Source organism: Xyrauchen texanus, chromosome 39, assembly GCF_025860055.1.
Source record: "Xyrauchen texanus isolate HMW12.3.18 chromosome 39, RBS_HiC_50CHRs, whole genome shotgun sequence".
NCBI classification, from domain to species: domain Eukaryota; kingdom Metazoa; phylum Chordata; class Actinopteri; order Cypriniformes; family Catostomidae; genus Xyrauchen; species Xyrauchen texanus.
In genome coordinates, this window is record NC_068314.1 from 4,597,786 (window position 1) to 4,719,681 (window position 121,896).

The following is a 121,896-nucleotide window of genomic DNA, read 5'->3' on the forward strand; positions in this document are numbered from 1 at the left end:
AAGTGTGTGGTCTGCCAACAAGCTAACCACCATCCATCCATCTATCTATCTATATATCTGTTCATCCATCATTCCATCCATCCATCCATCTATCTATCCCTACCAATGCCTAACAACCACAAATATGCCAGAAATAATCTGGGATACCCTTGCAATGCCTAGCAACCTGCAGAACACCCTAGAAATACCTGACAAAAGCTACAACAGCCTAGAAATGTATAGAAATCAGCCAGAACACCCTAGCAACCAGCCAAAACACACAAGCAATGATTGTATTAAGCCAAAACTGACATGTGGATGAGACATATGGTGTTCCCAAAATTGGCCCTCAAAGTGACTAAAAATAACAGATTTCCATTGATGGATTGTTCAAATGAGCCATCTGAATGTTTGTGAATTTAAACTCCAGCTTTCATAAAATCCAAAGTAAACAAACCAACACAAGTCAATCAATCAATCAATCAATCAATCAATCAATCAATCAATCAATCAATCAATCAATCAATCAATCAGTCTGACTGTCTGACTGTCTAAACTTTCAGAAATGGATTTTTCAAGCCAACATCAAAGTTTGTCTTGACAAACTATTCCTATCAAGTTATAATATCATTATAGACAAACTTAAGTTTGGTGAGAATCATTGTGTTTCAGTGGTTGAACTGCAGGAGGCAGTATTACAAAATGTCAAATTTAAAACACATCACAATGAATTCAATGGATATCAATTTTAAAATGGCATTTTATGTTAAAAAATATCTCAACAAGGTTTGCTAAGATACCAAAGTCTACATTTAAAAGTGAGAGTTTTCAATGTGAACTCAAAATCAAATTCTTCAAAGAACAAATTTGACATTCATTTGACAGCTCTTGCTGCATGCAGCTCTTTCTGTATGTCAGCAGTTGTCTCCTATACTGTTTTCTATATTTATTATTTTAGGAGAAACATCCAAGAAAAACTTTATACTTAAATGAAAACATAACTGGGAACTCCATTAAGTCAACGTCTTAACACTTGAAAGGGAATCAAAACATCATTTCAGTGCATGTTGTAAATCTATTTACACCCCATATAAAGTGAAATAAAGTTAAAAAAGAAGAGCTCAGAGCATCTCTCCTTCAATAAGCCAGCGCTTTAAGCTTGGCTCCACCTTTTCCAGCCTCCACTTCATATACAAAGGAGAGAGATGAGCGCTACACTCTCTGGTTAAAGCCCTTTCCTCCTCAAATAACCTAAAGTGACAACAGCGGCTGTAACACGGCCAAGTGCGTGGTGGCACTCGCTAATGTATAATGCATTTAGCCTCCTGATTGGCCCTGATTGTGTGCATTATGGGGTGAATCAAACAGGCGACAGAACCTATTTTACATACTGGGAGTTAAAAAACAAGTATTTTATATGACATCTCTCTCTCTCTCTCTCTCTCTCTCTCTCTCTCTCTCTCTCTCTTGGTCTAAATACAAAAGGAGATGTTAAAGAGAAATGTTAGCCTCAGTCACCTTTCAAAAGTATTTGTGTATGGTAAAGTAAAAGTGAATGATAACTGAAGCTGTCATTACATCTAATATCTTCTTGTGTGTTCCACAGAAGAAAGGAAGTCATACGGAACAACATGGGGGTGAGTAAATGATGAAAGAATTTAAAATTTTGGATGGACTCTCCCTTTAAGTGTCCAAATTCTTTTTGGGGCTACTGTACATTTATTTGGTCAAATGAGATGCCACATTTCCATCATTCAAATACAATGCACCAAAAAAAATTATCTTTTACTCAAAAATGCACAAAAAGGGTTTCTCACGGTACCACCCTCGGCACTGTTGTCTCTTATTAAATTATCACTACTCAAGGCCAGCAGGTATCTTCCAGGACCGGGCAAATATAGGGCCTGTTTGGTCTTAGTCGTTTTTATTAGAATGGATCGAGACTTAAGCTCCATAACGGTGCCATAGCCATTCTCCCAGACAGAGGCCCCATCTCCGCGCCTATATCAAAACACTGGCCCCATTGAAACCAACAGCAAAAGCCCTCTTCCCCTTTCTCTTTCTCTGCTGCCCCCTCTTTTTATCCCAGAAAGGGAATCCTATATATTGGAATGCAGTCATTTCCTTTATTAAGTGCTTTGGCTGTTTTTATGATTGCTAAACTAATTAGATTTTTACAATACAATGTGAGTGGTGCTTGGCCTTGCAAAACACACTGCTACGATGCAAGGTTGTGGAGGGTGGCTGCAAAAGTTTCAGAGAGCTTTTTTTCTAGTTGCTAGGACATTTAGGTTGGCTGCAAGAAGGTTTCACCCTGATGAAAGTCAAAAGAGCCCATCGACAAGTCCTTATGATATTCTAATCTCTCGTTATGGCTCGGATCCTTCCTTCAATGCAAGTTTATGGGATAGTTTTGGGATTGTTTTATAGTTGTAACACACCTCTTCTCAACAAGCTGCACAATTTGTGGTTTAGTTACATCCTGAAGTTTATGACTTTTTGGCAATTTATCAGCACTGGACTGCGACCGGTCAGCCATGACTCTGGTAGCTGAAGACCGCCGTGTGCTTGTGCTTGCCGTAATGTCGTGCATTTTACCCGTGAATGGCTCTGTGAGAGCTGCAGGTCATAGCACTCCAGTAGGGACCTCTAGATTGGACATTTGATCTTTTTACTTGCACTCATTCTGTTAAGACTGTCTAGTGGATCACACCCCTGCTAATCAATATCATGCCATCACTCTGCACTGTACTGTTGACTTGGGCTCTGTTGTTGTCTGTAGTGTGTATATTGTGTTTGTTGTTTTATTGATAATTTGCTCGTTTTATTTACATGTAATTTTATGTTTGAGCATTGGCTGAAAGCACTATATAAAGCAAACTTGTTATTATTATTGTCATTATTAGTGGTTGTAACTCTTCAATAGCAACATCAATTGCATGATGTAGATTGTCATGCGCTGTCAACATGGCAGCGCCCATGAGGGGGTGACCCGTTCAATGTAAAATTAAACAGCTTTTATTGGGTTTTATTGGGTGTCTTTATCTCATGTAAGTGTACATCATTTTCAACATATTTATAAGGAATGCTAGTCATGTCTTTATGTGCAAAACGTTTTTAATTACCAAAAGTTACTGAGCGCACCTTTAATAGTGATGCTTTCTGTAAGAAACACCACAAATAATCATTGCTGCACTGTGTGTGTAACAGGTCACTAGTCTCTTACACACACTAGAATGTGCGATAACATGCCTATGATTCAGACCAGGGAGCTCAATGGGAAACGGGCGGCATTCCAGAAAGATCAGAGTGGCCGCTTACTTCTTCTTACATCACTGTGCCATTCCCGCCACACTCACACTGACAATATTAGCTGCCCCTCAATGACGTAATTTCCTGCCCCAACTGGGACTGTATGGTAACATAAATAAAAAATACATTTTAAGAGACATTTTCTATAAACAATATATGTTGGTTATTTTTAATCATATAAAACAAAATAGCATGTTTTCAATTCCCATCAGAAACTTGAACTGAATCAATCAGTTGAATTAAATTCTATTTAAATTCTGGTTCAATGTACTAAAGCTACAGGTCACTAACATAACTAGATAGACCTAAAAATGAATTTCATGAAAGATTTCCCTGCTGTGGTCCTACCTAAAGCAAAACTTTCCAATTGTATTGGCAGTGGTTCTTAGGCCAGAAAGAGACTTAGGGGTTTATGGGAAAACACAATGTCTTGGCATTGGGCATACACATAAAGACTGAAAGATCCAGCTGTTAGACTTAAAGCGTCATGAGAAAAGCTTGTTCTTTCTGCTTTTCATGTCAATGTAATTTTACAGATTCCAAATGTAAAGCCCCATAAATTACTAATTTAAAACATCAGTTCCTGTTTCTTCAATACAACTGGGATAAAGTTTGAGTGACAGAATCACTGTGTAAAGTCTCCTCTCCTTTCAAAACAAATATTTATATGCCAAATTTGGAGTCACTTTACTTTGAGATGGTAACCTTAAAACATTCACATCTCAACCGTGTTATGCAGCTCAAATAAACTAGTTGCCTCTTGATAGAACACAATTACCATCCAAAACAGACAAGCCGCCTACCTCTCCTGAAGATAGTAAACTTCACAATTTCCTTACTGTTCCACGGCATGAAAATAACTCCCTAACAGCCATATGTTTTCATTCTGCCTGCGGAGGACTCGAAAATGAGACTTTATGTTTCATACACAGCGCATCTTGGTGGCTTCAATAATCCCGCAAATGAAATCGATTATCTCCCTCCCTCTCACCAATTCACATCCCAGCTGGGTTTCCCATATGTGGCCATAATGAGGAACGGCAAAGTCAATCCCTTATATCGGCATACCTGCTAAAGCTCTGCCTAAGCACAACGTTCAATCCTTCTGTAATTACTCATAATGCAAACAGACGCACTGTGTAAGCTGGATATTTTTTTGAATAGCACTGTGTATTCCATCTGTATTTCCATAAATATTGACGCATGAATTGAATGCAGTTCATTATATGGTTCTCAAAAGTTTGCTGTGCAAAGAAAATAAAAAAAGTAGTGAATCCAAACAGTGTACAAAGTGAACAAATAAAATCATTATTGGCCAACTAAAATGCAAGTAATGATTTTTCCAGACAGCCATCAACATTGCAAATTGTTAATGGTGTTGTGTTGCTCTCTAAATTGGAGGAACTGATTTTATTCACAATTATCTATGAGTTCTGGTGTGATTTTCCCAGAAATGACTTGTTTCATGTGTATTCTGCCAACTGTGAACAACTGTGTAATTGTTTGGCAGCTCCGGCCAACCAAATTAGATTACACTATAGAATCTCTTCAGGTTTGAACTAGAGGAACAGATCCACATGAAAGCTTCATCCTACTGTCCAATGTGTTTGTTTAGGTGCATTCCAAACTCCACACTATTCTATGTCATTTTATAGTTTAAGTAGTGCCATTAGTATGTTTACACTGAAAATGCAACAAAAAGTATACAAGTACGAAGTGTGGAATGTTGGACACTTCAAGCACTCAGTGCTTGCGACTTGCCTGGTACATAGCGGAAGGGGCGTGGTTACCTGGCCGCCGTGCTGGCCTGAAAAAACAATTGTAAATAATGACGAATGAAGCAAATAGCGAAACTTCAGGGAAGACAGCACTTAATAAATGTAAGTTAAATGTTTTACCATCGCACATCACGCTGTGTGAATATGTATACTTATTTTGAGATACAAGTGTTGGACTAAGGTTGGCTAACACTCTAAAGCTACCCCCAGCACACTGCATGCTTCCTTCAGCTGTTAAACGGCAAATGCTTCCATGTAGTAAAACAAAAACGTTAAGTGTTCCATTTGGGACGATACTACAACACATACACTGCATGGCTGATTGCATAGTGTATAGTGCGACATTTGGGACACAGCTTGTGTCTAAATCAGGTGGAAGTGATTAAAAACTCTATTTTTCCCGATGTATTGTTTTATTTATTTAATCAGGGACAATACACATTAAGAAAAATTATATCGATGTAAAATGTGCCAGATTTAGCCAAGATGGCCAATTTTCATTTGTAGTCCCTGGGCAGGTTGATGTTAAAAAGAAAGAAATAAAGTAAGAATGAGAGAGAGAGAGAGAGAGAGAGAGAGAGAGAGAGAGAGAGAGAGAGAGAGAGAGAGAGAGAGACAATCACAGATAACATCAAAACAATTTCAAAATGAAAATAATTTTAATTAATAAAAAATAAAAAAAATCACACTAAATACCTATGATTTGATTTGACATTTTTTTGTTGTTTTGAGAAACCACCATGACTTGTTTGTTCTTTTAATTCTATTGGAAGTCTATTCCAAGTCATGGGTTCCACTAAAAGCAAAGGATAATTGACTAAACATACCATTTCTCTATGGTATGTTACAATCACCCCTTGTACTAGCTCTTGTGTATCTTCATGTTATTTTATAAATATACTCTTTGAATATGGGTGGAGCAAAACCATTCAAAATCATAAAAAACAACACTAAATTAGTTAATTTTATCAGATGTTCCCAGCTCAAAAAAGAATACTTAATTAAAATACCACAGTGATGGAACTTATATGACTTTTTGCCTAATACCTTAAGAGCTTGCTTATAGACAGTTTCAACAGGCCTAAGAATGGACTTACATGTTTGTGTCCAAGTAGTCATGCAGTATGTAATGTGTGGAAGAACACTGCTGCATCTTTAGTGAAACTGTTTCTAATGTATCTAAAATGGGCTAGATTAATCACAAATTTCTTCACACGTTTTTTAAAAGAAAGCTGAGAATCAATTATTATTCCTAAATATTTTAATTATTTGACTATATAAAGCTTCTGTCCCTGGACATATACTTCTGGTTTTAATGTCAGAATTGGCTCTTTTTGTAAAAAATATAGCTGTTCTCTTGATATTCAGATGCAAACAAGATTTGTTAAGCCATTTTTTATATGTGGACCATTGCAGAAGACAATTTCTGTGCAGCCTCTTGCTTATTTCTGCCTATATATAAATACTAGCATCATCAGCATACATCTGACTGGTAACATCCAAAGGACAAACGTTTGGAAGAACGTCATTAAAGGTGCAATATGTATATTTTTACTGTACTAAATCATAAAATAACCATAGGTCATTTGATAATTAGGAAACATGCTATGTTGAAATACTGGCTTCTCCAATAATAATGCTACGGCCAGTTTATTCTACTTTGAAGCTTCCATTGCAGGCTAGAATTTCTGTTTATGTTTTGGCCTGTGATATCCCGCCCACTGCCCACTCACCAATAGTATTTCGACACCGTCGGGTTGCCAGATTTGAACAAGTTTGCAGGCAAACAACACAGCGTGCTGCAGCCATGGAAGCTAACAAACAAACTGAGATAACAGATTCCACGTGACATAAAAAGCCTCGCCATCCATCTAAAAACCACCATGACCAGAGGCATAGTAAAACAAGGATAAATACTGGGGATGCCTTTGGAAGATGGAGACAGCTTAAAGCCCAGAAATCCTTTAAAATGGATGCTAAGTTGGCAAATTTGCATGTCAACATTCTGGCAACCCATATGAGTTTCTAATATTTTGAATTTGGACTGAAGTACCCATTTCAAATGCTTGTTGTTAATCTTACATATAGCACCTTTAACATACAAACTAAACATCAATGATCCTAAAATAGACCCTTGTGGAACTCCAACATTGTAAATCTAAATATTCAGATGTTGTGTTGCACACTCTTACACACTCTTTCCTGTTCTCTAGGTAAGATTTAAACCACTTGATGGCATGGTAAAATATCATGATTTACAGTGTCGAATGCTTTTTTTAAATAAATATAGCACCAACTTCACCCCACTGTCCATCTTTACTTTGAAGTTTTCTAACAATAAACCGTTTGCTGTTTTAGTAAAGTAGTTTTTCTGAAACCAAACTGCATGGGATGAAGAGAAACCGGACTATTATTAAGATACTAATAGTCTTTGGTCTAATTGTTCTAAACTTTAGACATGACTGGAAGAATGCTTATTGGTCTATAATTACTATGGCTGCATGATTTCCAGATTTATAAATCAGTGTGATTACTCCATATTTCCACACAGTAGGAAAAAATCCATGTATTATTAATAGGTTAATGACCTGGGTTAAACTTCAATCTAATTGATTCTTTATGTTTTTTATTAATTTTTTTTATTTTTTTATCCTCTTTTCTTCCAATTTGAAATGCCCTATTCCCACTACTTAGCAGGTCCTCGTGGTGGCACGGATTACTCACTTCAATTCGGGTGGCGTAGGACAAATCTCAGTTGCCTCCACTTCTGAGACAGTCAATCCGTGCATTTTATCACGTGGCTCGCTGTGCATGACACCGCGGAGACTGACAGCATGAGCAGGCTCATGCTACGCTCTGTGAACCACGCACAACTTACCATGTGCCCAATTGAGAGTGAGAACCACTAATCGCGACCACAAGGAGGTTACCCCAGGTGACTCTACCCTTCCTAGCAACCGGGCCAATTTGGTTGACCTGGCTGAGTTACTCAGCACACCTTGGATTCGAACTCGTGACTCCAGGGGTGGTAGTCAGTGTCTTTACTCGCTGAGCTACCTAGGCACCTCTTTATGGGTTTTTCCATGTTTATCTCTGGCCTTAGAATCCTAAAGAGAGCTAATAATCTTGTCAACTTTTGCCTCAGACAAATCCCTAAGAGTGAATATGGGGAAAGCGTTATTCTCTAATTAAGTTGCACTTGGATCTCATCACTGAAGTTACTTGTGATGTGAGATAAATGCTTGCAAGAATAGCTGGAGGAATAGTATCTGTGGCATCACAATAGTTCATGTTTGCCATTGAGAACTGTAGAAAATCCAACTTTACACTCCTGTTCTGCAATACACTAGCAAAGCACACACAAGATTACTGACAGCGAGTCCATACCACAGCGCCGCCAACTCCTACTGTCACCGGTCCAGGGTTGAGATGTTCGTCTCCCACAAAAACAGAGTAAGAAAGATATATCCAGACAACGTACAGCAAACCTTAGACTGCTTATCATTCTGTTTTTGCCAATTTATGTACCGGGTGGTTTATCAGATTTTGTTTACATGATTTATGCCATTCAACGCTACATAGTTTATACCGTATAAGTTTAAAGTTGATGAACAGGAGGCAACATGGTAGCACCTGCCTAGTTATACACCGCCATGTTGTGAATAAGCTTCAGATCTTCTGTATTTCTTATTATGTGAATATTATCCAAAAATTTATTTTCTGTGTTAATTCATGTGTTCATTTTCAGTAAAAATTAAATCATTTAAATCAGGAACATTTCTAGGTATAAGCCGTAAAAGCGGCCCCTTAGGGCCCATTAGCCACCAGGGGTTTTTTCTTAATTTTTTTAAATATGCTAAAAGCTGTGATTAAGAAGGCCTCAATGTGGGATTACACTTTGGGCCACATATTCTCAGAAACGGCCTGTATTTCAAAGTAATTTTGTCATTTCATTTATCACATAATTAGTGGTGCTTGTTAAGTCTCATAAGTTTAGTTAGATTTTTAAACAAACCCCTAACCCTAAGTACTAAACTAGCGATACGTATTAACCTAGAACACCCTAGCAACCACATAGCAATCACCCAAAACACTGGTTGAACTTAAAAGCAAAATGGTAAATTGTCTGCACTTACATAGCACTTTTTTAACCTTAGAGGGTTAAAAGCCCTTTAAACTGTTTCCCAATCACCCATTCACACACATTCATACACCGATGGCCACAGAGCTGCCATTCAAGGCGGTAACCTGCCATTGGGAGCAACTTGGGGTTCAGTGTCTTGCCCAAGGACAATTCGGCATGTGGGGTCATGTGGGCCGGGAATCGAACTGCCAACCCTGCGATTGGCAGCCGACCCGCTCTACCGCCTGAGCCAAAAGCAGCATGTTAAAACCACTCAGAACACCTCAGCATCCACATTGCAACACCCTGCCAACCAGTCACAAAGCAAATTTAGCAAATTTTCCTCAAAAAACTCTAGTTTGTTAAATTGTTAAAGCCATTTGTTAAATTAATTTGCCATTGGTTTGTAATTGGCTGTAAATTGCTTGATTGTTATTTGATTTTATTAAAAAGTAACAGAACATAATGGCAAAATTGAAAACGACATTATGTGTAATTTTAATCATCCTTGACGCATTGGTGGTGTGTGTTTGAGTTTGTGTGTGTAAACGTGTAACCTGTCAGTCATTAAGATCAGGGGTCTCAGGTGTTTTTTTGTATCTCTGATGGGGCCTCTGGGATCACCTTCACCAGTCTGTTCTGCCACTGAAAATGACTTGCTAAATGGCCATTGCTGAATCCCGCTTTCAGAGGGAAAATCAATTAATCGAACCCCTGTACATTTGACAGAGCATTTTAAACATGATGGGGTGAATTAAATACTGTCATTAAAGACTGTTCTTTATGCATTTCCCAAAATTGACCCCCATATTAATGGGCTACTAATAACAGATAAGTCCGCAGGAACTACGGGTGCTAAGGATAGGGTATGGATGCAGTAGGAAAGGGGTTCCATGTTATTTTGCCATTTCATCTGTATTTGCAGATTTTAAAGAGGCCTGAGATGAAAGATATGCTATTCACATGTGCACACAAAACATCCACATATTTCTTCATTTAGCCAAACACCTATATAGCTATTAATTTAACTCAACACATATACGGGTCAATGACAAATAAGTTTGTCTGAGATAAAAAAAAAAGAAAAAATATATGAAAATAAAATGTAAAATACATTTTAAGAGGGCCTGAGTATTGATGCTGGCTACCACCCCTGGAGTCGCGAGTTCAAATCCAGGGTGTGCTGAGTAAACCCAGCCAGGTCTCATAAGCAACCAAATTGGCCCAGTTGGTAGGGAGGGTAGAGTCACATGGGGTAACCTCCTTGTGGTCGCTATAATGTGGTTCTCGTACTTGGTGGGGCACGTGGTGAGTTGTGCGTGGATGTCGTGGAGAAGAGTGTGAGCCTTCACAGGAGCTACATCTCCACGGTAATGCGCTCAACATGTATTGTGATTTTTATTCAAGAATATGAACTATGAAAAATATTTATGGCATCCTCGCTATGCAACATTTATTACATGTGACTAAAACTTGTGCACAGTACTATATGTGTATTACACACGCACACGCACGCATACACACGCACACGCACACGCACACACACAAACACAGAGTATGTGTATAATACTAATATATGTCAGTGCACACAAATTAATAATTATTTCAAATATGTTAATAAATACATTTCAACGCAAATATAAATATTTAGAGAGACACAACAGATTAATTACATAAACTGAAGGCGCTTACCTTTTATCAGACTTTCCACATTGGAGTGGACACATTGTTTAAAATGGAGGACATTGCGGTTTCTATAGTGATCGACACTTGCGCACAAGCTACCTGTAACAGAACCACAGACTCGAAGATAGTGTTGAACCCGGAGGTGTAGTTTATTGAAGGGAAAAGGGGAGTTGGAGAAACGGAGAGCACACTGTAGTGCAATGGAGTGGAGATGAAGGGAGTTTGATGAAGGGGCGATGAAGTTAGGAGCTTGGACACACCTGAGTGTTGGAGAGGAGAACTTCGTAGTACGTAGCTGGGATGAAGGAGCGTGGAGCTCGGAATGATGATCTCGGGAACGAGATGCTGGAGCACTGGAGTAAGGAGCTTGGGAACACGCCGAAGCATTAGAGAGGTGAATCTCGTAGCACCTTGATGGAGCGAAGGAGCGAGGAGCGTTAGATGAAAGCCATGAAACGTCTTGGAGAAGGAGCAGGTAAGTGAGTCTATGTTCACGTGTGAGATCAGACAAGGAGTGAATGGAGAGTGGAGCTTATATGTGTGAGGCGAAATGATGAGGGAACAGGTTTCAGGTGCGGGTGATTAATACTCTGGAGAGAGGGAACGTGGAGTGAAAGTGCTGGGAGTGTCAGGCTGAACTGTTACATTACCCCCCATCCAGGGGCTGCTCCGGGGGGGTGTGCAGTCCGGCGTCTAGGGCGCCCACGACCACGAGGAGCAGGACGATCTGGGTGGGTATTGTGGAAGTGAGAAAGGAGGGTGGGATCCAAGATGTCATCACGAGGAAATGGAGAAGAATGATCCCTGGAGGAAGATCGGGGCCTGGGAGGCAGCCACAGGACAGGGACTGGATCAGGGGGTCTGGGAGGCGGCCTCAGGACAGGGACTGGATCAGGGGGCCTGGGAGCTGGCCATAGGGCAAGGACAGGTTCAGGAGGCCTGGGAGCCGGCCACAGGGTAGGGTCTGGGTCTGGAAGCCTGGGAGTCGGTCTCAGGGCCACAGCCATGGGGAACTCTGAGGGCGGAGCCGGAGTAGGCGGAGCCATGGAAGTTTCTGGTGGTGGAGCCAAGGAGAGCGGAGCCGTGGAAGACTCAGGTGGCAGGGCCATGGATGGTTCAGGAGGCAGAGCCGTAGAAGGCTCCGGAGGTGACGTCGAGGGAGGCGAAGCCGTGGGAGGCTATGGAGGTGGTGCCGTGGAAGGCGGAGTGGTGGAAGGCTCAAGAGGCAGAGCCGAGGGAGGCCCTGGAGGTGGAGACCTGGAAGGCTCTGGGGTAGATGCCATGGAAGGCTCGAGGGGCGGAGCCGAAGGAGACTCAGGAGACGGAGCCCTGGACGGCTCTGGGGTTGAAGTCATGGAAGGCTCGGGGGGCGGAGCCGAGGGAGACTCAGGAGGCGGAGCCCTGGACGGCTCTGGGGTTGAAGTCATGGAAGGCTCGAGGGAGACTCAGGAGGTGGAGCCGAGGGAGGCGGAACCATGGAAAGCTCTGGAGGCTCAGGAGGCGAAGCCGTGGGAGGCTCAGGAGGCAGAGCTGAGGGATGCAGAACCATGGAAAGCTCTAGAGGCTCAGGGGGCGGAGCCGTGGGAGGCTCAGGAGGCAGAGCTGAGGAAGGCTCGGGAGGTGGAGCCGAGGAAGGTGGTGCCGTAGGAGGCTCTAGAGGCGACGCCATGGAAGGCTCTGGAGGCGGAGCCCTGGACAGCTCTGGGGTTGAAGTCATGGAAGGCTCGAGGGGCGCTGGCCCTTGGACGGTCATGGCTACTGGCGCTGGCTCTTGGACACCATGGCCACTGGCGCTGGCTCAGGGACGGTCGCGGCGACAGGCACTGGCTCACTGACGGCCGAGGCTACAGGCACTGGCTCACTGACCTCTGAGGCGACAGGCTCTGGCTGGTTGACCGTGGTATGCGCTGGCTTGGGTTCGCTGGGCACTGAGGGCAGAGCCACGGGGGGTTTTGGGCACGGGGCTGAGGCCGGCGGAGGCTGGAGAGCAGAGGCCTTTCCCTTTCTCCTCTTCTTCCGGGCTGATGCGACTGGCGATGCTGGAGCACTGTTCCTGGTCGCCGTGGCTTCAGACTCGCTGCCCGTGGCTGGCAAGGGCTCCAGGGGCATCGGACTGGGGGGGTAAAGGGTACCAAGTACCCAGGGCCCGAGGCAGGGGGGGCCCCTTAGAAGTCAGTTTTCTATACATACATATTTGGTACGGGGGCCCAGCAAGATGGTTTGTACCCAGGGCCCAAAATTTGGTGCTACGCCCCTGAAGGGCTCAGGCTCGCTGACCGTGGCAGGCGTTGGCTCTGGCTCGCTGACCGTGGCCGCTGCTGGATGCAGCAGTGAATCGGCCACTGGGAACAGGATAGGGTTAGCCCCCCCCCAAATTTATTTAGGCGTGGAGTTACCTTGGGGATAGGGGCCGTGGAACTCTTGGCGACCGGGGCCGTGGGAGGCTTGGAGGCCGTGGCCGTGGGAGGCTTGCCAATGTCCACTGTGGGAGGAGATTCCAAGTCCTCATCCTCCACACCCACAGTAAAAGGTGAGCCGCTGAGTTCTAGGGCCACCTCCACGAAGTTGCAGAGCGTCCAGTGAGGACCCGCCGGAGGCATCTGCTCCTTCAGTGCACTATTCAGACCAGCTCTGAAGAAATATACTAGAGAGTTGTCCTCATAGTGCACCAAATTCGCTAGATGGAGGAACTCACGCACGTGATCCTCGACTGGATGATCTCCTTGTTCGAGGAGGAGGATTTGCACAGCTGGTAAATCCATAGTTATGGGTCGGTCCATCTGTAGCAACCACTGGAGTAGGGAAAAACACGGGGTTAGAAAACCACTGCAGTACTCCGCCACTCCAGAGTAGGGCGCTGGGTTGGCAACTGGAGTCGCGGAATAACCAGGAGAAGGAATTGCGGAAGCGCTGGTGGTTAATGGAGGTGCGGAGGTATCGGATCCTGCCGGGTTCAAGATTGATGTGTGGTCTGATCTTCTGTAACAGAACCACAGACTCGAAGATAGTGTTGAACCCGGAGGTGTAGTTTATTGAAGGGAAAAGGGGAGTTGGAGAAACGGAGAGCACACTGTAGTGCAATGGAGTGGAGATGAAGGGAGTTTGATGAAGGGGCGATGAAGTTAGGAGCTTGGACACACCTGAGTGTTGGAGAGGAGAACTTCGTAGTAAGTAGCTGGGATGAAGGAGCGTGGAGCTCGGAATGATGATCTCGGGAACGAGATGCTGGAGCACTGGAGTAAGGAGCTTGGGAACACGCCGAAGCATTAGAGAGGTGAATCTCGTAGAACCTTAATGGAGCGAAGGAGCGAGGAGCGTTAGATGAAAGCCATGAAACGTCTTGGAGAAGGAGCAGGTAAGTGAGTCTATGTTCACGTGTGAGATCAGACAAGGAGTGAATGGAGAGTGGAGCTTATATGTGTGAGGCGAAATGATGAAGGAACAGGTTTCAGGTGCGGGTGATTAATACTCTGGAGAGAGGGAACGTGGAGTGAAAGTGCTGGGAGTGTCAGGCTGAACTGTTACACTACCGCAAAATAGAGAGGAATACCACTGCCTGGACCGCTATTTTTCCACTGAGAAAGCTGACAGCATCTCTGCTTGGGATTGGCAACATGTGAACACACGCTCCTCTCTCTCTCTCTCTCTCTCTCTCTCTCTCATGCGCATGCGTCGGCATTTGCTGAGTGAGTGGAGTGTGAATTGGAGTGTGACTGTGGAGTCCTTCCTATTTCAAAGGTCTGTTTACTTAAGTGTTGTTTCTCTCACGGTTTTATTTTGTATTTTTTTACTGGGTATGGTCACAAAGCACTGAAAATATTGTGGTGAGAACAGGGAGGTTGTGTCAGCCAGTTTTTTTTAAAACTGGCTGCCATGGCAAGTGTGATGTTGAGTTATGAGCAACTCACCTGGCAGCATGGAATAAAAGTGCTGGTTGGAGTCGAGTGCTCAGTTGAAGGATGTGTGTTAGCGGTAGGAGAGGTGATTGGTCACAGTAGCATTCGTTCAGCATCTCGAATGAACGGTGCTGTGGTGTTATTCTTGAACAAAGTTGAAAAAGTGAATGCTATATTTGAAAATGGGATTATCCTCAATGATAGTTTGATTAAGGTTTTCCCACTTGTTAATCCAGCGAGAAAGGTTTTGCTTTATAACGTGCCCCCATTTATTAGTGATGAAGCGTGATGGACAGTAAATGGGCTGCAAATCCCCGTTGTTGAAGCACGTTGTGTCTTTCAGAAGACAAGTACATATGATTTTGAGGAGTGATATTGATGCACTGAACATTGCTTTTAAATTCAAAGTTGATAGCATTGATTATGTAATATTTGCAACAACTGAGAGCATAAAATGCTTTGGATGTGGGAAAGTGGGGCACTTGGTACGCGCTTGACCTGATAAAAATACTTAAAATGGTACAGAAGATGAAAGTGTGTCTCAAAGTCATAATGAAGGTCAGAGTGTGGAAAAAGAAAGTGAAGTTGGTGAGGTTTCGGAATTGAGTGTGGACAAAGATGAACCAGGAAGAAGTAGAGTAAAGAATAGTGAGAAACGAATTAAAAAAAATTATGAGACATTGGATATTGAGTTTGATGAGTTGGGGGGTGAAATACTTAAAGAGGATGAAGCAGTATTTAAAGTACAATCAGTGAAAAGGAAGTCAAATCTTTTTGAGATGGCAACTACATCAAAGAAAAAGGCACAAGATGAGACTGCTACTAAAAGTAAGTTCCCCTTCTGTCGCTCTCTCCACGTTGTGTCAGAGAAGCGACACTAGGGGTCTCTCTTTTGAACGCCGATATTCACCTCTGGACTATGAAAAAAGGCCAATGAGAGTTGGCAACCAGTATTTGCATGTCCCGCCCCCGGACATACGGGTATTTAAGCGGCGCAAATACGGGAGTTCATTCAGAAAATTTCTTCGGAGCCGATGGTCGTGTCTGCAACTGCTGCGTGTACACACCGAGTTCCTGTTATCCCTCTGCTGCATGCTGTTGGATTCTACGGTGCACAACAGCGGCTTTCTCCTGTTTGCACAGCTGTGCATTCCTGCCCCTGGGCGCATCGACAGTGCAGATTTAAAAACTCTCACGAGTTTTTTCCCTAAAAGAGTGATTTTATTTAAGAGAGTAATTTCAAAACACAGCGGCGTTGAACGTCCTTTTAAGGACGCGTCTTTATAAAGATGCCCTTCCGCCCCTGTGTTGTTTCTGGATGCGGTAGAGTGCTCTCCGCTTCCGACGGCCACAGGCGCTGTCTCGTGTGTCTGGGTAGCGATCACACCGAGGCTGTGTTTGTGGATGGTTCATGTTCTCACTGCGAGAACATGACCATGACAACGTTGCGGTCACGGCTTGCTTACAACCGTGAGCAAGCCACTCCAGCCGCCCCCCGTGTCGCTCCTTCTTCCCACGGGATTGAGGACGATGCGGCTGGCAATGGAGGCGATTTGGGGATGGCAGCGGGTGCAGCTCCGCCGGGTACGCCCCCTCGGACCACCCGCACCCCGACACGCTCGTTGATTCCCGTCCGTGCTCGAGGCAGTGGTGACTCGCCTCACAGCCAGTCTGCCGACCCTCTTGCGATGGAAGCAGATGAGCTCGCCGCGGCATCGGAGGGCATGTTATCTGATGCTGAGGACTCCCCTGGGCTGCCGCTTTCGGGCCTGCACGCCCAGGCTGAGGCTGACGCACAGATGACTGACATGCTTTCCTGGGCAGCCAACAGCGTGGGCTTGGATTGGAACCCTCCATCCTCCCCACAACCATCACGGCTGGACGACTGGTTCCTGGGGTCTGGGCGCCGCTCACAGCCTCGCCCCGGTCCCGTTTTTCCGGAAGTGCATGACGAGCTGACGTCTTCGTGGAGAGCACCCCTCTCCACTCGTCACATCGCCACAGGCTCGTCCGCCCTCGCCACCCTCGACGGCGGAGCGCGCCATGGGTACGAGCCGATTCCCCAGGTGGATAGGGCGGTTGCGATCCATCTATGCCCCTGTACCCCTACCACCTGGTGAGGTCGCCCCGTACTCCCTTCGCCTTCGTGGGCGTACATTTTTCCGCAGTACACGGCCAACATGCCCACTCCCTGCGTGAAGAAATCGCCTCCCTTCTATTAAAGGACGCGATAGACCCTGTCCCTCCAACCGAAACGAAGAAGGGTTTCTACAGCCCTTACTTCGTTGTACCCAAGAAAGGCGGCGGCTTACGACCGATCTTGGACCTGCGAGTTTTCAATCGGACCTTGTCCAAACTCCTGTTCAAAATGCTCACCCAGAAACAAATTCTATCTGGCGTCTAGATTCTTCTAGATTGGTTCGCAGTGGTAGACCTGAAGGACACGTACTTCCACGTCTCAATTCGCCCTCGACATCGCCCCTTCCTAAGGTTCGCGTTCACCGGCCAGGCGTATCAGTACAAAGTCCTCCCATTCGGCCTGTCTCTGTCCCCTCGCGTCTTCACGAAAGTCGCAGAGGCATCTCTTGCCCCACTCCGAGAAGCCAGCATACGCATACTCAATTACCTCGACGACTGGCTCATACTGGCCCACTCCCGAGAGTTACTATGCGCACACAGAGACCAGGTGCTCAGCCACCTCAGCCGTTTGGGGTTTCAGGTCAACTGGGAAAAGAGCAAGCTCTCTCCAACGAGCGTGCTCAGTCAGTGCTGAAATGCCTCGCTTCCTTCAAGCCAGGCGCCATGGTCTCGCTAAAACGTTTCCAACAGCTCCTGGGGCATATGGCATCCTCCGCGCAGCTGGGGTTGATGCATATGAGACCACTTCAGCACTGGCTCCGGACTCGAGTCCCGAGACGAGCATGGCGCCGCGGCACGCACAACATAAAAGTTATCTCTGCCTGCCGCCAAACCTTCAAACCCTGGACAGACCTCTGCTTTCTAAGGGCAGGAGTACCCTTGCAGCAGGTGTCCCGACGTGTTCTGATCACAACCGACGCCTCCAAATTAGGTTGGGGCGCCGTATGCAACGGGCGCGCAGCTGCAGGCCGGTGGAACCAAGGCCCGCTGCGCTGGCACATCAACTGCCTAGAGCTGTTGGCTGTTTTTCTGGCCCTGCAGAAGTTTCTCCCGTTAATTCGGAACAAACATGTCCTAGTCAGGACAGACAGCACCACAGTCGTAGCCTACATAAACCGCCAAGGCGGAGTACGCTCCCTCCACATGTCACAGCTCGCCCGTCGTCTCCTCCTTTGGAATCAGCAGCGACTCAAGTCACTGCGCGCCACTCACATCCCCGGCAACCTCAATGTGATAGCGGACGCGCTGTCAAGACAAAGCTTGCCTGGCGGAGAGTGGAGGCTCCACCCCCAGTCGGTCCAGCTGATTTGGGACCGGTTCGGCAAGGCTCAGGTAGACCTGTTTGCCTCCCAAGAAACCTCCCACTGCCCGCTCTGGTATGCCCAGACAGAGGCTCCCATCGGGGCAGACGCGTTGGCACACAGCTGGCCTGCGTGGCTGCGCAAGTACGCATTCCCCCCAGTGAGCCTTCTTGCACAGGTGCTATGCAAGTTCAGGGAGGACGAAGAGCAAGTCATTCTGGTAGCCCCTTACTGGCCTACCCGGACTTGGTTTTCGGACCTCACGTTCCTCACGACAGCCCCTCCCTGGCGAATTCCCCTGAGGAAGGACCTTCTTTCTCAGGGACGGGGCACGCTCTGGCACCCGCACCCAGACCTCTGGAACCTCCACGTCTGGCCCTTGGACGGGATGTGGAAGATCTAGCCAGCCTACCACCGACCGTCATAGATACAATCAATCAAGCCAGAGCCCCCTCTACCAGGCATCTCTACGCTCTAAAGTGGCGTCTGTTCGAGGACTGGTGTTCTTCCCGAGCCGAAGATCCGCAGAAGTGCGCAGTTAGGTCAGTGCTCGTGTTTCTTCAGGAGAGGCTGGAGAGGAGGCTGTCCCCCTCCACCCTCAAGGTGTATGTTGCCGCTATCGCGGCCCACCACGACACGGTAGATGGCAAGTCTCTTGGTAAGCATGACTTAATCGTCAGGTTCCTAAAAGGTGCCCGGAGGATAACTCCCTCCCGGCCTAACCTGTTCCCCTCCTGGGATCTCTCGGTCGTCCTTATGGGATTCAAGAGACCCCCCTTCGAGCCGCTTGACTCAGCTGGACTCAGGGCCCTCTCTCTCAAGTCTGCCCTGCTGATCGCGCTCACTTCCATCAAGAGGGTCGGGGACCTGCATGCGTTCTCTGTTAGCGACGCTTGCCTGGAGTTCGGACCGGATACTTTCGTGATCCTAAGACCGCGACCGGGCTATGTGCCCAAGGTTCCTACCACGCCCTTCAGGGATCAGGTGGTGAACCTGCAAACGCTGCCCCGGGAGGAGGCAGACCCAGCCCTTTCACTGCTGTGTCCAGTACGTGCTTTACGTATTTATCTGGACCGCACACAGAGCACCAGACGCTCTGAGCTGCTCTTCGAAGCAGAATGTGAATTTTGTAAATGTAATTTTTTATTTGATGGTGTTTATATTTGATGTTGTGTAGTTAATAAAGGAGTTAAATCTCAAATATCTCTCTCTCTCTCTCTCTCTCTCTCTCTCTCTCTCTCACACACACACACGCAAACACACACACATCAATCCTTGTTGATCCAATAACTTGTTAGAAACAGCACAAGCCGTCATACTATTTCTGAAGTGACATTTTTGAATTACTAACGGAGGCTTGGACGCATCATTTGTTTAGAACCAGCAATGGTAGATTCTGATCCGTTGCGTAAGAAAGTAGATCCATGCACAAATGCGATTTTATGACCGTACACAGTTTTTACAAATATTTTTAAATGTACTTGTTCATTGAACTGTTGTCAGCAATATTACACTCGCAATCCTGCTATATAGCCCTAAATCAGCACTACTGTAATTACCTACGTCCGAATCACAACAGAACACATATATATATATATGTATACAGTACTGTGCAAAAGCACAGAAGTTGTTTCACAAAAGCATTTGTCTTAAGATGGTTATTTATATTTTCAGCTTTAGTGTGTCAATAGGAAATATAAATGTTAGACTCCCAAACATTACTTTTGCAAATAGAAAAGATTAGAATTGAAGAACAGGGAGCCCACAAAACCCCCACTGAACATCGTGTCAGTCTGAGATTACATGAAGAGACAGAAGCAATTGAGACTAAATAGATAGAAGAACTGTGGTGAATTCTTCAAGCTTGGTACATCCTATCTGCCAACAACCAAGAAAAACTGTGTCCAGGTGTACCAGGAGAATTGGGGCTGTTTTGAAGGGAAAGGTGGCCACACCAAATATTGATTTATCTTTTTTATGTTTACTGGACTTTGTATGACATTAATTGATAAATGAAAACTATTTGTCATTATTTTTGAAGACATCCTCACTGTGCAACATTTTTCACAAGTGCCTAAATCTTTTGCACAGTGCTGCATATATACGTACCCTGTATATATAATATTTCTATTTACAGTTAGTGGAATAAATTATTCATTTAGACCAGAACAAAATGTGAATTTTCATAAATAATATCAAAATATCTAACATAAGTGTTATGAGGGTCTATAGTGTTCTTCTTTGTTTTATGTTTTTCTTGTCATATGACAACACAATGGCTACCTGCTGTAGGTTCACCACCTGACTTTGATTTGATGGACAAATGTTATTTTTTTTCAAACATTAGTAATATTTAAAACTAAATTATGTAATTGCTTATTTTTTAAGAAATAATAAAAAAAGATTATTCCAATTCCAAACAACATTAATTTTTCCAAGAATTTCATCTTTTAATTCAAATGAATTTTAAGCACACAAAAAAAATATTGAAAGGAATTTAAACTTTCATGATATTAGAGGTGTATTCAAGTTTTGTTTGATTATTTAGTACTAACTGACATGATAAAGTGTCATTGAAAAGATCTGAGCTTTGGCCAGATCAAGCACTCACTTTCTAAATGACATATTGATCAAGATATTGACAAATGCCTCTGTTCACCTAGATAGAGAGATGAACAAAATATTTCAGCACATAAAAGAGAATAAATAGTGAGAAAAATATTAAAGAGGGGGCAAAATTGGCCTAAACCATCAATGTCTTTCTCCATTAGTGATAATATTTCACCCACAATGCAAACGCTCATATGTTACATCATTATTTGTGGGTGAGGCCCCCAAGATTTGCAATAGAATCCCCCACCACCTCCAAAAAAAAGAAGCATTTTCCTGCACCGATGGTGACAGGGTGAAGATCCCCTGTCCAATGCACCCAGCGTCCTCCCAGCCAGCTGACAGCGAGGACGTGACAGCCCTAATAGGAGGTTGATTACCAGGAGGCATCTATTAATTTTCTCCTAATCACAACAAAGAGACAGGCAGCACTTAACAGCTGTAAAATGGCAGGCGCTGTTCGGAAATGAAGCCCGGGGAAAGGCCGTGGACAGGGGGTTAGCGCCAGAGCCATTATTACCTGCTGCTATTGTGCTGATCGTCAGGCGGGCTTAGCTACCGGTAACTCAATAGGCCACATCAGCCATCCACTTTAGCTGCAGGCTCTCAGTAAGTGGGAATCCACACTGGTGAACGGTGGGAAAAAACTAACATAAAGGGGATTGGTTCGCACGGCAAGTGGTTGGAAAGATTGTGATCCAGGTGAGAAGCTGACAGTAACAGGTTTAAGCTCAATTGCTTTATTTGTTGAGGAGGAGGGATTGTCGCTCTGACCCGATGGTGAGCGATTGAATTCCTATCAGTCGTGCTGAGAACAAAGCATCCAGATGACCTTTTGCTTGGCAACTGAAATGAGGAAAAATACTGTTAACAAGAACATGACAAATTAAGCCTCCTCTAAACATGCTACTCCTACTCCGAGTTTCAGAGAAGGACAGGACTAGGTTGCAGTCCCACAACTTTGCCAAAAGAAAAAAGAAAAAAAAAACAGCTTAAGCCAGATTGAACCAGCTTAACGTTCACCATAATGTAAGTGCCACAATGTACTTCCTTGCTGACATGGGGAGAAGTTTTAAAGTATGCTGCTTTTATCATACAATAAAAGACTAGTATCTATCAAGATTTACTGCAATCATTTACTATAAGATGATTTCATATTTTTGTGATACATTTTTTTTATTGATTCATCTATTAAAGTAAACAATGAAAAACAAAACATATACAAACAGAATCAATATTTAACTCTCTCAATTGCCCCCCACAATATTCTTGGATCTTAACACATCCCCAAAAGACATGGGTTGTGTCTCCATCTTCTGATTGACATTGCCAGCAGGTGGGTGTGTCTATTCAATCTAGAGGGGGTCCAATAGACTCTTATGTCAAATCTTGAATTGCATAAGGCGAACCCTTGCATCTCTAGATTTAGACTTGATGTTTTTAAGAAAACCTAGCCCACTCTCTCTCCTCCAATACCAAGTTTAGATCTTTCTCTCATAATCTCTTAAGAGAAGTTCCATCCCCCAGATGCTGAATTAGCAGGGAGTAATACACTGATGCCTCATGTCCTTTTCCAAAAGCAGTAATCACCACTCCCAGAGTATCTGCTGCTTTAGGGGGGTGTAAACTACTCCCAAAAACAATACAGAGCAGGTGGTGCAGCTGTAAATACTTATAGAACTGAGATCTGGGAATCCCAAAACGTTTAACCAAATTTTTAAAGGATCTCAACACTGCACTCTCATATAGGTTTACTGAGTGTAGTAACTCCCTCACAATCCACTCTGACCAGCAAAAAGGGGACTTGATACATAATTTGAGGTTCAGCCATATGCTTGAGTTCAGTGTTCGAATGTTCAGTGAGCCGGCTGTTACATAAGTGCAGCAGATGACCTAATTCTTCCAATGTCCTGTAAAAAATATTCCACAAAACAAACGCCATCCAATGGGAGGCACAAGTACAAAGAATGAGCAGATTCATCCACAACTGTCCCAAAGGAGTTTTATTCCACAAAACAGACTCCAGCCGCTAGGTGGAACCATCACAAGAAGAAACAAAAAAAGCCCAGTTTCCTTGAACAGTCGAGTGAATGTTCAGCAAGTGAAGCTCACTCAGGAGCAACATGAAAAAACCTAAATAATAATTACTCATTCCAATGATTTTATGAAAGACATCGCTTGTTGTGGGTGTGTAAATACTTTGCAGCTATTCTTAGCATCTATTCTCAATTTGGACGGGAACATCAGTGCAAAAGTGACCTTCTGTTGATGTAAGAATTTCTTGCAATTCTTGAATCGATCACATTTCTCTCTTGTCGAATTCGCAAAGTCTGGGAACAAGAAAATGCTGTGGTTCTTCCAAGAAAGCCTTCATTTACTCCTTGCCTCGTGCAACATGAGATCTTTATCGGAAGAAATTTGGCCAGAATTGATCAGGGCCTGTCTCCCTCAGCCAATCACCTAGCCGGAACCATGTGAGCTCGCTCAATTTCCAGCTTATGGCCTGTTATGTCGATCAGACTCGGGTAGAGCTCATCCAGGAATTTCATCACATCTCGGCCTTCCTCGTTCTCAGGAATTCCAACAATACAGACGTTGTTTCTGCAAATATGATTCTCAAGATCTTCCAGTTGTTCCATGACGCACTGCAAATCGGCTAATCCACTAGCCGATTAGCAGCTAATTCCCTCTCTGATGACTCAAGATAATCGTTCCGTTTCTCAACGTCTGACAATCTTGTAAACAATTTCGCCTCCATTGCCACAATCAATCGACATATTACAGCAAGATCCTCCAAGATCCCAATTACCTTCGTCAGTATCACAGACATCGCTGTACTGTCCAAACTGAGTCTCTGGTCTGCGGGCTTGTCAGGTGTATCAGCTTGAGCACATAAGTATCTTTTAATATCTCCAGAGCCCGAGGATTTTTAATTCTTTGACACATTGTCTTCATAGAACAGTTATGAAACAGAGTGTATCGAATCCCACTGGTTTAGGACACAAAAATAATTAAATACTAGCAAAGTGCGCAGAGCTCGCCGTTTATGCGTCTGAACCTCACGTGGCATCACGCGACCCACATAACACCGTTTTAATCCTGCAACTTGGACTTATATTCTATCTTGATAACAACATCCACAGAGAAAGAATATTTGTGGTAATTTACAGTGGCAGCATCACAGTGTCGATGATTTCATATTTTAACAGAACAGATTCTTGCTAAATGTGTTTACACATAATTGTTCACAAATTGTTATAAAATACCACAACTACCACTTAATTTGGAGTCGAACACAATGAATGACTTGGGATGAACTGTTGTTGAACGGAAAAGTACTGAGTGAGAATTCTTAAAAAATGTGTTTCATGGGGAAAATAACCTGATAATGAGTAAATAATGAGAGAAATATTTCATAAAAATATTTCATATTTATAAATGGAAAACCCTGCTTTGTTACAGCCACAAACTGGTTCATCTGGTTATTGTTGCATATTGGGCAGCTATATCAATGTATGGATGGCCAATCAAAACCAACATGAAAGTCCTCAAAACATACCTAAAACTGGTAACCAGCAATATCATGGTTTGATTCAACAGTTGATCTAAGCTCGTCACAATTTAACAAGTTTAGCTGGTCTAGACTGTTTTACTCAGCAGGGAAGCACATGAAATTACAGTTTTATTTGTTGTTGAGGAGCATCAAGCCAAGTTTGAATATATTACCATGCTTTACCGTTTGTGTGCCAATGTCGTGGCATAGACCAGCCCCTCCCTAAATGACTTTCACACAATTAAAGATTGCAGGACAGTAGAGGAGACACCGTTAAGCGCCTGACTAGAGAGGCTAATGGGTTTTAACAGGGGCTTTGGGAGTCCCCTTGTGCTGCTATTGTTGAAGTCATGAAGTCTATGATCTTTCAATTTAAAAAATACACTAAACCAACACAAGGCGGATTTCCCATTCTCCTAATTATCTTCCTATTGTGCACTTGGCCAAGGAGGGGCACTGATGCCGTAAGCTGGAAAAAAAAGCCAGCAAGCTACTGTGCGAGGTGGGAGAAGATTTGGCAACTTGGCAGCGGCTATGAGCTACAGCAGTTACCTTTTATTACAGGCATAATTAGAAACTCACCGTGCTAGCATCGTGAAAAGAGGCTTTTGAAGTCATGTGCTCGCAGAGTGTCGGGTGGAACCAACTGGAGGCCCAGAAAGTGTTCAATTAACGAAGGGAGGCAGAACTCTAAGCTGGGATAATATGACAAACAAGCCAGAACATTCCGTTTGGCATCATATGAATTAATCAGTCAAACAACGGTGGACATGTTGGGCTTACAGATGTTTGATTCAATCCTGGGGACTGACGAGGCCTCATGATTAAATTAGGGAGCTTATAGAAGCCCTAACCAGGGGTTTTGAAATTGTTCAATACAGACTGACAGGCAGATACAAACCTGAGGGTCTCAGAACCCACTCATCACTGTGCTAATTAACTAATTACTAGTACAGCTGCATCTAGTTGACCACACACAGAACGATAAATGTTGAGGTGTTAGATATGTGCTTGAAGGTGCAGTGTACTGTTTTGACTTAAAAAATATACAAATATAGAAGTAGTTTGAGAGTGGGCAGTCGCTGCAGAGCTCTTTTGCCATGCTTTGTTCGGCGCAACTCTTTCTCTTCCACTATTAACTCTGTAATGCTGTGTGTCTCGTATTTGATACATGATTTTCTAAAGGCTTTACGTTGTGTGCACTGTACTAAAAGTCTAATGCTTCCTGGTGAAAGTTACTGTGCTCTTCTAAATTTAGAAGACATTTGCTGCATTTGAAAATGTAGGCAGCTGATAAGTTTAAGCTTGTAAGTTGCCTTATAAGTTTATGGCTTAAACCCTCTTCAACTCTGGGACCCACCGGTGGGTCCAAAAGGGGGCGCTTTATCGCGAAAAACGTTTTCGCTTAAAATGCTCAAGTCGTCATATACCTCATAGTATCATAAGTTTGAAAGCTTAGAATCTGAAATTTCAGAGATAACCATCATTTCTGCATTCATGTTACTTAAAATGACAAAACAAGGCTTCAAACATCCGTGTCACGAATAAGCGCCATCTAGAGACACATTTATTGGCAATTACTCGACATTGTGTGTAAATGTTGAGCTTTTAAATTTAAGTGAAAAAAATTGCTGGCGGCAGCCAAAAAATGCTTCAAAGTCGAAGAGGTTAACTGATAAGAGTTTTTGAATGAATGGAACTCTAAAGGAAATTGGTCTCAGAACAGTTTGAAAAGCAATTATTTTCATCCTACCTCCGTAAACAGCCTCCAAACAGCCTTTTTCAGTTTTCATACACAACCCTTGTATATCATTTCCAAAATGGCTACCTTTTTATTGCAATGCTCACATATTTTTGCTGTGAAATGTTTGCTGATTTTGATCAAGTAAAAGTAACAATGTTTGTATTGTTACTGGTATTTAAAAATGAGTATTTACTTAATTGAAGCAACTTGTACTTGTTGTAAAAAAAATTAAATAGAAAAATCCTGTACATAGAATATGATTCAACAGGATTTTGAGGTATTTCTCTCAATTATCATTGCATTCCACTCATGCCCACCACAATAATAATAAAAGGCACAAAAGAGTTTAAAAAAAAAACATTTAATTTTTACAAGATATATTTAAAATGGGACCTGATATTTAAATGTATTTTATATACTGTATATACAGCCTGCTCTGTTATTTTGATGATCATACTGTTTTACATGTCATCTTACCATTGCCTCCTGTGTGTCTCTTTTTTTAAATGTCAAGATAGTATTTGGTGCTTTTTAAAATATTATAATATACATGTTTTTTTTTTTTTTATTTGATTCATATTGTATTTGATGTGCTGAAGTGTAATGCATTTCTATAGACCAAGGATGGGACACTTTCATGGCCAAACTCCTAAACATTTGGTATCTCTGAAAGGCCCATGGACTCCTCTTAAGATGCTCCAAGGTTTACTACTGTGGCATATTGTACTACTGGGCTAAGAGAAACTTAAATAACAAAATTCCTATACAAAAATAAATGTACTTTTGTTCTTGTTTTGATTTCATGCCTTTTATGTTTAGTTCCTGGTTTATAGTCATGTGTTCATGTCCTGTGATTTCCTGTTCCCTCATGTGATCCTGTCATGTGTTCCCTGTTCATGTGTCTTGTTTTAATTGGTTCGTTGTTTGATTATCTTGTTATTAGTTTGGTCTTGTGATTGGTTGCCATTGTATTTTGCTAATTATTGTTGGTGTAACGTTGTGTCATTGTTCTTTCAAGTCACGTCTAGTTGTTTATATCTGTTTTGTTTTCACGTTGGATTTACGGTTTTTGGATTTCACGTTTGTAAATACACCGCACTTGGGTTCTTCACATCATCTCATCTTCATCTGACTGTCATTGCCATTGTTACAGATGTATCAAATATGATGCAAAAAAAAAAAAAAAAATAATAATAATATAGGGCCTATACGTATATATATACACTGGCGGCCAAAATTTTGGAATATTGTACAGATTTTGCTGTTTGGGTACTTTAATTGAGCAATGTGGCATTCAACTGATCACATAGTATAGTCAGGACATTACTGATGTAAAAAAAAAAACAGCACCATCACTATTTGAAAAAAGTCATTTTTATCAAATCTAGACTGGCCCCATTTCCAGCAGCCATCACTCCGATAACTTATCCTTGAGTAATCATGCTAAAAAGCTAATTGGGTACTAGAAAATCACTTGCTATTACATCAAACACTACTGAAAGCTGTTTGGTTCATTAAATGAAGCTGAGCACTGTCTTTGTGTTTGTTTTTGAGTTGCCACAGTATACAATAGATTGGCATGTCTTAAGGTCAATATTAGGTCAAAATGGCAAAAAAAGAAACAGATTTCTCTAGAAACTCATCAGACAATCATTGTTTTGATGAATGAAAGATATACAATGCTTGAAATTGCCAAAATAACTGACAATTTCATAAAAAGGTGTACACTACAGTCTTCAAAGACAAAGGACAACTGACTCTAACAAGGACAGAAAGAGATGTGGAAGGTCAGATGTACAACTAAACAAGAGGATAAGTACATCAGAGTCTCTAGTTTGAGAAATAGACACCTCACATGTCCTCAGCTGACAGCTTCATTGAATTCTACCCGCTCAACACCAGTTTCATGTACAATAGTAAAGAGAAGAATCAGGGGTGACTTATGGGACGAATTGCAAAGAAAAAGCCACTTTTGAAACAGAAAAACAAAAAGAAAAGGTTAGAGTGGGCAAAGAAACACAGACATTGGACAACAGATAATTGGAAAAGAGTGTTATGGATCTTAACCCCTTTGAGCATTTGTGGGATCAGCTAGACTGTAAAATGTGTGACAAGTGCCCGACAAGACAGACACATCTATGGCAAGTGCTACAGAAAGTGTGGGGTGAAAGGTCACCTGAGTATCTGGACAAACGGACAGCTAGAATGTCAAGGATCTGCAAAACTGTCATTGCTGCATGTGGAGGATTTTTTTTATGAGAACACTTTGATGAAGTTTAACCATTTTTTTTTAAATTGTAATAGTAATTGTTCACGTTATTAATGTTAAGATACATTGTGATCAGTTGAATGCCACTTTGGTGAATTAAAGTACCATTTTCTTTCCATAAATCAAAATCTGTAAATTATTAAAATTTTTGGGCGCTAATGTATATTGGATTTTTTATGTTTTAAACATTGATTCAACCCTAGAACACAAACACTAACGTTCAAAAGTTTGGGGTCACTTGCCTAAAATGTTTCTCATGATCTTAAAAATATTTTGATCTGAAGGCGAATGCTTAAATGTTTTCAATTAATTTTGTAGTCAAAAATATAATTGTACCATCATATTACAAAACTAAAAGTTTATATAAAAAAAAGTTTTTGAAATGGATGACTTGGACCAAATAATAAAGAAAAGCAGCTAAGTGCCCAACATATAGATGGGATGTTTAAAAAGCATCCAAGGGTGATACCTCAAGAAATGTCAAGAGTACATTTCTGCAAAATCTAGGCAAAGTGAGGCCACTTTGAAGATGCTAAAATATAACATAGTTTTGATTTATTTTGGATTTTTTATCACAACATAATTCCCATAGTTCCATTTCCATTATTCTATAGTTGTGATGACTTTACTATTATTCTAAAATGTAAAAAAAATAAAAAATAAATAAATAAAAAGAACAAGTCAGTGACCCTAAACTTTTGAACGGTAGTTTATGTGGGTTAGAAATGACTTGAGTCTAATTAAGACATCATTTTTACATTAAGTGGTCTTAATATTTGGGGGATATTATGGATACCATGGTACATTTTTGTTAGGGTAGCCAATGTATGCCATTTAATATTGACAAATAGCATAATTTTGATATCAAATTAAATAAATAAAATAAACAAATGTCTCATGGTCGTTTTTAAACATCCTCTGTTGAAATCCCTTGGGGATTCCTCACCCTGAAAATCACTGACCCTGATGTGTAAGTGCAGGTAATATGTTTGGTTACACAACATAAATCAATAAATGAGGAAAAGTGGTCTTGATTTAAATATTAGCTCCTCTTGGTCCATAGGCCAAGTTCATTATTCAACTCATTTGCATTTAATCATGTCTGTTTCATTCACCATTGGACTCAATTACAATTCTAAACAGAACCCCTGGTGTCATTTTCAAATAATCTCACCCAACCGTATCTAATTTCCTAACATCAACGATCAATACTAACCAAAAAGTGAAATTAAAGTCTTCATAATACCTTGTAAATAAGAATAAATGCTAAATTGTAGCCTGTGTGTCAATAGTTTCACTGTGTATAATTACTGTATGAAATGTATAAAGATTGTCATAAGAAAGTGACTAAATCTAATGTATGATAATTTCTTAATATCAAGGATCAATACTAACCATAAATGATATAGTAATATGAAATGCTATTATAGTTCTTGATAATACCTTGGATGGATGGATGGATGGACAGACAGACAAATAGATTTCTAATGTAGACCAGACCCTGTATGACATCATAATGGGTTAGTTAAAGTTTAATCACGCACACACACACACACACACACACACACACACACGGATGGCGATTTAACATTGCGTGAGCTCTGAGCTCACTTGAGCGGCCAATAAGCTACTTAAGCTTGGTTTCCATGGCAACCTCACACAGGCTTTTAACAGGCTGTTGCCTCACCAGCCCTGTCTACTGTATTAATGAGATAATTACACGAGCATACATCCCGACTGCTGTTTAGAAACACTGGATAATGATGCCTATTTACATAAGTTAATTACAACAAACGAAGAAGTCAATGCCTCAGTTTGTTTGTGCCTTTGTAAACTGCTCGACTTGAGTGAAGCCGAGAATGTTGAATATTGAACAGCTCCTGCCTCCTGCATTAAAGCTGTGATAAATAAGTGTTAAGCATCTAAATGAGAAGCTAGCCCTTTTAAATTGTCATTTAAATGTAGTTTTATCTAGAGTCAACTGATATCAATAGTATCAACCCCCTAGCAACCACCCAGAACACCCTAGTAACCACAAAGCAATGCACTTAAAACAATTCACAACACCCTAGCATTGTGGCAGACAGGTTTTTTTTCTTTTGTTTACAGTGGTTAAGGGGGCTTTAGGCACATCTTAATACTCCTTAATCATTGTAAAACCACAGTAACACACGCTGATAGAAATTACATGACAATGGCTTAATGAACATACTAAGTAATGTCTTAATGTAAATTGAAAAATGCAGAAATGTTTGTGTGAGGAATTAGATGATCATTAGCTCAGTATAAAAACAATAGAAATCAATGGAAAGTCCCCACCATGATAGAAAAACAAACATGTATTTATGTGTGTATTGTTTGGACAAAAATGGCACCTGTACAGCAGATACACATAAGAAACACACCCCCAATTGTCAGGGGTTGGGTAAGGGTTTGAGGAACCCTCTCAGGAGCCCTCATGCTGGGCAACCAAGCAACGCATCTACGGCAGTGAGAGAAACAGTTGCGCTGATCCCCTGCTACGTTTGCAAAGACCAATTTTCAGCTAATATGGAGGTCATGACAGTGGGCGTAAAGGGTCTGGTAGGACATTATAGCAGTGGAATTGTAAATATTGGTTAGATACAGACAGAAATGGAGGGGCAGGCGGTGGGAAATTTCCATACAGCGCTCTGTGACACCACTGGTGGCCAACCGCGGTGGAATATATTTTCCATTCGAGTGTGTCACATTGGATTTTTGGAGTTGCTGGGTGGCAGGTTCATATCATTAGTAACACTTCAGCGTGGTAATGAACCCTTTTTATTTACCCTCCTCTCTGCTCATGAATGCATAAAGAGTCTCTCGGCCGCTGCCCCCTGAGAGAGAGAACTTATGACCTTTTGATGAATATCTGTTTCTGTGTGACCTAAGAAGCAGACACTAAATACTAGAGGAACAACTGAAGGGTTGTTAAAATACAATTTTCATACTACATACTAGATACTACATACTATACACACACCTCTGTTCTAATGTCCAAGGGTGTAAATTTAAACTCTTGCTCTTTTTTTCATCTCTCCTGTATGGAACCCAGATTCCACCATAATTGTGACTAATATCTCCCAATGTCAAGATAAAAGCTCACAATTGCGTGAAATAAACTCACACTTGCAACTTTATTTCTCGAGATTTCGACTTCACATCTGGTTATTTCAAATTAAATAAAAGTATTATATTACGCAACTGAGTAATATAAACTCGCAACAGGGTGACAAACAAAATCGCGCAATTTTGTTTAGTTCTCGCAACCGCATCTTCATATTTGGCAATATTGACTTTATTTTCCACAACTGCAACTTTCTCACAATTTAGACTTTATATCTCCCAATTTTACTTAATTTCTTGCAATTGGAAGTTTATTTCCCATAACTGCAACTTTCTCGCAATTTAAACTTTATATTTAGCAATTTCAAAATACTTGTAATTGCGATTTTATATCTTGCAATTTTCTCTTTATTTTGTGCCATTGCGACTTTATTTCTCGCAAATTCGACTGTCTTACAATTTTTACTTAATTTTTTGCAATTTCAATATAATATCTCTCATATTTTCAACTTTAAATTCATGCAGTTGTAACCTAAATATAATCTTAATTACAATCGAATGACAAGCAAAATCGCAACAATATCTCACAATCGTTTCTTTATATCTTGCAATTGTGACTTTATTTCTCTGTATTTTTACTATGTCTTTCAATTTAGACTTTATTTTTATAAGTTGCGATTTTATATCTCATAATTTCGACTATTTCTCGCGAATTCCATATTATATCTCTTGTATTTTCAACGTACATTTTTAACAATTGCAACATAAATAGTCTTAATTGCTAGATAAAAGGCCCACTAGCATGATTTATATTGCATAATTGCAAATTTATATCTCGAAGAAACAAAGTCGTAATTGCGAGATATAAAGTCAGAATTGTGAGATTAAAAATCAGAATTGCCTTTATTTATTTTTTTATTCCATGGTGGGATCAAGACACCATACTCCATACTACCTAAACCAAATAGCAGAAAGGACAATTATATTATGATCAGAATTTCTGTCAGTCTAAAAGTACTAAGTATTGATTATTTCATGCGCATAATTCAGAAAACAAAGTAGAATATATAATTCTGCTTGTAAATATCTAATTTATTGCTAAGTGCCTTAAACACAACTTGGAATATCTTTCAAAAATATGATGCAAAAGCTTTAACCACAAAGTTAAAATATGTTAACTGAAATGTTACCAATTAGACACGATTTGTAAGATAAGGTGAAAGCAAATGGTGAGTGACAATAAAATACTGCCTAAAATATCCTTTAGGGTTAGGAACAACATGAGGGTGGATAAATTATGAAATGTTTGGGTGAAAAATCACTTTACACGTGTGGCCATTAGATATTGACCAGGACAGACTCTTGTTAAGGCTGTAATGCCTGAAATGCTGAGGCAGGGGATCAATTCACACATTTAAACACACACAGGGGGGGTCATCAGCCCTCCTGAATGCTTTCAGGGGGAATTTAGCCAGTCATCTGTCCACAACAATGACTTCAGTTGATAGCTTGTGGCCAGGATGTTTGAGGTATTTTTGACCCTGCAGTGGCCAGAAAATACCATGTGTAGTTAAGTGTGTGAAATTGATGAGGTTGTTGTTGTTTGTGAAGCTACTGCCACATTCCAGGAATACGGTACATTTTAGTGTCCCATCACTTTTTTTTGGCACAAATCCCATATTTACTGTTATAAGAATGATTACATGAACTAGACTTTAAGAAATATGTAGAAAACGTATTAATTGTAAATTAATTATTTAGCAGAAGCTAATTCATAGCTTACATATGGGTGTCAACTTGAAGTTAATTTTGATATTTTTATCACCATTTGTCACTTTGACATTTTCATACTGATTTCTGTATTTTTAATCTTACATGATGGAATGTTTAAGAGTGAGACATACCAACTAATACAACAAAACATCACTTAAATTGTCAAATCTCTTGCTAACACTTACATTTGATTGTCCGTTCGTTTTCCCTCCAAAATGATGCAGTCACTTCCTGGGGGATGATGTCATCAAGGAACTGGGATATTGCAAAATACTAACAGGATGGCTAGTGATATTGAGGACAAAGAAATAACCTATAAATTGATTGCTAATTGAAACAATATTCCTTAAACATAATTCTAAAACAGTTTTATTGAAATATTTCGATTAGACAAAGGAAAAACGAAGAAACTCCTGGAGCATTTCTTAACAATTGTATGTTTTTTTATTTTATTTTATGAAAGTCAATGCATGGCACCCAAGGAAATTACAAAAATGGCACCATCTGTTCAAACCAAAGCAACATTTTTGCAAAATGATATTAGCCTACGTGGCTCATTATACTTTTTGTGGAAGTTCTGAGGTGAAATGTCCACCGTGTGGCGCTAAAAGCGAGTAAAACGTTCTCCCAAACAGATGAGGTTTTAAAGACTTTTGCTCTATCCAGTTTTAAATCAACAAAACCTACATCCCTACCTTAAATCTAACCTATGTTGTCATAAACAGCAAATGTGAGAATAAAAATATTTGTTTGTTTACAAAATTGTGATATAAAAAAATATTAGAATCATTAAAAATTATTTTAATATGATATCAGCATTAAACCTCTTTCTCACCATTTTGGAGCTTGTTATCCTGTTGTTGCTTTCAGTGACGGCTCAGCCTCTCTCTCCTGTCTTGATGTAAGCATCACGAGCTCTGAGTGCACTGAAGCGGGTCGGACTGCACTCTTCCACCCGGTCAGGGCCTCTTGGTCACCACCTTGTCCTGCCTGTTCATTTCCCTTTCATCTTCAGTGTGAAATTGGTGCCGGTGCAACGCTGACCCCGGGCATTAAGAGGTCAGCTATTGAAATCTGATGGGCACTTCTGGATGACAGTTTAATGGGTCCTGTGTCCACATCACTGTCAAAGCTTTAGTCCATTCTGTCCAGCCATGTGATAAGGAAGAAGGGGAGATGTGATTGGAGCATGACTTGTGGAGATCCACCACCTCAACTATGGATTAAAAAAATCTGTTGTAACTGTAAAACACTGCTTGAGGTTTTTTTTTTTTTTTTTTACAGAGGTGTAAAGTACAAATACTTACTGTTACTGTACTTAAGTAAAAAAAATAATAATATCTGTCCGCAAGTATAAATATTTCTACTACATTTTGAAGGAAAAATGAATACTTTTTTTTTTGTGAGTGAATTTAACGTGTTAATCATTTACATTTAACCAAAGAATCATATTTATGAATTAACAATGACCATCTGTGCCATTATTTAAGCCACTTACTTTTACTTTTGATACTTAAGTACATTTAATATCAGTTACTTTAAAATTTTACTTGAGTTTTTTTCTCTCACGAGCTACGCTAACTTTTTACTTCAGTCAATTTCCATAGAGGTATCTTTACTTTTACTTTAGTATGACAATTTGAGTCCTTGTGAAACATATTTGTCACATATATTTTACATAAACAGTGCATTACAGAGGTTGCATTTTCGCTCTTAGATTACATTTTTACTCCACTGATGATTAGGTTTAGGGTTGGGATTTGGGTTAGTTGGTAGGGTTAATAAAATATGCATTTCTGCTTTAAAGTATTACATCATAGGCTTTCACCACCACTCTGTGGACATTTCACCTGGAATCTGGAGCTCACACGTGCCCATACGTTCAACAACTCTTACGGGAGTGATTCGAATTTTAATTAAGCACAGAACGATTTCAACAGCAGAACTTTCGACCTACTGTTGTGGAATTCATTGTGAGGTCAGTCTGGTCCCGCACAGTTTACAGTAGTATTTCATAAAATATTCCCTTACAGTACATGAGATTCTTAAGACAAAAGTATTATCTTAAAGGGATTGTTCACCCAAAATGAAATTCTCTCATTATTTAGTCACCCTCATGTCATCCCAGATGTTTATGACTTTCTTTCTTCTGCAGAGCACAAATGATGATTTTTAGAAGAATAATTCAGCTCAGTCGGTCCTCACAATGCAAGTGAAAGGGTGCCAAAATGTTGATGCTCCAAAAAGCACATTATGGTAGCATTAAAGTAATCCATACAACTCCAGTGTTTTAATCCATGTCTTCTGAAGCAATATGATAGGTGTGGGTGAGAAACAGATCATTAGTTAAGTTTTTTTCTGCTAGAATTCTCCTCCCTGCCCAGTAGGGGGTGATTTACATGAAAAATATGAATCACAAAAAACACATGAAGAAGAATGGGAAAGTTAAAGTGGATATTTACTGAGCAGGGAGGAGAATTTAAAGTAAAAAAGGACTTAAATGTTGATCTGTTTCTCACCACATACATCATATCACTTCTGAAGATATTGATTTAACCACTGGTGTCGTATGGATTATTTTAATGCTGACTTACGGGACGTTTGGTTAAAATTTTTGGCACCCATTCACTTGCAGTGTATGGACCAAAAGAGCTGAAATATTCTTCTAAAAATCTTCATTTTAGTCAGCAGATGAAAGAAAGTCATACCCATCTGGGATGGCATGAGAGTGAGTAAATGATGAGAGAATTTTTATTTTTGGGTGAACTATCTCTTTAAGAGTTTATAAAATATGATGTAATAAATAATTAACATGAAGCAAACACATATAAATAAAAGATGAAGAAAAAAGGAAAGGCAGCCAGCAATAAATATGTTGGGTTTTGGCTCCTGTTACTCTATAGATCTCAAGTACAGATACTTATCGTCGGGAATCTAAAAGAACCCCTAAAGTTGAAAATACAAGGAAGCTCTCAGCACAATCATTTATTTTCCAAAGGCTGTCCCTAATCACAAATAAATAAGTGCTCAGACGGATACATTGAGGGAGGAGAGGGTGTCTATCATAGAAGCAGATAACTGCTAGATATGATTGCCTTGATAAGTAAGCATAATTTGGCTTTTAGAGATAGCCACAGGGGTTGCACAGACTGGCTACACCATTTCTCCCTTTCCTTCAACACATTTTATCTTCCCCGTTGAAGAGCTTTTTATCTCTGTTGATTTTCTATCCTTTATGTTTTCCCCCCCGCCTCTGCCAGAAGGTAAGATCACATACCCACAGAAGCCAAGAGTGCCATGTTTTAAAGTGATGGACAAAATACAAATATTTGAAAATGTATTTCATGGCAATTATGTCAAGTTTCATGGCCCTGTCTCTGCATTGAGCAACAGCCTGGATGCCTTAATTTGTATAGAAATTGTAATAATTTGTTCATTTCAAGGTGAAAATTGCATTTTTTAATTTAAATCGTATTCTGCGTGATAGGCTATTATCTAGAAAAATTGTCTCTGTGTATAGAGCTCTGTGCCCAGGCGTTACGGCTGTTAACGGCCCTCTTACGTTCACAAGAGGCTTATGTAAGTCTCGCGAACAAAACGGTGGTTTGTTCTTGCGTTAGGGCCTCATCTGTCTGATCTCATTTGCATTTTAGTTATTAATATTAATTAGTCTGCGAGCTAAGAGCAGATTTTTATATGTTAATCAAATCCCGGCTTCACAGCGGCATTATCTCAGAAAACCATCTCTTAGATTCTCAACTTCAGTGGTCCTTTTTTCTTTCTTACTGCTTATCTGCAGAAGTGAGAGAAGAGATAGGTGTGTTGGTGTGAAGTGCGGGGATGGAATTCGTATGAAGAACAGAATGGAAAAATAAAATATTCCAACGCATAAGGCTTCAAACACATACTTGGACATTTAAGTCACACTTGAAATGAATGAATTGTATTGAGTTAGATAACAAAAAACTGACTTTGCTATTTTTAGATACCCAGTTAGATACTTTGTTTTTGACATTTTTTTTTCTGGTGAGATGTGGTTAAATAACAGAGATATGCGGTCCAAAACCCTAACCCTAAGCAACACAAGTTTTTGGATATCATTGGACTTTCCTTCTCCTTAACATCTCTTGTTGTGTTCCACGGAAGAAAGTCATACAGGTTTGAAACAAAATTAGGGTGAGTAAACGACAACTTTCATTTTTTGTGAACTAATTAAGGCAAAGCATATGTTCTGGCTGTCCAGACCTTCGTCTCTCACCTTTCTCAAACTCTCTCCCTCCAAGAGGCACCGTCCAGGACCCCTTGAGGTGTCAATGTATCTGAAAGTTTCTGTATTGAACTTGCAGTATGACATGCTGTCAAGAATCACAAAACTTAATCAAGCTCTTCTTTATAAGTTGAAGATGTATTATACAAACTAAGACAGCACCAATCTCCAAAGACTCATCCAACTCCAACCCCGAACGACAATGACACATTCCAAATGAATCAACTTTAAATATCTTAATTGCAAACTTAAGGCCTTGCATATAAAAGGGCGATATTGGAATATGTTCTTTCTGAGATCTCCCGCTGCCAAAGATGAGACTGAAATCCTAGCTTACAGAGGCCTCTGTCTGCGCAAAGCCGGAGTCAAAGTAGGAAGTCAGACAGGCTGTGGCACAGGTACATTATGTGCCGTGGAATAATTACAGGATTTAGAGAATTACAGATTCTGTAAGTGCTTTGACTGTGACAGCCATGACAGTCAGAAACAGCGCGGCTCTCTTAAGACACATAAGCCTTAGAGAAGAACACCTCAAGTGTAATCTGCTGGGATCAGGTCTTCTGTGTCTCTTTAAACCCTCATTTTCTTATATAGATATCAAATATTATATAAACATATGGGCAAGACTGTATTTAAATGAAAGCATGCTGATTTGTTGTTTAGTTTGTGCCTTATTGCAAATAAAAATCACAAAAGGGATCTCTTTAATATCTCAATTGCTACTCCTAGACAGCAATGAGACGAAATGGAGAGCAAATGGAAACTTTTGCTTAAGAAAAAAGAACCCAGTAATCTCTGTTTCAGAAGAGATGTCTCATACGGTATCAGATTTGCCAGGATCTGCAAAAGATTTAAAAAAAAACAAATTTTTGTTCAAAACCAAATTTGCATTATATGTAAATAATGCAAACTAGCCACGCTATTCACATTCACTCATGGCTTTATACTCTCACTGTATGTCCAATCTGGGGTGCTTTCCCAGAAGCATTGTTTGCCAACTATGATGGCAAGTTCCACCATTACCAACATAGTTCAACAATTTGGTGTTTCCCGAAAACATAGTTTCAACGAACATTCGCAAATAGCATTGTACAGTTGTGTGGTTGGAACTATAGCTCTTTACCTGTGGTTAAAAGCATAGTTCCTTGTTAGTTTGCTGTGTGGACATCATTTGATTTTGTTGGCGCTTCTATATCTTTCATTCCATACATATCTTTTGATTCAGTAAACACTTTGACCATGTTTACATGCATTTATGAAAACGGCTAATTCCGGCGGAATGCAGAAAGCGGTGTTCGGAAAAATCGCGTAAACTAAAAGTGGTTTGAACAATGGATATCTGACACAGTTAATATGGTTTCAAGAAACAGTTGTGACTAGCTAGTTAATTTCTCCAACTATGCATCGCATATAGTGGTTGAACAGTGAGTTACGTCTTTGTATGGGGAACGCACCCCTGATCTCTTGGAATCAAGTTACTATACCAAGATTTTTGCTAAATTAGTTTTGCCTGGCTTTTTGTACACATTGCGGTTGTTTCCTAGTAAAATAAACACTAGAGGAGCTACAATGTTGGACAACTGTTTTTCCAGGTTTTTTGCAAAAAGCAGCATTCTTATGTGTACTAGAACACTGATTTCCTTACGCCATTTAAGGGATTATAAACACATACTGTAAGCTGCTTTCTTACAGGTGTTTCGAAGAGTGCACGTGTGTAGAACAGACCAGGATAACAAACGTCATAGGATGGAGCCCTACAACAAGTCAACACAGCTGCAAGCATTCAACATTTCTTGGAGTACAGTGGGAAAATCACATAAACTGTGAACAATACCCATTTACAGTATACACACTTGGATATTGGGGAAATTCCTTAGTTTGACTTAAGAGGGAAACACCACTATTGCATTGCAATTCCGCTGTAGGTCGCCATAGAAAGTAAAGGAAACAAACACAGCAACAACTCTGGAATATCTGGGTAAATGATGATGGAATATACATTTTTTGGATAAACTATCCCTTTAACCACCTCATTTCTGTGTGGTCAGTGTAATGAGACCAACAAAACAGTACCTGGGTGAATCTCTTAAGAATGGCAAGAAATGTAATATTTCGCTCGAAATGAAAAGACAAAAAATAAGAAATTATGTTTTGAAGCTTCGAATCTCCTTCACTTCCATTGTACGCAGTGTTGGGTGTAATGCATTACAAAGTAATTAATAACTGTAATTAAATTACATTTTCATTGAAAAAAAAGAAGGGTTTACTCTCAATTTTTCAGTAATTTAATTAAATTTACTTCTGATGTAATTGTGTTAAATACTGTTTAGACTCTAGATTAATTCTATATAAAACAATAGTGAATTTAAAATCGAAATTTAACGTCTAATGTTAAAATATTAGTTTTCTAATTTAACGCAGAACTCTTAAATTCTTTGGCAAGTTCATGAATATTTGATTTGATTTTAAATAATTAATTTTAAAGAACAGTTTCATGTCTGTCCTTGTATTTTTCACCTTGTCAAGGTTGATCAGGGTTTTAAAAAGCAATTAGTAATAAGTTGTGGAGGTGTGGGCGTGGTCGAGACCTTCTTCGCCGATGGAGGAGGTTTTCCGATCCCTCACCAGCATCCAGCATGCTAAACACCAGGCCCTCATGGATCTGTGGGCAGAACAGCAATAATGGTTCGAGGCACTCCTTTGAGGCCAAGAGGAGGACTGACGGGCGTTGTGGAGCTTGGTGCCTCAGGAGGGGGTGCACGGCGCTATCCCAGCAGCAGCGAACCCCCATGTGCTGCTTGCAAAGTTGGGGGCGCAAGACGATCCGGAGGCCTTTCTGGAGCTCTTTGAGCACATGGCACAAGCTCTAGAATGGCTGTGGGTGCAATGGGCATTCCAGGGTTTCGGCACCAGTGTGATAAATGTTCATGTTGGGCAGACAAAGGAGGAAGTGGGAGCTGGTTTCCACAGTTCACATGAGTCAGTTTTATTAACAAATAAACAGCAATCACTTTTCAGCTTCACTCAAAACACAAGACTGATTTTCAGCGTCACTCAAATAAAAGTCAGCTTTTCAGCTTCATACAACAAAACTCCCTCTCTGAAGACTGGCCATATTTTGTCTCCCCCGACTCTCACTGTGAATATAGAAATGGCAATTAGTCATAATTCATCTCAGGTGGATGTCCTTACCACTTTCTCTCTCCCCAGATGGGTGCTCGATCACGCCCTCACCTCCACATAAGTAATGCAATTACTTTTCAGAAAGAGTAATTAGTACTGTAATCTAATTACACTGTAGAAGATGTAATTAGTAGTTAGTAATAAATAACATTTTTAGAGTAACTTACCCAACACTGACTGTAAGTGCCTCACTGTAACCCACATCATGCCACAAATGCTGTCAATTGAGCTTAACTTGTATTGAACCCGGAATATTCCTTTATTTTATAACTCTGTTCTCTTACTGCATGCTGTCTCATTTGTGCCTATTTACGTAATTCTTTTAAATTTGATACTTCAATGAGAACTCCATTAGGTCTTCTGACCTTTAAAAAGACCAACCTTTACCAAAACTTATCCTGGGTTTTGCTTTTTTGTTTATTTTTTGAGTTGTGTGCTGATCTTTTCTCTTTCGAGCAGCAGAGCTGGACCTCTGAAAGTGGGGCACAAATGGCTTCATTAAACTGTCCTTCACTCTAATTTGTGGCTCTTGGCTCGTCCAGGTCCATCAACCACCTCATTCTCCATGCCTGTCCACTCCTGCTTCTTCACTACTAGCTTCCCTGAGCCCCCTCTCTCTCTTAAATGAGATCCAAATCTCTCACTCCTCTTCTCCCATTCCCAGCTCAAGTCAATGCAGATGCCTCTCGCCTGCCTCCTGGGAGATATGAGTCCACCGGCATCCTCCTCTCTGAGGCTCAAGACTTCCATTTCCATTCCTCTGATCTAAACAAGCCCATTATGGGCAGGACACAAGCGACAGCCCCTGGAGAAAGCTTGCGGCTAAGCCACCGTGGCTCATAGCCACCTTCAATGGCCATACGTCTAGTGTAGGGAGCACATATGCGGCCGTGCACTTTATCAGAACCTCTCCAGAGAAGCGAGGGGAATTGGCTCTTGTGGGTCCCGTTGATTCCTCTTCCTGTAGTCAATCAATTACAGGATCAAAAGAGGAGAGTGGAGACGGTAACAAAGAAGAGGACACACGGTTGACTGGGCGGTGCCTCGTGGAGGGAGAGAGTTTGAGAAAAGCGAGAGAGGATGGTCTGGACAGCCAGAACATGTGCTTGGCCTTGATCCAGACATACCAGAACAGACGGTTGAAGATATTATGAAACATCTAAACGTACAGTATACATACGCACACACACATCCCTGCTCAGACGCATACAAATGCTTGCATACATGCACTTGAAGCGACAACTAAAACTCATAGGAAGAGATAAACTTGTCTTAGAACCACTTGAATTATCTAAAGACCTCTGAACATGATATGTGACTGTCAAGGGGATAAATCATCAACTCACCCTATAGATTTATGGTCTTTAGTAGAGGTAGGTCTGTTCTGATCACGGAAAGCAGGAAAAATGCAACTAGTAATATAATCATGCATAGGTTGTATGTTTCAAACTATGATATTTTGGCACAAATGTACCAGATACTTGGTAATATTACCAATGCTTCGACATACAGTATAACCTGGTGTTTATACAATGAGGCTGGTAAATTAAATTCAAATCTTAAAAATGCTCATTCAAAACCCCCAAAGTTTTCTTTCCTCTGTGGTACACAACAGTAATTTTCCTATTCAAATCATGGTTTAGTTTAGGGTTTGTGCAATGGGTTAGACTTTATGGTTAGGTTTAGGATAGGGGTTAAACCAAAGTCTTTTTAGCAAGCCAGTTCACTCGGTGGCCATCTTTAGAATGCTCCCGGGCAGCTATTTCTCTATGTAAACAAGCAGCCTGTCTGTGCAGCTTCTATTTACTTGAACGGGGAAAGACCAAAATCTCCAAAACAGTTGGTGAAGATTATGAACATATTTCAAATCAGCAGAAAAATCTGACTACACTGGTATGATATGGAATGGTATGGTGCTTCTTTACCTTTGATGACACTAAAAACAAAATTTCCCTGATTGTATATGTGTATGCACATTCTAGAGATTATTGACAGGCGATGACTACTTAAAAGCCCTAAAAGATTAGCTCTTTTTCCTGTAAGGCGGAACTTACTTTCTACATCTGTTGACCATTGGGTGTTCCAATTTTTCCCATTTATTTTAATAGAAGTGACCCATCTCTGCTAAATACTCTCTAGTTAAACTTAGGAAAAAAATCATAATAACATTGATTGTTGGTTCATTTGTTTTTCTCTATAGCCTAAAACCAGTCATGAAACTGGGTCGGGTATTCCATACAGTAGACAGTAAAATTCTGCTGCTTTAAGAGACTTTTTTTTTTTTTTAAATTCTTACAAGTTTACGTTTCTTACCCTGTTGGCAAAGATTTAATTCTAGTTTTAAGCATACACCACACTAAATTTTGTTAGATTTCTCTGAAAACAAGACTTAGCATCTTATGTAAGCTTACCTCTCAAATAAATGTCTTGTTTTAAGGATATAAAAAAAAATTTTTACTGGAAAACAATACAAAAATAGTGATTAAGTAAATAAATGTTTGCAGTGCAATGCTAACTATGTCCTAAACTTCACCTAAGATGGTGGATTAGAGAAAACTTCTGGTTATAAACATATTTGGTTAAATACTAATAAGTAAAAGTAAACTAGCTTCATCTACTTAAGAATTGACTATTTAATCCCAAATGTATGTGCTATGTATCATTGTGCTTATTAGAGCTTTGTAACATTAGCTTAGCAATATGCTAACAACAGAAATCTAGCATTGCTTTAAGTGTTAAACAAGATAAGGAGGGTAGACTGAGTGCAGTTGTAACACTTTTTGCTGTACTTCACAATTACAGAGCAGAATAAACATGCAATATTTTCAGATGAGACACCTTTCTCTGTCTACTAACAAAATAAATGGCAAAAACCTACATACATTGTTCCTGTTTTCTACAATTAGTGTTTGACCACAAGGAGTGCTTTTGTTACGACTGTCCCCATACCAGGCACAGTTGTAATGTGCTAAATGAGTCAGTATGCTATATACATCCTGTATATATTTCACTTAAGTTAAATATACTGACACATTTATTCTATGTGATTGTTTTCAAATATTTCTAATGCTTACATATCTAGCACTTCTAAAACTTGAGCTGGAAATACTCATAGTTTTCCTCACCCTGATATGAGGCATTCCGTAACATGCACTTTTTCCAAGAAACTACATGAAACTTAAGTAATTGAAAAAAAAAAAAAACTTTTATGATTAGTTTTTTGGACTATGAACATTGAATCAGTGCACTCAATCAATTTCTGACTTTATGATCTGGCGCAGGAACTTTTTGTATACTAAATCTACTTTACAAAACCATTTACACTGCATAATTCTTTCTATCTATCTATCTATCTATCTATCTATCTATCTATCTATCTATCTATCTACACAGAGAGAGCATGCTATTTTGAATATGCACACTGAAAATGAAAACTCAAACTTGCATTAGGCAGGAAATATTCATAGTGTTTCAACTGTATCGTAACTACTGTACTTGGTCTACCCTACTCTCACAGTGCTCATGAAAAAGAAAAGATTTTCACTGAAAAATGATTTACATTTCACATTGTTTCTCATTAAAACCTATCAGTTGCCATCAGAAGACTTGGGATATGATGTAGATGTCACATGGACTACTTTTATGATACTTTTGGGTCCTGTTTTAAGCTTTTTAAAGTGTATGACTTTCTTCTGTAGAACACAAACAAAGATTTTTAGAAGAATATCTCAGTGAATGGTGACCAGAACTCTGAAGCTCCAAAAAACACATAAAAGCAGCATAAATGTAATCCATAAGACTGTGTCTTCAGCAATATGATAAGTGTGGGTGAGAAACAGATCAATATTTAAGTAACTTTTTACTATAAATCTACACTTTCACTTTCGCTTCCACATTCTTCTTCTTATGTTTTTTGGCAATTCGTATTCTTCATGCATATCACCACCTACTGGTTGGGGCTGGTTCAAAGGTGTAGATTTATACTACAAAAGGACTTAGATCGACTTTGCTCTTATGTGCAAATAAAAGCGGTGCATCATCTAAAAGTGAAAGTGGAGATTTAGAGTAAAAAGGGACATACATTTTGATCAGTTTCTCACCCACACCTATCAAGTCGCTTCTGAAGATATGAATTTAACCACTGGAGTCGTATGGATTAGGCTACTTTTATGCTGCATTAATATGCTTTTGTGAGCTTCAAAGTTCTGGCCACTGTTCACTTGAATTTTATGGACCTACGGAGCTGAAATATTCTTCTAAAAATATTAATTTGTGTTCTGCCGAAGAAAGAAAATCATAAACATCTGATTTGGCATGAGGGTGAGTAAATGATGAGAGAATGCTATATATGCCCTACACTCACATGGTTGATACTAATTTTCTCAAGTCCACTGAGGCGATCCTGTGTCATGGTGTGCCTGTTGATCAAGGTTATCTTATGTTTGTTCAGAAAGTAAGAATGAATTATGAACATCCATAATCTTAACCATATAGTTTTTAAGGCTGAGTAACCTGACACGAACAACTCAGGGCACATTTCTCCCGTCGTGATCTTGCGAGTTCTGTGATGCGCAGACTGTGCGGAGCAGGGCACGCTTTGGGGCACCTTTCTCCAATGGCGATCGAGCCAGGGGATGGAGGGCCAGAGAGCGTTGCCGCCGCGGCAAGGCCACTGTCTCTATCGCCTATGCCAGTATCCGCTGCTACAGCAAGTACTTGAACGCAGATGCGACTGCTTTGCCAACGTGTGGTCCGGTTGAATATGCTTTACGTGCATTTTTGCGTCACTGTGGTGGGAACATACCTCTGTACTCAAAGGGGCAATAGCGTTGTCTTCAAACGTCTGTGCCTTTAAACTGGATGTGTTAATGTATATGTTAATTTGTTCTAAATACACTGCTTTAAACTTACTTGCTCCGCAATATTCTCTTTAAACTTTTGCTCCACCATGACAGTGGTTAGCGTAAAAGAGAAAAATCACAGTAGAAGCAGAAAGTTTACGCTTATTTCGCAATAGCGCCCCTTGCGGCAACGCTGCGAATGCAACGCATAGTTAGTTACACATCGTTATGAATTGTGGTGTGACACATTTCAACATGTCAAATCAAGATTGCGTTGCAGATGCGTCTGATTTCACGGACATGCGGTAGCCAGCTGATACGTGATAGATGTGCAGGTGCAATATAAACCTCACCCATGCCAACTGACGTCGGTTCGAATCCCTCTCGGAGCAGGTCGAGCACGACAGGATACACGTGGAATACATTTCGGTCCTCAAATCAATGTTGGACTGCAAGATGTGTCTGCTTTCATGAATATGTGTAGGGTATGTTTTGGCCTTCCAACCAAGGTTGCATTGCAAGATGCATCTGCTTTCACATGCTTTGTCGCTCAAGGCAATGGCAAGGATGCAGTTTTGAACACAGATTTTTGTAGTAATGTTGAGAATGCAACGCGACGCTGTGCTATGAATTGCGGTGTGACAATTCAAGATGCATGTTGAGTAAAATCAAGGTTGCTTTGCAAGATGGGTCTGCGTTCACATACATCTGTATGCTTTGGCCCTCAGGGTGAGGCAAGAATGCAGTTTTTTTTAACTGACTCAATAATTATATATTTTTCATTTCTAAAAGAAAATGAAATGAGAAATCATCCACAGCGTACCTTTAACAGCATTTTGGTATATATATATATATATATATATATATATATATATATATATATAAACATTATTATATTGATATTTGTTTCACTTAGGCAACTAAGACCCTAATGGTGCGTTCACATACAACGTGAAGCGAGCAAAGTCAATGCATGGATGCGAATAGGCGCTTCATTCGCACCACCCTGAAGCGAACAACGCGACTCGAACACGTGAAAACGCTTCATTGTCGTGAGTAAAAATTTTTCAACTCCACCGAAAAATATGCATGAAATGTTGTCGCGAAAGCCTATAGGTATTGAAATTGCCGGATGTCACTGACGTACTGACAAATTAGCTGAAGAAGTCTGGAAAAATTTATGAAAAAATCGTTGTAGCAGTGCTTGTGCACCTGGAATTGTATGACCCAACGTCATAAATGTACAGAGACTGGACAAAAAAGACATCGCTTGGAGGAAAGTGAGCGAGGAAGTTGGACTAACTGGTAAGTTCTGAAAATATGCGCATCTACTTGATTCCAGCTATTGGTTGTAATTTACTTTGAACCTAGTCGTAGAAGCCCCTCCTCCTGTCCTTTTCCGGAAGAGAAGGGGGAATACTGGCGGTTCACGTTACTCGCGTGAATGCAAGTTTAAACACACATTTAAAATCTAGCGGTTAGCGGAGCAATGAGAGGCAAAAAAATTCTTCGAGTTGTATGGTGAATGTACCATAACACATAAATACATGTTTACAGATCTATTATTGTAGGTCTCCAGTTTCAAATTTATCTTCAGTTTTGACAAAAAATTACAAATCCAATTTTTTAAATTGTTTGACATATTCAGTGCTTCACCACGACTTGCTTTTGCTGTCTGGCAACATGTACCGATAAATTGGTAAATTTGTAAATTGTAAAATGTATTATAGACAAAGTATAATGTTTCTAAAAACATTATCTTGACATTATACTTTTCAACTGCTAAACATAGCAAAGCTTCACAATTCTGAAATAAAAAAAAAAAACTGAAAACTTTAAAAGCATGTTGAGAAAAGACACGCAACAAAGAACTTTTGTATGTCAGATTTAGATCTTTAATTGATAACATTTACGCCAGTGTTACAGTAAAGACACCAACAGGCTGAAAATACCAAATACAAGGTTCCCACTAAAGCTACGACTTCATACAGCAGAATAAATTATACCATGGTAATATACACACATGCTGAAATAAAATGGAGTAAAGCATAAACACAAAGGCTAATGAAAGCAGGTGCCCAGTTTGATGTCCCAAAAGGCATGATGGTTAATATAGTTTTATCCAAATGTTGATTAGCAAAGGTGTTATATAGTAGAAGTAGTTTAAATTCCATTCCTCATTTGTGATGTTTTTTATAAGATCACAGACAGTTGAAATGGAAGGGGTGGGCGGGGTTTGGGTCACGCTGTTTCTTTAAGAGTTCTCTTCATCATAAAAACATCCAATAAGACGTCCATTCGAAGATGCATTCTGAAGCAGTGAGTTAGCACCAAATACTGCTGTGTATTCACACAGTCTGTCATATGAGCCTTTATTCACTTCGATTGCACAGTCTCTGCTTCCCAACGGAATGTCAATATTAAAAGTTAATAACAAGTACCTTCACTGTGGATATATGAGCATATGCGCTCTTAAGCGCAATATTCTTAATTAACACCTGACTTCAGCAAATTTGAGCTGCTAGGAATCATAACCAATATGATTCACATTCCGTACAATTTTACATGTGGAATTGAGTGGTTTTCACATACACATTGAATCCTAAAAAAATTATACATATTAACTGTTAAAAGCAAAGAATTAAAAGCAGTAAATATAAACACAAAATTACAATATTAGACTTACACATGTCCCCTGCATCATCTACCACACAACAGCTTTTTTGTTTTAGTATAAAACATATTCTTTATAAACAAACAATAAACACTCTGCTTCAGCTACTGTACAATTCCATTTATGTGTCAAATTGTCACCTGTGAGTCCTACACAAATGGCAACCTTTTTTTTGTACATACCTGTGAATGCATGAATTCTAAAATTACAGCAGCCCTAATGTTGTTTGTTTTCATATCATTTCGTTTTAAAAATGGAGAGAGAGAAATAGAAAAACAGATAAAGAGAATGCAAGGATGAGAATGAGGTGTCCAAATCTGTACAATTAATGAGGAATGTTTAAATGTAGCTGTTTATTTCAAAATCAGCATAAAATGTTTTATTATCACTCAGTATTTTCATCTTGTTTTCCAGTAAAAATATTTAAATATACTTAAAACAAGATTTGCTTCAGAAGCAAAATGACTTAAGACATTATGTCTTGTTTAAAGAGCAATCTAATAAAATTAGGTGAAATTTATGCTTAAAACAAGAAAACATTATTTGCCAATAGCCAAGAAATATCAATTTAATTCAAAGGGAAAATAAGCTTATTTTTCTAAACCTACTGGCAAATGTTTTTTTTCATGATTTAAGCATAAACCTCCCTAAATATTGAAAAAAAGTCAAACAAGACTTCATATGAATATCTTATGCCATCTTGCTTTTCAAATAAATGTACCTTGTTTTAAGGATATTGAGATTTTTCTTTTTCTGAAAACAAGCCAAATATACTAAGTAATACAATTATTTCTTGCAGTGTGGCTTAATTTTATTCATCTATATTGGGTGCAAGTGTTGCTCCTTTCTTTGGAAATAAAACAATAAAACTCATTGCTTTCTTCCAAATCCTGTTTTCCAAACAATACCAATTACTTCCCTCTAGATGATCACTAAGGACAGAGCAGGCATTTAAGGAAATGGGGAAAAATAGTTGGTCCTCCAAAAAGCCCTGCTAATCCCAACAGAATGTCCAAAGCTAGACTTCCCACAGAGTAGCCATGTTCGTATGGAATGTCGAGTGAAATATGATGGCAGTGAAGGTCAAATCGCTGAGGAACATTATGGCTCTAGTGTTGGAGAAAGTGGAAAACCAGCAGTCACACTTTCAACTCATACACACACAAACCCCTGTCTTCGCCCACGGCTAGAATTTTATAAAGTCTTCGGATTCAAATGAGAAAAAATACAATGTGTGTATTCCAAAACAACTAAACAAAACAAAAGTTACGATAATTAAAATTACAACAACTGTGAGGGCAATCGTAATAACAATATCAACAGAAAACCAGATAGATTATTCGTTTTCATGACACTAGGGTTCATATACAACTTTGCACATTAAGGTGAAAGTACATTTTGGAAATGGCTTGGAATGCGTTCCGTTGATGTGCCATTGGTCCTCTTTATCCGGTTTAGAGGAACAAAACCAGGCAAAAATGATGTGGAGACAGTCTGTCACATCAACTGGAATGGCAAGAGTTTCTTTTCTCGAAAATCACAGAGTAATGTCTCTCTGGACTACACACACGTTGAAACGCAGTTGAGAACGTTGCGTTAAAAATCTCCACCAGGTTCAAGGAGGTGTGGGTACGTTTGAGAGCGTGGGAGTATGTATTGTGTGCCGTGTTCAGATGGGACATTGGGCATCCAAGCATTCAGGCGGACTCAGTAAGCCTGTCCTGTCTCCACTTGAAGAAGTCCCAGCACTGCAGAATGATCACCCAACTTCATCCTTCGCTGAGTCGACAGACTCACGTTCTTGGCCAGATAGTCGACAGCGGCTGTAGAGAAAAAAACACAAACGCAGACAATCTCATGAGCATAGTTCAACATAAAACTAACCACAAACCAGCCAATTTACACATTAGAGTTGGGAAATCAATTCATTTTCACAAATTATTTTATAAAAAATGATTAAATAACACCTTGATCAACCGTGCATTTATAGTTTGCTAAAAAGGTTTCCAGTATCCAATGGAAGGCTAAAGGAAATACGTGATTGAGGGATCAGAATCAAAGCAAACCGTTCATTTCAATGAATTGGTTGAAATTAAAAACGATACACTGATTCTTTTTAAATCATCACTCAAAATTGTTCCGAAAAGACCCTAAACATACTTTTTTTTCTGGTCCTGGATGCTGATTGGTTAATATAACATTCCAGCTGAGTTAAAATACACAATAGTTACAGCTATGATGCCTAAAACCTGTTTACAGCTGCTGTAGCTTACTTACCAACTATTAACATTAGTTTACATGTTAGGGACTATATTTTGTAGCAGAAGGATGCCATTTAATGAATTACTGTATATTATAAAATTCATCAGAATATAGCACGGCCTTTCATACTTAATTGCTTTAATCGCACATTTTCAGTTACAAACACAAAGTTAAATGTGTATGATTTTCAGTTATATTGATATTTAGCATAAATGTAGGTGTTGTAATGTGATGCTCTCACTTTAAAGGTGAACTCACAATTTATTTACTCAAGAAATAAGTTTTTCACCTAAAGAAATTAATTGTAATTTTGAAACATATGTTTAAAATCATAAGCACTGACATAAGATGAAGACTCTTCAGTCATATCAGTAACATTATAAAAGCTGTTTTATTCTACATGGAGAGGGTCCCCTCATGGGAGCTGCCATTTTAGGTTCACATGACCAGCTGAATACTACTCGCTTAATCTCAGTAACGGCCATGTTATTGGACACTTTCACTCATGGATTAAATTCATTATTTCTGACTGTGAATAATAACTCTATTGTAACTCTCTAAGACTATTGCGTTCGAATGATGCTGCTTCCAAACCCCTAGGTGTCAGTGTATATCCGAAATTATATAAACTCAACCATTACTGTGTGCACCTTTAATTGAGACCTGAGTGTGTTTGTTGCCAAAAAAGATACTCAAATGTTGCGTGTGGTTCCAACATGTTGGCCAAATTAGAGTTCTACTCTTAAAGTTTCCCCTCATTCCCCACAAACGCATTGTGAATCAGTTTGAACATCATTCTAAATACCAGCTAATACAAAAAAAATTATTTGTGAATCTGACATCACACCATTGACACAATTAACAATACAGGTAATCCTTCATTACACATTTAATACAGGCACTTTGTTGAACTTTTGAAGAGTGTTCAATGAAAACGAAATAAATATAGATTAATTAAAGATAATGTGAGTGAAATGGGGGTTTAGTTAAGAGAGAGACAGAGAGAGCCGTGTGTCATTCATTCAGGTCTGTGCGTGTGTGTATGTGCCAGTCTTTATTATACTGAGCATTAGAGATTTCATGCTTCATATTCGGCTCAATCTCTCTCCAATTTGAGCAGCTCTCTCCTCTCTCTCATTAAACACATCACTCCTCTCTATCTGACTCCTAATTAACCTGACATTCGCTCGTCAGATCTCTTCAATCAACACTTCCTCACCTTCTGATGGACCTGACAGTACACACACACACACACACACACACACACACACACACACACACACACACACACACACACACACATACACATACACATACACACACAAACACATTCACACACAAGTAAATACGTTGAACACCACCACACATACCAGGGCTGTGCCAATATAATCATATTTCAATATATTGCTATCTAGTGTATGAATTTTTAAAGTGTACTGCAGTGTTGTCTCAAATGGATCCCCAGCGTTTCTTTTTTTTTCACGGAACAGTCAGCGTTTTTCAGTTGACGGAAGTGAGGTTTCAAATGCATGCAATGTGTTGACACTAGATTTAGCACGTTATTCAACCACAGTATAACTCCCATATCTCAAATAACGTACATATTCAGACAGCTTGTGATGGTAAAGTTTCCGACTCACATTTGTAAGGTGCTGTCTTCACAGAAGTTTCACTAGTTGCGACACTAACTGTCAATTACAATTGTTTTGTCAGGCCAGCATCACGGTCAGGTAACCCCATCCCTTTCACTACGTAGAACTAGCAAAGAGCGCTGAGTGCATGAAGTATCCAACATTCCACACTCCTATATTTTGGCTGAAGAAGTACATCATCAAGATACTTATAGTACTCTTCTTTTTGTTGTATTTCTATAATGTTGTATGTAGAATAAGTGCAGAAGTATGCAATTTGGGACCAGGCTATAGTAACCATTGTTAACACCAAAATATCATAGTTACTTCCGTTGTAACTACAATCATTTGTACTTTAAATTTGTCATTTTGATGACACAATGCAAAGACAAACATTTGCACCATTCATAATATAAGCAGAAACCATTGGTGTTGACTTTAATAAACATGCACATGTATGGTGGTAATTAGAAGCCAGTTGCTTCTGTGACAACATCAGCCTATGATTATGCTAATTGAATCAATATTTTTTTCCTGCCCTGCAGCTTGTGTGTGTGAGGGTGTGTTTGTAAAAGGTGACTAAAAGGACACTGGGACCCTAGGGGTGTGAATGTGCTCTTTGAAGTGCCCATTTCCCAGTCAAGGGACAAAAACTGTGACTAACAGAGGAGCCCGGGGCCAACACTGAGGTCTTTATCAGGAGCATATGTCTGCCCTGCTCTGATGGGTCAGGGAGTCTTGAGATGGTCAGAAATGGGCACGGACACCCTCAGCAGGAAAGAGGAAACGGATTGTAACCAATTTACCAATTATGGTCTAATTCCAATGACAGTTGGGGGAACTATAACTTTAAAACAAAGACATATACAGAGTATATAATGGAGGGATGGTAAAGTGCATACTTTGGCCATACTGGCTGTACTGGTAGCCAGCAGTGACAGGGTCCATGCTGTAGCCGGTTGTGCTGTATGTTGGGGGACAGTAGGACTGGGAGGAGGCAAGACTGTCCACACTCTTGATGGGGTCTGAACGCTGACTGCAGCTCGCTGAGATGGGGTTAGATGCTTCCAGACTGCCGTGGAGAGGAGAGATGGAGAAATCGTGCTGAGGCTGGGAGGGGACCCCACTGGGGTTACTCAAAATACTCATCACCTGGAGAGAGATAGCGAGATACAGGTGGTTAAAAATCGGTTTGTCTGGCATAGCCAAACTTGACTGTACAAATAAAGTCTAGTCCACATGGCAGCTTATTCTGGCTAAGAGCTGCCCACATAAGGCTAGGGTACACTTGGTTTTACCATGTGTCGTTCCGTCTCGCACAAGGTCTAGCTTTCAGCAGTTCAAAGCACAGTCTTTTGACTGCAAGCCCATACAGACGTGTTCGACGCATGAGAACTAAAGCTGCTTTGTGATATTCTTGTATTACAGTCAACAGCAGGGGCATGTGCCCACAATCAGGCTCTCTGTGTGTCTAGAAAAACTGATGAAGACATTTGAACCACGCTCACTATGTGCGAGATGTAGCGGCATGTGGTAAACCAAAGTATACTTTTGCCTATATTTTCAGGTAGCCAAACTTTTTCCTGACAGCAGGTTTGCCAGAACTCTCGATTTTTGTAAGGGTAACTCTGAGAACAAAGCTGAATTTAAAGGTGTGCGCAATAAAACTTGAAACTTTTTAACATATATTTTAGCGATGTACTGTTATGTTGACGCTAAAATACAGGACATTCGGCAACGCTATTTTCAGCTCATGTCCACACTAATATGTTTTCAATTATAAACGCATTAGTTTCGCTACATTTACGCATCTCATCCAAACTGAAACATAATTTTCTTCCACCGAAAATGAAGCGTTTAAAACTATGGACTATGGAAAACTATGACGTTAGAAAACTGAAAACAGAGTTAAAATGAAAATATATTAGTGTTGATCTGGCTTCGATGTCCTCCATCTCAAAGAGAGAAAATTCTAAACTTTGGAATATATTTCAAAGATACTATGCCATGAATGCTGGAATAGGAGAAAAAATGTTAACATCAAAAAACCTTTAAAGTTCAAATGTGTTTTCTACGCTACTATCGTCATCAATCGGAATTGCAAAAATAATCACTGTTATTAAACAGATTCCAGGAAGCTCTCTCCATTTTCCATTGGTTGTACAAACAGATCATCATGCCTCAAACGCACGCCATTGGCCGAGCCAATGCTGCTTTGTTTTGGAATGTTTCATTAGCACCACAGTCACAGTGTTACAACAAATGGCTTATAGTTGAATTTGCATACTGAGTTTGGATACAAGAAACTTATTTTAACATTGAAAAAATGACACACATCAGCTTTAACTACTTTAAATTATGAGTAGCTTGTAGCTTGGGAAACTACAGTTTCAAATTAGCTTCCCCAACACTCACAGCAGGTCATTTTCAGTTTCCAGTGTCCATCTCAAAGAGAAAGAGAGAGATAGAGAGTGAAAGTGTGCCAAGCTTAGAGCTCGGCCAGAGTCCCAGAGTGATTAGCCGAAGTCCAGGCAAAGCCACTGAACAGACAGAGATATACAGCAAAAGAAAGAGACGGGGGCCAGACCCATCAGACCCCAGCGGCAGTGCCAGACAGACTCAGTACTATGGCCTCCAGCACAACAAGCACTGAGGGAGCTGATAATCCCGCCCCCAGGCCTCAGAAACACTCCCACGCTCATGAATAATAATGAGCTGTGGCCTGAACAGAGCCAAGGACGTGATCTTCCATTCCTAACAAACAGGCCTAACTCTTTAAGCTACTATTAATATTTGTACAAGCTGTTTATTGTGTTGTGTACTGAGAAACAATATCTGGTTTAAGGGCTTAATAAGTTGTCCACTTATTTATGATATTAACATACGTTTATTAATTTGCTATTTGAAATAGCATTCTACCACACTACACATAGTTTCAATTTTATAGAGTATGTACAATCTGGACATTTTCTGGATTGCCTACTACATCTGCCAAAATGTGAAGTATAAAACGAAGCATACTGCATTTACTGTACTCCACAATGCAATTCTAGTGTGAAATATATATACACGTATATACATGCTACATAGGGAGGTAAAAGTATACTAAAATAGTACACATTCCATTGTTGTAGTATTAAGTATTTATAGTCTGCCAATTTTCTGTATGCATGGAATACCTGGATGGCCTACTACGTTCACCAAAATTGCACTTTTTTCACAAAAAATGCAACATAATAAGGTCATGTGACAACAACGCATTATAATACTGCTTGCAACTGACGCATACTGTTTCACCTTTTAGGCTGTATTTATGATACACAAGCAGAACAAATGTCTGTGTAAATTCCTTATTAATCCATTCTTACATCAATTGTGGTATTTAATTGAATGTGACAGTTTACATAAGAATAGTTGACAATTAAAAATAATTGTTTGCTGTATACAGTAAATATTGTGCAGTATGCACTAGTGTACCACTGCTAACACAGCCAAATTAGAATAAGTAACCAAGGTTTGAGAACAAACTATGTCGGTTGTTTCAACGTTTAGCCATTTTTCATATTTCTAATCAAAGAAAGAAAAAAATATTTGTTGATTTTATCAATGAAATTGTGACTTAAAATAAACGACACTTAGTTTATAGGTGCATTAACTCTCATAGATCCTGTTTATCAACAATACTCTTGCTAATGCTAATCCCTCCAGGGGTGGACTGGGAAGAGAAATCGGGCCGGGATTTTACATAGAAACTGGCCCAAAATGGTTGAGTGGTGTCCTATTCTGCATATCGCTGCCCCATTTGGCATACCGCGGTGGCGTTTTGTGGCCCTTTCTGCATAACGCGGTGGCTCATTTTAGCTTATCGCGGCCCATTCGGCCCGTTTCACGGCCGGCCCGGTTCTCCCGATGGTTAGTCCACCCCTGATCGGCCCCAAAGTGCATCGTCCCACTGGTAAAATGCCCAGTATGCCAGATTACCAATCCAGTCCTGAATCCCACCCACATATTCATCTGATTGGTCCATTGTTTTAACTGACATTGATCTGCTGCATGTCAAAAGTTAAAATGTAAAAACATCCAGATAGAAAGAAAAAGAGAGATGGAAAATATAATGTTTGGGGCTGAAGAAGGGTAAACCAGGAAGCCCCACACATGGTCTCCCCTCTCAGTCGACAGAAAGCATCCTTCTCGCATCAGGTTCACGTTGCGTCTCGACACGCTATGCTGCCCTTTGACTCCGTTTGGCTGCTAAACCAATTATACCATCATGGAGTTGGTTAAAACACACTCCCCGGCTGAGGTTTAAACACAGTTCACCATGGTGATACAGAATCAACAGCCGCATAAGTCTCAAGAGTTGACTTCCAAGTCACCTTTGTGCTAGTTGATGACACCAAATGAATGCAGAGGACAAAAATTAATCACATTATGATTAATATTCCCTAAATGTCTCGCAGGAAATATGGAACACTTGAGACACATCAGACACATAACGCTGGTTAGCGGTTTCCTCGTGCTAATTCTGTCAGTATGGAGCACCGTTCCGCACACATGTGACACGGATCACATAAGTGGAAGATTCATGGCCGTGTCTTTATAAGAGACACATGTGATGTGGCCATATGGCTGGGAGATTCATACATTTCCTGATTAGAGCAGATTAGTTGATGGAAAGCACAAGTATTCCTTGTTGGTGGCCACATGAGGGGGCAGTTTGATGGGGACAGCAGCTGCAGGGGTGGGAGATTTAGTCATCGGTTAATTGAAGCTTGATTACACTGCTTCCGTCTTTATATGCACGTTAAATTAAAGTGGCAGACAATCAGGACCAACTCTTCTATCAGTGCTTCTAATTATAAAGCACTAAATTCCAGCAGCGGTTCCTCAATAGAGCCTGATTGAGAGTTAATATGGGGAAATCGTTGGACCTTTGTTGAAAAGACAGGGCTGTCATTTTCATAGATGGTAATGTTTCACTACTGGTTATGAGTCAAACTCCTAGTTTTGAGAAAATATATACATTTTTACATTAACATAATTGAGCTTCTTTATTGTATCAGCAGATGGCATGGTGTAACACTAAGAAGTTATTTGAATAACAAATACAAAATATTTTGTCATAAAACAGTCAGATATATTAGTTTGAGTAGTATAGAGAGTGCGACTGGATTGCGTCATTAGCAGTGCATCTTGGGAGTGGGTGGTCGCTGCAGAGCTATTTTGCCGCACTTTGTTTGCTGAAATTCTCTGATTGTTGGATCTTTCTCTTAAGGATCATGGTTGTGTAGTTATTCACTAAAAATTCTGCTAATAAATACATTAAAAAAAAATTACATAAACAATTGATTAACAACCTCAGGGATCATGGTAGGTTTGTCTTGAAAGATTTACACATTATCATTAATAATCAATTCCCTTGTGGAACAATTAGCGGGATTTTTACTTCCGGAACCTGCACTCTTTTCAGCCCAAATAAATGGAGATCATGACCAATGACATTTCGGCAGTGTTTAACAGTTTGACTTTGTATTCTTGTCATAGTTAAACATTATTTGGTGGAATTTTGACCTTGATGCACCTTGACCAATAGAGGAGTAAATGCTGAACTTCGTTGCAGGGGAAAGATTAAGCTCGGCTGAGATTGTATTACAATTCTACTCACCCAGAACATTAACGCAGCTAAATAAACAAAAATCAATATCATTCAGACCGTTCATCTGATACGAGCGCAGAGTGAAGTGTGTGACATACAGTATCTGCGCTTAGATTTGATGGCAAAACAAGCACCTCAGGCCAACACTGGCAATAACACCTGATAATACAGCTTAGTGTCGTTCACAGTCTAAATAAACCCTCATTTCAACAGTCATTCCACACAGTTACTTTTTGTTTTCCTCAAATAGGCTATACAGTTTTTTCTTTGTCTCTCTTTTTCTCTATCTCTACCCAACTCTATCTTCAGCAGCACTTTACTCGTTTGTTGTGTGTCGTGTGAGCTGTAGATAATGGAAGTTGAGACTCCAGTGTTTAAAGGACACAGCCCACAGGCATCACCTTCCTCTCTGCAAATAGATTACTCCATAAATAATAATAAAAACCTAATTAATTCTCCAACTTCTGAGACCCTGTAGCCTGAGGCTGATGTGCAAACCCGGAATTGTAAATTGATACAATGTGCATCCTTTCAGATAAATAAATAGTGCATTTGCAACAAACTAAAAGGGATTCTTTATACCACTCTAATTTCCTTAACAGTGAAATTATCTATCTATCTATCTATCTATCTATCTATCTATCTATCTATCTATCTATCTATCTATCTATCTATCTATCTATCTACATACATATACATATATGCAAGTATTATTTATTGTATTTGTTATTTTGTCTGGTTAAATGTACAACAATCCTTTCGTGTTTAGTCGAGCTCGATAAAAACAGCTTGATAACTGCACAGCTAAAACGAATCTGTAAGCCGCAGATGACAACTTTTAAAGAGGCAATTTAGCCAAAAGCCAAACATTACGTTCACGCTACAACTACACATGCAGACTCTGTCTGTAGTTCATATGCTCATCAACAGAAGAAAAGAAATGGTATTGGAAACAAAATGGTACTGGAAAATCAGAACTGCAAACAACTCTTAATTCCGGTCCGGAGCATATATTAAGTATTAAAAATAACATTAAAGCTTTTTTATGAAAATCTTTTATTCTACCTTTATTTGTTGTGATTCTGTAAGAAATAGTGAAAATTCTCAATGATAACTGATGAACATTCCATGAGCACTCACAAAGAGCCATTTGTAGACAATAAAATAGTATACAATAATCTTTTTTAAAAGTATTAAAAAAAAACCACACACACACACATTTACTTTCCATAACTTTTCCAAAGCTTTATAAATTGTATTAATTTCCATGACTTTCCCAGACCTGGAAATCACAATTTAAAAATCTCTGCCTCAATTTTGTTTGCGCCAGGTTAAATATGGCATATAGTCTGACAAAGATTTTTTTTACATTTTACTGTAATCGTATGAACGAGACATTTTTTTTAAGTTCCCCCCCTTATAAATCTTGGCTTTGACTCCATTGTGTTTCTAGACCTTGACAAGGACAATGTCATATATTTTTTCATAAAAAAATATTTGCAGATAATTTGCTAATCATTTTCCAATAAATCAGAGCTTTTCTTACTAACTATTTTGTTTATGACAAAAAAAAAATTATAATAATAATTAACAAGTGTCATCTTTCAGAGACTGCAGTTATACTCCAAAGGATCTACGAACTGCAACCATTTTATTTTTGATATGTCAATTCTTGGTGCAAACCAAAATAAATATGGTGTCTACTCTCAGTAAGTCTATGCCCACCTGAACACTAAGTGCTCACTTGGTAAATACCGAGCACAAATGTAGTGCAACAAAGCAAATTTAAAAGAAAAAATATGCTGAGGATAAATAAAAAAATTTCCAGTCGCATGGACAACAGACAGTTCGAGGGGATTTGAGAAGGGGGTGTACGTGCTGAAAAAGAGTCAGGGGGCTTTTAAGAGTACAAAGACTCCAGTAGGACAGAGTTTGCCTAAGGGCCAGCCTGCCACCAGAGCAGATAGCACAGGCCTCTGCACCCTCGCCAGGCTCTCGGCCAACAGACACACACTACTCTTAATCTAGCCCAGAGTGGATTAGAGAGTTCCTCTCACCACTAACTCCCCCCTATCTACCCCTACCCCATGCCCTCCAGTGGTACCTTCAAGTTCAGTGCAGGTCATGAGGGCAAACGGAGGGGAATGAGCCCTCTCGGTGTGTGTAAGTTATCTGAGACAAACAGAATATCATCTCTTCTCTTCACAGATCTGTGGGGCTGATAGTCGCCTGCACTGGAAAATGTGAGCGGTTCTTTGCACTCCTGCTGTTGATTGTTTGTCTGTGTTTCAAAGGACAGTCCTGGGGCGATGATTATGGCAAATAACCATTTCTGTAATTTATCAACCCCTTCAACTGACACCCTTTTGGGATTATTGAGGAGTAAGGTACAAAAGGGAATGTTCAAATTGCAATGACGTTTTTTTTTTCCGATTTATTTAGGGTAGTAATGTTATGAAAAATATTTCAGGTTATGTAAATATTATTTTAGAAATATTTGATTAGTAATGTTAGTTAAGCATTGCGGTTGTTTTATACAGTTTGTGATAACCCTCAGATTTAAGATAGACAGATATATCGGTTAGACCAATTAATTGACCGATATTAGGCCATTTCGATATATCAGAAATATGATTATTGTAAATCAATAGTAATTTCTCACATATATGATTAGTGATTGGCCGAAATTTTGGGTAGACCAATTATGACTCGAATGAGTCATTTGCAGTGTGTCTTGGGAGTAGGCGGTCCCTGCATGTAGACCAATTAATGGACTGATATTAGGCCAATTTAATATATAGGATATATTATTACTGTAAATAAATTGTACCAATTTATCACATAAATGATAAATGATTGACCGATATTCTGAGTAGACTAATTAATGGGCTGATATTTGAGCATTTTATATTTTTTGGTAATCAGCGATCAACCATACCAATTTGGCTGGTTAAGAGAAGCGTTCATTTTAACTGCCGATCAGTTATAAAATCGTAAATAGATTAAAAAAATATGATTTTTTTAAGAATTTTGAATATATATTGAGAAACGTTCCTTTTAATTTCAGATATCATGAGTACACCACATTTGCTAATGTTAACTGTACCGCAAAGTTATTTTTATATAGACTAGCTGATATTATGTGCTGATATATTACAGTATATATATATTGTGTGTGTGTGTGTGTGTGTGTGTGTGTTTGTGTGTGTGTATATATGTACAGTACTGTGCAAAAGTTTTAGGCACTTGTGAAAAATGTTGCACAGTGAGTCAAAAATAATGACATAAACAGTTTTCATTTATCACTTAATGTCATGCAAAGTCCAGTAAACAAAACAAGCTAAATCAATATTCGGTGTGACCACCTTTGCCTTTAAAACAGCCCCAATTCTCCTGGTATACCTGTACACAGTTTTTCGTGGTTTTTGGCAGATAGGATGTACCAAGCTTCATGGAGATCTCCACAGTTCTCCTATCAATTTAGTCTCAATTTCTTTTTGCTTGGGAGGCTAACATTTATATTTCTTATTGACACACTAAAGCTCAAGATATAAATAACCATCTTAAGACAAATGCTTTTGGGAAACATCTCATGTGCCTCAGACTTTTGCACAGTACTGTATATGTATATATATATATATATATATATATATATATATATATATATATATATATATATATATATATATATATATATAGCCGGTGGTTGAAAAGAAACAACCCGGGATACAAAAATATATTTTGGGGGTTTTATTCTGACAGCTGTTTATAAAAAAAGAAAAAACTACAGTAGTATACTGTTATACATGTATAACAGTAGTAAAACACATAGTATAGTCAGGACATTACTGATGTAAAAAACAGCACCATCACTGTTTGAAAAAAGTAATTTTTGATAAAATCTAGACAAGCCCCATTTCCAGCAGCCATCACTCCAACACCTTATCTCTGAGTAATCATGCTAAATTGCTAATTTGGTACTATAAAATTACTTGCCATTATATCAATATATTATGTCAAAAAGGGCAAAAAAGAAACAGCTTTCTCTAGAAACTCATCAGTCAATCATTGTTTTGAGGAATGAAGGCTATATAATGCTTGAAATTGCCAAAAAACTGAAGAGTTCATAGAAAGGTATAACTACAGTCTTCAAAGACAAATGACAACTGACTCTAACAAGGACAGAAAGAGATGTGGAAGGCCAGATGTACAACTAGTTTGAGAAATAGACATCTCACATTTCCTCCGCTGACAGCTTCATTGAATTTTACCTGCTCAACACCAGTTTCATGTACAACAGTAAAGAGAAGACTCAGGAGGCCTTATGGGAAGAATTGCATAGAAAAAGAAACTTTTGAAACAGAAAAACAAATAGAAAAGGACAACAGATAATTGGAAAATAGTGTTATGGATCTTAACCACATTGAGCTTTTGCGGGATCAGCTAGACTGTAAGGTGTGTAAGAAGTGCCCGACAAGACAGTCACATCTATGGCAAGTGCTACAGGAAGTGTGGGGTGAAAGGTCACCTGAGTATCTGGACAAACTGACCGCTAGAATGTGAAGAATCTGCAAAGCTGTCATTGCTGCACATGGAGGATTTTTTGATGACAACGCTTTGAAGTTGTTTAAGAAGTTCTGTTTTTTTTTTTTTTATTATTGTAATAGTAATTTTTCATGTTATTAATATCCAGACTACGCATTGTGATCTGTTGAATGCCACTTTAGTGAATTCTTGGTGAACACATTTCTTTCCTTAAGAGCAAAAAACATTTGGACGCCAGTGTATCTAATTTATTTTTATATTTAAGCTGTCGATCACCTTGTGTTCTAGATAATGCATTAAAAAAATCTATTTCAGTTAACCACTAATCATGAAAGCTATATGTCTGCTAAAACATTTTTAGTCATCCACACTGATTGGCTAGTAATCAGATGCTTTTAAAACAAGTCTATGGCTTAACCACTCTCCCACACTTCCCATAGTGGTGCTCATCTGAGACAAAATGAGTATTTAAAAATAACAGTGGTTGCATAAATTCAATTAGTGGCTTTTGGTCATGGTGGAAAGGGAGCGCGGGCCAATTAACCAGCCTGGGAGCCCTCAGCCTGCCTGACTGGTGACAGAGAACAGATGATGGGGGCCGTTCGCCATGTCACAACCGTAATTGGCCAAAGCACATTAATCAAAAGTGAAACGAGGTTTTCGAGAGGGTGAGAGAGATGAGGAAGAGAACAGGGCGACACAAATGGGGGGAGTGGGGGTGGGGGTGGGGGTGGTTAATAAAATATGAGAGAGACAACAAGATAGACAGAGAGAGTATGTGAGAAAATTTAGTGGAATACAGAATGACCTCTTGTGAGCGATGTGACAAAACTGGAATGCTCTATAGGCACTTGCAACTCAATGAAAAGATTTTGATGTTAGCATCTTGCTATGCTAAAAGCAAATACTCTAATAAGCAATTAAATACATCAAACAAACACCAAAAAATGGCAGCATAATGTTGCTGCCTAACTTTTGGAACAGAGTGGTTAGCGGGCATATGCTTAAAATAATGTCTAGGTAGGCAGCTCACTAGGTTTTGGAACAGAGCTAGTTTTAGTTTTAAGTGCTCTGAAGAAGAAGGGCGAGTGTGATAATCAAGTTCAATTAGTCTGTGATTGGCACTGACAGAATCTGGGCACTGACAGGACACAGATGAAAGCCATTATCAGTCACTGAAACAAGCTGTCACTTCTCCGAGAATGTTTACTGTACTAAATAGAGTGCATATGGTCTCTACCTCTCTCTTCTGGTCAGTCACACCTCTCATCAGCAAATTTACTGACAGCAGCAGATCAACGCAACTCAAAAGGCTCACAGTGTGTCATTTGCCTGTATGGAATCAGCATTTCATGTAGGGATGCACAATATATCAGTGGCCATTTTGGTATCTGCAAATAGTAGTTTTCTTTTTTCTTTTTTTTTAATTATGGGTATCAGTCTGATTTAACCAATATGGAAGCAAATAAAATGTAGGGCTTATTGCCCCCCATTCTTTTGCACAGTATGCCAGGTTTTTAAAATATGCTAAATAGTCCTTTATAGCACATTGTAATGTTTTGTTTTTGTATTGTGTTTACTTTTAACATGTAAAATTGCACATTTAGAAATATACAAATAAAAAAAAGGATACTGACCAAACAGTTTGATTTAAAATATCAGTCATTATATCAATTATTGGTCATAACTAAAATAATTATTGGTTATCATATTGACAAAATGTCTATTTCGGTTCATCAATAATGTTAATTATTTTAGGCCAGTATGTTTCTCATATCTCATAAGATAAAAAAAATTTGGTTTTGCTAAGAAGAAATAATAGAATGTCAGAATGAGAGAAATATAACTATCAGTTATCGTTTCAGCTAAAATTTCAATATCGATGTATCTCAGATCTAAAAATTGATAGGGCATTAAATTGTATTTATAACAGTTAGACAGATGGGTTCTAATAAGAACAACAATTGTAAGAATGCCAGAATAAGAGCATTTAGATAATACTGGCCATAATATAATTTATCAGCCACAACACATTATAATTTTCTGTTATTAGAATCAGAATACATTTTCCCAATCAGTTCACCAGGGATCAGCTGCTGAATTTTCGGCAGAGCATACCTGATTATTTTTTGCCATTGTTTGATTCGTCTGGTGTTTTATTAGACATCTTAGTTGGAGGTGCAGCAGTGTTCTACAAGTGCTCCAAGAGACGCAAGCGAGGGAAGCGTGCCGGCACGCTTGTGAAGCTTTGTCAACGTGGCTTTAGGACTACGCTGCTGAGTATTCATCCTCACAGATGAATGTCCGCTCCCTCGCCAACAAAGCGGACAGACCGCTTCTGCTCACTCAAACAAATAAGGACTTTTCTAACTCTGCTGCTCTGTGTTTTACAGAAACCTGGCTGAATGATGCCATCGATATTCACGTTACATCTGCCGAGCTTCCGACTTTTCAGAGCGGATCACATTACGGAATCATCGGGGAAAACGAGAGGTGGTGGAACATGCTTTTACATCAACGACAGTTGGTGTACAGATGTAACAGCATTGAAGAAGAAGTGCTGTCCTAATTTAGAGGACATTTTGTCAACTGAAAGCCGTTTTCCTCATTTATTCTGATGAGTGTATACATCCCGCCACATGCATGCATGAATGCAGCTATGCAACAGCTGCACAGACATGGAGCAACAATACCTGGACTCTCTTATCATTATTCTGGGAAATTTTAATAAAACTAACCTCACCCATGAACTGACAAGTACAAACAACACATCAGATGCCCTACTAGAGAAAAAAATATACTGGACCACTGCTACACCACTGTAAAGGATGCCTATCTCCCGATGGATCACCAGATTTCTGATAGATAGGTCGCAGCTAGTGAGATTGGGGAAAATCACATCCCGGCCCCTTACTATTAGCACTGGTGCTCCTCAGGGATGCGTTCCCTCTCCTTTGCTCTTCTCCCAGTACATGAATGACTGCACTGCAAATGACCCCTCTGTCAAGCTCCTGAAGTTTTTAGATGACACCATGTTCATTGGCATCATCCATGATGGTGACAAGTCTGCACACAGACGGGAGGTTGAACAGCTGACTGTCTGGTGCGTCACAACAGCCTTGAGCTGAACAAGCTCACAACAGTGGAGATGATAGTGGACTTCAGGAGAAATCCCCTTACACCCATTTAGACATATAATACTGGCTTTCATGTCGGTTATCGGTATAGACCAAACTTTCAATATCAGTGCATACCTGATCTAAAGTGTGTTAATTAAGTGTATTTTTATATAAATTGTTGGTTTTGATATGAACAATAATAGAAAGTATATCGGAATGGGGCAATTATACGTACAGTATATCCCAAAGTTCTCTCTGTGGGCCGGTGAAGTTCACAGCAAGAAAAGTGCTGCCGTCTGCCATCTAACCAGAAGTTAATCTACTTTCTATTTGCTTGCAATTGAAGAAGGCACAATCATCTATTCTCTCCCAGTGATATGCCTGAGTGAGTGTGGGACAGATTCAGCCACCAGGAACACACACACACACTCGAACAGCTCCTCTCACTTTGCACTGGTGCCTCAACCAAATTAAATGGCAGATTTTATGATTCCACTAGAGTGGTTTAATGTGGTTGAGGAAGCAGCAGAGAGAGAGCGAGAGAGCGGGTGATTTATTTGCTAAAATCAGCAGGGGATCTGTGCAGTGAAAAATGTCAGGTCAAATTGTTCTTGACAGAGTTAATATCTGCACCTCATAGCAATAATTACATGTAAATAAATAGTGAAATAGCGCTCAGCAGGAGACTAAGAGGAAAGAACTGCTTCAGCGAGACAGCCAGCTGGGATCGGCTCATTTTAGAGAAAGTAAAGAAAAGAGACTTAAATTTGCTGAATCATTTAAAAACTTGATTCTGACGAAGAAGGGCCACATTTCACTTTTCAACATAAAGTCGTAATTAGTCATTTAAGCGAACATGTTCTTATCCAAAACAGTGTAGATTATACTAGTTACAGGGATAATTCCCCTGGAGTAATCTGAGGTCAAGTCTTTTGTTCAAAGGTCATCCCTTGTTTGAACTTACAACCTTTTGGTTACCAGCTGAGAGCTTTTGCTTTCTGTCTCAAGTAAAAAAAGAGCCCACTCCTAAGTCTCTGGATATCTTTCTAGATATAGTGGCTTGAGTCAATGAAAATCTATGATTTGTTTTGCTCTATTTATCACCATTCAGACAACAAATATAAGTTCAAGATTGCTTAGAAAAGTAATAGTACACTTCTGCTCTACAAGCCATATGATGTTTGGTAGCAAAATTATGATGAATAACACACCAAAGTTTAATACTTCCAGTTATACAATGGAAGAATCCAAACTTTGTTCTACTGAACGAACTAAAGCATCCTAGGAGAATTAACCTGTAAACTATTCACTTTAAAATTAGCTAGTTGAGGAAAATAAATAAATAAAGAAGGTCACATCCAAACCACACCTACAATAAATATTTACCGGTCATCAACATTCTTCAACTCGCTGTGTACTCCTGGGACGAGTAAATCAGGGACATGAGGGAATAGGAACATACCACCAAAGGACCACACATAAGCAGAACAAAAACTTGTTTGAATCTCTAAACCCAAGTAGGAGCAATAGAAGTAGTGATGCTTGCCATATAAGGTCTCTCATGGCTTTTTGCATTATTGAACCATTGATTGTACCTTACTTTAAATGCTACATAGAATTTACACAGCCCAGTTTAAAAATACTCCTTTTGAGACTGGAAAATGTGTTTGAGTGTCACCATTCAGTGTAGTGAAAATGAAACAGAGAAGACAGCTGGACCATATAGGTCCATGTCAGTCCAGAGGCAACCCAAAACATCAGACCATAGGTTGCCATTGTTTGGGTTTGGTGTAGATGTGTGTAGTGGGGTGGATGGGGGTTTGGGTTTGGTAAAACTAGAGCAGCACAGCTCATTGGAGTATTAATCACTTCTGTGCACCTGTCAGAGTGGCATGTGGAACTAACAGGAAGCACATTTTATAAAGACGACATCCAGAGTGTTCTCAATGTCTGTTCAACTCTATGGTGACCCTGCAAACACTTAACCTGTTGAACTCATGGTGCTAAAGGCACAGCCCTGGCAAAGGTTACCTGGAAATGCCACCTTCACCTGCTAATAAGTGTTAAAAATCGACTTTTACGACAGTGACCAATAAATTGCAGCAGCAGTAATTAAAGACACTGAACTTGCCTCAGAACTTGATGCAGCAAACATGATATTTTATGATCACTGCTTTACCTACAACGGCCCTAAACATACTTAGAAATGTCTGAATGCCTTTTGGATTAAATATCAAAACCCATTTTTAAGTTTAGCTTCAGTATCCAAATACGTTTCCTCTCCATTTTAAACATTATACTGTTTCTATTGTTTCATCAATTTAAAAATAATATATTTTTGTAAAATATACTGCTTCAAAAGTGTGCTTGTGCTATCTTTCTTTAAAAAAAAAAAAATTCAATTCGATTTGATATTTTGTTATCTAATGCACTGACATTCATACATTAAAAAGTATGGCTTAAGTCTTAAAATATTATTTGGAGTCACTGCATGAAAAACAAAAGCCTGTTATAATAGACAAGTCCAGCCTCTACATAAAACACCAAACAATCACCTACAGTAAAATAATACATATAAATTCTGCATGTTTTGGTCTCTCGATAATTGTTATACAAGATATGATCAGTGTGTATATATGTGCGTGTAAGTGTATATGTGACTATATACATGCCATTCTCCATATTATAGCATTTCCAGTTGCGCGGGACACTCGGCATTTAAATTGGTCTTAGTGGTTTCCTCCTTTAAATCCCTATCTTCTAGGATTTGCCGAAATTTATATTGGCTGCCTCTGCAAGATAAATGTAAATCACATTCCCTTATATTTGCTATTTATCAGGATGCGGCAGCTCACTTTCGGCAGGGAGAAAATATCTCTCACCCGCATACAAACAGCCTTGCATTTAAATAGCATTTTTATTGTCCGCCGTAGCCTTTCATCTGAAAGACGGGGGAAAAAGCATCTCTTCCACTTCAGGGGAAGGAGAGAAAGAAAAGAGGGTGAGTCTTGAGCAGTCTTAAAGGAAGAGATTGGAGTAGGAAAAAATATTTAAATAAATAAATAAAAACAGAACTTTTTTTCTGTAAGAGACAGTGGTATTGGACTCATTGGGCCAGTGCAGGGCAGTCAGCATTGAGGTGGTTGCTCGAATGTTCTTGGTGGTTGGGCATTCAAGATAATTCATATAGTGGTCTAGGTGGTTGTTAAAGTGTTCTAGATGGTTGCAAGAGTTTTCTAGGTGGTTGCTAGTGTGTTCTAGCTGGATGCCTGAGTATTCCAGATCATTCATGTAGTGTTTTAGATGGTTGCTAAATAGTTTCAGATGGTTGCAAGAGTTTTTTAGGTGGTTGCTAGAGTATTCTAGATGGTTGAAAGAGTGTTATAGGTGGTGCCAATAGTGTTCCATTTGGTTGCAAGAGTGATCTAGGTGGTTGTTAGAGTGTTTTAGGTGATTGCTAAAGTGTTTTAGGTGGTTTCTAGAGTATTCTAGATGGTTGCAAGAGTGTTATGGGTGGTTTCAATAGTGTTCCATTTGGTTGCAAGAGTGATCTATGTGGTTGCTAGAGAGTTTTAGGTGGATGTCAGTGTGTTCTAGATGGTTGCAAGAGTGTTTTAGGTGGATGCTAGAGTGTTCTGGATTGTTGTTAAAGTGTTTTATGTGGTTTCTAGAGTGTTTTAGGTGGTTTCTAAAGTGTTCTAGGTGGTTGGTAGAGTGTTTTACATGGTTCCTAGAGTGTTCTAGGGGGTTGCTAGAGTGTTCTTTATCATTGATAGAGTGTTCTAGTTGGTTGCTAGAGTGTTCTAGATTGTTCCTAGAGTGTTGTAGGTGGTTCCTAGAGTCTTCTATGTGGTTGCTACTAGAGTGTTCTAGGTGGTTGCCTACAGTCCAAATAAAAAAAAGCCTACCCTCTAGTCTCTATGATTTAAGCTCCACTGATAAAAAGAAGGCTGTTTACTGAGCTTAAAGGGTTAGTTCACCCAAAAATGAAAATTCTCTCAACATTTACTCACCCTCATGATATCCCCAATGTGTTTTGCATGTGCGTCATAGCCGGAAAAGTGGCACTGTTTACAACTGAGTAACAGGAACGATGTACAGAAGCTTAGTTGGTTTTGATCTGTATTTATCTGTTTGTTTACTCACAATGGTGCCTTTGTGTGCTTATCCTGGATGTCTAAACCGAGAGAAGAACGTGAAATTACGTCCATAACATGCCAACGTGAATTCGTCACACAAGAGGCCGTGTGAACACACATATACTGCTGCTGACTGATTTATATTTAAAAAGTACTTAAATATTTATCTTTTTCACACCAAAAGGGATTGTTTCTCTTTATAAGACATTAATTTAACTGCTGGAGTCATTTGAATGATGTTTATGCTGACTGTCTGTTCTTTCCACTTGAATTTTAAGGACCTAATGAGCGAAGATATTTTTCTATTTTTATTAAAATGGGATATCTGGGATATCAAGAGGGTGAGTAAATGATGAGAGAACTTTCATTTTTGAGTGAACTCTCCCTTTAAGGTGCTACAAAGAACCAGTACCTTTCATTTTAAGAGTGGAACAATTATTGGCTCTCAACTAGTAAGATTAGACATTATTTTGAGCACAATACAAGCTCAGATCAGTTCTTGTGACATGGAGCTGTTAAAGTGCAGCAGTTCATCACTTTCCATTGTCATTGTGCCATAGACTTAAATTGAGCACTCATTTATTCAGAGACACCCAAACCATAAGCCTAACACCAAAACTACAGTTTCTTTGCCCATGGCGATGATTTTGCTGTCTGGTGTACTTGGCATCCACCAAACAGGTCTTGTTTTTGGAAAGCCTCTTATAGGTCTTTTCCATTACTGCCAAATATAAACAGTATCTGTTTTAATATGGCTTCTAATTATTAAGTATCAATTCCCCCTCTCGCGCTGGGAGTGCACAGGGTACGGATGAATGCCGTGTGCTCATCCGCTTTGATTCGTTTGTCACGAGAGCGTGCCAGCTGACACCGTGCCCAGTCTGCAGCTTAATGCTCAAGTTTTTTAATAATGTGTGGGACTTCATGCGTCTCCATGGCTCATTGATATTCACGTGCCTAATGTCTTGTCAAAACTGCGAGGCGAGGGAAGCGAGCACTTGAAATTTTGTGAGCTAGGTTTCTTGCTTTTTAGTCGATGCCAGCACAGGGTTCTTAAATGTAATTCATCCCCTTTTTTGAGAGAAGCTAATGGAAGAGGAAGAGGGTTGGAGCTTTTCTGTGCTTATCTCTGTCTGACAGTCATGAGCAGCGGTTGGCGAGGGCTGGCGTGAGCACCCGATGCTTTGCGGTACGGTGCAGGCGAGCAGGCCCGGGGACAGAGATCAAAGGGAGGCTTGGGTGAACGTCTGTTTTCTCTCTGATCCCTTCGATGCCGAGACCCAACCCCGCTCAGTCGTGCGCTGCCGCACGCATTCATCCCTCCATCCATCCATCCCTCCATCAATCCGTGAGAAGAGCTTCATTCCACAGCACAAGTACACTCCCACAAGTAATATACTGTGTATGTATATATACATATATAGTACTGTGCAAAGTCTTAGGCACATGTCTAGTGTTAGTCTTAACATGGTTATTTTATATCTTCTGCTTTAGTGTTTCAGTAGGAAATATCAATATTAGATTTCCAAACATTGCTTTTTCAAATAGAATAGAATAAAAGTAGAACAAGGAGTCCTGCAACAGATGGTATGGCCCCCACAGAGCCCAAATCTGAACTTCATTGAATCAGTCTGGGATTACATGAAGAGACCAAAGCAATTTAGTTCACCATGATGCTTTGAACAACCTTGAAAAACTGTGCACAAGTGTATCTAGAACAATTGGTGCCGTTTTAAAGGCAAATTGTGATCACACCAAATACTGATTTCGTAAAATTAATCGTGGAATTATTTTTAACACCCTCACTATATAACATTTTTCACAACTGCCTAAAACTTTTGCACAGCATATATATATATGAAAATTATAATAATAATGTAAAAATTATTAATAAATAATAATAATAATTCATATATATATATATGAATTATTATTATTATTTATTAATAATTTTTATATTATTATTATAATTTTCATTTATTAATTTAATTTATACAGTAGACAAAATAAATGTAGTAACTGGTATTTTGGTAACTGGAAAATATGCTTTCCATGGTACATTTTTGTAAGGAATCTCTCTTATATTAGGGCAACAATATAATAAAAACAAACAAATAACAATATAAACAACTCTTAAGTACAAGATTTCTTAATGGCCCCAATCACACTCTAGAGCTATCTGCATTCCTCTCTGCATTGCTGATTCTCACTCTCTCCCAGCAGGTGTCCCTGTCAGGCAAAGCAGCGGAATCCACCTCAAACGCCTTTGCCAAAGAACACAATTCCCAGGACCGCTTTTAAAAACCCATTTAGAGCCATAATGGCAATCATAAGCTTACAGTGTGGTTAAACAGTGCTAGGTTGCTCTTTGCCACTGTTGCTTTCTCTCTTTATTCCCATCTACACAGAAACCGGAAACTTGTGCCTATTTTCTCTAGATAACATCAATTAGAGATTTTCTGCTTGTTTATGGGACATTGAAGCATATTATCTTTATCAGTATGGACATTTAAGGGGTCATCAGGATGAAAATATATCCACATTTTTCTTGTTTGGAAAATAAACACTAATGGAGATGTTTGTCTATTGGAGAAACAAAAAAGAAAATGGCTCATACAGTGGCTCCAAAAATGTATTTGGACATGCCTCGACATGCCATTTAAAGGAATAGGTTTGATACAAGTTAAGCACAACTGATACAAATGATTTTATATAAAAAATAATAAATGAATCTCCTTTTCTTAAAATAAAAGCAAAAATCGAGGTTACAGTGAGGCACTTACAATGGAGGTAAATGGGGCCAATATTTTGAGAGTTTAAAAGCTTATCATTTTATAAAAGCACTTACATTAATTCTTCTGTAAAACTTGTGTATTATTTTAGCTGTAAAGTTGCTTTAAATTTAGTTTGTATAGGATAGGGTTTACGGCGGTATGTTGTCATGGCAACAAATTTGTAAACTAAGATATAACTGCACACAGAAAAGTAATTTAATCACACTAAAATCGTGTTATAACGCATTGTGTACACTATACTTTTAAAACTGTGAGTATTTAACGTCTTCAGATTGACCCCATTCACTTTCATTGTAAATGTCTCACTGCAACCCAGATATTTGCTTTGTTTTAAAGAAAAGGAGGGGTGAGACGTAATAGATTTTTATGGTAATCAACATTATGCCACAAATGCTGTTGATTCGCCTTGTGTTTTATTGAAGTCACACTTAAACATGTCTGAATGTCATTGTATTAGAAAAAACTTTTCTCAGTTTTGCAATGACTTTTAACCAGATGGTGTAAGGGGATTTTTAGTGGATGTACGTCAGTACATCAGTTCTCCTCAAGTAACCTCAGGTGTTTTTAATCACATTAACAATGGACATGTTCCATTAACGTTTGACAACCAGAAAGTGTAAAAATACTTTCGTCTTATTTTTGAATAATAATAATACATATATTGCTTAAATACACTTATATTAAAATATATAAGTGTGTTTCTTCTGTTTCTTCAAAATAAATGCACAATGTGTATTATGCAAAGACATTCAGACATTTTTAAGTGTATCTAAAGTGTCCAAATACTTATTGGGGCCACTTTATCTTTCCCCAATGAAAAAGCCTTGTATCGTCAGAAAGGGAATGGAAAAGACTGTTTTCCTTGACATCTCCCAGAGTCCGTGTCCTTATCCAGCACCTGCTGTGCAGCAAAATGAAAAAGGGTAATACGGCTCCCCCCTCCCCCCCAAAAAACCCATACCTGCAGTCCGGCCAAGCAATGCTTAATAGATCTGACACTGCATCACTCCCAGACCAGTCTTAACTTATAATCAAGGACTACAACAACAACAACCGCTGGTTGATGGCTTTTCTACTGGTCTGTAATGGGAAAATGTGTGCTGTCTGGATAGTTTACACCAACACCTGTGCTGAGATCAGCAGGGGTCCATTACCTCCTGGCACTCGGCCACCACTACCCATTTACAGCCACTCACAACATTTTGGTCAATCTTTACCAGCAACCAGTAGCCCATCAAAAGCAGACATTGGGAGAAATAGGTCTTTCGTCCGAGCACATGCGCCTATCTCCGCCAGACAGGTGTTGTCTGCAAAGTTCTAATATATAGGCCTGAGGGAGTTATCTTTCATCTTAAAGATGGAAAAGCATATTTTTTCTGTCACAGACAGCAAGGTGACATCTATTGGTTTTTTGAAGGTTAAAGTTTGCCGGCAGTAACAGTTCCACTTTAAAAAAACAAAAAAACAAGCTTAATTTTCCTGAATACACAACCACAAAAGCACAGCTGTTTATAAAACGACGGAAATAGCAATGCCATAAAACACACTAATGTTCAATAAATACTTGTATTTATAATTGGAATAAACAATTCTTCTGCCATGTAATATAGTTTATTAGCTTAACTATAGATTTCGTTTACGGTTGCCGAGTAACTAGGCAAGTTGGTGCATTAATAAGAAATGCGCGATTACAAGTGTGTGTTTATCGACATATTACAATGGCTTTGAGTGCCTCTTATCCAATCTGAATTTAGAAATAGAGCTGTTTGTTTTGTGTGCAATAAGGCTGTATTCATTAACAATAGTTAACTACATTAGTTAACGAACTAACAGCGAACAATCATTTTACAGCACTTCGTTAATTCTTATTTAATCATAAACATTCATTTTTAAAACTAAAAGTTGCATGTGTTAGCATAGGTTCATGCATTATAATCTAACATGAGGTAATAATAAACATTTGTATTGTCATATATTAACATGGAGGCCTTTTGCTGTAAATATTGAAATGCGATTAATCGTGATTAATTAATCAGCACATCATGCAATTAATTCAATTAAAAAAATGTATTGATTGACAACCATAATTTGAGCAAATAGAGCCTTATTGTAAAACGTACCATATAAAGTTTCTTATCAAGGTGCAAATATTCAAAGTTAAAGTACTTTCTTCTAACCTTGTTGATTCGAAGATTGATTCCCCCAAAAGTATAAACACTCAACCAATGGCGTGAGTTTGGGACAGGACTATCTGTTTTTTGACCAATGGAAGATGGGGAGTGTTCGGGGAAACTTTTTTGAAAACAGTAATTATTTTTGCAATTCTGACGTTATAGTGATACATTTTAAATTTCACACAAAGAGTTACTATAAATCAGAGATAAAGAAGATGATGTGTAAGTGTACAGTAAAGTAGACTTTGTTTAGACAACTTACAGATTAAAGTAAATGAAAGTTAATCAAATTTTGGTCAGGTTATGTGATGTCCCATAAGAGCACACCAGATGCTCTTGGACTTTGCATGTGAAATGAAGAAATGTGGAGCTTTAGTGTGAAAGTTTTGCTACTCTCCTGTCAAAAAAGAGCATTTATCTCCTCGCCATGATAGTTGATGATTCTTCCATATGTAAGAGGGAAATGGAGGTCTTTAATAAAAAATAAAAAAGAAACAATTTAATGTGATTGATTCAGCCTTCTCTTCATCTCAGCTCCAATTGTGTTGTAAACTTCCCTAATATTTGATACGCGTGTACAAACTGTTGAAACCCACAAAATATTGGAATATTTTAGTAAACACTACCAGTTAAAAGTTGGATACGCACATAAAAATAAAATATAAAATAAACACAAATGGAGGCATAGGAACTATGTAGTGACCAAAAAGATCCAATCAAATCAATTAAAACAGCCATCTTCATGATGTGGATCCTGAGAACCCTTTTAAACAGTTTGGAAGGAGTTTCTATATCCTCCTAAGACCCAGCAATTCATTTTGGCCTTCTGTGGGGGACATGAGTCTGAGACTGAAGTCAAGCACAATTTATGCAATCTATTTGAGTCCTACAGTACTGTCAACAGGACATCCTGGGCTTTCTAGGGATGCCACAGTTGTGTGGTGTGGCTGGTTGTGTAACTGTGACATAAAATAACCTACAAGCATTATAAACCAATTTTCCTCAGTCTATCTGAAATTGCTTGTTGAATTTCCTTTTGATGTTGACCAATGATGTTAATGAAAAAAAAAAAATATCTTTAACAGAAAACACAAAATAGAATACTGAAATCAATTATCTGCTTTAAAGCTGTAAAACTATCCACAGTATTTACCAGGAAACATTTACTATTTATGAAGTTAAAGTATTTCAGCGCAGCTGCAAAGAAAGCGAGAGACAGCACCCCCATAACCACTGTTAAATACTCCCATTAATAGAAAAAAGACCTCCATGTCTGCTGGTATTTACGGAGGTTTGGAGCGAAGGCATTAGCACTCAAAGCCCCTGTGCCACGATTTACAATCTCACTCACTGTAAGACGCCCATGTTATCCTTCCGACGTTCTAGTTACGAGGGGAAAAGCTCTTTTTTTGTCACCAAATCCTTAATTCTTTCTTCTCTCTGAAAAAAAGTGGTTAATACCGAGTATGTTTCTCAATCTGCTTTGAGAGAGCAGGGGAGAGAAAAGGAAAGCCCCAATAAAACATGTGTGAACAAAATTGTATTTGTGGACAAATGCAGCATTGAAATTAATTTTCAACTCTTTACACACCATTTCAATCTTATTTTATCCTTGTTAGCCGCATCTCGACGGTGAGGGTCGGCAAGCCTGCCCAGTATTGATGGATAATTATGCATAATTCACTCCTTACACACGATTTGCATCAATACGGATTATTTTGCATTGCTAGGCCTGGAGAGACCATAGTGGATAACTAGGAAAACCACAACTACACAAAACCAACCCACAGAACAAAGGATCCACTTATTGGCTCATCCAACAATTGCAGGAGCAGCAAGGTAAAGGTCACTCAGAACACCCTAACTTAATTACATTTAAATATATACACAGTCTATTTCGACTTTAAGTCAACATGAAAAATGTTACTGCATTTCAGAGTGAAACAGCATATTCAATGAGAAAAAGGACGTAGGGTGTGATCAGAAATAGATTGGATGGTGAAAAGTGGTCTTTATATGTCTCTATGGGTCAGAAAAAGAGCGTTGTTTCAGAGGCAAAGTACGTTATTACATTTTGTATTACATTATTACAATAATATATACGGATTCATATTTCACCATAAGACCAGGAATGTGTGTAAAGTGTCCTTTTGGTTTCATGTCGACCTTAAAGTCCTAGAAATTATATTCTAGAACCATTTCCAAACCTTTATTTACATATGTAAATAAAGGTTTGGAAATGGTTCTAGCAGGGGCTTAGATTATTTATAAAATGATGTAAATTCTTTACACTGTAACCCCCACAATGTTCAAGCCAAATCTATGCCCTTGGGTTCTAGCCTCAACTCAAGTTTCCTTTTTAAACTGAGCATGTTTTCATGTTAGCTGAGTTACATCTAAGTTGAAAGAGACTTGGGGAAGATAGCTAAAGTTAACTGGATTTGTGCTCAGAATAAAACACTTTTTTCTCTCTTTGTCAGTGCAAAAAAAGATCCTTATTCAGCCAAGAACATAATGCTGGCTTAAATTCTAGCATGTACTTGATCTCTGAACCATGTCGACGTTCATTCAACGTTCCTTTCATGTTATTCTCTGCACTAACCTGTGGCGAGAGGCCGTTGCTCACAGGGTTCATGTGGTTGCTTGAAGCTGATGGGCTCATGAATGTTTCTGAATAGCTGGAGAAGGTGTGGCGATTGGACGAGAGGCCGTAGGCGGAGCTACTGTCCGCGGAGAGTCCACCCTGATGCATGGAGGAAGGTGGAAGAGGCTGCGGCCGATGTAATGTACCGCTGCCATCTGAAATGCAAACACAAGAGGCAATAAGAATGAGATGGTAATGCTTGCTTATTCACAATCTACCCTAACAAAAAAATAAATAGCAATACCAATGTTTTTGCACATGTACTATGGTAATACCATGATATTTTGAACATGTACTATGGTACTACGATGCTTTAGGACATGTACCATGGTACTACCTTTTATTTATTTTTTTTGGACATGTACCATGGTACTTCCATGTTTTTAGGTCATGCACCATGGTACTATCTCTTTTTTTCTTTTATTTTTTTGGATATTTAACATTGTAATACCATGTTATATTGGACATGTACCATGGTAATACTACGTTTTTGTACATGTACCCTGGAAATACCATGTTTTTAGGTCATGCACCATGGGACTACCTATTTAAAATTTTTCTTTGACGTTTAACATTGTAATACCATGTTAAATTGGACATGGACATGGTAATACTACGTTTTTGTACATGTACCATGCTGATACCACGTTTTGTGCACAGGTACCATTGCACTACCTTTTATTACTATTTTTGGACATGTACAATGGTAATACCATGTTATTTTGGACATGCTCCAATGTAATACCATGTTTTTGGACATTTATCATGGAACTAAATTTTTTGGACATATACCGTAGCACTGCCATGTTTTTGGACATTTTCCATGGCACTACCTTTTTATTTTGTACATGCATGGTACTACCATGTTTTTGGACAAGTACCACGGTAATACCATGTTTTTGGACATGTACCATGGTAATTCTATATTTTTGGACAAGTACCATGGTATTACCACGTTTCTGGACAGGTACCATGGTACTACCTTTTTTGGACATATACCATAGCACTTCCATGTTTTTGGGCATTTACCATGGTAATACCATGTTTTTGGACAGGTACTACGGTACTACCTTTTTATTTGGACATGTACCATGGTAATACCATGTTATTTTGGACATGTACATTGTACCACCTTTAAAGTGCTTTTTGATACTTTTTGAGAAGAAGAAAATCATATTATTTCCATGGTTTATAGACATCGTACCATGTTTTTTTTTTTTTAACATTTACCATTGTACTATGGTTTTTACACATGTACCATGGTACAAGCATGATATTGCCATATATTTTGGAGTGCCATGTAAATACCATTGAACATGAATATGGTAAACGTTAATGCCCATGCTATTACCATCTGATACCATCACTGCACATAGTATATTACATTTGTAAGGATATTGTTGTTTCAGCAAGGTTGTATCTACAAAGGGTTGTGGATTTTAGTAGGCTTTATTCACCTTGTGAGAGAGTGGTGCCGGGATATGTAGATTCTGGAAGTTGATAGGTGGGTAAAGTTGGCATTCCAGTGGGCGGGAATCCTCCGGGCAACAAGTGGTTGAATGCTGCAAGCTGATTGGCTCCTGCTTGTTTTCGCCACCTGGCTCTTCGGTTGCTAAACCACACCTGGTGAAAGAAGCATGAAATTAAACTGAAAAAGTGTTCACAGCCCATTTGACTTTAATAAAGTTTGGTAAAGGGTGGTGCTTTTTTTTATGAATTAATTACTGATTGGACAGTGAAAGGGCCTGGTGATGTCAGCAAAAAAGTAAAGCCATTTCAGAGGTGGAGCAAGTTTAATATGCGCCAAAGAATCATTCACAATAAGACAGTACAGAATTCAGAACGTAAATAAGGTAGATTATGATTTCAGGTTGACTTTAAAAAGGAGAGTAAGATGCAGTTAGGAATCACCAATAATACAGGCACAGGTTTATAGAGTATGTGTGTGGTAAAAGATTGTGTCTCTATGGGAAACTGCCTCTTAGGACATGGCGAGGTCCCTGTTGTTCTAGTTAAGTGGCTAAAGCTGTGATCTGTATAAACATGCCTCTCTGAACTGCCATCAGAAATGAGAGGTTGCAAACAGGTCAGAGGTAGCCCACACATCACCCCCACAGACATCTTGAGTATGTTTATCTACCTGACAGACACTTTGAAGACAATCTAGTGCACTTTTCCACAGTGGTGTTGTTGGAAGCACATTGTGGAAATGTACACACACATCATTCACATGATGCATATTGCCTAATGTCAAGATTTATTAACCATATGGTTCAAATGCCTTTACTGTTAACAAAAGACAACTAATACATTTTTGTAAACAAATAAGTGTATAAAAGGGCTAGTAAATGATGATAGAATTTTCACTTTTGGGTGAACTATCCCTTTAAGTCACAACACCAAATTAAGCTTCCATTTAAACCAGACTGACTTTAGACTGTTGTCTTTAAAAAAGGATAATTTGCACATTTTGGCATCTCCTCCACCAAAACATGAATATAATTAGCCCCACTCAAAGGCTGTTTAGGCAGCAGCCTGCTCTATATTTTACAGGGAAAAGACTAGAGCCCTGCATATGTGAAAGGTTGAAGGACATTGATCTGTGCAATTCATCCACATTTAATACACTGTCAGTGCAGTTCATCTACCGTTGTGTTTAAAACGGGCTGGTCCATTGTGCATCCAGATGAAAGGTGGGGACAAAGGCCTCTCAATACGACTGGCCACAAAGAGTAGGCGTCCCTTTTTAAAAGTGCATTTAAGAGCTCCACTTTCATGGTGTGCACACAAAGACACACTCTATTCTGAAGCAACGACTCCATAGACACACTCTACAAAACACACACTCACTGGCCATTTCGCACAAAGCGTTGCTTACATTATCCATGTGCAAAACTGTCAGCCCTGCTAACAGCTAGCATCTCATTCAAATGACTTCAATGGATCGCCAACGTTTTATGCGACTAAAGTTGACTCTTTCCCATCTGTCATGCGTTGGATTCAAATCTTTCTTTCTTGCGCTTTAAAAGTGAAACCCCCACCCAGCTATGATGTTCTGAAAGGGTTTAGAAGAAGACGTTTACCTCATCAGTCCATCTCAAATGTAAACCTGGTGTTCCATACAGATAAAGGGCCGAGAACAGTGGTTCACAACTGATTTTGCTTCAAGACCCAGGTCTTAAATTGCACTGTACATCAAGTGGTGACTCAACACAGGACCAAAAGTTTGTCGTGCAAAACAAAGATTGTTTTCTCTTGTTACAAACAAATGTATTCACCTGCATGTAACGTTGTCTGGATGGCATTTACTTTCAATTTGCATAGTGTTGTTCATGGTTTTTAAAGATGTTACGCAGCCTGTCCATCTTGGTGATGGATAATATTGCATAATAAATCAAAATAAATTTGCACAGAATATCATAAAGTTTGATTGGGCACTCATCCTTTGACGTCAACAACAAAAGACATGGGAGGTGGTTTTCGTCTACCTTTTAAAAGTTGATAGGTATGTTTATTTTGCTATCCAAACTATGCATGATTATAGCTGAAGAACTGCATTATATTATTTTATTTCAGCATTATTTTTCTTTAGAAGAAAAGGAATGAGATGAAATTCAGTCATATATAGTCACAGTTGCAATTGTGAGATAAAAAAGTTGCATTTGCAGGATATAAACTTGCAATTACCAGAAATAGTCACAGTTGTAATGCAGTCACTGTAAGATATCAGTTTGAAAATGTGAGAAATAACACTGCAGTTGTGAGATATAATTCGCAATTGCGAAAAGTTATAAACTCACAATTTTGAGATAAAAACTCGAAATTACAAGAAATGACTGCAGCTGCACTACAGTTAGCAAAAAATTGCGAGAAATAAAGTTACAATTCTGAGATAAACGTGTGATTATTAGAAACAGAGATGCAATTGCGAGCTATAAACTCAATTTTGAGATTTAAACTCCCAATTACGACAAATACATTTACAATCGTGACATATAAAGTCAGAGTTGCAAGATATAATGTTGCAAATGTGAGATATAAAAGTCGATGCTACAAAAAATAAGGCTGCAATTGTGAGATATAAAGTCGCAATTGTGAGTAATGAAGCCAGAGTTGCGAGATATAAAGTCGAAATTGTGAGAAATAACGTTGCAGTTGTGAGAAAGTCGCAACTGCGAGATATAAACTATTTCAAGAAATATAGTTGCCGTTGTGAGAAATAAACTTGCTATTATAAGAAATAATGTCACAACTGCAAGATGTAAACTTCAAATTTTGAGATATAAACTCGCAATTACAAGAAATAGTTGCCGTGGCAATAGTCACAATTGTGATATAAAGCTAAAAATGGCGAGAAATATTGTCGTAATTAAAAAAGTTGCAAATTCAAAAAAATAAGGTTGCAATTGTGAGATATAAAATCGTAATTGAGAGCAATAAAGTCGCAGCTGCTCATAAAATCACAGTTGCAATACAGTCACAGTTGTGAGATATAAAGCCGAAATTGTGAGAAATAACATAGCAGATGTGAGAAATAATGTTGCAACTGTGAGATGAAAACTCACAATTTCAAGTAATACAGTTTAGTTTTAAATGTGAGAAATAAACTTGCAATTCCGAGAAATAATGTCACAATTGCAAGATGTAAACCAACAATTTGGGGATATAAACTTGTATTTACTAGATTACCAGAAATAGTTGCAATTGCAGTAGTCACAACTGTGATGCAAAGCTGAAATTGAAAGAAATAACATTGCCGTTTCAAGAAAAAGCTGCAAGCCATAAACTCACAGTTTTTAGATATAAACTCCCAATTACGAAATTATAAAGTTGCGAGATATAAATTTGCAATTTGCAAGATATAGTCACAATTGTGAAATCAAAAGTCAGAATGACCTTTTATTATTTTTATTCCGTGGCATGATCCGACTTTCCATTTTTCCCTATCGGAGCAGATCGTTCTGGGTTGCCACCCACCAGTTGAGAAATACTGACCTAGAGTGAGTGTTTCTTGTCCTGTAGAATCTCTATAAATGTTCTGTATTTCATTAGATTCTAAGTTTACCAGTTTACCTGAGCCTAGAGTTGGGAAATGAGGGAACATTTGGTCCTTCCCCCACAACCCCAAAATTGTCATGCTCTGCTGTGCCTCCTGACCCCTGCACCCCGCTCTCCACCCCTCTTCCCTTTCATCTTGACAATCTCTACCTTCTTTCTTCTACTGTGAAGTGCAGATTTTGTCCTCTGTGAAGTCAATGAGGGAAATGTTCTTGTTCTGAGGTTGCTCTTGCATCATTTAGGAGACTCAAATTATGTTTCATTTAGGTATCAACTTTGTCTCAGATGTGTCCCCTACAATTGCTTAGGAGACATAGATACGGACATTTTTGAGAAGCAAAAATCCTAAATCTCAATTTGCTCTCCTTTTAATCTCCTTGCTGTCTAAGAGAATTGATATCTTTTATTTTTCAGATTTTTATTATGAAGATGCAACCGTTTATCTCCTTATTTCCTTGGCTTTACATTTGATCTTTTTCTTACACATTCATCCTATTAAAACACATGAACTAATCTCTGCACAAAAGTAAGACCACACAATCTGTAATATGCATAATGCTATGACAATTCTTAAAGAGGTTTTGGATCAATTTCTCTGTCTCTCTTTCTCTAGTGCTCTGTCTCATGTGCTGCCTGCATCCCTTTAGTCAAAGAGTTTAAGACAAAGGCTGCAGATCCTGTGGCTTTACCATGTGCTCCTCGAAGACTCCCGTCTGCTTTAATCACAACTGGAGCCTGTGAAGCATATCTGTCTAAGTGAATTTGCAGCGTGCCTTTGAAACGAACGTGGCGTCACCGAGGCACACAGGTTAACTTGAATGCTAGCGCCCTGTTTCTCTATCAAGTTAAAGCTGGCAAACACTGAGCCCAATGCGCCCAAATTAATACAGTACTGTTTGGAGCAGGGAGAGTTGCGTCAGCACAGCTGGATTTGGAAACCAATTACAAAGTCACCTTGAACAGCCCTAGATTCCAAGTCTTGCTTGCTGCAATCCAACCTAATTCCCCCACTGAGACGGTTCTCCTCATACCCGCAGCAAAACCCATGAGGAAGAACTTCAGCACTGTCCATTGGCACTCTTGGCTTATAATGTGAGGAGATGGTAAAACAATGGGGCTCATTTAGCATAAATAGTTTGAATATAAAAATAAAGAACTGTAGTTAAAGGACTGTTTCACCCATAAAATGAACGCATCATTTAGAATCTGTTGCCAATGGTGTTAGGGAGATTTGTGTTTTCTGCAATCACCTTTCATGGATGAATCTGAGTGCACATTCACAACGGTTCTAATTTCCATCTTTTATGAGATGTTTCCCACACTGGAAAGAAGATGCAGTTAAACTGAATGGTGACTGAGGCTGTCAGTCTCTAATTTTCTGCCTAACATCAACTTTATGTGCCACGGAAGAAAGAAAGTCATATGTGCTGGAACATGAGGATGAGTAAATGATGATAGAATTTACATTTTGGGATGAACTATTTTAATTGAGATACTGTAATTAATGCGCATATTTTATTTAAAAAAGTCTGTGAATATGACGAAAAAATTGTTCGCCCATAAATTTAATAGGGTGTTGGATCATGTCTCCATACCCCTTGTATACATCTACACTCTCCAGTGAAACCTGTTTCTTCTTTAGGAAAATGCCATTAAGGGATGGTTTTAAAAAGGCCTAGTCTGTTCACCTCATGTTTCAAAGGAATACACATTAAACAAGGGCGACATGTGTTTTTATACCAAAAAATGCAATTTAAACCAATTTCAGTCTAACAAGCAATGTGTTGACTACATCAAACCATAAACTCTCTCTCTCTCTCTCTCTCTCTCTCTCTCTCTGTCTTCCAGACTGGAACAATGCTAATTACCATTGCTGGGAACATGAAATACAAAAAAAAGGAAAGGAAAGTGGGATTACTAAGATAAGAATCAACGAATACAAAGCAGCTAAAAAAAAGTCATTTAAATTCTAATAATACAAAACTGTCAGAACATTCTCACTGAAGCCTTGCAACAATTTTGTTCTATACAGTGTTCATAAATCCTATTTATTCTATTATGGAACATAAGCTACTGTAAGAATCTCAGTTGGGTGGGATTATGTTCCAAGCATTCTTCTGGTCTTGGAATGCAATAATGCTGCTATTTATTTAGTTATTTCTCCACCATTAGAAACTTAACAAAAACGTATAAATTATAAGAATATGACACTTTCTTTAATACATATGTGCATATACTGTAAATTGGAGATGTAGAGTACAATGGAGTGAAAGGCACCCCTTAAGGAAAATGTATCTTTCAAGATTGAAAAAACTACATTTGATTTTATTGAATATTAATAGAGCATCATAATTTGTGTGAAAATACATTATAAAAGGAAGGTTGTTTTGATTAAAATTCTTATTATTATTATTTTTATAAAGACGGTGAGGGTGCCCTTTACCCCATATGTGGGCTGTTATAGTGATAGTGTAGATGTAAAGGCAATGGCTATAGGGCAAAATTTGTCAACTTATGTAAAAAGTTTTTTTTTGAGTAACCAATTAAGATAACGGTTATTCATAATAACCACTTCAGAAAAGGGTGCACCTTTTCTTGTTAATTTAAATCATATTCGGTATTTCATAATTTCTCAAGTATAAACAAACGAATCACCGTTGTGATTGGATCCGTCAATGCGAGCCCACTTTGAATATTAATAACAAATCTATTCCTACCACTGACCAAAAACATTGCGTTTTATTTGGCCTTTGGCCTCTGCAACAGGAGGGCTTTCCCCCCCAAATACTATTCGAAACTTATTGGACAGCTATTGAAAATCTTTAGATTTTTTCAACATAAAAAAAGAAAAACAGAAAATGACATATAAGTATTTTGTCTCAAAATAAATGTGATAATTTCAGGGATTCTCATAATTAGCTAGAAAAATTTGTAACATTTTAAAAGTTATTCAATGTTAGGTTAAATTATATAAAAGCTTTAGACATTGCAAACGATGATCTCATGTATGAGGAAACTTTTGCAGTGCATAGTGACACTGCATAGTTCCAGTTTAGGAAAATGCTGATGTAATGTTTCTGGTTAGTGTTTTGGGAGAAAATAAAATCAAAAGTGCCTTTTACCCCGAGGGGTCTTTAGCCCCATTGTACGATGAAGGTCAGCTACCTATACACATATAGATAGATATACAGTATATCACTGCTGGAAAACTGCAGAAAACTACTGAGAAAAATGGATTGGTTAGATAGCATCATCAAAACATATTAGCATCTTTATAGTGTGCAGTTTTTTTCTGGCTTACACCATTAATAACTTTATAGAAAGGCCAACAAACATTTATCCTTCTGCTAATGGTCAGAGGGGTGGCTAGACTTCCTCGAATGTCATTCATCTGGTCCTCTTTCAAACTTATGGAAGGCCAAACAGCAGGACTATGAGGCCAAAGGAAGAAAGACTCCGCTAGGCTTCATAACTCTGTCACAACCTATTGACATCCTGATGGCCTTCACACTAAACTGAAACTGATTCAAGTGAAATATGGTTTGGATTCCGTGATTTGTAAGACAGGGCGATAAAACTGCAGTGGATCCAAGGATGGTAACTGGGCGTTTGAGACAGGCACGGGTCATGATAAAGATGGATAGTCTGGAGATCTTCAAAGGACAGAGCTGAAAATCAAGTTTGGAAATGAAAGCAGCTCTCAAAGGTTATTGGTGCAGCTATTGCTCACATCTGATTATCTTTATACAACTGAAAGCCTTTAGTTGCAAGAAAATTATGATGCAGATACTGTTGGTTTAAGAAATGGTTGTTTCTCATAACTTAATGTGTGGCCTAGTGGTTACAGATTTGGACTTACAGCCAAAAGGATCATATCCTGCAAGGGTTGATGCATGAGGTACTACTATTGTGCCATTGAGTAAGGTACTTTACCCCTAGGTTACTTCTGTGGAATTATTTGTGCCATAACTGTGCAGTAAGCTTGAATAAAAGGGTTAGATAACTAAATTACTAAATGGCACATTTAGTGTAAAGTGCAAAGTATTATTGTCCATCAGTGGCTTCAAGATTGGAGAAGGAAGGCTGTCTAACATGCTTAAAGTCTGGAGTGGGTGATCCAGGGGTGGAGAGGCCCCTCTCTTGGCCCCTGTCTCACCCCAGTGCCCTCTTCTATACTCCCCACTAAACTGACATCTGCCGGATGGGTCTGCACAGCTGTAACAGAGCAGGTCGCCAGCCGGGCCAAAGGTCTGATCTAGCTTTGGCCTGAGAGGAATCTCTATACAGAAACCTGCCGGCATGGCCAAAGTCATAGCAGTGGGAACTTCTGCAAAATTCCTCTTCAGTTGCTACACAAAGGAGTCTTGCATTCTTATTTTATTGGAACACTTTGCCAATGCAGCTCACAGAATTTTGGGTGGGTTAAATGCATCACCATTGCCATTAACATTAGTCCAATGGTATGACAAAGGGTGATCTATAATGTACTGCAGTATTATGAGTAAATGTTCCATATCTACATGAGTATTCCAGCAGATTTATTCCGCCAAAGCGAGTCAATGACAAAACCACACATGAAATCCCCAATTGGAGGGAGTTGCTTAGGGGAGGGGAAGAAATTTACAATAGACTCCACAGAGAATGGCCCCATTCCACCTCTACACCGGTAAACAACATTGAAGACCTATGGCCATTATTTAGTCTGCTTAACCAGAGACACTTTCTTAGGGTGTCCTTTTCAGAAGATTAAGTTTGAGTTGACCTTCTAGAGATTTTCAAAGTATTTCAGAATTAGATTATGAGAAAAATTGAATTAACAAATTATATCCAAGACTCAAATACCTCAGCTTTTCACATGATATCCCTTTAGTTCTATTATGCGGGAGGGCGTAGGGGGAAGAGATGTGTTCTTTGAATTAATTCAGCCTTGTTCGAGTTTGTCTTCATGTCCTATCTCCTCATTTACATCAGTTACCATAAATACACCAAGCACCCCCCAGGGGATTCTGGCAGGACAAGAAATGTACAATTGACCTAAAATATGGCTCATTAGTTGCCATAACATGCTGGAACAAAAGATGCTTGTTTTCGACAGCCATGTGGCTTTCAATTGACCAATGAATATTACAATCACTGTTAATATGGCTGATAGAGTACAATCCAGAATTTATAGTCATGCCAAAATTCAAATGGTATTCTTGCCAATGAGACAGAATCCTACAGCATTTTTGTTTTACTCAGTACTTTCCCTGTCCGTTTTCCAGTATTTCGAAATCCCTACGATACCTTGATCTCAACTTTTGCAATGCTTTTTAAGTAATAATGAATGCCTTTTAATGCTCCAGAGTTTATAGCAAGCATCTTAAATACAGTAAGCCTACAATCAATGAAAAACAATCCCATGAACACATCATGTGTGAAATATAGCAAGAACACAGGGACAGCATAAATCCTTCAGCATTCTCCCATGAGTGTGGAAGCAACCATTTAGACACATATGTCTTCTTCTCTGATTGCTCGGAGACAGATAAAGCATATGTTGAATCAATTACCCTGCAGAAGTATACATTCTGATGGGGAACCTCAGTATACTGTAAGAAGCTGGGATCCATGGAGTCCTAGGACAACATATAGGATAAGACATTGGCGAGTCCTACACCCACTACTACCTCTTATCTTCTCCATTGTTATACAAGTGCTTGATTGATTAATGTTGTTGTCAAGCCACAAAATCCCCAGAGTGTCAGAGAGGGATCTTTTCTGATATGTAGAGGGATTTACAGGTAGCGGCCAGCTTTCAAGTGCTGGGAAGCGATCAGCGGGTAAGAGATGAGGGATCCATCAGGAATGCATTTTGTCTGTCCTTCTCACTTCCCTTCTCTTTTCCCCATCCCTCTTTTCATCTCCCACTAGCTCTGAGTGCAGCTGCTGCTATAATTCTACTGTATTTGCTTTTGGATGTTACATAAAACTACACGGTTCACAAACTGTCAGGAAGAGTCCCAAAGACTTTGGGTGAAAGTAATAGGGCAGGACTCCAAATGACATCTGACCAAGAGTGATGTATTCCCAGAGGGGAGGGGAGGTCAAACAATTAGTCTCTGCTGAATACATTAATATAACAAATACTGACAATTTGGCATTTGGATGAATTGAGAAAAATGTAACCCTAAAATAAATCCACATGCCAATCAGATATAACATTAGTAACTAATAATAAGTAAATACATTCATGCAAGTATGCTTGTTAGATGTTGTTTTTGAAATGTAGGTTTCAACGATTGCCACATTTTCATGTCAATTGCAAATTATTGCATTGCAAAACTGTCCAGGGGGAAAAAACTTTTCAGTACAGGCATATTATTGTCTTCTGGAAGTATATTGGATTACAAATACTGAACGAACAATTAAACAAAGAATGAAATTCTTTTGATGAATAATTTACCTATTAAATAGATGATGATCTAATATTTCTCACATACCTTAATTTGCAGCTCCCCAAATAATTCTCAGTGTCTAAGTGTGAATATTTGTGCACTCCAATAGTGTACTTCCATACGTGTTTGAATTTGATGGTGTGTCAGCACGTGTGTCTCACCTGTACACGAGCCTCTGTCAGTTTGGTTCTCTGCGCGAGCTCTTCTCTGGTGTAGATGTCGGGATAGTGCGTTCTCTCGAAGGCCTTCTCTAGTTCCTCCAATTGTTCAGCTGTGAAGGTGGTACGGCTTCGCCTCTGTTTCCTTTTCAAGGGCAGGTCTGGCTCTGACTCTATGTCCGAACCGTCGTCTGTACGATTACCTGAATTAGTTGCAAAAAACAGTTTGGAAATAAGTCCTTGAGAGCTTTTGGGCATCAGTACAGTTTTTAATTCCTGCCTACATATTCATTATTCATATTTGATTTTTAATGGCATTTTTAAAAGTCAATATGGCACATTCTTTATTTACATTTTACACACAGCAATTGAACATTTTAGCTATCATCTTTAAGTGTTAGCACAGCAAGCATGTAAGCAGTGCAACACAAATGTATCAAGGAAAAACCATCCTGAAAACTGAGACAGGCTATCATGGCGATATTAATGCCCCTGTTATCTCTACATGTCAACGGTGCCCTAGATGCCGTTTTATTGGGTCTTATTCATATGTGAGAAGTCTTCAGACACATAATCCTGCCACTGAGCCCTGGAGAGGCCTGAGGGACGTAACTGTGAGGGTTAGGGTAATCTGCAGCAGACACCTTGCTCTAGCACGTCCGCCTTATTCTCTCTGTAGCGGCCTGAGGCTAGCTTCCAACAGCAAGTGTTTGAAATAAGAATGTATGAGACTTCTGGCCCATTGAATCCTGCTCTTTGTGTTTCAACCTAGTGTTCAAAATATATTACAACATATTTTACATTACTTTTTTCAAACATGCAGTCAAAGACAAGTGCAGATTGCAGTTGGCAGTTTGCATTTTAGCCAGAGGAGTATTTCCGCAGCACAAAGCGGAGCACTTCGGCGATTGAGCCAAGAGAAGCGCTTGTAAGGAGAGATACGGAGTGTGTTAAGATATATTACTGACATACATTACCATGATAATTCATTCTAAAATTGCATCATACTTTTTTGTGGGCCACATCTATTCATATCTATTCACAGCAGCAGAAAGCTAGTGAAAGGTCCTGTCACACACACACACACAAAAATAACACTTCAACATTTGCTTTCTTAAAACGCACAAGTGCTAACAAGCAGCGTAGTGTGTGAGTCTTGCTTCGGGCCCTTTGGTCTTGCATCATCCACAGGGGAAAGACAGAAAGAAGGGCTCCAAACACCTTCCCCCGCAACACCACAGCTGCCACAGCAGAGACAAATCTCCTTTGAGCCTTCATCTGTGCTCTCTGCCCACTGCTGATCAGCAGGTTCCCTCACCCTGGACCACTTCACATGAGTTTTACTGTGTCTCCATTCCCCTTCGCCCGCCAAACCAGGGCCTGATCATCTCTCTCAAACCCCCATCTGCCAGGGAATCTTCTGGGGCTTATAGACTGCCAAGAAAAGAGGCTACAAAAAGGCCTGTGGGAGTGCACATGTGTGTGTATATTAGTATGTGTACGGGTGTGCAATTATGTTTGTGCATGCTTGCCCATCCATGTATCCATTCTTCTTGGTGCAAGTATTTAGTGCAGTGAAATCCACAACTGCAGAAAAATGTGTACTTCCACATGGCAGCTGCATCAATAAAAAGACAAACCAAACTGCTGACATGCAAGTAAATTGGTGCATACTTGCATATCCATGCATCCATTCTTCTTGGTGCATGTACAATTGTTGAGTGTATAGAATAAAAAAAGAGAAGAAAAACACCCTCTCCCACGAGGCAACTGTACAACTGTATCAATAAAAAGACAAACAAAACTGGGGGCATGCAAGAAAGTTTGTCCATGTTTGCAAATCCACGCATCCATTTGTCTAGTTGCATATGCAAGTGTTTGATGTAACTAAATCGAAAATAGAGGAAAAACAGCCCCTTCTACAAGGCGACTATACCAATAAAAACAAACCAAACTGCAATTTGCAAGTAATCTACAAGGCGACTATACCAATAAAAATGAACCAAACTGCGATTTGCAACTTCTTTAGTGTGTCTGTAAGTATTTGGTACAACTAATTCGACAATAGAAGACAAACACCCCATTCCATTAGGCAACTGTTCAGCTCTTATCAATGAAAAGATGAAACAAACTGTGGATGTATGGGCTTGTGCATGCTTGCTTATTCATGCATCCATTCTTCTGAGTACATGTGCAAGTATTTGGTGCAACTAAATTAACAACTGAAGAAAACAGCACATTCCACAAGGCACCTGTCAACAAAAAAGACAAACCAATCTGTAGATATACAAGTAAATTGGTGCATGCTTGCATATCCACAATTGCATTTTTCTTGTTGCATGGCCAAGTAATTGGTGCAAATAATCAACAGTAGAAACAAAATTCACTTCCGCAAGACAACTGCATCGACACGAAACAAACTGCTGAGGTCTCCAGACCGGCTCAAGAGTTTAATTAAACAAGGAATTAGGGGATTATATGGAGACTATCATTACAGACCACTCGAGCAGTCTTCACAGAATGTCTTTTTGTCTCCCGAGCTCTAGCTCAATGATTCTCAATGGATTACATGCGACCGCAGGACATGAGTCCGCATTCATTAAATCAATTCCTTCATCTTCCCCCTATTAATAAAGATTGATTTTTTTTGCAACACTGGCAGGCACTCCAGCACACCCCCCAAAAATATGTTGAATATACAAAGTTGAATATGTACATATCCTGGATATCCCTTTGTTGGTTTTCATGAGGATGCGCCAGAGCAATTTGTTGCTAACACACCATGACGACACTCGAGACTGGCGCAGTGGTCTACGGATCACTTTCCAAAGTCACCTCGCTGTCCTGAGGGGGAGGGAAAGACGTGCCGCTGTGATTTTTGCACAGTTTCACCACATGATTCATGAAGTGAGATTCTGCCAGCGTACCCTGCCCTTGCACCCCTTTGTTTGCTTTTAACACATTTAATGTCCACATGATGCATCAAAGCCTTCTCACTTTTAATAACAAATGCACTGTAACTCTCTCAAATCCCACCACATGTCTTTTTTTTTAATTGCTTTTGTTTTTACAGAATGCACGTAATACATTTGCAGAGGGCTTTTGAACAACAAGAGTCAGGTTGCCACATCACAAGCTCTACCCTGTCCACCCTGCAAGTCCAAGACTGAAGGTCAACAGGCCCCCTGACAACAGCGAAGGATTATGGTAATGAAACAGATGCAGGCAGAGATAGAGCTGTGAGAGGGGCATGATACAGGCCTAATCTCTGTCCCAAAGAGATCCACTGATTGGGATGCTAGCTTTTATCAGGGGCACAGGAGGCCCAAATGGGTTCCAATGGGTTATGGCAGACATGTAAAGTGCTACAAACATATTGGCCCTGCGAGCTGCTAAAGTGAGCACAGATTGATTTACCTGACTAAACAGTGTAAAAGAAATGGTGAGGACAAAATAATCAGTGGTCAATCAGACAGTTAATTTGCACCTTGAACACAATGAAATCCAAATACATAGATGTGAGGTCAATTCTCAAGAACTCTTCCCTGTTTTAAAACAATAAGTTACATCCTAGCTAATCCACTACACAATAACAGAGCTGTAATTCTATTTGAGGGTCCTGGGGATATTGATAAAGTCCTCTGCTAAATTATCAGGCAATTAAAGCCTAATTATGTTCCATTCATTTGGTGCTACAGCCTGAATGTGTTTTCCTCCAGGGCTTGATGTGATTTTTAACAAATTGTTGACTTAGTGCCGAGTATTTGACTGGCATCAAATCAGGTGCATACTGAATGCTTGGAAGAATTCTAGATCAAGTTTCATTTAGAAACAAACCCTCATGGGTCATTGAGGGTTAGAGACTGATAAACGTATTTTATTTTAATTGGCAGTTCGTATTCATTAAAAATAGCTTCTGTGTTTCTTGGATACATGAATCACTATAACCAAATCTCTTCCAATTAGAGGCTTTTATCTGCAACATTTACACCATCATACACATTTAGCATTTTTAGTAGTCTACCAAACATTTGCTAGCTTATAAAAACAGCATTGTTGTTGTTGCACATAAAAATTCTATTTTTAGTTTATACGCATTAGCCTTATGTCTATTTACAGTCATGACAGTTAAAATAAAAATGGTTATGCAATTACCTAGTGCTTTCATTTTTGTTCTTTCATTTTGACTCATCTTTGAGGGTTTACAAAAACAATCATGCTAACTGTAAGGTGATATCAGAGCTGGCTAAACAGCCATGATAAAAGACTGAGTATGTTAAATCACATTACGTTTCTCTGCATTTCTTTGATCATAATAATGCAGACTGGATTATATGTTTTAATTTGTATTACCCAATGTTTATCTCAGTCACTGAAGGCTTTTAGCATGTTAGCAAAAAGCTAGTCATTAGTCTTAGCTCTAACTTCAGACATAAACACAATCTGAATATAATTCTTCAAAACTCCTCCCCAAAGCACTTGTATTTTTGTACTCTGCTGATGTTTATTCTCTTTTCTATGGGGCTTTTTAAGAAGTAATCTCCCTTACAAAAATGTAGAGTTCTGGAAAATCTAGCAGAAAATTTGCCATAACTTTGTCGCTAATTTGACACTCATTATTTTCAAATGCAAATGAGCTTGTGATTCGCCACAAATGTTTTCCAGACTTTTGCTGCCCTTAGCCATTTGTGGTGAACCTGCAGCAAACCTTTAGCAACAATGGAAAATTTGCCGCAAGTTTGCCACAAAGCTCATTTGCATGTGAAAATTAATTAGTGGCGAATTTGCCGCAAGTTTGTGGAAATTTTGTTATGAACTCTCGATTTTTATAAGGGCTGTGAGGTAATACAGCCTTGATGAACTCGACTCCAAAGAGCTTTTCCTTTCCTGTCAATAGAGCCATTTTAATAAAAAACTATTCTTCCCACTAAAAGAGAGAGAACATTTGGTTTTTACAAAAAGTACCACAGTATTTCTGTTTTTTGGATATGTATCATTGTATTCCTTGAAGTACCTTGGAGTGCAAACCATGTTTTATGAATTAGTAATCATTCAGAACCATTGTATATCAAAATACCATGGTATTACCATCTGAAACCACCACAGAATCATTACACCATTACAGTACTTTTTCTGAAAGGGAAACCCACACACATAATTGTGGATAAATTACTCCCTGCCTAACATCACTGCTAAAACAGTCTCTTTGTACTACTGAGATCTATTTTAATCATTTAAATTATATCAGCCAAAAGCATCAAAAGTGATTTGTACAGCTCCTCTAAAAATAGAGTTCGATCTGTCATTACCAAACCTAAGAACCAAAACATATGTCAAAGATCTTAAAAAAAAAAAAGACAATTCAAAATGCAGCTTTTTGACATCATCAGAATCCTGTGAATTAGTCAGGGATAGCGGATAATAAAAAGCTTCCATGACATGGAGAGAAGGAGGTAGAGGCATCTCCAACCTCATCTGCTCAGATTGCCTTTGAATTAGTATTAACTCAACATTATGGCAACATTATATGCAGCCGTTTTTTTTAATACCGTAACCAATGGCCTCAATATCAGCTGTACCTTGCAAACTACACAAGACAGAGGGACAAAAACAGACAGAGCTTTTTTGCAGTGCAGCATTAGCTCATAATGGCTCATTTTGAAAAGCATATTAGTTCCAGCATAATTACAATCAAGTCTTATGCTTGCTATTTTACAGGCTTTCAATAGGACCAGCCTCAGAGTCGCAAATGACACCAGTTGAGTGTAGCTGACAACATATCTTTCTTCCTTATCCCCCCACACATTCCTACAGGACAAAAATAACAGCATCCCTGCTTAATTTTTGTTTACACGTTTATTTTGTGCATGCCTTTGTCAGAGCCATAGGAGCAATTATACTTTTTGTCACTCACAAGTGAGCACATGAGGAGGAGTAGAGGGGAATCATAATACCAAACAGCCTGTAATGAGTGCAGTTTTCGCCGTGCGATCTGATTTGCTATCTCTGACATCCATCTGCCTCTCTCCACAATCTTTCTGGCTCACGGCGTGAATATAAAACTTGCCGTGTTTCCTCAGGTCTGTTTAGGGATTGAACCTTTGATACTGGTGTGCCTACAGAGGGAGAGGGGGGTGGTAGTTTGCAACGAGATCAAAAAACTGACAGAGAAATTTGCCTTGTTGAAGATGGAGCTCCAACACACTTTTCCTGCCCCCACAGAGTTAAACCGATCTGACGAAATGTTCAAACAACAAAATGTAAAAAAGAATTGCATGAAAAGGCTTGAATTAAAAATCCCAAAATCCTTATGTATCCCATGATGCAAGATTAGTGTTGACAATGAGAAAGAGAACACCCAAAGGAACATTTTATTGCTCAGATGTTACTCTTTCAAAGCTCAGAAGACTTAATGGGATTCGTCCTCCGCCTCAGTTGTATCTTGAAAACACACTCAAATGAGAACATTGTTGGGATTCAAAAAGAGTATTGAGCTAAACTAATAATGTGGATAGAATGAAGGAAAAATGTTTTGAGAATTGTTGAGTTCATATTGAAATCTTTGTCCCTTTGATTGCACACTTTGGTATATTGGCTATGTCAACACAGTGGGAGTTATGTTTCAATCTCAATGAAACAAACAGAGAAGCAAGTGAGATATTAAAGAGATGTGATTATTCTACTAGCCTTGCTGTCTGGCATTACACAATACAGAAAACAGTGCTACTACTTCAATGTCATTGAGAGTTACTATTTTGCCTGATTGAGTTGAATTAATATCTCCCTTAAGCCTCATTCTAGACCAAAAAGGACTGCAAGCTAACACAGAAACTCATCCCTGCAATGCTTGAGTTTACATTCAAACTCTTCAATGAAGTTCGACAGATATTTTCAACCCTTTTTCTCCCAATTTGGAATGCCCAATTCCCAATGCACTGTAAGTCCTTGTGGTGGTGACTCGCCTCAAGCCAGGTGGCGGAGGACGAATCTCAGTTGCCTCTGCGTCTGAGGAATCAATCCATGCATCTTATCATGTGGCTTGTTGAGTGCGTTACCACAGAGACATAGTGCGCGTGGAGGCTTCCAAATCACCACACGCCCCACCGAGAGCGAACTACATTATAGCGACTATGAGGAGGTTACCCCATGTGACTCTACCCTCCCTAGCAACCGGGCCAATTTGGTTGCTTAGGAGACCTGGCTGGAGTCAATCAGCACACCCTGGATTCGAATTCGTTGTCAGCGTCTTCACTTACTGAGCTACCAAGGCCCCCTATACCTACATTTTTGCAAAATTATTTTTACATTGCTTGTTGCACGTATCGCAGCAGTTTCCTGGGGAATTGCATACTAAAGGTGCTTCAACAATTACCTTTATTCACTTCGCACAAATCACACACAAAACAGCAGATTATCAGTTCGTCAACTAAATTTTCACTCTGTTTCTCACAAAATAAGATCTAATGACATCTAAACATTTGTACTACAATTAATGTACATTTATACATTTAACGTTTGCATTGCATAAATCAACGACATTTAAAAGCTTGTTTGAGTATGATAAAACTGCACAGTAGCTCAACTGATTGAGTGATGAACTTGTGATGCAAATGACCGGGATACATGTCCAGAATATCATGCTAGTCGAGACATGAACTGAAAGTGTCAAATAAGCACAAATGACATGGTTGCTTACGTAAGCAATTGCATTCTTCATCTCACATTTGCTTCTATTGACACTATCGGTTAGGTTTAGGTTTAATTTTTAGGGTAGAGAGGTCGGTTTTGTTCGATTAAAAACTCTATACCTGTTTAGAGAACATTTAACTCACTTTAGCAGGCAATTTACTGTTCTGAAGTGGTTCGAACTTCTGTAAACTGAGTTAGAAGCATATATTTATGCATGTAAACTTTTGAAATCAACAATTTCACTTTGAGCTGTAGTTTTCTGTCCTTTTTACCGAATCGAACTCCACTTTCTCACTGCCATTGTCAAAAGCAGTCTCTCAGGAACATTCTTTTAGTGCGTTCCTTTTCACAACATTCAGGATAAAAATCACATCCTTTAGAAATGACAAGAGCGACAGAGAGAAAGATGAGCCTAGGGAAAATAGACGAAAGGAATGAGAGCAAAAGGAGGGGAGGGTCTATAATCTTTGGCTCCCACAACAAACAATTAGACCTTTTTTTCTTTCTCAGAGTGATTGAAAAAGAAGTTTAAGAGAGGGGCAGAAGAAGCAGCTTAGGCGTTGCTCTTTTATAGCTCTTGTCATGTGTGTGAAAGCGCAGGGCGGCCACTGGAACACACGCCTAACGTCCAACAACAGGCGGGGCTGGGGCCTCTTTGCGCTTTCAGCCTGTATAGATGCTGCACCTCGGGGGGCCATTAGGTACTGAATAGGCCCCTTACAACCCTGCGTAGCTCAGTGGGGTATCGATAAATGCTGACATATTGACTCCCTATGCCCCAGCACCAGGGGACAGGCATGCCAAAATATGAGAGCGTGAAGGACTTGAAGGTTGGGATTTTTTACATAAACATCCCAAGTATACTGTGGGATCTAGAAGTCTATATAGTGAAGAAACAAAACATTTCATATAGCCTATAATTTTGTATATAATTAAAATTTGTATTATAAGCATTACAATCTAAATTGAAATAATCTGTATTGAAATTTTCTTGTATTTCAGATTTTATTGGAATTTGGTATTTCCAGATTTTGTTTATTTATTTATTTATTTTTATTCATATTATCCAGCATGATTTGAGAAATCTGATCTCATAGAATCACGTTACTATTTTGCTAAATAATTTTTAAGTGGACCGACGTGCATATCACAGCAGTTTCCTGGTGAAATGAACACTGGAGGCGCTGCAACAACGAGTTTTATTAACTTTCACACAATTAACAAGTAAAACGGCAAATTGTCAATTCATAAACTCTTCTTTTTCGATGTGTTCCTCACAAAATGCTATCTGGTTATGAGTCCTGAAGAGTGAGTCGACGCGTGAGCCGAATGTGTCATAGAAGCACAGATAATTTTGTGGTTGCTTCAGTAATTGCGTTCGAATTCGCTTTTTCTGACACTATCGGTTAGATTTCAGTTTAAGGTTTAGGGTATGGAGGTTGGATTTGTTGATTTCAAACAAGAGAGAGCATTAACCTTAAAAAAAACCTGCAATGCTTAAAAAACATTTAACTTGCTTTTAGCGCCACACAGTGGACATTTCACCTCGGAACTGCGGCGATAAACGTAATGAACCATGTAATGGCATTTGGCAAAAATGTCGCCACAATCAGTATCTTAAGTGCTTCAACCAAGCAAAGAAATCTTTTTGTCTTGTTTGATTAGTGACCTAGAAATAGCCATAACTTTTTCATTTTTCTTTCTTTTAAATCTTTTAAATCTTTGATAATATTTTTCTTTGTTTATTTTCATTAAAATAATAAAAATCTGAATTTGAATGTGGTCTCAGACTTTAAAATTCACTTTGTCTGTGATTTTAAAACCAGAGAAAACATGTGTGCGTTATTTAATATGACATAATTACATTTTGATTCATCAATGCTGTAGTATAATATTTAAAAATAAAAAAACGATGCCCTTTGTCATTGTATGTACTTGAAGCTCCCAAGCAAGAATATTTTTAACGGAATGCTTTTGAATTAATTTTTCCACAGGGAGCAAGTTAAACGAGACGTGGAAGTTGCCTCACTGAGCCGTTTTCTTGAGGGTCACCCTACCTGCCTCTGTTCCGAGGGATCGGGGCTTATTTTTTGACACCAGGTCCCCATCCTCCTTTTTTTTAATGGGATTTTGTTTCCTGGGGTTTGGTCCCTGCTAATTAAGGTCACAGCTAAAGTAATAAAATTAAGAAGGACCACAAAACACAAAGGGAACCCAAGGGGTCCATGCCAATAATGTAGAAGCCCCTACAAAGGGCTCTTCAAGAACAGGCAATGCAAAGGAAATCAAGTACTAACTCTGAGCTTTGCAAAGTGCCTGAGAGTTTTATCCAGAACATAAAGGGAGTTTACTGTAGGTATAGCAGACAGAATGCACTCAAGGATTGATCTATGTGCCTGAAGGACAGCTCTGGAGTGAAAGCAAACAATTCTTTAATTATGAATTGGTTATATATAGTAGTACAGACAAAACTCAGTGCCAGTGCGCATTTTCGCTGGAGAGCAATATTGAAGGACTTGACGAAAAAAACCTAAGGGCATTAATGTTGTCTTCTGCAAAAATCCATATTTCAAATACTAATTGTTGATTTATCCTTACGGAAATAACATCATGCTCTTTTTGTCTTTTCAGAGCACATGATTGCCTTTTCAGTTCAGTGGAAAAACGAAAGTCCTTGGGGAGGTACCACTAGGATCCGTCACATTATGGCGACTCACTGACTAGTGTTATCCTCTATCAGACATTTCTGCATCGGCTCCAGTGAGTTTAACATCCCCTGTGGCATGATCATATGAAAACCAGGAAATAACCACGTTTGCATGATCAGTGATGAGTGCAATTTGACGTTGCATTTTTCCCTCTATCATTAAAGTTTTACTTGTCTGATGGTCAGGTTTAGGTTCGGCGTTTGGGTTGGGTGGTACTGGTTCAGTTTATAAAATATGCGTTCCTCTTTACTGTATTACAGGCTGTACAGCTGAGAACTACTCTCTTCACCACTCGCTTTTGGTGCCCCTCTGTGGACATTTCACCCTGAAAATGGAGCACACACATGTGCCCATATGCCATTACAACACATGCCACTTTGGCCACTGGGGTGGTGTTTCGCATTTCGGCAAACACAGACAGATTCGAAAGAAAAGCCAATCTACTGTTTCCAGTTTCATTGTGGGATCAGTCTGGCAAAACTTGGATGGATGAATCACCAATAATATTACAGAAGTATATAACTATAAGTTAATGGGCATCATTCGGTTGTAGGAAGACTTTGATGAGAAACATTTGAGCTCATGTTGAAATCCCTGACAATTTACTTTTGAAACTTTGGCATAGTGGTAAATCTAAGCACAGTCTGAGACATTTTTTAGATCTCTTATGAAGCTCTAAAGAAGACAAAAGCCACCATTTAATCTCATGTTGTCTAGGAGAATCCATTGAGATATTAAAAAGATGTAATTTGTGATTTTTCTTTTCTATGTGAGGATACACTCAGACACTAGAGCACAATGATAGAAAACTATATGGACATATTCAACTTAAAGACATATACGTATTCCGTCACTTTTGATTCAGTGAATCATACACATGAATTGGAGGTCTTTAATATTTCCTGTTTTTTTTTTGTTTACATCAGTGAGCAGTCACAGCAGCTGATGGTAAAGTCAGAGATCAGAGCTCTATATTGTGTCTTTGGACCGGAAGGGCATTTTAAAATGAGACTGCATGTTCCCCTAGGGAGAGAACGACAGGGGACGCCTAAATAAACCCATTAGTTAAAAATGGAACGCTTGCCTTTTTGAAGTTACAGGGCTTGCTTGGTCTACACCGCTTGCTGTCGCGCTAAGCTCACTGGTCAACGCCTGCGTATTTTTTAACTTGGTGGAAAGAAAAAACACATTTCTGATTTGTAACACTCCACGGCACATGTTTATTGTATTTTTGAGCAGCCTTAAAAATGAGCAGCCACACGTTAAATGATAATAATGAAGATTCTATTTGCAAAGCAGATCAGAGGCATAAAATGGGCAATGTTATGGCCGTAAGTAGCATGGGCTAATGGTGATTTTAAAGCAGTCGTGCGTGGTGTGAATGGCTCTAATTCATCAGCTCTTCGACTGGGCACAGAGCTCTAAACTTAATTAGTGTTGCACATTATGTGGGGCATTTTCTCCATTGTAATAAAATTAGGGCGAACGCTCGCTGTACTTTCCAACGCGCCTTGGTGTAACAAGGGGGATGACAATAATTTGGCTGTCATAAACTTTGACATATGGCAGGCAGGGAGAAAACAGGGGGCAAATTCAGAAATCAGCATTATTATGACCCTGTAATTTCCTTTGACACTGATAATTGATAAATCTGATAAACAGAAACCTTTTTATACACTTTTAACAAAGAATAAAAGATATGCTTTTGTTTCTCCACAATATTAAAGATATTGCTCTAGCTACACATGGCATGCATCTTTTAAAGTGAACTTCCTTTAATATATCAGAGAGAGCTCAAAATTACAACGTGCTGAATGTTTTCCTAAGCAATGTTTAAATATAAATATACAAAAAAGATAGACCACACAGATTTCGGGAGAAACCAGATCCAATCAAAACAAAGCTAAAAACTAGCAAAATAAAAGAATATCTTTAAATATGCTGGTTTGTTCATAAAGGTGATCTAATTAAAATGTAAACAGATGGAGGATGGGTGAAAGGATATATAGATATTCTTGTTGTAGTTTTGCGTGGTTTTGTATTTTGACCATTTTTAGAATAACTTTGTTTATTATCATTTTGCATATTGTTTCAGAGCGTGATAGAACGAAGACAGCTGGCTTTTCAAAAACTGCCATTTTCTCAATATTAAAACTGCAGCAAAAGACTTTTGCATTGAAACTTAATGAAAAAAAACCAGACTAAATGATAAACATATTAGGGCAATTAACAGTGACAAACTTTTAAACACTGAACATTACACTTGCAGAAACAAAGAAGAGTCGACCATGAAACAAAGAAATAATGTCACTTTTTTATGTCTTGTGAACACAAAAACAAAAACCGAAGGTGAATGTGAATGTGAATGTGAATGTGAATGGGTTATCACCATGACTAGAGTATTATCTGTTGAAACTGTGTTGTAATGAATATCTCATGCTTTGCGTTCGATATCATCATCTGGGAGCCACAAATTTTGCTATGTTTTTCCCAAGCCAGACAATTCAATCAAAATCCTTACTTTGGAAGATGTTCTTCACACAAATCCTTGGAGAAAACAAGAGACACTTTTCTTTTCTATTTGTTTTCTGAGAGGTATCTTGAGTGGGTGACAAGAAACGAGTCTAAAGTAACCAATTACACCAAAATTGCGTTCTCTCTAACAAAAACATTGAGTCAAAACCCCATGGGAACTACAATAGAATGCTGAGCACTCGTGATCTACGAGAGGAGGTGATAGAAAGATAGATAAATGACTTTTGGGAACCTTGTTGTTCTTGTCAAGACAAGCACTTACATGAGAATGCAACCTTGATGTCAACTCATTCCTTTACCAATATCTCCTCTTGCCTTTTACTAATACCTTTGTCTAATGAAAGACAAGACCTATAATCCTAAAACCATATTGACTTGACACCTACCGATACCAAAATGCCCCCTATGAATTCAGAATTTGTCATGTCTCAAAGTTTAAAAAGTACACTATTGGCTTATAATAAATGATAGTCGGTGAAGTCTAGCAGGTCTTCCTCTTTATCAGGTTTTTCAGTTTCAGAGATCTCAACAATGTTTCAAGCTGTGCTCAGATTTGCTCAGACAACAACGTCTCAAAAAGATCATTTTCTGAGCTATCCAATCCACATTTTTTTATAGCTCTGTATTCTTACCGAATGCCAACAATTGTCTCCTTTGTGCCTGATTTTATTTCTTCAAGTTGATATTTAAATGAAACATTACCAAGAACTCAATGAATTCTTGAGCTGAATTCTGATCAATACCATTTTCCTCATGGGCACCTACAGAGTGGCCCGATTTACTCTAATTCACCCCATAATCTCCTAAAGCAAAATTCTGCACAGACTGCATTCAAACCATCAGCCGAATATGAAATGAGTTGAGTCCAAATTGGATTGCCAATACTTACAAGATCAAGAAAAACATATTTTAGGAGATAAAATACATTTATACTAATAAAGCAGAAAAAGTACGTGGTTGAAATCCATCATGGCTAGGCTTAGAAAACCAACACATTATTGATCTTTTCTTGGGTGTTTCTTTACTGTTTGTTTAGAGAAGCCTCATCCCCACTAATAGCTGTCTCAGCGCATAATCTCCCTCCTCCCCTCCAAGACCTCTTCATGGGGCTCTTTTCATGGCATCTCACACAGTTAAAGTTAGCCGTCTCGGTGGGGTGAGTCTCCGAGGGCCAATTGTGTTGGTAATGTTGACACCTGCCAGTGCAGAGCAGAGCGAGGGATGTTTGTGCCCACTGGGGACTGTTGCAGATTACTTCTACAACAGAGCTCATTCTGATGATTGAAGAGAGCCAAGCCAAAAGAGATAGATATACAGCTATGATTGTTATGATACAAAATAACAAAGACATATTTAATATTCTGAACTATTCCTCAGTCACTAATCAAACGTGAGTGAAACTGACCATATTGACTCCTTGGTGTAAAAGATCATTTTTTAATTTTTTAAATACAATTACTATACTGAATCTATATTTTGTATTAAAAAAGGGATTTTAGGGGGTAGAAAATGCCAAATAGAAGCACTATAGAAGTCAACATAAATCTCAGACTTTTGGACCCCACTGCACGGACAACTTTTTTTTCTTTAGTAGACTGTTTTGCTTTTTCACCATAAATGTGAAGCTTTAGAATATATGTTTGTAACATTTACATCAAACAACAAATTTAACCAGCATTTTATATTCAAGACAGCTGCCTTTACTGAAGGCTATAAAGCCAAATAACAACGTTCACTTAAAGGGACAGTTCACCCAAAAATGAAAATTCTCTCATAATTTTCTCACCCTCATGCCATCCCAGATGTGTATGACTTTCTTTCTTCTGCAGAAATTAAATGAAGATTTTTAGTAGGATAATGCAGCTCTGTAGGTCTATACAATGCAAGTGAATGGGTACCAAAATGGGGACTTCAGTAGTTACATCTATACCCTCAGCAGTGATGTGAGAGGTGTGGGTTAGAAACAGAACCATATTTAAGTTTTTTATGTACTATAAATTCTCCTCTCTGCCCAGTACGTGGCGATATGCACAAATAATATGAATCACCAAAAACAAAAGAAGAAGAATGTGAAAGTGAAAGTGGAGACTGATAGTAAAAAGGACTCAGATATTGATCTGTTTTCATCCACACCTATCATATCACTTCAGGAGACATGGATTTACTTTTATGCTCTCTTTATGTGCTTTTGGAGCTTCAAAGTTTTGGTCACCATTCACTTACATTGTGTGAACATACAGCGCTGAGATATTCTTCTAAAAATCTTCATTTGTGTTCTGCAAAAGAAAGAAAGTCCTACACATCTGGGATAGCATGAGGTTAAGTAATGATGAGAGACATTTTTGGGTGAACTGTTCCTTTAAATAAACTTCAAGGTAGCGCAGCAAAGAAAATCCCAAATGCATAGAGGGAAAAATAACTTGGTATTCTGAATGTTGTGCTTATACCTCTGTGGACTGGGGATTCACAGCCGGACTCAACAGATATACATTAATGCAGACAACACACTGAGCTCGTCTCCTCCACAAGCGCTCTTCACTAAACAGGCTGCTGTCCAGCCCCATCGTGTCAGTTTGAAGCCCTCATTCAAAAGTATTCATGCATCTGCCTTCAAGGCACAATGGTCGCTAGTTTATAAACTGTCTGCCCGCAAGCCCAAAGGCTTTAGTCTACATTGTTTTCATACCCTTAATAAACTTTTTGAAGGAGTTCATCAACGGGCCTGAATAGCCTGTGCACTGAATCTCAAGACAGAAAATAACAGTTCTTTTTTTCTCCTGCTCCTTTCTTTCTTTTTTTCCTTTTTAGGAGCAGTTTCTCTCTGACAATGGAGATAGGAGGCTGTTGGACTTCAGAGGAGTCTTAGGCCCAGCACAAGAAAAAAGAAAAGAAAAAAAAAAAGAGAAAAAGACAGCATTCAATTAAAGGAACAAAATGTTATCTATAAAGGGGAAGAAGACAATTGCTTTTTCCTCCATTCAGAGTGAGAGGATGATCCAAGCATCACTTCATATGTTTGTCAAAAAGAGAAAAACACACATTCAGAGGCACACACAAAGTGAGAGAATGCAAAGAGCAAGTAAATATGTCCTCAATGCACAAAGAAGATCATTTCCAATCCATGTTGTTCCAGTCAGTCTGCAATATGGATAGAGCTCATTTTTATGTATGTTTCAGCTTGCATAAACCACCACTTGCTTCGATTCAATCATGGCTAGATGCCCTTAAATGAAGTTTGAGGAATCTGTGTTTATTTGTTCATTTTTCTAAGTGCTTCTCGTGTGACACCCGTTAGACAGGCAGGACAAATTTCAAAGAGACAATGACATTTTAGTATGGCTATAAGCCATTAATCCAGTCTCGTACCTTTAAAATGGGCGGAAAACTTAAAGGTCTTAAATGGATGTCTTCTCTAATGAATTTCATCCCCAATTAAAACGAATCGCCACAGTCCAAGCTGCGTCTCGCCTTTGGGTGCGGAACGACACCAATTGTATTTTATTATTATTATTTTTAATTTTTTTGACAAACTCGCTAAATTCACAGGGCGCACAACTACGAAGTCTATCAGGAGTCGTGCAAAACTGATGACTGTGTCTTTTGTGCTCCGACAGTAAAAAAAAAATATATAAATATATATATATATATATATATATATATATATATATATATATATATATATATATATATATATATATATATATATATATATATATATATGAAAATATATATAAACATAAATATTTACAAATAATAAAATCTTAAATGTAAATAAATTAATATAAAATATATAAAATAATATAAATAAATATATAGATTTTTAATTAATATATAAAATATAAAAATATCAATATAAATAATAATAGTTTATTATACTATTCTAACACAAATAATAGGTCAAACAGGCCTATGAATATGAATATAAATATGTCGATTGTAAAAAGTAAACTTTATACATCATCTTTGCTTTGTGTTTCTGCAAGACGAGTTTGTGCGTTTTAACGCTCTGATTAGATTTGACAAGTTCAATGCTTTCGTTTCGGTTTATGAAAGCCTGCTGAAGTTTTGAGTTCCGAGTCAAGCACACCAGAAGACCCCTGGATCATTCGTGTCAACACTCCAAAAATATGTACACCTATTTTTAAGATTTATATATTAAAATTTCATATCAAATTTCCATCAATTTGAATTATGTAATCTTAAATACAATTAAATAAATAAAATATATAGGGTTTATGTTTTAATTCGTAAAGAATAGCTTGCCCAGTTCAATTTAAAGTTTGTCATTTCATTGAAAATCGAAAATGTTCAAAATAGTTTCAGTGAACTTTAGTTTATCCAAATAAAAATACATAGGCTAATATTATTATTATTATCTTGTTTTAAATTGTATGTAGTTTTTACTTCATTACATTTAGCTTCTGTTGCATTTTATATATTGTTGTTCTGTAAAATTGAGTAAATTACTGTTAACTATTTAGCTCGCCTACTAAGTAGTAATAAGTCATGATTTCAACTATAGTCTTTGAGTCTATCAGTGCGATTAAAGTTTAGGATGTAGAATAAAAATCCCTTGTAGCTATCACTTGTTGCTCTGAGATGACTTTCTCAGAGGTGCCTCTGAACTCTATTAGCTGTGCTTACTGAAGTGAGATGACCTGCCCGAGTGTGAGAGAGGTTACCGGCGGTGACCGGTCACTGCGATTTTACAGCATCCCGGGATCCTCCATTGTTCCCTAAAAGACACTTGAACGGATCGCTGAAATACCGGCCAACGGGACCGAAACGCTACATTAGTTAAATCCACACGCCTGCACTGGAAGAGAGTGTGTAATGATTACTGACGTGACAAACGCACAGCGCAGTTAACACTTTCGGGAGTAAAGAGCAGACCTTCATTTTATTGGTGAATGTCCATTAAGCGCATCTTCTAAACGTCTTCTTATTTTGCGCTCCGCGATAACACGGACTGATATCCAATGAATGCTTTTAATTAGCGGGATCACACAGGGCCTCCCCTGTCTTCACTAATCCTGGAAGGAATTTGTGAAAACTAAATATAGGCCTACACCTGATTACAGAAGCAGATTGTGTAAAATAAAAAGATTTGAAAAAAGATGCAGTTAATTAAGTCAAATATATAAGAGTAAAAAACATTGTAGGCAGGTACATCACAAATTGTAAAGTTATGCACAAATATAATGACGTTACAAAGACGAGCAGCACTATACGGTCACACTTCAGCACTGTCACGTGGACAGCGACTCTTTTAAGTAGCACTTAAAGCGCGTACTTGCACGTGCATGTTAAGTGCACTTTTGGGAAAAGCACGTAAAATATAACGAAAGTTCGTAAAATTGCTCGTAGAAAACGCTCTTAACCGCTAAGATTAAGCAGCCATGGACTGTTTTTATTGTAAAATTGAACTTGCGATCGTTATCTATAAGTGACAGTGATGCTGCATTTGAGGTGCTACACAACTTGTAGTGCTGGCGAGAGAGCCTTTGGGTGTCAGAGAGGAAGAGGAGACGAGGATAAAAGTGTGCCAAATGAATAAATGTAAATGCAGGATGATGAGCAAATATATATGGACGATTTTCATGCACGGCAGCAAGTTAATGACTTTTTTCTTCTCTTTTTAATATTAATTTATACAGTCCTCTGCATCAATCATGAAACTACTTTGTTGTTACCAACTTGTCCAACTAGTCCACAAATAACATTATTTGCTTACTAATTAATCTATTTAGACTATCTATTTTATGTATTTCATTATAATAATAATATTATTATTGTTGTTAATATTATTACTATTATTATTATTATTATTATTATTAATAATAATAATAATAATAATCCTGTTATTACTATTAGACTTATACTGATATTAAAGTCTCAGCATAAAGTGTTGCTAATGGTATTTAGATTGTATCAGGTGTCATTTCATGATTGTCCTGCAGGTGTCTGCATTAGTCTGTGTCCTTGTTCTTAGCAGTGCGTGATTACTCCAGAGTACTCACTAATCTACGAGCATTTTAAGAAACGGGCTGCAAAACTAAGATGAATTGTAAGTTGTATTCTACCATCTACATAGATTAACAATGCTTTTGGGAAAGGAGGCCCATATTGTTACAAACTCAGGCCTGTTTCCCAAAAGCATTCTAAGCCTAAGTAGATAGAATTCATCTTAGGATTCATCATATTTTTGCCCGTTTCTCAAAGGAATTAACTTGAGTAGTACTGGAGTGCTCTGGAGTAATTGTACAGCGCTTAGAGCATCCTATAGACTTATGCAGACACCCGCGAAATTTCACCAGATACAATTTAAACAGCTACACTTTACATATTTACACTTTAGGCTAAAACTTTAATATCCGGATATGTTTTATTTATTTATTTATAAATAAACAGACAAGTCTTATAATAATAATAATAATAATAATAGTAACGAAAAGCATAAAATAGATAGTCTATATAAAATGGATGAATAGATTAATTAATAAACAAACTTCATAACCAAAGTTATTTGTGTGGACTAGTTGGTAACAGAAAAGAGGTGGATTGATTGATGCAGACAACTGTATTAAAATCAGAGAGAGAAGAAATAAAGTAAATAACTGCATGAAAATCGTCAGTATATATTGGCTTATCATCCTTGTCTCCTCTTACTATCTGACACCCAAAGGCTCTCTCGGCCGCACTACAAGTTGGGGAGCACTGCATGCAGCATTACTATCACGTTATTAATTTGGGGAGAAAAGAGCAGATGTCAGTTAAATGTCCATAAAGCGCTTGGGGAGTGTGGTTGGTAGGTGCAGTGACTTTCCTGTCCACTTCTGCATATCGCGGCGCCGTTTTGGCTTGTTCAGCCCCGTTTAGCGGCCGGCCCACCGGGAAAAGTCCCGATTCTCCCAATGGCCAGTCCATAACATCAGACGCCTTTAATTTGTATATGGAATTATTTGTATCTTACTTCATAAAACTACATGCAAAGTACGAAATAACAGTAAACACTAGCTGTGTTAAATGTATTTAAAATATATACTTATGCAATATAATAGGCTACGCACTGTTTAATAAGACCTGTGCTCATCCGAATCGCAACATGTGTGTGAAATGTGACAATATTCATGTCAGAATAAAAAGTGTATTCAAGTCCTCCGTTACATTAACAAGATACGAGCGCAACAAATACACAGAGCAATATCCAATAGAAGTTTTCACATGGAGAGTTTTTTGCAAAATACAAGCTGAAGCACATAGCCTATACACATTTACAGCTCTGGAAAAAATTAAGAGACCACTGCAAAATGATCAGTTTCTCTGGATTTAGGTATGTGTTTGAGTCAAATGAACATTTTAATTTTATTCTATAAAGTACTGACAACATTTCTCCCAAGTTTTCTTCCAGCATAACCTTTACGTGGCTTGATTCATGCATCCTTCACATGACGAATCTGCTTGATTCCAGCCTTGCTGAAGCACCCCCAGATCATCACAGATCCTCCATCAAATTTCACAGTTGGCTCGAGACATTGTGGCTTGAAGGCCTCTCCATGTCTCAGTCTAACCAGTAGACGACCAGGTGGAGGTTCGGTGATGATCTGGGGGTGCTTCAGCAAGGCTGGAATAAAGCAGATTCGTCATGTGAAGGATGCATGAATCAAGCCACGTAAAAGGTTATCCTGGAAGTAAACTTGCTTCCTTCTGCTCTGATAATGTTCCCCAACTCTGAAGATTGTTTTTTCCAGCAGGGCAATGCTCCATGCCACACAGCCAGCCCAATCAATGTGTGGATGGAGGACCACTGGTTCAAGACCCTGTCATGGCCAGCCCAATCTCCAGACCTGAACCCCATTGAACACCTCTGGAATATGATCAAGAGGAAGATGCATGGCCACAAGCCATCAAACAAAGCTGAGCTGCTTGAATTTTTGCACCAGGAGTGGCATAAAGTCACCAAACAGCAACGTGAAAGACAGGTAGCGATCATGCCAAGATGCATGACAGCTGTGATTAAAAATCAGGGTTGTTCCACCAAATATTGATTTCTGAACTCTTCCCAAGTTAAAAATTAGTATTGTGTTGTTTCAACATGAATATGAACTTGTTTTCTTTGCATTATTCGAGGACTGAAAAAAATTAATATTTTTTGTTATTTTGACCAGTTGTCATTTTCGGTAAATATTGGGAATTTGGGAGAAATGTTGTCAGTACTTTATAGAATAAAACGAATATGTTAATTTGACTCAAACACATACCTAAATCCAGAGAAACTGATCATTTTGCAGTGGTCTCTTAATTTCTGACGGAGCTGTAGCCTGTATTCCTCAGATAGTTGGTCCTATGTGATATTCATGTATCTTCACATTTGGGTTTCAAAGCCCTTGTAAAGTTTAAAAATGAAATCCTCTCTGGATATTAGAAGAAACAGATAATGAAATAGCTGTTATGTGCGTAAAAAGTCTCCATTCGTGTCTTGCTCATGTGCTCTCTAGAATTGGCCGTTAATAGCCACTGAAGACTGCACCATTACAAAATGTCTCAGATATAAGAGAGTGGATTCTCCATAACATCTGCGCAGAGATTTACACTGTGTCTCAGATGGCAAAACGCATTTAATGAACACTCAAGCAGGCCTTGCCGAGGAGTAATATGAGGAAGTCGCTTTGTACTGCAGTCGTCTCAAGTGTTTTTGATAAGTAAAAGGCATCCACAGATCAAAAGATCATAAGCTTCTCAATTTCCCTAACAGCCTGAGCCCTCATTCCTATAATCTTCATTTCATTGCTTATTTTTAAACATCTCTGAAACACACCTCAAATGTAGGCACTGCCTCTAGTTCACAGGTCATCCGTGGATTTAAAATGATTTGCGTATTAGCCTATAATCCTAGTATGGGGACAAATTAAGATTTACGACAATTAGAGCGGAGTCAATAAAACCAATGGACCATAATTGTAAGGTTTGCATTTAATAATAGCCAATAAGAATTACAAAGTGTTGAATACTGCACTTCTTCACCTATCTTATTTATGGTCGTGCAATGGAGTTATAGCCTACGGTCATGTCAGTTGTTGAAAGGGTTTGTAAACACTGACCCGTCCAAAATATTATCCAATCAAGCTGCCAAAGGTTCAAGTCAATGAATTTCAACTAGAAACTTTTTTTTTTTTAGCCATGACAATATAAATAAATAAATCGGAAACATGCTAAACAATTAACAGTTTATTTTTTTCGCTGTTACCAAAATAAATAAATATTTATGCACATTTTCTGAATAAATAAATGCATATTCTTAAACGTTGCTGTGACCAACGATAAATAAATGTTTATTTACATATTCTGATTAAATAAATAAATATTCGGAAACGTGCAAAACAATTTAAAATGCAAAAAATAAATAAATATTAATTTACATTTTCCGAATAAATTAATTAATTAATAAATTAATGTGCTAAACAATTAACACTTTTTCCGAAAACAATTAATTTAGTATTTGTTCTGGCTTTGAATAAAACAAATTTAAAAAAACGTTTTCACCATCACAAATGCTTGAATCCATATCATGGCCAATTGCATCTGGTTCGGTATATTTGATTGGTTCCAGGAATTACAAGTGCCTTTATCGGGAGTTTAAATATAATGAGGACTGTAATGGTGAAATGGACGCAAGCGTCCATAATCAGCAGCTGCAGTGTAATGTTATTATGAGCTTATATCTGTTCAACTTATTATCCCTTTCAACAAAAAATGCTAAAACCAGAGTACAGGAAGAATTAACCACTGGCCGGGGTATGTTCATTATAGTTGCTATTATTTCTACTATGCTATTCTAATCTTTACTATGCAATAATGCAGGCCTACTCTATGAATAACCATGGGCTACAATTTGATATTGTATTATATTCTGTTTCATATAATTCATAAATATGGTCAATTATATAATGTTATTATTATTGTTGTTGTTAATGGTGCATTCATGATTCTATACACTAAAGAAAATCCCTCTCCAGTCACATTCTAGCGCTGTGTTGAGACAGGGTGAAGGGAGAGAAGAGGTTAATCCGTGTTTAATGCAGTGATGGTCCACACTCTGATGGTTATGTTATCTCTGCCCAACATTTGGGTCTCCAACAATTTCAGCCCAGACAAAATAGCTGCAAGAAAGTGCAGATGGAAGTGACTCTCGACGCCCGAGGAGAGAAAAATATTAATAGCTAAATAACTTCCCCTTACTTTCACTTAATCTTCTTCTCTCCTTCTGTGTCCCTTTGTCCCTCGTATTCTATTTCAGACGGATTTGTTTAAAAATGTCTCCCTGCGCTTCTCTTTCACTGCGGCTTTAGACTCGAAAGCATCTGCTTTATTTTCATATAAATGTGGACCAAGGGAGAAAATACGCGTCTAAGGTGATGGGAAAAAACGCGCACTCAAAACCTTTTAAACAACGAGTCAGATCCAGAATATTCTTATTCTTTTTAAGTTATATATATATGATAAATACCTCATGTAAAAAGAAAGAAAGAAAGAAAGTCGTTTACTTTGTTGTTGTTTCAGTTCCTGAACAGATGACTATGGATCCCAGCATCACATTGCGAAACACACACACACACACATCTTTTAATCACTTTTATCCCACAACAACACTCCTAAAATCCTGACTGAACTCTGTTTGATTAGTCTGGAAACCTCAGGTAAATCCACAGATTTGCTGAAGTGTCCACTGCCACTCTCACAAATGGACGCGTGGACACGTAACTGATGCTCCAGCAGACAACAAGAGCACCAGGTGAGCTGTCAGGCGCGGGGCTTTAACCCATTAAAGACTAATTACGTTTGGCAGGTTTGTGCTAACTCTGCTGTCGCTCATCATATTTTTTATTTCCGTAACGAGAATGGCAGGTGCACAAGATTATCATTATTGTAATGGCCACTAAACCAATCGTGGAAGGCTATTACGTTTGGGCACTTGGAGATCTAAGCAGTGTGTTGGCAATAATAGACAACTTTTAAGTATTTGTATTACTATTATTCATAGGGAAAACCCTGTATATGTCTATGTATGTCAAGGAAAAACACGAATCTGCATTTGAAATGATCAAAGTAACTTATTGAGGTCATAATATAACGTACTAAACACACGCAAAATAAATTAATAAGCTATATAAAATAAATTCCAAAATCTCACGAATTTACGCCCCGGGTGAGTCACTGTGAGCCGTTTAGAGATGAAAGTGAAAATAAATAAATAAAGGGGGCTCAGTTTAATCGCGGCTTAAAACCCCTCTACTACATTACGTTTGCGCTTGAAAGCCCGGCGAGAGAGCGCTAGTTGCGGATAAATGTGTTTCTTTCCGATGCCTGCGAGCTATTACACGTCTCAGCAACACAGACGCCCATTCAGCACACACCAACTCTAATAAGTCTTAACATTATTAAATGTTATCCGGATGGTAAACTTAAAGAATCCCTTCAAAGAATTTAACAGTGAATTTAGTGTTGCGCCGAAGATGAGAGACTAATGACAGGGTTATGGAATAATTAACACAGTTATGACGCATTCACAACATTCCCATCAAATAAACAACCACACACGTGTGTATCTGTTAATATCCGTCGTGAAACAACCATTGGGTAGCAATATGCTGCATTTTTTCTCAGTGCAATTATTTGACAAAGAATTAAAGTTTTGGCATGTTTATTAATGCATTTAAAATAAGTAATGTGAGCGTAAATCTTTACATTTATTGGCAATATTTTGGTCATAAGGTTTGGAGTAAACAGAATCAATATAAATACTATAGGATTTATTTAAAAAATGTAAACCTCTTTATAAAACGATATAATAACTCAATCCGTCGCACTCAGAAGTTCATATGTTTTGCACATGTTTTCTCGCAAACCAACAGCGCAGTTCCGCGCAAGTAAACCCGCACAAAAGATGCCGTTTTGCACCATGAAATGTTTAGCGTACTATTGTAAACGCTTGCTTATATTACAAAACCATCTTCCAGCAGGGAGCACTGAATAATTTATCGGCCTTTCTTTTTTCTTTAGCCTTTGCACAAAGTTTCCCCCCTCTTTTCTGAGATCTTTGAATGGGGGGTCACCGGTCCAGTTACTCTTTTCGCTGCCCTGCTCCGGAGCTTTTGCTCTTTTGTATTTTAGTCTAAAGGTTACAAAGGCTTAAAATGAGATCTTTCATAACCAAGGTTAAAAAGAGGCAAAAAAAAAAAAAAAAAAAAACTATTAAAACCGAAATGGTGACCAGAAACTAAAATAAAAGAAAATTCAGCGCACACTGAAGGAAAACAAAAATAACATTTATAATATTTAACTATAATAGTTTATTAATGTTTATTTTGTTTAATACAATTAATCTAAATATAAATCATATTAAATATGTTGAAAGATAGGTTGTGAATTCTATATTTTAATGTTGTTTAGTTGTGTAATTCAACTTATTATGTTCAATTCACAATATTAATTGATACCCAATAATAATATAATATTATAATAATAATAATAATAATAATAATAATAATAATATAATATAATATAATAATAATTATAATGTAATATAATATAATATAATAATAATACAATAATAATAATAATAATAATAATAATAATAATAATAATAATAATAATAATAATAATAATAATAATAATAATAATAATAATAATATAATACTAATAAAATTGCATTAATGCGAAATGTTGGCAAAACATGTCACCTCCACGGGGTCCAGATGTCTCATATAATGTAGTTGCTTGAACTGACATTGATTCTCAAACGGGTCAAACTGTCAGTTGTCGTTTAGGGGGTCGTTAAAACGAGCGGGGAATGGAATGGGCAACACAAATTAATTTACCAGGCTAAATACCTGACGTCAGGGCTCACATAAATAATTGAGTAAATACTGGGTAGCTAGCAGCATGAATAATGAGAGCTATTTGTGCCATTTTTCCATGGGGGCGCACAGATTCCCTCTGGCGAGAATGAAGGACTGCACGGCAGCATCTGTCTCTTTCAAATAACTAATGAAATATCAATTGTAACAACAACACCAATTATGGCACCAGCCTATCACGAACGTATCTGTCAGTACAACTGAGTTACACTATACAATCTAAAACCTTTACGCCCCGCGTTTCCTCGCATGTTGGCACACAATGAGAAATTTAAAAGGCCTCTGACCTTTATCCCCGAGAATCCCATCGATGCTGTGCTTGGTTTTCTTTTCTCCATCTTCATCCTTTTTATCACAGTCGTCATCGTCATCTTTCTTGCCAAAACGAGCTCTCAAAACCCGGCTAATGGAACTTACTATAAAGAGAGATACAAATCACTTTAACACCCAAAATAATAAATAATAGAAACAACATTAATAATCAATAACCAATGTGCTATTGCGAATTTAACATTTAGAAAGCTGCGAGAGAAGTGCAGATTTAATCCGAGATCTGTTGGATTTAATTGACTCTCGTTACACATGACTGCTATAAAACAAGTAATGTCCTCCATAACTCAATAATAAGGAAATTGTGCTTACCGGAAGAGGCCTCACCTGAAGGAACCGTGCCTCTGTCACACACCCCGTCCTTCAGCAGCTTGTCCCGGATTTCCCAGCTGAACATCCCTGGATTCTCGCGTTTGTATTCCTCAATCCTCTTTTCGACGTCGGGTGTTGCAACTTGCTTTAGTGTTGAAACAAAATTGGGAAGGTGAAAAAACTAGTAAAATAAATAAACAAACAACGGCATAAATATAAGAAGCATTCTTTTTAATAGATCAAAATTGGAAAAACGTACACACTTCTTAAAATAGTTTTTAAACGCTCCATTTACATTGTAATAGTCAATCCGGACTTTAGGACATGCAGTGCGCACCTGAAATCATTCACTTACCCTGGGTTTACTTCCACCTATAGCTCCAGGGCGAATGGAACCGGTCTCCTGGTACCGACAGAGGATTTTGGACACACAGCCGTGTGAAACCCGCAGCTGCCTTGAGATCACACATGGTCGGATTCCGTGATGGGCCATCTCCACTATTTTGTGTCGAATATGATTTGGTAGTGGCCTGCCATTGATGAAAACTCCACCAAGCTGGTTCACTCGACCTTGCCCCAGAGGCGTTGAGACTGAAAATAAGAACATATTCGAGCCCAAAAATGGGAGAGTTGGAAAATGAGTCTATAGGCCTATATACAGTACCAGTAAGACTTTACATATAAATGGCACCTAATGTGTCCATATTTAAAATCCTGTAACTGCAAAACAAATATGAATATATATTAATGTTTAGCAAAGATAGTCAGATTTAAAGTGTTGGCAAAAAGAATAGCAGCTAAATTAAATTGCACTTGTGGATCATTGTATGTCACTTTATCGCAGAGTTTTCAGGGGTACATTTTGTGGGTAATTCCTTCAGGTTTTGTACAGGATTTATCGCAATACATAAACATGCTGTCATTCTGATTAACCATCTCATATTGTACTTATCATATCAGATCATATCGTTTGTCACGTGATATTTATATAGGCTAGACAGATTTAGTATCTATTCATGAGGGTCTCGTGTTTAGTTGAATATGAAAATAAAGATTAAGCAGAGCCTCGAGAATTAATCGAATTCGTATCCGCACACATTTGCTTTTTTGAAACAAATAATTCCGCATCAGTTTATGTGTTTCGGGAGGATATGACACTTGAGGACACTAATTGCCATTCAAGAGGCACTAAAGATGTCCCACTTTAAATCTCGATTATTCCCAGTCATGCAACACAAATATTGGTGTGATGCTTTGAACCAGCACTTAGCTGTATGTTTTATGTCCCTTCACTGCTACGAGATACTTCAGAAAATCCCACACATTGCAGGATTCGTGGGCTGGAGCGCTTTCGTCCAAAAGCTCTTTAGCACGAATTCGCTTGATATGGGAAAGAGTTTCGTAATTGAACATTTTGCGCATGCAATATAATGGGAAACTGCCAATTGTCAAACCATTATTTTCACAAGTGGACCTTCTCAAATTATTTGCAATATTTTAGTCAATATTGGTCATTCAGCTAAATATAAAGTTGGCAATTCAATTTAATCCTTTCGTTCTGATTTAACCATCACTGATGCGCAAAATGGACTTTGACATACTCTCAGGCTATACCTTCCTCAAAAGTATTCAAAACCGGCATTCGTCATTTTGGAACGACTGATAAAAATGACTTTTTGAGAAAAGTGCACAAGTTTTCATACCTTCTAATGGGAATCCGGTTCGAGGGTAGTTCTGGCCTGGTGCTGGTCGCATCATTCGAGGAACTGTTCCTGGAAAAGTAGCCATTCCAGCTACTTTCAATCAATGCAAACTTTCAATAATAAATTAAAGAAATAAAGCACACAGAAAGGTCCAGAGCTTGCACCGTGGGAACTATAAAAGGTCCAATCTTTTAAAAATTCATATGAAAAAAAGAAAAAGAAAAAAGAAATCCAAACACACGCCAGTGGCCAGTGTCCAGTGAATAGAAGAAAAAGTCAGATTGGTTCTTGCAGTTGCTGCCCAGCACTTTGTCAAAAACAAGAACAAGATGAGCAATCTAAAGCGTGAAGGGTTGGAAGTAAATGAGGTTGATTGCTTTGAATCAGTGAGAGGTTCTGTTAGTTTTGATTACAGCTTCTGCTTGCTGCCTGGGAGTAGTTTAAGTGGACAACTTTGGCGCACATGTGGGAGGAGGAATCGAGCGTGGCGATAGGCTCTCCTGCACTCTTTTGTTCATTATGAAGAGAAAGGGTAAAGCCCAAGACCTGGCATCCAATCGGGAGGAACCTTGCAGAAAACACACACCGCCCTCCCACTTTCTCTCTAAGTCAACACAGGAAACGTTACAAGCCGTTTTCATTCATCTCTCATTTGAACTAAAACGTCAGACAAACAGTGCTTTGGACTCTCTCTCTCTCTCTCTCTCTCTCTCTCACACACACTCTGGACTACAACCAACTGGCTTTATCTCTCTCTCTCTCTCTCTCTCTCTCTCTCTCTCTCTCTCGCTCTCTCTCTCTCATAAACAGAAAACAAAGCCAGCATAAAACATTTGGAATCTTTATCATTATTATTATTATTTATATCCTATTTATAATAAATATTTATTATTACTATCTTGTACTGAAATACAAAATAAATAAATATGCGACACTCGTTAAAGCTGTAGATTTAGCATGGCAAACCTCGTGTTACCATACTCATGTCGTGCAATAAATCCATAAATCCATCGTGTTTCAACTTGACCTTGGCCTCGATCCCATAATTTACTATTCTTATCAATCGATTCATGATGTGTGCTTTTGATTATAATCATCATCATTAGATAAGAGAAAGTGGTTCGATTTTTAACCCAGATGACGAATTAGAAATTTAAAGTTTAAAATTAAATTAGCATGTCTTTGATTAGGAGTAGGATAATAAAATAATAATAATAATAATAAATAAATAAATAAATAAATAAATAAATAAATAAATAATATATATATATATATATATATATATATATATATATATATATATATATATATATATATATATATATATATATATATATAAAAAATCCAATTGTTATGTAAAGTACATTTATAACGAGTGTTTACATTTTTTTAAATAAATAAATAAACTTTGAACGCACGCACCATAGGATGATGTAGGCTACAAAACTGAAATTATGATTATGATAATAGGCTAATTACTTTTCAATCAGCATCATGCACCTAAATGATAGAATAGTAATAGTAGTTACTTTATATTAATAACAGTAATTGTATAGTAATAACAGTAATTTTTATGGGCTCCTTGCAATTAGGTTGAGAAAAGGTTTTCTGTTCCACAAAACAAAAAAAAACAAACAAAAAAAAAAAACGTTTTTTCCCCTTCACTTTTAGAGGATGCTCTTGATGTTACATAAGTTTCTGAGTTCTTTAAATGGCTTTCTAATAATACAAACAACTTATTTGTATAACTTAAAATGTTCTCCAGTGGCACCAGTTAACCTCTTTTTGTTTATGGTTAAACCTTTTATTTTTTACGAGTCGTTTCACCATTTTTTCTGTAAGATCCTTGGGTTATTACAGCACTGGAGTAAAAGTACTCCAGATTGTTTAGGTTGGATGGCTGTGGTGCGTGTGTTCAGCTCTGTGGGACCACCGCGCACAGAGATTGTGTGGAAATTGCCGTGGCGAACACTCCTGGTGGAAAGCAATTTCACAAATAATTTTTACAACAATTAGGGAGTGTGGCGGGGTGAAATGGCGATTTCACATGCAGATGCGCCGGTAGGAAAAGACCTGGTGCCCGACAGCTGAGCTCTGACCCTCACTGGCCCGGTTTGGTGAGCTGAATTCGAGTAAGAGACGCAGAGATGCGCACTATTGAAATGGTGCAGCATATCCATGATTATCAGTTAACATAAACCCAGATATGATAAGAGGAAGGTAACTTCACTCTAAAAAAATGCTGGGTTAAAAATGACCTAAATTGGGTTGTTTTTAGCCCAGCCGCAAAACAAATGTTTTAATAAACAGCACGTAGAACAATAAAGTATCTTTTATAATTGATGTTCAATACATTAGGCATTAAACATTTTAAACACACATTATATTTGATAATTTACTCTCCTTCATCCCTGATGTGTATGCCTTTCTTCTGCTTCCAAAATAGTTTTTGTTCAGAAAATCTCAGCTCTGTTGGTCAATTAAGTGAATTGCGGCAAGAACATTGAAGCTCTAAAAAGTAAATAAGGGAAGCATGAAAGTAATTCATAAGACTTTAGTGGATTAATCCATGTCTTCAGAAGTGATATGATAGATGTGAGTGAGAATCAAAATGTAAGTCCTTTCTTACTCTAAATCTCCACTTTCACATCTGAAAGAAAAACTAAATAGGTACCACGTGTGACTTTTTGATGTGAAAGTGAAGATTTATAAGGGGGGTGGTGGGGGGGTGGGCTTAAATAATGATGTGTTTCTCACTTTTTCTCACTCTCACAGTCATTTAACCACTGGAACCATATGGATAACTTTTGTTCTGCATTGATGTACTGCTTTGATCACCATTCAGTTGCACTGAACCAATAGTGCTGAGATATTCTACTAAAAATCTTTATTTCTGTTCTGCAGAAGAAAGAAAGTCATTCACTTCTGGATGGTTTGAGGGTGAGTAAATAATGAGTATTTCCATTTTTGGGTGAACGGTCCCTTTACATGTCTATTACTTGAATACTATTTATGTAAGGAATTAATAAAATCCATAAAATTAATTACATTAAAATAAGAATTCATATTTTCTATGTGCAGGCCTGTTTTGCCAAGTGTAGGATTTAGGGGAATAAGGCCTTGACATCTCAGCCTGCTGGAGGTACTCCACCAAATTTGTTCCAACCTACAAAAAGACAATAAGAAAGAAAAGCAACAAGGAAGAAGAAATATATCAACCCATAATATCAGCAATCTAACATTCATCAGAATACTAGTAAAGTTTCTGTGCAATAACAGGTCGAAGTTTGCACCAGTTTGTGAAGTGTTTGCCATACTGGTGATGTTTTTAAAGCACAAAGACAAACTCAGACTTTGATTCTGATATTCGATGGCTCATAATTGATTTATTCATTAGTCCTACCTTATTTTTGTCCCTGACGTTTTTTTACTCTAAAATACTCAAATACGTTTTCAATGTGTGCCGTGCACACCAACGCTTTTCATGTGTTGGACAAAGCTCCGCATCTCGCTTGTGTAGAGCGGTGTGTTGAAGCCCTGAAGCCCGTGACGCGAGTGTTGTGAAACGGCCTTTGCATCAGCGACGCACGGCTCGCGTCCGGTGTAGACAGGGTGATACATGATATGAACTAAATTAATCATGTAGGTGATGTATTTTGTATTCAAAACGGCAAATGTCGCCGAAAGGAGACGTTTGCTTTATTAAAAAGAAAAGAAAAAAAATCAGAAAAAGTAAATAAACCTGTTCAGCGTCCAGTGGGCATTACAGTCTGGCAAAGCCAAAGCTCACGACACCAGCATGACATCTAATAACAGCTGATGTCATATGAGCTGTCCAGTTCTGATTATGGAACGGCATCTTTGCATTTGCTGGTGTACAGTAATGATATTATAGATAAAAACACTGACACAAATCTTATTTCACCGAATAAATCATCCAATTTGTCCACGCTGGGAACCATTCACTCCTGAAGACGATCCAAAAAGCACTCGTCAGGTAACTCATCAGCTGGGCTGTTCTGACGCAGCCAGAGGGGTGTAGGCCTATAGTTCCAACTGTCAGTGATAATGACCCAGCCACTAACCCAGCGGCTGGGTTACACAAAAACTACCAAAAAGAGAGAAAATAATCCAATACATTGACCAAAAGGGGCCAACCTATCGATTGGGTTGAAAAAATAACACAGTTTTTCACCGGGTTATTACAAAACGGAACACTCCCTATTCCTATCCTAATTTAAGATTGTTTTTTCTTATAAAAGTCGAAAGATGGAGAACGATTATTAAATGGTGATGACATAGTACTTCTATATCCTATAATGTATCGGTTTTGATAATTGTTGTATTGTAGTGATAATTGATTCACATTATAAATATGTCATACGTTGTTAACAACCTAAAGATATCCTGCCAGGCAACTAGAAAAGGCAAATGCAATCATATGATGTTGAAACTTCTCAGATTTCTTTCTATTGACACTCAAAAGTGATGACATGGATAATATTATGAAAACATGAAACTTTAAAGTTAATATCCGGTCGACTTGAGCGTGGATAATTTATAGGTAACCCTTCCCTTGATTATTTAGAGAATATGTCTCTGCATCTGCTTTGTATTTAAAAAAAATGATCTAACTACTGTCCTTGAAATTCTTCAAAAATTGTTCGTTTGCATGTAAGAAGTTTTTTTTTTTTTTTTTTTTTTTTTTAAATAGCTAGAAAAAAGAAAGAAAGAAAAGGATTTGGATGACGAAGCCTATAGTGCGTGTAAACTATATCAGTCCAAAGCTTTTAAAATGAAAATAAGACACAGAATCTATAAGGATAATGCAGGAAAAGGAAATATGTAAAAAATAATAATATATATATA

General features: G+C 38.5%; 1 protein-coding gene across 2 annotated transcripts; it reads right to left on the minus strand.

Annotated features, from left to right (window-relative positions):
• Positions 1-47,427: 47,427 nt before the first annotated feature.
• On the minus strand, positions 47,428-117,408 carry LOC127632517 (paired box protein Pax-7). 2 transcript variants are annotated; one of them, XM_052111136.1, is made up of 9 exons: positions 117,028-117,408; positions 115,680-115,915; positions 115,340-115,469; positions 114,970-115,098; positions 88,837-89,036; positions 78,638-78,803; positions 77,139-77,335; positions 53,011-53,260; positions 47,428-50,038 (listed from the first exon to the last, which is right to left on the minus strand). In XM_052111136.1, the coding sequence occupies exons 1-9, from the start codon at positions 117,110-117,112 to the stop codon at positions 49,923-49,925; spliced, it is 1,509 nt and encodes a 502-aa protein (XP_051967096.1). In that variant the 5' UTR covers positions 117,113-117,408; the 3' UTR covers positions 47,428-49,922. The 2 variants fall into 2 exon arrangements, with proteins under 2 accessions (XP_051967096.1, XP_051967095.1); XM_052111135.1 differs by having other exon boundaries at positions 115,325-115,469.
• Between the last annotated feature and the right edge of the window lie 4,488 nt (positions 117,409-121,896).

Bases quoted from the DNA above. Each gene is read 5' to 3' on its own strand.
- LOC127632517 (XM_052111135.1), bottom strand. From the start codon at position 117,112: ATGGCTACTTTTCCAGGAACAGTTCCTCGAATGATGCGACCAGCACCA. The intron at 89,037-114,969 runs GTCAGAGGCCTT...CAACTAATTCAG, and splicing joins TGGGATTCTCGGGGATAAAG to GTAATCGTACAGACGACGGT. The intron at 53,261-77,138 runs GTTAGTGCAGAG...ATCTCTCTCCAG, and splicing joins GCAACGGCCTCTCGCCACAG to GTGATGAGTATTTTGAGTAA.